The sequence below is a fragment of the Mobula birostris genome, chromosome 4 (genome assembly GCF_030028105.1).
Source record: "Mobula birostris isolate sMobBir1 chromosome 4, sMobBir1.hap1, whole genome shotgun sequence".
Taxonomy (NCBI): domain Eukaryota; kingdom Metazoa; phylum Chordata; class Chondrichthyes; order Myliobatiformes; family Myliobatidae; genus Mobula; species Mobula birostris.
The window spans coordinates 41,172,596-41,301,909 of NC_092373.1; the positions used below are offsets into that span (position 1 = coordinate 41,172,596).

General features: G+C 41.5%; 1 protein-coding gene across 1 annotated transcript; it reads left to right on the plus strand.

Moving 5' to 3' along the window:
- The first annotated feature begins 41,700 nt into the window (after positions 1-41,700).
- psmd2 (proteasome 26S subunit ubiquitin receptor, non-ATPase 2) lies at positions 41,701-116,498 on the plus strand. Its single transcript, XM_072255241.1, has 21 exons — positions 41,701-41,872; positions 61,597-61,653; positions 61,954-62,118; positions 66,654-66,775; positions 71,901-72,125; positions 73,001-73,159; positions 75,406-75,550; positions 76,412-76,472; positions 82,809-82,955; positions 83,033-83,139; positions 86,141-86,268; positions 90,181-90,268; positions 90,674-90,836; positions 96,585-96,686; positions 100,348-100,493; positions 100,770-100,853; positions 103,247-103,415; positions 107,676-107,770; positions 108,601-108,727; positions 113,615-113,733; positions 116,074-116,498. Exons 1-21 carry the CDS (start codon positions 41,756-41,758, stop codon positions 116,254-116,256), a joined length of 2,709 nt encoding a protein of 902 aa, XP_072111342.1. The 5' UTR covers positions 41,701-41,755; the 3' UTR covers positions 116,257-116,498.
- The last annotated feature ends 12,816 nt before the right edge of the window (positions 116,499-129,314 follow it).

Sequence of the window (129,314 nt, forward strand, 5' to 3'; positions counted from 1 at the left end):
CACACTACACTGACACTGAATCGGAAGCTTGTCAATTTCCTCCTTGCATATCACAATGCGCCACACGCCATAATTAACAACTCACCAGTTGTGCTGTTTCTGAGTCGTCCTTTGCGATCACACTTGGATCTCCTCAAACCCCAGTCTCAGAAGGAGTATGCAGGACAAACAGCCGAGACAAATTGAGGGCTCCTCAAAAAAGATATTTCACTCCTGGACAAGCATCCTGGTGAGGAACTACAGAGATGATCAAAAGTGGATACTTGGAAAGACTAAGGACAGAACTGGACCACTCTACACAGCGGAGATTGCATCTGATGTTACCTGGAAACAACACATTGATCAGTTGAGGAGAGCAGACTCAAGTGTTTTAGAAGAGGGCTGTCCAGAGCCATCAGAACCTCTTCCTGCAGTCCCAGAGTCAATTCCTACAACCACAGTGGGAGAGGCCCCAGAACCTGAGATTGTTTCACAGACACCAGTCTCTCCTGCCGAGCAGAGTGATATACCTCGTCAGGAAAGACGTTATCCCACTAGAGTAAGAAATTCTCAACTGCAATTAAATCTTTAGGCCTGAATGGGACAATTTAAAATGTACTGTACTGTAGATGTCTACATAGCAGTTGTATTATATAGTATACTGCATATACAGTACATACGTATATAAGTTGAGATAAATTCTATGTTGAGTTGGAGTTTATGGCTAGAAGTGTTGTGGATTTAATATTTCAGTAATATGGTAAATATTTTGCTTGATTAAGCATTCTTTATAGTTTATGTAACCTTCTCACCGTAGGCTCATAATGAGTTAGCTGTGAATATAAAATAAGAGCAATATTACTCTACATTGCATGGGAATCACAATGCAAGGGCCACTTCCAGTAAATAAATGAGTCTAGGATAGATATGATTTTTTATTTCAACAAAAGCAATAATTTAGCCACACCAGTATAAACTTGGAATGAAATTATAATGACAAAATATTTTAAGCTTTGACAAACAAAATAAAGCAAAGGACCCATCACATATATGTCAGTATGTAATCATTGGAGATCATTTCCACATAATGAATCCAGTTACCCGTGGTACCAATTACCAACAGAAGAAAATCTGCAGATGCTGGAAATCCAAGCAACACAGACAAAATGCAGGAGGAACTTAGCAGGCAAGGCAGCATCAAGAGAAAGGAGTATAGCTGATGTTTTGGGCTAAGACCCTTCAGCAGGGCTCCGTTTTGTTATGTTTGGAGTTACAAAACATAACACAGATTTTATTTCCTTATCTGTGGAAGCATATAATTGAAGCAGAGAGTGCCAGATTTATTTGAGAGATAATGGATAGATTAAGTAGGCTGGGCCCATACTCTGTCGACTTTCAGAGAAGGGGGTGAATATAGATGTGGAGTCAAAGAGTCATAGAGAAGTACAGCACAAAGACAGGCCCTTTAGCCCATCTAGTTCATGCCTAAACCATTTAGACCGCCTACTCCCATCGACCTGCACTGGGATCATAGTCTTCCATATCCCTACTATTCAAGTACCTGTACAAATTTGCTTGAATGTTGAAATCAAGCTTGCATGCACCACTTATGTTGGCAGTTCATTCCACACTCTCATGACACTTTGAGTGAAGAAGTTTCTCCTCATGTTCCCCTTGAACTTTTCACCTTTCACTCTTGACTCATGACCTCTGGGTAGCAGTAGTCCCACCTAATCTCAGTGGAAACTGTTTGCTTGCACTTATGCTATCTATATCCTTTATAATTTTGTATACCTCTATCAAATCTCCTACATTTTTAGGAATACAGTCCTAACCTATTCAATCTTTCCTTAAAACTCAGGTCCTCCAGACCTGGCAACTCCTTGTAAATTTTCTCTGTACTCTTTCAACCTTGTTTACATCTTTCCTATAGGTAGGTGACCAAAACTACACACAATAGTGAAAATTAGACTTCCAACATCTTAAACAGCTTCAATATCCCATCTCCTGAACTCAATATATTGATTTATGAAGACCAGTGTACCAGAAGCTTTCTTCACAACCCTATCTATATGTGATGCCACTTTCAATGAATTATGGACCTGTATTCCACACCCGTGAGACTGTGCAAGTCCTATACTGGTTGGTCTGATGTGCAAAATCTCACACTTGTCTGCATTACATTTCAACCACCATTTTTCCAGCTGATGCAGAACCCTCTGCAAGCCATGATAGCTTTCCTCACTGCCCACTGCCCCCCTTCGTGTCATCCACAAATTTGTTAATCCAGTTAACCACATTATCGTCCAGATCACTGATATAGATGATGAACAACAAAGGACCTAGCACTGATCCCTGTGGCACACCACTAGTTACACGCCTCCAGTCAGAGAGGAAACCATCTACCACCACACTGTGGCTTCTCCCACAAAAACCAATTTACTACCTCAGTTTGAATGCAAATTGACTGAACTTTCTTGACCAATCTCCCACACAGGACCTTGTCAAATGCTTTGTTAAAGTCCATGTAGGCAATATCAACTGCCTTGCCTTCATCCACTTTCCTGGTACCATCCTCAGAAAGCTCTATGAGCTCAGTTAGACATGATGTACCACGCACAAAGCCATGTTGACCATCCTTAATCAGTCTTTGCCTATCCAAATACTTATATATCCAGCCCCTTAGGATACCTTCCAATAACTTTCCCACAACTAATGTCAGACTCACCAGCCTATAATTTCCTGATTTACGCTTACAGCCTTTTTTCAGACCCTTATGCTCCTATGGAGCCAATGCTTCCTTTCAATTTGGCATTTGGCCATTTGAAGCAGATGAGAAGGAATTTCTTTGCATTGAGGGTAAAGAACCTTTGGTTCCTGAGGCTGAGTTGCTGAATTTATTCAAGAAAAAGATAATTTTTTTTCTAGAAATTAAAGGATATAGAGTCAGTACAGGAAAAAGGGGGCTGAGGTGAAAGATTAACCATGAATGAATGCAGTGTGGGTCATATGGAAAAGATGGCGCCAGTGAACAATGCGACCAAAGGTGACAATCTTCAGCCAGTTCATGAAACAATTTACGAAACTATTTCTTTTGCTTCCTTTATTTCTTCTTCTTTCAAATATGATTCAGATACTACTGGGGCCTGTGATCTGCATTTTGATGGTGTGTTTTCAGGTTGATTGAACAACCTGGCACTTTGCAGTCTCCGAGGGAGTTCGATGATGTTTTGAGCAAAGTGTGCAGTCTGACCTCCTTCTCACCGATCTCTCCAATGAAAGGATCGAGGAAGATTGAAAACATTGTATGCAAGCTGATGTTCGGCGCTGCCCGCCCGCGAGTAACTGGTCTCCATCTCGCTTACTGCTCTCGGAGGAAGGTCCCTGCGTTTGATATCTTTCCCTTTTTCCCTTTTTTTTCTCTCCCTCTACCTCTCCCCTTCCCTCCTTCCCCCTCCCCTCTCCCCCTATCTCTATTTCTCTCTCCCCCTCCCACTTGCTCGCTGCTGCCGGAGCATTGAGCAAGGTTTAATCTATGCTGTTTGTCAACTGGACTCCATAGTTCATGTTATGATCTGTTTCTGGTTTCAGGTTGCTCGTCTTTCTGTTGCTATTTTGTGCGATTTTGTTTGGGGTGGACTTGCTCTGAGGCCTGCAGTCAACAAACAGCACAGCGCTAGATTGAGCTGAAACTGAACGTTCCTGGGCTGTTTTGATGACTTAGTGGCTTCATGCTTTATATTCTGTGTTTGGTGCTTTTTTTTTGCATTTGTGGAAGTTGGTTTTTTTTTGCATGTTGGGGGTTTGATATTTTTCTTTGAGCAGGTTCCATGTTTTTCTCTGTTTCATGACTGTCAGCGGAAAGACAAATCTCAGGGTTGTATACTGCATACAAACTTTGATAATAAACGTACCTTGAATCTTTCAGCTATGTCTTGTGTTTTTGTTTCCAGCTTTCTGTTTTCATTTTTTTTTAGTTTCTTCTCCGCAACACCATGCTTTTTGATAGAATTTGTGAAATACCAACTTCTAAATCCAGGGAATGCAAATTAAACCAAAATGTCCAACTGGGTGAACCAAGGTAGGAAATCTTTTTCCTCCACTTTTGACCCTTCCATTGATGGCAGTAGTTTCAAAATGCCTATTCTGCCTTCATTAATTTAAATATATGCCTCTGATTTCACCTCACTATCCATCGTTACACCAAGAACAACCCGAGTTCTTCAGCCAATTAACTGAGGTCCTTATTTCTCAGAAGAATTCAGGCAAATATCCTATCATCTTTGATGACAAAAATAAGGGAATTAAATACCTACATAATGAAAGAGTACTGGGTAGTGGCTATAGGTAGTGGGTAGAGGCTATAGGTAGTGGGTAGTGGCTCCATATGTCACTACTACAGGGCATGACGACCCTGCCTTACACAAGTCCCGGGCTCAGCTGGCTCCGGCTGACAGTACCCGGTATGGGCCCCTATCCAGGGTTATGGATCCCACTGCCTTGTGGGTATCTTCGGGAGAAGGGAAGGCTAAGGAGTAAACCCTACACAAAATCGGAGTGGAGCCCCTAAAGTGGTTGGATGACGTATCAAGTCACCTCCCGGCAACTCCTGCAGCCAAGCTGATGCCAAATGTACTGCTTTGCATTCTTTCGGACCACATCCGCAAGGCTGAGAGGGGCATCTTGATGTCCGGGCAGCTCAGGATCTCCATATTCATCGCCCAGGTCTGCGCCCTGGAGAGGTCACTCCAGTGCTGCTGCAAAGCAGCAAAACCAACATGGGAGGCAGCAGTTATGAGTTATAAGTCCAACCTGATTGGCGTAAGGTACGGGAGCTACGGGTTGCCTCCGACGGTGGGAGAGGTCATTGCATCTCACTGATCAGCTACTGCCCACCTCAATCTGGGCAGCCCCCGGACAATTGGGTGCTGATTCACCACTGTCTGCCTGCTTCAATGGGTGCTTGGAGCTTAGATTTGGATCGAAAAGCAGATGGCTATCACTGCACCAGTTAAACCACAGAGAAGAAAGAAACCACCAGTTATACGACTGGCCACCTGGAACATTAGGACCATGTGCCCTGGCCTCTCAGATGACCTGCAGCAGATCAACGACGGCAGGAAAACAACAATCATTGACTTTGAGCTGAGGAGCCTGGACATCGACATAGCAGCACTGCGAGAGACCAAGCTTGCAGCAGACGGCGTGCTGCAGGAGAGGGACAATACCTTCTTTTGGCAGGGCAGACCACCTGAGGAACCCTGACTGCATGGCGCCAGCTTTGCTGTCAAGAACAGCCTGCTATCCATGATAGTTCCTCTCACCGGTGGGTCAGAACGCATCCTTTCCCTCAACCTTTCAACATCGCCTGGTAAAGTGAACATCCTGAGTGTCTACGCTCCAACGCTGGGCTCACCTCAAGAAACAAAAGATCAGCTTTACGAGGACCTCAATGCTACCATCAGCAAAATACCGGAATCTGAACACATCATTCTGCTTGGTGATTTCAATGCTGAAGTGGGATCTGACCACAGCTCATGGCCAGACTGCCTTGGACACTTTGGCGTTGGCAAGATGAACGTCAACGGCCAACTCCTATTGCAAGCTGTGCATCACCAACACATTCTGCAAGACAAAGCCTCGCCATAAAGTCTCCTGGAGACACCCAAGGTCCGGACATTGGCATCAACTGGACATGATCATCACCAGAAGAGCTGTCCTCAACAGTGTGCTTCTAACACGCAGCTTACACAGTGCAGACTGCAACATGGACCATTCCATGGTGTGCAGCAAAGTCTGACTGAAACCAAAGAAGATCCACCACTCCAAGCAGAAAGGATGCCCACGCATCAACACCGTTAAGGCAGCAAACCCAGAACTTCGCACGAAACTCAACGACCAAATGGAACAGGCTTTCAAAGCAAATACAGCCACAACCATGGAGGAGAGGTGGCAATTCATTTGTTACACCATCTACAACACCGCCATGTCATCCCTTGGGAAGAAGGAGAGGAAAAACCAAGATTGGTTTGAATCTCACCTGTCTGAGATGGAACCCATCATCGGTGCCAAGAGAGAAGCTCTGAGCAACTACAAAAGAAACTCGACAGAGAAGAATCTCACTGCACTGAGAATGGCAAGAAACAATGCTCAAAGGATGGCTAGACGCTGCGCAATTGACTCCTGGCAGAGCCTGTGCCAGAACATCCAGACCTGCACCGACAGTGGCAATGTGCAAGGCATGTATGAGGGGATGAAGAAAGCCTTCGGGCCCACTGCTAGCAAGTTCGCTCCGTTGAAGTCCATGGATGGTGAAGTCATCAAAGACCGTGCCATCCAGATGGAGAGGTGGGCCGAGCACTACCAGAACCTGTACTCCACTGAGAACATGATCACTGAGTCAGCCCTTGCCAGTATCCCTGCCCTACCTGTCATGAAAGAGCTGGACCTACTCCCAATAGACGAAGAACTCAGCAAGGCCATTGACTCGCTTGCTCATGGCAGGGCACTAGGCAAAGACGGCATCCCTGCAGAGGTGATCCAGTGCAGGAAACCAGTGCTGCTAAGCCATCTTCACGAGCTGCTCTGCCAGTGCTGGGAGGAAGAATCAGTTCCCCAAGATATGCGAGACACAAACATCATCACATTGTTCAAGAATAAGGGAGACAGCAACGACTGTAACAACTACAGAGGCATATTCCTGCTCAACACCATTGGCAAGGCATTTGCCTGAATGGTTCTGAAGCAACTGCAGACTCTGGCAGAACGTGTCTACCCTGAGTCTCAGTGTGGCTTCAGAGCAGAGAGATCCACCATCAACATGATCTTCTCACTCAGGCAGCTACAGGAGAAGAGCCGGGAACAGAGACAGCCTTTGTACATTGCCTTTATCAATCTGACCAAGGCTTTTGACCTGGTTGGCAGAAGAGGCCTCTTCGCACTCCTGAAGAAGATCGGATGCCCTTCAAAGCTGCTGAATCTCATCGCCTCTTAACATGACAGCATGCAGGTGACAGTGCAATTCGATGGATCATCCTCAGAGCCGTTCCCCATCCAAAGCGGAGTGAAGCATGGTCACATCCTTGCCCCGAAGCTCTTCGGGATCTTCTTCTCCCTTGTACTGTTTACGCTTTCAGGACATCCAATGACGGAGTGTACCTACACACTAGGTCGGACGGCAAGCTCTTCAACCTTGCACACCTCAGAGCAAAGACCGAAGTGCGTCAGGTCCTGATCCAGGAGATACTCTTCGTTGATGATGCCGCTCTGACGTCACACATACAGCCTAGTCTCCAGAGGCTAGTCAGTTCTCTGGCACATGCTTGCCAAGAGTTTGGCCTCATCATCAGTCTGAAGAAGACAGAGATCATGGGCCAGGACGTCAGCGAAGCCCCCAGCATCAGCATCGGCGACCACACCCTGCAAGCGGTAGATGAATTCACCTACAGTACCTAGGATCGACAGTCTCCAGCCATCTGTCACTCGATCCAGAGCTCAACAGGCGAATAGAGAAAGCCACCACTGCTATGGCCAAGCTGTCAAAGAGAGTGTGGAAAAACAACAAGCTCACCACAGCCACCAAGATTGCAGTGTACAGAGCCTGCGTACTGAGTACTCTTCTCTATGGCAGCGACAGTTGGACAACCTACGCACGCCAAGAGCACTGCCTCAACAGCTTCCACCTATGGTGCTTGCGTCGGATCCTGGGCATTTCCTGGAAAGACCTCATGCCAAACAAGGACTTCTTGGACCAGGCCAGCATGGCAGGCATGTATGTCCTTCTCATGCAGCGACAACTGTGCTGGCTTGGCCACGTCCGCCGCATGCAGGATGGTCGCATCCCCAAGGATATCCTATACGGAGAACTCACTGCAGGATCTCGGCCCATAGGGCGCCCACTTCTGCATTACAGGGACGTTTGTAAACGTGATCTGAAGTCTGCTGATATCAGGGTGGACACTTGGGAAGAGACAGCTGCAAATCACTGCACCTGGCAACAGGCTGTATGTACAGGCATTACCAATACAGAGGAAAAACGAACTCGACGGTGGTCGGACAGAAGAGAGAAAAGGAAAGCTGCGACAGTGACTATCCAGCCGCAGCCATCAGCCTTCGTGTGCAGCAGCTGTGCCAAGGACTGACTGCCGCTCAAGAATCGGCTTATTCAGCCACAGCCAACGCAGTTCCACACCCAACTGAGTCCTAAACCCGGCGCATCCATTGTCTACTTAGACACACGGAGCCATTAATGAAAATTAATAATTAAAGAGTAATTAGCTGGTACATGCCTTTTCACGAGTGCAATTGCGAACTTGCCTGTGGAGGGTGGGGATGGGGGGGTGTATGGTTAGCAGAAGAGACCTGGGGGGAGGGGGCGTCTATGGTTGTGATGGGACTCCTCCCCCCCCCCCCCCGACGCAGCTCCCAAAGTGCCTCAGACCTGTGCCTGCTGGAAGTCCCAGATGAGGGACTTGTCCAGGGTGTCATCTGCTGGGATCCAAGAACGTTCTTCAGGACCATACCCTTCCCAATCCATGAGATGCTGGACCTTGCCCTGTACCCGGCGAGATGCCTGGAGGTGCTGCATAGTACAGACCAGGGAACCATCTACCAAGAGGGGAGGAGCGGGAGGTGGGGTGACTGGAGCCAGGATGTTTGGTCTGGTAACCAGTATGGGCTGGGGATCATGGAACATTGATGCTGGTAGGAACATTGATTCATTGATGCTGGTAGGCGCAATCTATACAAGACCCTGTTGACATCCTTTTCCACTACAAATGGTCTCACATAGCGTGGAGCCAAATTGCGGCTCTTGACTTTCAGGGGAAGATCCCTTGATGCCAGCCAGACTTTCTCTCCCTCCTTGAAAGGCCTCACCTGTCGGCAGAGCCAATCAGCCTGTAGGGCATGTTGGTTTTGAGTGCATAGCAGAGAAGCCCTGGCTCATCTCCAAGTGCACTTGAAGTGTTGGATCAGCTGTACAGCAGCAGGAATTCCCACACTGATCTGGTCAGGGAAGAGCAGTGGCTGGAATCCCTTCTCACACTCAACAGGGGGGCATACAAGTGGAGGATGACTGGAGGTCATTGTTGGCAATCTCTGCCCAAGCCAATTGGGAGTTCCAGGAAGTAGTTCTGCAAGAGGCAAGGCTGCGCAGGGTTGTCTCCAACTCCTGGTTCACTCCCTCAGTCTTGATAGATGATTGGGAGTAGAAACCAGATGAAATGCTGGCCATGGCTGCTACCAGAGAACAGAAAACCTTCCAGAAGTGGGATATGAACTGTGGTCCTCAATCAGACACTATGCCCTGAAGGAAGCCATGCAGCCTGAGCACATGTTGAACTATGAGGTGGCAGTCTCACCAGCCGATGGGAGCTGAGGGAGAGTACTGAAGTGGGCAGATTTGGAGAATCGATCCACAATGACCAGAATGGTAGTGTTCCATGAGATGGTGGCAGCACAGTGATGCAATCCACTGAGGCAGCAGACATAGCAGACCCGTGGGGCACTGTGCAGTGTCTTGTTCTGAGCACAGGAGCTACAGGCAGAGACAAAATCATGGACATCCTGGGAGATAGATGGCCACCAAAATTGTCCCTTGATAAACTCCTGGGTCTGTTGAATTCCAGGATGGCTAACTAGGTGGGAGAAGTGACCCCATTCTAACACTTTGGAGTGCACTATAGCAGGGACAAACAGCCAGTTGGGAGTTTGGGTTGTGTTCCCCACCTGGGGTTGGATCCGACTGTCGGATGGCCCTCACCTCTGCCTCTATTCCCTGAATCACCAGAGCAGCAATGCACGAGCGAGGAAGGATGGGCTTTGAATCGACATTGCTCTCAGACCCATTGAACTACCGGGAGAGAATGCCAGACTTGGTATTCTTGCTGCTGGGACACTAGACAAGGATGAAATTAAACTGGGTGAAGAAGAGAGTCCAAAGGGCTTGACGGGAGTAAAGTCTTAGCTTCCCAACTGTAGGAGAGGTTCTTGTGATCTGTACAAACCGAAAAAGGATGCTCTGCCCCCTCCAGCCAGTGTCACCTTTCTCCCAGGGCCTCCTTGACAGCCAGAAATTCTCAGTTCCCAAAATCATAGCTACACTCTGCAGGAGAGAAGCAACAGGAAAGGAAGGCACAAGGGTACAGCTGGCTATCTGCAAAAGGGCCCTGAGATGGCTCAGTTCCAGTACAGACATCGATGAAGTTCTGCTTTACATCTGAGAATGCCTGGTCAGCTTTGTTTATCCCATAGAATCCTGCAGAAGCCTTCCTGGTGAGTGCATTCATGGGAGCCATGATGGAATTGAAATTTCGCATTAAGTGGCTATAGATGTCCGCAAAACCCATGAAACACCACACCTGTTTGATCACAGATGGTTTAGGCCACTCTGTTACTGCCTGAACTTTACCCGGATCCACTTGAACACAGGAAGGGGTAAGTATATAGCCCAAAAGCGACACCTAGTATTTATGGAACTCACTTCTCGGGCCTGGCACACAGGTTACACTTGAGGACTGACGGAGAACCCGCCGGACATGCTGAAAGTGTCCCTGGTGAGAACAGGAATAGATCAGAATGTCATCCAAATACACAAAAACGAATGATGTCCCTGAGCACACCATTGACCAAGCCCTGAAAAACAGCTGGGGTGCTAGCCAGACCAAATGGCATCACAAAACACTCATAAAGGGTAGTGGAGATGTTGAAAGCTGTCTTCTACTCATTCCCTTCTCTGATATGAGCCAGGTTATAAGAATTGCACAGACCTATCATGGAGAATATGGTTGCTCCTTGGAGATGTTCAAATGCAGAGGCAAACAGAGGAAGAGGGTAGCAACCCTCTGATGTTGCTTAGGGGCCGATAATCAAGGCACGGACAGAGCTGGCCATCCTTGCTCACTAAAAAGAAGTTCACTCCTGCTGGTGAGGTTGACAGCAGATAAACCCCGAGACCAATGCCTCCTTGATGTACTCTTGTTTCTGGATGAGACAGAGAAAAGAGCCGGCCACAGGGAGGGCTACTTTCCCTTTGACACTCAGTTACCCAGTCATCAACTCAAACAGCCAAATATATCAGGTCATCCTGATTTATTAATTGCGGATACAATAGGGTCTTTTAAGAGATTCTTAGATGGGAACATGGAGCTTAGAAAAATAGAGAGCTACGTGGTTGGGTAATTCTAGGCAGTTTCTTGTGTAGCTACATGGTTGGCACAACATTGTGGGCCGAAGGGCCTGTAAGGTGCTGTAGATTTCTATGTTTTATTTCTATGCTCTATCTAGACTGTCCTGCTCATCATGGACAGCATTCTCATGCCGGACCCCTGCTTTCAGTCTGTGCTGGAAGGCTGTGATGAAGGATTTCTTGTTCCATCGCATCTCAACTGCAAGCATGCAGAATTTGACTATATAGGCTCTCACCGTCCCTCTGTCTTGGTGCAGGTCCAGGAGTCAGTGGGCCACCTCCTGACCCCATACTGAAAGGTCAAAGATACTCCTTAACTTGGCAACAAAATGTTGAAACGACTGGGCAGCAGGAGAACCATAGAGTGTTGAACAGGCTGAGTGGGGGTGCATCCATTCACACCTATTTACGCACATCCTCACCAAAGTGACCAGGATGGGAAAGTCAGCTCACACTGGGTAATGAAATCTCAGGGCCAATGTCAGCTGTTCTCTCTCTGCTGGGTCAAAACTTGCTTGGAGAATTTTCAGATATGGTCCAAATGCAGACAGAGAGAGACACTGGCAGGTTGACAGTTCACTGACCTTAATGAGAACTTCGCAAAATTTTTAGGGAAAGGGGAACAATAAGCGCTAGGCCAACCAAACCATTAACTAAAACTCTCAGAATGAAAGTAAAATGCCAACACCACAGCTAAAAGGAATATCTAGTAGGCATCTGTTGATCCCAGGAGATCATGGGTTTGCGCCTCTGGTGGACTGTGTCTTCTCCCTGGGCGGGAAGATTTAAAGAACCAGCTGTTGCTCATGTAGCAGATTCCCCCTCTCCATGTCACTGATGTAGTCCAAGGGAAGGGCAAGTGCCAATACAGCTTCGAACCAGTGTCATCACAGAGGTTGCCAGAATGAAGCTGTAAGCAACATCAAACTGCCTTAGGGACCCTGGCTCCAGATTTCTTTCTCGGGGTTTACTCCCGAAGCCTTTCCCATGGATGGGTATGGCCGCAAGGCAGCGGAGGTTTAAAGCCTGAGTTTTCCTTCTCCTAGGCAGGCATTCCGTCCAAGGCTGATGAGCCCCACTTGCCTGAAGCAACTGGTTTTGAGGTGCCAGTGGTCCGCCCTTGCTCCTTCTCGTCAGAAGAACCAGTTCCACCGGGCCTAGTAGCTAAGCCACACGTGAAGGCCAAGAGTTGGACTTGGTTGTCAAAGGCTCTTAGAGACACACACCATTTGGAGCACTTTATAGGTAGTGGGAGCTTATCCCCACCACCACCCCCGGCTATGACAATTTTAGGAACCCTTATTCTAAATACTACACAAATACTGCTCCTTTCTAGCATCAGTCAAACCGGTAATCCTCTTTCTGACAAGATGAAGGTAAGCAGAAAGCGTAAGCCTGCTTTTATCCAGGTCTCAACAAGACTACAATGAAAATAATGGAGTTAAGTACGACCATAATGAAAGAGTAATTAGCTGGAACGTACGTATTCACAACTGCCAAACCTGCAGCACAGCCCACCTGCATAGACCCCGCAGCAGAGTCCGTGGTTATGACGCTTGGGGCCGGATGGGATGTACCCCAGGTCAGTATGGGAAGTGAGGGAAGAGATTACTGTGCCTTTAGTGAATTTATCCTAACCATTTCCCCTCTACCACCACTCTGCTCCGTCTAGCAGAATTAGTCCTTACTCTTAATAATTTCTCCTTTGGCTCCTCCCACTTCCTCCAAACTAAAGGTGTAGCTATGGGCACCCGTATGGGTCCTAGCTATGATTGCCTTTTTGTTGGTTTTGTGGAACAACCTATGTTCCAAACCTATTCTGGTATCTGTCCCCCACTTTTCCTTCACTACACCGATGACTACATTGGCGCTGCTTCCTGCACGCATGCTGAGCTTGTTGACTTCATTAACTTTGCCTCCAACTTTCACCCTGCCCTCAAGTTTACCTGGTCCATTTCCGACACCTCCCTCCCCTTTCTAGATCTTTCTGTCTCTGTCTATGGAGACAGCTTATCTACTGATGTCTACTATAAGCTCACTGACTCTCACAGCTGTCTGGACTATTCCTCTTCTCACCCTGTCTCTCGTAAAAAATGCCATCCCCTTCTCGCAATTCCTCTGTCTCCACTGCACCTGCTCTCAGGATGAGGCTTTTCATTCCAGGACGAAGGAGATTTTAAAGAAAGGGGCTTCCCTTCCTCCACCATCAACTCTGCTCTCAAATGCATCTCCCCCATTTCACGCACATCTGCTCTCACTCCATCCTCCCGCCACCCCACTAGGAATAGGGTTCCCCTTGTCCTACCACCCCACCAGCCTCCGGTTCCAACCTCCAGGTCCAACCTCCGGGTCAGTAATTTCCGCCACCTCCAACGGGATCCCACCACTAAGCATATCTTTCCCTTCCCCCCCTCTGCTTTCTGCAGGGATCGCTCCCTACGCGACTCCCTTGTCTATTCATCCCCCCCATCCCTCCCCACCTATCTCCCTCCTGGCACTTATCCTTGTGAGCGAAACAAGTGCTACACATGCCCTTACACTTCTCCCTCACTACCATTCAGGGCCCCAGACAGTCCTTCTAGGTGAGGCGACACTTCACCTGCGAGTCGGCTGGGCTAATATACTGCGTCCGGTGCTCCCGATATGGCCTTCTATATATTGGCGAGACCCAACGCAGACTGGGAGGTCATTTCGCTGAACACCTACGTTCTGTCCGCCAGAGAAAGCAGGATCTCCCGGTGGCCACACATTTTAATTCCACGTCCCATTCCCATTCTGATATGTCTATCCACGGCACCCTCTACTGTAAAGATGAAGCCACACTCAGGTTGGAGGAACAACACCTCATATTCCATCTGGGTAGCCTCCAACCTGATGGCGCGAACATTGACTTTTCAAACTTCCGCTAATGCCCCACCTCCCCCTTGTTACCCCATCCATTATTTATTTATATACACACATTCTTTTTCTCTCACTCTCCTTTTTCTCCCTCTGTCCCTCTGACTATACCCCTTGCCCATCCTCTGGGCTTTCTCCCCCCCCCGCCTTTTCTTTCTCCCTGGGCCTCCTGTCCCATGATCCTCTCGTATCCCTTTTGCCAATCACTTGTCCAGCTCTTGGCTCCATCCCTCCCCCTCCTGTCTCCTCCTATCATTTCGGATCTCCCCCTCTCCCTCCTACTTTCAAATCTCTTACTATCTTTTCTTTCAGTTAGTCCTGACGAAGGGTCTCGGCCTGAAACGTCAACTGTACCTCTTCCTAGAGATGCTGCCTGGCCTGCTGCATTCACCAGCAACTTTTATGTGTGTTACTGTGCCTTTGGTGATGATTTTTGTGTCCTCACTGTCTGAGTAGTACCGGGCGAATGGAGGGTGGTAAATGTTATTCCTTTGTTCAAGAAAGGGTGTAGGGATAACCCTGGGAATTATAGACCAGTGATTCGTACTTCAGTGGTAGGCAAATTATTGGAGAAGATTCTTAAAGGTACGATTTATGAGCATTTGGAGAAGCATAGTCTGATTAGGGATAGTCTGCATGGCTCTGTGAGGAGCGTTTTGTGTCTCATGAGCCTAATTGAATTATTTTAGGAAGTCACAAAACAAATTTATGAAGGTAGAGCAGAGGATGTGGTGTAAATGGATTTTAGTAAGGCATTTGACAAGTTTCCTCATGATAGGCTCATTAAGAAAGACAGGAGGCATGGGATCCAGGAAAACTTTGCTGTATGGATTCAGAATTGGCTTGCATACGGAGGCAGAGGGTGGTAGTAAATGGAGTGTATCCTACCTAGAGGTTGGTGACCAGTGGTGTTCTGAAATCCTGCTCTTTGTGATATTTATAAATGATTAGGATGAGGAAGTGGAGAGGTGGGATAGTAGGTTTGCAGATGTCACGAAGGTTGGTGGTGTAGTGGATAGTGTAAAAGGTTGCCATGGGTTATAACAGGACATTGATAGGATGCAGATCTGGGCTGAGAAGTAGCAGGTGGAATTCATGCCAGAGAAGTATGAACCGATACATATCCGAAGGTCAAACTTGAAGGCAGGGTTCAAGGTCAAAGGCAGGATTCTTAGCAATGTGGAGGAACAGAGAGATCTTGAGGTCCACATCCATACAACCCTCAACGTTGTTGCACAAGTTCCTAGATGGTTAAAAAGGCATATCGTTTGTTCACTTTCACTAGTCAGGAAGTTGTGTTCAAGAATTGCAAGATAATGTTGCTCTCGTTAGACCATACTTGGAGTATTGTGTTCAGTTCTGGTCACCTCATGGAAGGATGTGAAAGCTCTAGAGAGGGTGCAGAGGAGGTTTACCAGGATACTGCCTGGATTAGAGAATATGTCTTACGAAGATAGGTTTAGTAAGCTTGGGCTTTTCTCTTTGGAGTGAAAGAGGATGAGAGGTGACCTGATGGTGGTGTATAAGATGTTAAGAGGCATAGATAGAGTGGACAGCTCGTGCATGTTTCCCCAGGGAGGAAATGGCAAATGCAAGGATGCATAATTTTAAGGTGACTGGAGGAAAGTATTGTGATGAGAGACCTTGGTAAGAATGGTTAGGACCCAAATGCTGGAGTACCCGAGGCAAGGATCGAGACATGGTATAAAGCTGGAATGAGAACTGACTATAAACAAAATGCTAGGCAATATTTCTAATAAGGCTCACAATTGAGTACTGAGGCTCCATTCAGGTACTCTTTAAATACTGAATTCTTGGTGCCCAAAACATGATTGCCAACTAGCGGGACAGTCTTCAACTCTTAAAGGGGCCACGGCAGCTATCCATACTTCGGAGAGTTAGGGCATCTAAACCCCAGAAACTGGCGTGATTGGGTGCACCTCGCAACAAGTATAGAGGGAAATCTCTTTTACAGAGGGTGATGTGTGCATGGAACGCACTGCCAGGGATGGTGGTAGAGACAGATACATAGAGACTTTTAAGAGACTCTTAGATAAGCACATAGATGAAAGAAAAATGGTGGGCTATGTGGGAGGGAAGCATTAGATTGATCCTGACAACACATACAAGATGCTGGAGGAACTCAGAAGGCCAGGCAGCATCGATGGAAAAAAAGTACAGGAACCTGCCAAAGGGTCTCAGCCCGAAACTTCAGCTGTACTTTTTTCCATAGATGCTGCCTGGCCTGCTGAGTTCCTCCAGCATTTCGTGTGCGTGGCTTGGATTTCCCCCAGCTGCAGATTTTCTCTTGTTTGAGATTGATCCTGGAATATGTTAAAAGATTGACTCATCATCATGGGCTGAGGGGCCTGTACTATTCTGTCTTTTATGTGCTATTTCCTCCACTATGAGAAACAGACATTTGCACTTGTTCACATTGAGTGAAATCCTTAAGCATAATATGAAGAGTATTGCACAGAACAGTACCATTGTAACGGCTTTTAAACTGATTCAGACTCCCAGGTTGCCTGCAACTTCTGTAGCTGAGAGCAGTCTGTGGTTCATATATTAATACGTACATCGAGAGGTGTGGGGGAAGGTGTGAGTCCATCAGGCCCTTCTCATGGTTTGCTCCTCTAGGAAAGGTTGAATGAGTAGAGAGAACATTTACAAGGAGGAAAATTTACAATGTCTGGAGGGCTTGAGTTATAAGGAAGGTTTGAATAGGTTAGGGCTTTATTCCTTAGAATATAGACGATTAAGAGGAGATTTGATAGAAGTGTACAAAATTATGAGGGGTATAGACAGGGTAAATGCAAGCTGGCTTTTTTCACTGAGGTTGGGTGGGACTACAACCAGAGGTCATGGGTTAAGGGTAAAAGGTGAAAAAGTTTAAGGGGAACATGAGGGGAAACTTCATCCCTCAGAGATTCGTGAGAGTGTGGAATGACCTGCCAGCACAAGTGGTGCATGCAAGCTTGATCTCAATGTTTAAGTGAAGCTTGGATAGGTACATGGGTAGTAGGAATATGGAGGGCTATGGTTCGGGTGCAGGTCGATGGCAGTAGGCAGTTTAACTGGTTAAGGCATGGACCAGATGGGCTGAAGGGCCTGTTTCTGTGCTGTACTTCTCTATTGCTCTATGTGCGCCATCCAAGCCAATAACCTGCTGTGCCTGAATATCCAAGAAGATGGAGCAGATGGTGGTCCACTAACTCTCTGAGATCTTTTGCTACAGGTGGATGATGTGGAGGCCGGAATTCTTCCTCACCAAGATGAGTAACACATACAAAATACTGGAGGAACTCAACAGCTCAGACAGAATCTATGGAGAAGTTTGAATAGTCAACGCTTTGAACTGAGACACTTCATCAGGGCTGGAAAGGAAGGGTGAAGAAGCATGATAGGAGTCAAAGTGCATTTTATTATCAAGGAGTGTATAAATTATACAACCTCGAGATTCTTCTGCTTACCAGGCAGCCACAAAACCAGAAACCTCAAGGAGCCCAATTTAAAAAATGAAGGGGTACAAGCTGGCTGTAAAGGTAAGGCCAGGTGAGGGGAACGGTAGGTTCAAAGTTCAAAGTACATTTATTATCAAAGTATATATACATTATATAAATGTAAGATTTGTCTCCTTACAGGCAGCCACAAAACAAAGAAACCTCAAAAGAATCCATTTTTAAAAAGACCGTCAAATACCCAATGTAGAGAGAGAGGGAAAAAATTAATTGTGCAAACAATAAAAGTAAGCAAATTGCTTCAGAATGGAAGCTTTACGACAAACACGAAGCCAGGCATCACTGCAGCTGGAGCAGACCACAGCCTCAGTTCATCACAAAGCTGAGTAAATTTTACAAGACCACAGGTGCAAAGCTGGGCATCACTGCAGCCGAGAGATTGAGAAAGGGGAGTGAGGTGGCAGAGAGAGACCAAGTGAACTTTAGGGCAGGATGGAAGTTGGAAAAGAAGTTGATGAAATTTACAAGCTCAGCATGTGTGCATGCAGTTGCGTTACGAATTAAGATTTGGAACATGGACTATTCCATGCAGCCAACGAAAAGATAGGGATAGCTGGGGGCCACACCTGTTCCCATGGCTACCCCTTGGTTTGGGGAAAGTGGGAGGAGCCAGAAGATAAATTTTTGAGTATGAGGACCATTTCTGCTAGGCGGAGCAGGATGCTAATAGAGGGCATCTGCTTAACTCTGTTGCCTAGAAAGATGCAGAGAACTTTACCATCAGACCTTAAGACACAGGAACAGGATCAGACCATTTGGCCCATCAAGTCTGCTCCACCATTTAATCATGGCTGATCCTTTTTTACTCCTCCTCAACCCCATTTCCTGGCCTTCTCCCCATACCCTTTGATTCCATGTCCAATCAGGAACCTATCAATCTCTGCCACAGCTGCACATTGCAACAAATTTCAAAAATTCACTACCCTCTGGCTGAAGAAATTTCTCCACATCTCCCTTTTGAGAGGACGCCCCTCTATCCTGAGACTGTGCCCTCTTGTCCTAGTCTCTCTCACCATGGGAAACATCCTTTCCACATCTACTCTGTCTAGGCCTTTCAACATTCGAAAGGTTTCAATGCGATCCCCTCTCATCCTTCTAAATTCCAGCGTCTACAGATCCAGAGCCATCAAACATTCCCCATATGATAACCCTTTCATTCCTGGAATCATCCTTCTGAACCCTCTCCAATGCCAGCACATCTCTTCTAAGATGAGGAGTCCAAAACTGTACACAACAGTCACAGTGAGACCTCACCAGTACCTTATAAAGCCTCAGCATCACATCTCTGCTCTTGTATTCTAGACCTCTTGAAATGAATACTAACATGGCATTTGCCTTCCTCACCACTGAGTCAGCCTGTAAGTTAACCTTTAGGGTGTTCTGCACAAGGACTCCTAAGTCTCTTTGCATCTCAGATTTTTGGATTTTCTCCCCATTTAGAAAATAGTCCGCACATTTATTTATTCTACCAAAGTGCATGACAATGCCTTTTCCAACATTGTATTTCATTTGTCACTTTCTTGCCCATTCTCCTAATCTGTCTAAGTCCTTCTGCATCCTACCTATTTCCTCAACACTACCTGCTCTTCACCAATCTTTGTATCATCTGCAAACTTGGCAACAAAGCCATCTATTTCATCCTCTGAATCATTTATAAACAACAGAAAAAGTGGTCCCAACACCGACCCCTGCGGAACACCACTAGTCACTGGCAGCCAATCAGACAAGGATCTAATGCTCTAACCATGTCTTTACCTGTATTACTTTCCTGTAATACCATGGTCTTTTAACTTGGTAAGCAGCCTCATGTGTGGCACCTTGTCAAAGACCTTCTGAAAGTGCAAATATACAACATCCGTTACATCCCCTTTATCTATCGTACTTGTAATCTCCTCAAAGAATTCCAACAGGTTCGTCAGGCAGGATTTTCCCTTAAGGAAACCATGCTGACTTTGTCCTATCTTATCTCATCCTTAACAATTGACTCTAACATCGTCCCAACCACTGTGGGCAGGCTAACTGGTCTACCATTTCCTTTCTGCAGTCTTTCTTAGAGTGGAGTGACATTTGCAATTTTCCAGTCCTCTGGCACCATACCAGAGTCCAGTGATTTTTGAAAGATCATTTCCAATGTCGCCACAACCTCTAACACTACCTCTTTCAGAACCTGTTCGTCTGGTCCAGGTGACATATACTTTTAGGTCTTTTAGCTTTCTGAGCACCTTCTCCCTTGTAATAGTAACTGCACCCACTTCTCTTCCTTCACACACTACAACATCTGGCACACTGCTAGTGTCTTCCACAGTGAAGACTGATGCAAAATACTCATTTAGTTCATATGCCATCTTCTTGTCCCCATTATTATTTCTCCTGCCTCATTTTCTAGCATTCCTATATCCACTCTCATCTCTCTTTTTTATTTTACATACTTGAAAAGGCTTTTACTATCCACTTTAATATTATTTGCTAGCTTGCTTTCATATTTCTGTCATAGTCCGGTCTGTGATGTCCATATTCCGGTTCACGGTCCGGTCCATCGACCCTTGCTCCAGGTTTTCCTATCTCCCCTGTTTCTGTCCTTGTTGAGTTAATTGAGGCAGCTGATGCTAGTTGGGGCTGGCTGCATAAATACCTTCAGAGACCAGAGAGTGGTTGCTGGATTGTTCTTGTCCTTACTCCTTGTATCCCTTCCCCTGCCTTCTGTTTCCTCACCTGAAGCCCTGCCTTGTCTTGCCGGTAACTCTCGCCTCGCCTGAAGTTCTGTCTCACCTTGCTTTGCCAGAAGCCCTGCCTTGTCTTGCTGGTAACTCTCGCCTCACCTGAAGCTCTCGTCTTGCCTTGCTTTGCCAGTAGCCTTGCCTTGTCTTGCTGTCTTGTCCTGGAGCCACCCCGTACCTAGCTCCTTTCCTGTCCCTTGCCTCCACCCAGGTAAGCCAGGCCGTCTTGCCGTTACCTGGGGTTGGTTCTGTCCCTTCCTGTCCCTTGCCTCTGTGGGGTGGTGATCCGCACCCTGCCCAGGAGGAGCCAAGCCTCGCCTCAAGTCTCAAGTCTCCAGCCTCCAGCCTTACCTCGCCTCAAGTCTCCAGCCTCACCTCGCCTCGCCTCGAGTCTCCAGCCTCCAGCCTCGCCTCGCCTCGAGTCTCCAGCCTCCAGCCTCGCCTCGCCTCGAGTCTCCAGCCTCCAGCCTCGCCTCGAGTCTCCAGCCTCCAGCCTCGCCTCGAGTCTCCAGCCTCCAGCCTCGCCTCGAGTCTCCAGCCTCCAGCCTTGCCTCGAGTCTCAAGCCTCCAGCCTCCAGCCTTGCCTCGAGTCTCAAGCCTCCAGCCTCCTGCCCAGCCTCACCTCGTCTCTTGCCTAGCCTCGAGCCTAAAGATTCCAGCCTCTAGCCTCGAGCATCTTGCCAAGCCAAGCCAAGTCTCTAGCCTCTAGTTTCTAGCCTAAAGACTACAGCCTCGTCCTTGCCTAGTTCTGGTGCCCGAGCCAGAGGAAATACCCATGTACCGGGTCCTTGTCCAGTCTCTGGCTCGGAGTCCTAGCCCGGGCTCCCAGCTCTCTTGTTCAGTCCTGTTCCAGGTTCCTGGTTTTCCTGTCCATGTCCTTGCCATCGCCCTGTATCCTAGTCCTGTCCCTAGTACTTCAGTGTCTGTGTCTTGCACTTGGATCTGTTCCCAGCCGTGCCCTTATGACAATTTCATCTTTTCCCTTCTAATGATTCTTTTAGCTCAGCGGTCCTCAACCACCGGGCCGTGGACCGGTACTGGGTCGCAGAGCATGCGTTACCGGGCTGCGAGGAAACGGTATGGTTTGGCAATAGGAGTCAGCTGCAGCTTTCCTCATTCCCTGTCACGGCCACTGTTGAGCCATTACGCATGCGAGGTCATTACCCGCACGTCATCCATGTCAGTGCCGGAAGGAGATCAACTCTTCGAGCTTGCAAATGACAGCGGGCTGAAAAGTATGTTTGACATAACATCTCTGCAGGCATTCTGGATCAAAGTCAAGGCTGAATATCCTGAGATAGCCATGAAAGCACTGAAAAGGTTGCTTCCATTTCCAACATATCTCTGCGATGAATGTAACAAGAACTAATAGACCGGACATAAGGAACCTCCTTTGAGTATCGCTGTCTCCCATCACCCCTCGATAGGACCGTCTTGTTGCAGGGAAACAAGTATTCAACCCAGGGCTCCCAATGATTCAGTGATATTGGTGTGTTGCAATGATCTTATATGTTCATACGGGGAAAATATGTGCTGTGTGTTTAATATCCAAACGTTACTTAAAATGTTATGATGCTATTGACTTACTTATATAACCATATAACAATTATAGCACGGAAACAGACCATCTCTGCCCTTCTAGTCCGTGCCGAACGCTACTCTCACCTCGTCCCACCGACCTGCACTCAGCCCATAACCCTCCATTCCTTTCCTGTCCATATACCTATCCAATTTTTCTTTAAGGATAATATTGAACCTGCCTCTACCACTTCTACTGGAAGTTCGTTCAATACTTACTTCAAGCTCCCCTGTCCTCCCCTGATAATTGACTTATCGTTATATTCATGCGAGGAAAATATGCGCTGTATGTTTAATATTAAATTCGTTAGATAAGCCCTTTTAGAAACGAAATTGAGTGTATTAGCCATTTATCACCTATATTCCGGTCATGATTAACACCCCCCCGAGCAGAATCACTGAAAACGATTTGTAGAATAATGTGCACCTACACGCATGCACACTGGTGCCCGCGCAAGGCTTCAGGGTCATTGTAGTCTCTCTGTGTAAACAACGTATTTGGCTCTACTCTTGTCCGTTGGCAACCCTACCCCTCCCCCCCCCCCCCTCCGCCGGGTCGGCCAGTCCACAAGAATATTGTCAATATGAAACTGCGCTGCGGTGCAAAAAAGGTTGGGGACCCCTGTTTTAGTTGCTCTCTATAGGTTTTTAAAAATATCCTAATTCTCCATCTTCCCTCTAATTTTTGCTTTGTTGTATGTCCTCTCTTTTGTTTTTACATTAGCTTTGACTTCCCTTGTCAGCCATGGTTGTACTAATTTGTCATTTGAGTATTTCTTCATTTTTGGAATACACATGTCCTGCACCTTCCTTATTTTTCCCAGAAACACACGCTATTGCTGCTCTGCTGACATCCCTGCCAGCAGCTCCTTCCAATTTACTTTGGCCAACTCCTCTCTCATTCCACTGTAATTTCCCTCATTCCACTGCTGTATCAGACTTTACTTTCTCCCTCTCAAATTTCAAGTTGAACTCAATAGTATTGTGATTACTGATTCCTAAGGGTTCTTTTACCTTAAACTCCTTAATCACCTCTGGATCATTACTTAACACCCAATTCAGTATAGCTAATCCCCTAGTAGGTTCAACGACAAACTGCTCTAAAAAGCCATCTCTCAGGCTTTTAACAAACTCATTCTCTTGAGATCCATTACCAATCTGATTTTCCCAATTGACCTGCATGTTAAGATCTCCTGTGACTACTATAACATTGCCCTTTTGACACACCTTTCTATTTCCTTTTGTAATCTGTGGTCCACTGTGGAGGCCTGTATATAACTGCCATCAGAGTCCTTTTACCTTTACAGTTTCTTAACTCAACCCACAAGGATTCAACATCTTCCAATCCTATGTCACATCTTTCTACTGATTTGATGCCATTCTTTACCAGTAGAGCCACACTATCCCCTCTGCCACCTTCCTATCCCTCCTTTACAAAGTACCCTTGGGCATTCAGCTCCCAACTACAACCATCCTTCAGCCACGATTCAGTGATGGCCACAACATCATACCTGGCAATCTGTAATAGTGCAAGAAGATCATCCACCTTATTTCTTACACTCCACGTATTGAGATATAACATTGAGTACCATATTTGCCGATCTTTTTGAATTTGCATCCCTAATGTACTGATACTCACCCTGCTGGCTGCGACTATGTCCCATCACCTGCCTGCCCTTCCTGACAGTCTGACTGCACGCTATCTTTACTTTTTTACTATCTATCCTCTCCTGAGTCCCATCACTCTGGTTCCCACCCCCCTGCCAAACTAGTTTAAACGCTCCCCAACAGCTCTAATAAACCAGCCTGCAGGAATATTGGTCCCCTTCGGGTTCAGGTGCAACCTGTCACTTTTGAACAGGTCATACCTCCCCCAAAAGAGATCCCAATGATCCAAGAACCTGAAGCCCTGCCCCTTGCTTTAAGGCCTTACTGACGGGGGTGGGGGAAGAAGTGTATAGGGACTGGACATCCATAGTGAAAATGAGGTAATCAGAGTCAGGGAACTAAAAGTGGTTGAAGAGATCGAGAGCATGTGAAGTGCTACGGAGGTAGGTGGGAAGAGACTGAACCATGGGGATAAAATCGATTTGAGATATGCAGACACATGTTCAGTGGAGCAGGAACAGGCAGAAACAATGGGCCTACCTGGATAGTCACATTTGTGGATCTTGAGTAAGAGATAGAAACAAGCAGTATGGGGTAAGGGAACAATGAGGTTGGTGGCAGTGAATGGGAGATCTCCAGAGTTGTTGAGGTTGGTAACAGTGTGGGAGACAATGGCCTGATGCTCCTGAGTGGAATCCCTTCCTAGGGTTAAGTAAGAGGAAGTGTCTGAGAGTTGCCACCTGGCATCAGCAGGTAGAGGTCAGTCTGCCAGACTATAACACCATCCCCTTGTTTGTGGGTTTGATGGTAAGATTGGGATTGGTGCAGAGAGTGCATTCAGAGGGTGTAAATTTCAAATAGGAGAAAGAAGTGATTGTCGAGATGGTTGATGTCATATCAAGGATGACAATGTTTTATTTTTTAAATTGTATAAATATTCTCATGAAACTGATGTAAGTAAACCTATTTTCAAAAAAGGGAAAGTTTTTTCGTGCTGCAAACATACCATGTAACTGTGACTCTGAAGAAGGAATTGTGAACCAGATTTAAATGAATAGCTGCAGTTCAAATACTTGCTCCTGCTGTGCACTTTGAAGGACCCTCTTAGTCTCCTGGGCCTCAGTATTTACTTCATAAACACAAGAGGTTCTGTAGATGCTGGAAAGCCAGAGCAATACACACAAAATCCTGGAGGAACTCAGCAGATCAGGCAGCATCTATGGATGGAGGGCGGGGAAGAAGGACTGGCTAGGAGTTGATAAGTGAAGCCAGGTAGGTGGTAATAGTAAAGGGCTGGAGAAAAAGCAATCTAATAGGAGAGGGGAGTGGACCATGGGAGAAGAGAAAGAAGGAGGGTCACCCGGGAGAAATGATAGGCAGGTGAGGAGAAGAGGTAAAAGGCCAGAGTAGCTATTAGAAGAAGAGGGAAGGGGAAAGAAAGAAAAAAATTACTGGAAGGAGTAATAGATGTTCATGTCATCAGGTTGGAGGCTACCTAAATGGAATGTGAGATGTTGCTCCTCCACCCTGAGAGTGGCCTCATTGTGGCAGAAGAGGAGGCCATGCCTGAAATGTTGGAATGGGAATGGGGATAGAAATTAAGATAGCTGACCATCAGGAGATTCTGCTTTTGCGGATAGAGTGAAGGTGCTTGGCAGAGTGGTACCCCAATTTACGTCAGGTCTCAACAAAGTAGAGGAGGCCACATTAGGAGCACTGGTTACAATAGACAACCCCAACAGACTGGCAGATGAAGTGTTGCCTCAAGGTGTAGCATTTCTGTCACTTGCAGGGAAATGTGCCAGGAGGGAGATTGGTGGGGCGGGATGAATGGACAAGGGTAAGGGTTAGGGCTAGGGAGTGATCTCTGCAGAAAGCGGAGAGTGGGAAGGTGCAGAAGTAAAGATGTGCTGATAGGTTCCGTTGAACATAGTGGAAGTTACAGAGAATAATGTGTTGGATGTGGAGACTCATGGGTAGTAGGTCAGGACAAGAAGAACTCTATCCCTGTTAAGGCAATGGGATGATGGTGTAAGTGTGGATGTCCAGGAAATGGAGGAGATGTGAGTGAGGGCAGCATCAATGGTGGAAGAAGGGGAACCATGTTATTTGAAGTACGAGGATATCACTGATGGTCTGGAAAGGAAAGCTCTATCCTGGGAACATATGTGGTGGAGACGAAGGAACTGAGAAAAGGGAATAGCATTTTTACAGGAGACAGGGTGGGAAGAGGTACAGTCAAGATAGCCATGGGAATCGGTGGATTATAAAATATGTTGGTAGGCAGTTTGTCTCCAGAGATTGAAACTACCAGAAAGAGAAATCACGCCATATTCTCAATATTTACCTTATAATTTTTCTGTGGGTTTTTGCAAATGAAAATGGTGGAGGTGTTTTATGTTTAAGAAAACTGTAACAACTCATTTAGGAAAACAGTCGATAGAATTATGAAAGAGTTTTACTAGCCGAACATGAGGAAGGATATTATTGAGTATTGTAGATGTAAGCCGACACAGTTAATGCATATTAATATGTTAAAACCTTACCACGATAAGAAAGCAGATCTAGTTGGTGTTATCACAAAAATAAATGAGGTTGGGGTGCCAAATGATAAGGGAAAAACCCATCTTGAAAAGATAAATATGGTGCCGACCAGATTGGAGAACTCTATTGTTTTGGCCAACTTTGCTGATAAAGTCTCTCACTTAACCCCTGAACAGAGTGAGCGGCTGATAAAGCTAATTAAGAGGCATGCAGAGGTGTGTCCGGATGTCCCGCGGCAATGCAAGGAGACGGTACATGACGTTGTCGTTACATCAGATCAGCCTATTAAGCAACAACTCTACAGGATGAACTTGGAGAAGGGCAAGCTAGTGGAGAAAGAAATTGAACACATTGCCAGCCACAGGTATTATTAGGCCATCCAAATCCAATGGGCTTCTCCCTGTGTGGTTGTCCCGAAACCCGATGGGAGCATATAATTCTGTATAGATTACAGAAAGCTGAACGCCATCACAAAAACTGATGCTTACCCCATCCCAGGGTAGACGATTGCATCAATAAAGTGGGGAGAGCTAAGTACATCACAAAGATCGATTTGCTGAAAGGGTACTGGTGCGTTCCTTTAACCAACCGGGCTAGAGAAATCTCAGCATTTGTCACTCCATCCGGGTTATACGAGTATAATGTTTTACCTTTTGGCATGAAGAACACCCCAGGGACCTTCCAAAGGATGATTAATTCAGTGATAAAAAGGTTAAAGAACACAGAAGCATATATTGACGATTTAGTGGTCTGGAGTGACATGTGGGAGGAGCACATTGTGGCAGTAGAGGAACTGTTTAAACGGCTGTCTGAAGCCAACCTGACAGTGAACCTCTCGAAAAGTGAGTTCGGCCACGCTAAGGTCACTTATCTGGGGTATGTGGTAGGACAGGGGCAGCTGGCACCGATGCAGGCTAAGGTGCAGGCTATCTCTGAAGTTCCCATCCCGACAGACAAGAGAGCCCTGAGAAGGTTCTTGGGGATGGTGGGGTACTATCGGAAGTTTTGCAAACACTTTGCGGATATTACCCTCCCTCTTACTAAGCTCTTGCCGAAGAATGCAAAGTTTGTGTGGAACGACCTTTGTCACAAGCCTTTGAGAGTCTGAAGGCGATTCTGTGTCACCACCCTGTATTGAATGCGCCTGACTTTTCAAAACCCTTCTCCCTAGCAACAGATGCTAGCGACAAAGCGGCAGGGGAGGTGCTGTTGCAGACAGACAAAGAGGAAATTGAACACCCAGTGGCTTATTTTTCTAAGAAGTTTAATGTCCATCAGAGAAATTATTCCACTGTGGAGAAGGAATTACTGGCAATCATACTGGCATTACAACATTTTGAGGTTTATATTTGTCCGGCACGGAAACCACTGATAATTTGCACTGATCACAATCCATTAGTGTTTTTGGCCACAATGAAGGATAAAAACAAACGCTTATTAAGTTGGAGCCTGGTAATACAGGAATTTGATATTAAGATAAAACATATAAAAGGAACTGACAATGTGATTGCTGATTGTCTGTCAAGGTGTTAAAACTTAAAGTTCTCTGTATTAGCCGAATAGCTGATGACTACCTGTATATTAGTGTGTATCTTATAATGCGCATTCATGCCCATAATTTTTACCCCAGTAAAAATCCTTTTAAGGGTGGGGGTGTCATATGTGACGTCAAGCAGAGCTACCGGATGGATGATGCTAATGAGAGAGGTAACAGAAGACAATGGAGAAACATTCAAAATGCTAATAAGAGAGAAGAGAGAGATTAATGAGAAAGAAACACAATTCAGATATTGACAGACCGTTTGCTTTGAACCTGAACTGTTTGAAGTTTGGTGGACAGGTGATACCCCAGCAGGGGGATAAAAAGAGCAGGTTTGCTAAGGTACAACACACCACGAGACCCTGGAAAGAGCAGCGTGCCCCCACAAGTTGGTGGGAGTTTGGAGGACTGGTTCGCGGGAATTGGTCAGAGGCTCACAGGGTGTAAAGGTACAATCGGTGGGAACCTGGGTGTGTGTCCGCCCTTGCCTGGGTACCGGGTTCACCGCGGAAGAATGATCATATCAGGAACGGAGGGGTCACAGTCAGTGAGCACTGCGGGATCAGAAGACATCAAAAGGTCTGCCCGAAACCAACTGCATCTCTCACTCTCTCTTTCTCCGACGGTACAACAATAGCGATTACTTCGAACTGCACTAAACTGAACTGAACTCTGCTTCACTTAAGACTGATCATTTTACCCCTAGACTGTGATAGAGCTTGGTTGATTCCTATTACCCTATTTCTGTGTATATGTGTATATTATCATTGCTAACCTGTTACATTTATATCCTGGCGATTAGAGTACTGTATTACTTATTTCTTTAATAAAACTTTATTAGTTCCTAGTAATCACAGACTCCAACGAGCATTCCATTTCAGCTGGTTTGGCAACCCAGTTACGGGGTACGTAACAAGGACAAGAAGAACTCTATCCCTGTTAAGGCAATGGGATGATGGTGTAAGTGTGGATGTCCAGGAAATGGAGGAGATGCGAGTGAGGTCAGCATCAATGGTGGAGGAAGGGGAACCATGTTATTTGAAGTACGAGGATATCACTGATGGTCTGGAAAGCAAAGCCTTATCCTGGGAACATATGTGGTGGAGACGAAGGAACTGAGAAAAGGGAATAGCATTTTTACAGGAGACAGGGTGGGATGAGGTACAGTCAAGATAGCCATGGGAATCAGTGGATTATAAAATATGTTGGTAGGCAGTTTGTCTCCAGAGATTGAGACTACCAGAAAGAGAAATCATGCCATACTCTCAGTATTTACCTTATAATTTTTCTGTAGGTTTTTGCAAATAAAAATGGCGGAGGTGTTTTACGTTTAAGAAAAACTGTAACAACTCATTTATTGTACTCCAAACACTGAACGCAAAGTACAGTAAAAGCAGTTTTCGTAATTACATCATCATGACAGACCAGCCTCTTAAAGTGAATCCGAACTCAACGTCAATGTTTGTCAATTATGTACATTTCCACCAATTACATTACTCTACACAGGACCCCCAGTATTCACTAAGACCGACATTATGAGCCTGTCCAGAGCTCAGATGAGTCACCCAGCTCGGGTTTTATGTTCCGCGGGTGGAGAAACTGCAGAGGTTTCTGGCTTGTCTGGGGGTGAGTTGACATGCTCACGGTCATGCCATAACGGCAGCGGCATGGTAGCAGAATCTTCCAAATCTTGCTGCGTCAGTTTAAGGCAATCTACTGAAACACATTCAAGTGTGCCCCTCTTATCTGTGATAAAAGTCTTTTCTCTCTATTCCAAAATGCAGAACGGGCCATTGTAAGGGCGCCTAAGGAGATGATGTGCGTAATGGTGGACAAAAACAAATGAGACAGGATGTAAGTCAACTGGAACCCAAGAGTGTTGTACACCATGATGGGAGAATGGAATAGATAAAAGGAATTGAATTTACTTTTGAGAGGCCAACCAGGTGGTCGTGGCATCAGGAATAAAATCACTTGTCACTCATAACGGCTGCCCATATACCTACTCTGCTGTGGATGACTGCAGGTCCTCTTTTGGAGCTGTTCTGAGCCCCAGCAGGACCCATGGGAGCCAATTATGCCAACACTCATCCATCAGGAAAGCCCTCAGAGCAGCCTTTAAGGTGCAGTGAAACTGCCTGCATAGGCCATTGGACTGCAGGTGATACGCCATGGTGCAATGTAGTCTAATGCTGAGGTCTGAGCCATCATAGCCCAGAGGGTCTGAGTAGTGTATGGATCTATTTCTTTTGGAGCAATGACTCCCGCAGCACTACATATAAATCTGTTCTCTCTCTCCCTCCTCTTTCTCTCCCTCTCCCTCTCTCACCCCTCTTTCCTCCCTCTCTCACCCTCTCTTTCCCCTCATCTCCCCCAATGTAAGTACATCAGTTAAAGACATCTCCCGCATGCGTGCTTTTATTTAAAATTGATATGTAGTTGCAAAGACACAACCAACTGGTGATGAGTAGGAAACTAAAGATCAGAGAATATCTCCAAATGCACCAATAATGGGACAAAAGAGTGAGAGGAAAGATTAAACAGTGCTGAGAAAGCAGCCATGGATGCTAACAAAAGGACACGTGACACAGCATAGTACACAGTGAAAGACACAACTAGCAAATTTAAAGTGAAAATAATGTGGTGACGGCTTCAGTCAGGAAAATTGATGAATTTCATAGTGCAAATGAAGGCTGGGAGTCATATATCAAGAGTGTTGAACTGCATTGTAAGACAAATAGAGTGGTTGAGCAAAATAAGGCCCTCTCACTTCTTAGCTTAATGAGCCCTAAGACGTACAGTCTCTTATGCAACTTCGTAACCCCTGAAAAGCCAATAAGCAAGATGTTCGATCAAATTGTTACAATTTTTACAAAATTACTTGCACCCGAAACCACTGGTATAGCTGAGAGATTTAGATTTTACAAAATGAACCAGTCAAAGGATGAAAGCATTTCTGAATCTATGGCGGAACTGCACAAACTTTCCCAGTACTATGACTTTAGAGATTGTCTTTCTGATGCATTAAGGGACAGCCTTGTATGTGGTGTTACATGCTCAAGGAGATCTGGTTTTTTTTGTGAGAATGCTGTAATGGTCTTTTGGAGGTCACTTGATGTGATTTTCCCGCCATTGTGAGATCACGTGATGACATGTGCCCCGTGACTATATAAGGGTCGACTCAGGTGACGCAGTGGGATTTTGAGTTTGTAGATTTCCAGGTAGAACGTGTTGTGCCTCCATTTCTGTGGCGTGTTTGTTTTTGTGATGCAGTTTCATTTTTAAAATGGTTGTACGTTCTGTTGAAAGATTCCATATTACTTGGACTGGGAATTTGTGGCTGGAAGTGCCAACCTACTCAATTCCGACAGTTTTGAAGGGATAGTGAAGAATTCATCGAAGTGAAGGATCAAGAGAAGTCGGCATCGGTTGGCAGTTTAATAAAGGATCGACCTTATTGAGTCTTCATTGAAGAGAAGCTGCATTGAGATAACTTTTGCAATAGCGCAATGAGTTCATGCACAAAGGCTCTCTCTCTCTAAACAATTTAAGGTCAGTTGATTTAAACTGTTTATTTTCGGCATTGGGAATCCTGTGGACAGAACCGGCAGTAAAGGTGCGTCGATGAAGAAATCGTTCTCCAGAGAAGTCTCTCCCAATTGAATGTGTAAAACTGTTGGACTTTTGAAGTTATCGCTTTAAGAACTATATCTGATGGTATCGCTTTAAGAACTGTTTTCGCATTTAACACTTTAAGAACCAGAGCCGAGTGGAGTTGGTGAACAGCTGTGTACCTGTTTAACCTCCAGTTAAAGTTTTCCTTTTGTTTTTTTCCCCTTATCGCTTATATGTGTTTAATAAATGTTTGGTTGTTTTCATAAAACCTGTCTCGATTAATATTCATTGTTGCTGGTTACGTAACAGTGGCATGCATGGTCAAAGCCAAGATTCCACAAAGCACGTTCAGTGCCTTATGCATTACGTCCTAAAATGGATGCTGAACATCAGAGCTTGAGGCTTCTGGAATTCTCTCTAAGGTTGAGTGGAGCCATTGGGCCATACCCATGGTCCCAGTAATTAAGAAAGGGAAGGCCAGAGCTGTTCGCATATGTAGGGATTTCAAAGCGAGCATCAACCCGCTGCTGTGTACTGTGCAGTATCCCCTGCAATTAATAGAAGACATTTTTGCAACTTTGGCAGATGGGGAGAGGTTTTCAAAGATCGGATTGTCACAAACCTATCTGCAAATGAAGATTGAGGAGTCAAGCAGGAAGTTCCTCATAATCAACACTTATAAGAGACTGTTCCAGTATAACTGTCTCTTCTTTGGTGTCACATCAGCTCCAACAATTTGGCAAAGAGCAATGGAGTAAGTGCTCCAAGATATCCCAGGAACATAATGTTACCTTGCTGACATCATTGTGACTGGCAGGAATGATGAAGAACACCTCAGTACCTTGGTAAAGCGCTACCAGGCTGAGTGAGTATAGTCTGTGGGCAAAGAGGGGAAAATGTGAGTTTTTCAAGAATGAAATCTCATATTGTGAACATGTCATTGACAAGCATGGCTTACATATGTCTCAAGAGAAGACTGAAACAGTGCTACAGGCACCCAAACTGGAAAATGTGTCTCAACTCAGACCATACTTGGGCCTTGTAAACTACTACCATTGGTTTCTCCCAAACATTGCTTCGGTGCTGCACCCATTGAATGTACTGTTGCAGGGAGGATCAAAGTAGGAATGGTCAGAAAGATGTGAAAGAGCATTCAAGGAAACAAAGAGACTAATAACATGAACTGCTCACCCATTATGACCATTACTGCCCATCCGACAGGCAGGCAATGCATCCGCTTATGGCATTAGTGCCATTTTGTCACACACAGTGAAAGATGAATCTGAACATCCAATTGTGTTTGCTACAGGATCACTGATGAGCGCAAAACACAACTATGCACAGGTTGATTGAGAGGCCCTTAGTCTAGCATGGGGAATAAAGAAGTTCCTCCACTACCTCTACGGACAAGAGTTTACTCCAGTGACAGATCACCAGCCCCTTGTGTCCATTTTCAGTCCCAAAAGATAGTCAGGATGCCAGAAAGATCAAGATGGACCCCACAGATATCATTACACCTGTGGCAGTGGCTATGTTTGCTATGAGTACATATTGGCTTTGCTGAGCCATTCATGGAATCCATGTTTCTGATTCCTGTGGATGCACATTCGAAGTGGTGGAGGTTTTACCAATGAAGGCAACCATGTCAGCAAAGACTGTCTCTGCTCTGAGGACTATCTTCACCAGAAATGACTTACCAGAAGAAATTGTGTGACAACAGATCACAATATACATAATCAGAGGAACTCACACTGTTCATGAAGAAAAATGGCATCAGACATTTCAAGTCAGCTCCTCGCCACCCAGCAATAAATGGACTAGCTGGAAGATTTATCCAAACATTCAAGCAGTCCGTTAAAGCTATGAACAAGGAGGAGATTTCTCTACAGCACATGGTGGACAACTTCCTTTTTGAGTATCAGAACTCAGTTCATGGGACGACAAATCAAAAACCTGCAAAGCTGTTCACGAGCAGGAATCTGAGATTTCACATAGACCTCCTGAAACCAGAACTGTGGAGAGAAGTCAGAATAAACAGTTCAGCCAGATGCAAAATGAAGCAACAAGAGCTTCGAGATTGGACAGGAAAGCCTAGTGCATGATTACAGAGAAGACAAGTGGACACCCGATAGGATAACTACAAGAAATGGACCATTGATGTACACAGTGAATGTTGGAGATCAGACATAGATACCTCATGTGGAACAGATACCAGATGTGCAACCAAAGAATACACCTGACTCAAATGTATCCAACAAGACAGACACATTGCATACTCCAGACTTACCTCTCAGAGAGGATCATGTCACTAACAGTAATGTGATAGCGGCAACTGAGAACGTTGTCTCGGACAAGACACCTACCAAACCTGATGCCACTCCATAGGCCCAAAGGCACTATCCTGAAAGAAACAGAGTGCCACCCAAAAGATTGAATCACTAGAACAGTGAAGTTAGTTATGAACTTCTATTGTGAAAGCATGTTTATTTGGAATATGGGTTTTTAAAAGGGAAATTGAATGTTTTGTACATATACAGTTTTATGTTGCATTAACCTAAAGGGGGAGGAAGTATAAATGTATGGATTCATTTCTTTTACAGCAAAGACTCCACCCCCCCCTTAGCACTACATATTGATCTGTTGTCAACGTATGCGCAATTCCCCCTCCCTCTCATGAATACACCAGTTAAAGCCATCTCCCACGCATGTGCTTTTATTTAATTGATATGTAGTTGCAAAGACACAACAGTCTGAAATGAATTGGGGACCTTGTCAGAGGAAATATATGGGCTGCCAAACCAAGCAACCCAAGTGCTGATGAATGCCCATGCCACATCTGTGGCTGTCAACAATGTTAGAGGGACGACCTCTAGCCACCTGGTGATATAGTCCCCTGTGATAAGGAGGAGCATGGAAGTGCGGGAGGGGGATAAAAAACCAACAAGGTCCACATTGACATGGTCAAACCATTGCTCAGGGACCTCAAAAGGTGCCAATGGTGCCTGGAGATGGTGGTTAATTTTTGCCCGCCGGCACTCCACACAGGCTGCAGTTCAATCATGCACGTGCTTTCTAAGGCCGTGCCACACACTTTCTGTAAAACCTTCTGGTCCCAATGTGAGAGGCCAGGAGTCTAAAACAGTCTATCTCCAGTTTGCGAGTGAAAGCCCAGCTTCCCCAAACTTAATGTCAGCCAACTGCAGGCCTATGACTGCTGTTCAATAATCCTGGACCTCTGGATCAGTAGCTTGGTCAGCTGCTATGCTAGCATAGTCAACCCCTAGGTGTATGGCCTCAATGGCTGGCTATGAGAGGCAATCATCCGTGGCATTATTTTTCCCCTTGATATGTTGTATATCAGTTGTGAACTCTAATATGCAGGCCAATCGGCATTGCTGCAGTGCAGACCAAGTGTTTAGTATTTTGGCCTTCACATGCACGAAGGGTTTGTGATCAACAAATGCTGTGAAATGGCGACACTGTAGAAGAAAATGAAAATGGCATATAGCCAGAGACCGAGAAGCTCGTGGTCAAATATGCTGTACTTCCTTTCGGGGGTATGGAGTTGCCGGCTGAAGAAGATCAGTGGCTGCCACACATCTCCAACCAACTGTTCGTGCACAGCACCCACAGTGCTACTGAACCATCAGTAGTAATGGCTATAGGCGTGTTGGGGAACAGGTGTGCCAGTAGGGTGGTATTGGAAAGAGCTTGTTTGGCATGCTCAGGCGCCCTTATCATGTCTGCTGACCAGTCAAGCACATGATTAGGGGTCTTGCCTTTAAGCGTACTATTCAGGGGAAGGATAAGTTCAGCAGCTCACAAAATAAAGTGGTGATAGAAATTCACCATGCCTGTAAACTCCTGTTGTTTTTTAGTAGTGCAGGGTGGTGCAAAATCCATAATAGCAGCTACTTTTGATGGGAGGGGTTTCGCACCACCTGTGGAGATACAACAGCCGAGAAGGTCAGTAGCACTTAGCAGGGTTAATAATCAACCTGTGTTGGCTTAAGCACTTGTAAAGTGTGTGGAGATGTGATACGTGTTTGGATTTGGATGCACTGGCGACAAGTATGTCATCGAGGTAAACAAAAAGAAAATATGACTCTTTTAAAAATGAGTCCTTCTGCCATTGGAAAGTCTATGCTGTATTTTTCAGCCCAAACAGCATGCGTGGAAACTGAGAGGCCAAATGGAGCTATCGCAGCTGTTTTGAGAATGTCCTCTGAGCACACAAGCACCTGATGGTAGCCCCTAACTGGCTAAATGTGCCAAACTGTCTTGGATGTGTGGACTGGGTAATGATCGTGGGCGGTGGCCTGTGGTAATTGCCACCTGGGCGAAACTTACTGGGACAGCAGGGTATCTTTAACATCCACAAGCTGGCAGGTCTTGAGATTGACTATTAGTCCTCGGGCTCACAGGAATTCTGCACTGAGCAGAGGTCTAGCTATTTTAGCCTGTATGAAGTCCCATGTGTAATATCGCTCACTGAAGCACAGTGTCACCCGTTGTATCCCGTAAGTCTGGATCCTGTTGCCATTGGCAGCCTTCGGCAAGGTTTCATTGCTCTTTGATTTTTCATCAATAAGCGATGCTGGCAGTACACTCACTTGCGACTGGTATTTATTGTGTTCGTGTCACTCAGGAAGTGTTGCCCTGAAAGGGTGTCCGTAATGAACAGTAGGTGACCCTGGCAGCAGTAACTCCATGGTGTTCACAGACCTCTGATGTCCTGATGCACTGGCATTATCGAAGATGCAAGGCAGTCAGTACTTGATGGTGCTTGTATCTAAGCAAGCATAGTAAACACACAGGTCTGGCGTCGTCTCTTTCGCAGCCGCAGGCATCCTTATGTTGGGGGCCTTACTGACCAGGCTTATTGAGTTAGGGAAAGGAAGAGGAATGATGCACCATTGCCTGGCTGAGTGTAGGCTGTCAGCGATTTTAGCAAGTCCCCTTTAGTTCTTCACAAGTGCATTAGTGAGGGTTATGCAAACTTGATCAGGCATTTGCTGCATGAAGAGTTCTTTAAAAATAAAGCAAGGATGGTGATTTCCCTGGAGAGACGGAATGTGGTCCATGAGCTCCAATGGCTTAGCATCACCCAGGCCAGGCAAGGATAGCAACTGTTTGGCTTACTCAGACTCTGATAGTCCAAAAGTCTGTAAAAGTTGAGTTTTCAGCGATCGGTATTTATTGTGTTCAGGCAGGTGTTCGAGTAGACTCACCACTCTTGCAGCCATGATATTGCTGAGCAACACTACCACAAAGAAGAATCTGGTCTTGTTAGCAGTGATTTCTCGCAGCACACTTTGGGTCTTGGCTTGTACAAACCAAAAACTCTGGCAATTTCAAAGCCACTGCGCTGCCCAACATGTTCAATAACTCTGGAATCATTCTAGAGCTTCGGGGTCACCAATATAGGTTTTAGCAAATAAAAAGGGCAGAGGTGATTTATGTTTTAGAAAAACAGTGAAACTTATTGTACTCCAACCATTGAACACAAAGTGCAGTAAAAGTACTTTAGATAATGATGTCATCACATCAGACCAGCCTCATAAAGTGAACTCCAACTCAATGTTCACCAGCAACTTTGATGTAGAAACATAGAAAATAGGTGCAGGAGTAGGCCATTTGGCCCTTCGAGCCTGCACCGCCATTCTGTACGATCATGGCTGATCATCCAACTCAGAACCCTGTACCTGCTTTCTCTCCATACCCCCTGATCCCTTTAGCCACTAGGGCCATATCTAACTCGCTCTTAAATATAGCCAATGAACTGGCCTCAACTGTTTCCTGTGGCAGAGAATTCCACAGATTCACCACTCTCTGTGTGAAGAAGTTTTTCCTCATCTCAGTCCTAAAAGGCTTCCCCTTTATCCTCAAACTGTGACCCCTTGTTCTGGACTTACCCAACATTGGGAACAATCTTCCTGCATCTAGCTTGTCCAATCCCTTTAGAATTTTATACGTTTCAATCAGATGCCCACTCAATCTTCTAAATTCCAGTGAGTATAAGCCTAGTCCATCCAGTCTTTCATCATATGGAAGTCCTGCCATCCCAGGAATTAATCCAGTGAACCTTCTTTGTACCCCCTCTACGGTAAGAATGTCTTTCCTCAAATTAGGGGACCAAAACTACACACAATACTCCAGGTGTGGTCTCACCAACGCCTTGTACAACTGCAGTAGAACCTCCCTGCTCTTGTACTCGAATCCTCTTGCTATGAATGCCAGCACCATTCGCCTTTTTCACCGCCTGCTGTACCTGCATGCCCACTTTCAATGACTGGTGTACAACGACACCCAGGTCTCGTTGCACCTTCCCTTTTCCTAATTGGCCACCATTCAGATAATAATCTGTTTTCCTGTTCTTGCCACCAAAATGGATAACCTCACATTTATCCACATTAAATTGCATCTGCCAAGAATTTGCCCACTCACCTAACCTATCCAAGTCAGCCTGCATTCTCTTAGCATCCTCCTCACAGCTAACACTGCCACCCAGCTTCGTGTCATCCGCAAACTTGGTGATGCTGCATTTAATACCCTCGTCTAAGTCATTAATATATATTGTAAACAACTGGGGTCCCAGCACTGAGCCTTGCGGTACCCCACTAGTCACTGCCTGCCATACTGAAAAGGTCCCGTTTATTCCCACTCTTTGCTTCCCGTCTGCCAACCAATTCTCTATCCACACCAATACCTTACCCCCAATACAGTGTGCTTTAAGTTTGCACACTAATCTCCTGTGTGGGACCTTGTCAAAAGCCTTTTGAAAATCCAAATATACCACATCCACTGGTCCTCCCCATCCACTCTACTAGTCACATCCTCAAAAAATTCTGAGATTCGTCAGACAGGATTTTCCTTTCACAAATCCATGCTGACTTTGTCCGATGATTTCACCACTTTCCAAATCAGCTGTTATCACATCTTTGATAACTGACTCTAGCATTTTCCCCACCACCGACGTTAGGCTAACCGGTCTATAATTCCCCGGTTTCTCTCTCCCTCCTTTTTTAAAAAGCAGGGTTACATTAGCCACCCTCCAATCCTCAGGAACTAGTCCAGAATCTAAAGAGTTTTGAAAAATTATCACTAGTGCATCCACTATTTCTTGGGCTACTTCCTTAAGCACTCTGGGATGCAGACCATCTGGCCCTGGGGATTTATCTGCCTTCAATACCTTCAATTTACCTAACACCACTTCCCTACTAACATGTATTTCGCTCAGTTCCTCCATCTCACTGGACCCTCTGTTCCCTACTATTTCCGGAAAATTATTTATGTCCTCCTTGGTGAAGACAGAACCAAAGTAGTTATTCAATTGGTTTGCTATGTCCTTGTTCCCTATGATCAATTCACCTGTTTCTGACTGTAAGGGACCTACATTTGTCTTAACCAATCTTCTTCTTTTCACATATCTATAAAAGCTTTTACAGTCAGTTTTTATGTTCCCTGCCAGCTTTCTCTCATAATCTTTTTTCCCTTTCCTAATTAAGCCCTTTGTCCTCCTCTGCTGGACTCTGAATTTCTCCCAGTCCTCAGGTATGCCGCTTTTTCTGGCTAATTTGTATGTCTCTTCTTTGGAATTGATACTATCCCTAATTTCCCTTGTCAGCCACGGGTGCACTACCTTCCCTGGTTTATTCTTTTGCCAAACTGGGATGAACAATTGTTGTAGTTCATCCATGCAATCTTTAAAGGCTTGCCATTGCATATCCACCGTCAACCCTTTAAGTATCATTTACCAGTCTATCTTAGCTAATCAACATCTCATACCTTCAAAGTTACCTTTCTTTAAGTTCAGAACCTTTATTTCTGAATTAACTATGTCACTCTCCATCTTAATGAAGAATTCCACCATATTATGGTCACCCATACCCAAGGGGACTCGCACGACAAGATTGCTAACTAACCCTTCCTCATTGCTCAATACCCAGTCCAGAATGGCCTGCTGTCTAGTTGGTTCCTCGACATGTTGGTTCAGAAAACTATCCCGCATACGTTCCAAGAAATCCTTTTCCTCAGCACCCTTACCAATTTGGTTCACCCAATCTATATGTAGATTGAAGTCACCTATTATAATTGCTGTTCCTTTATTGCACACATTTCTAATTTCCTGTTTAATGCCATCCCCAGCCTCACTACTACTGTTAGGTGCCTGTACACAACTCCCACCAGTGCTTTCTGCCGCTTAGTGTTATGCAGCTCTACCAATATTGATTCCATATCCTCCCGGCTAATGTCCTTCCTTTCTATTGCGTTAATCTCCTCTCTAACCAGCAATGCTACCCCACCTCCTTTTCTTTCATGTCTATCCATCCTGAATATTGAATATCCCTGAATGTTGAGCTCCCATCCCTGGTCACCCTGCAGCCATGTCTCTGTGATCCTAACTATATCATAGAAACTACAGCACAGAAACAGGCCCTTTGGCCCTTCTTGGCTGTGTCGAACCATTTTCTGCCTAGTCCCACTGACCTGCACACGGACCATATCCCTCCATACACCTCCCATCCATGTATCTGTCCAATTTATTCTTAAATGTTAAAAAAGAACCCGCATTTACCACCTCGTCTGGCAGCTCATTCCATACTCCCACCACTCTCTGTGTGAAGAAGCCCCCCTTAATGTTCCCTTTAAACTTTTCCCCCCTCACCCTTAACCCATGTCCTCTGGTTTTTTTCTCCCCTTGCCTCAGTGGAAAAAGCCTGCTTGCATTCACTCTATCTATACCCATCATAATTTTATATACCTCTATCAAATCTCCCCTCATTCTTCTACACTCCAGGGAATAAAGTCCTAACCTATTCAACCTTTCTCTGTAACTGAGTTTCTCAAGTCCCGGCAACATCCTTGTAAACCTTCTCTGCACTCTTTCAACCTTATTTATATCCTTCCTGTAATTTGGTGACCAAAACTGAACACGATACTCCAGATTCGGCCTCACCAATGCCTTATACAACCTCATCATAACATTCCAGCTCTTATACTCAATACTTCGACTAATAAAAGCCAATGTACCAAAAGCTCTCTTTACGACCCTATCTACCTGTGACGACACTTTTAGGGAATTTTGTATCTGTATTCCCAGATCCCTCTGTTCCACTGCACTCCTCAGTGCCTTACCATTAACCCTGTATGTTCTACATTGGTTTGTCCTTCCAACGTGCAATACCTCACACTTGTCAGTATTAAACTCCATCTGCCATTTTTCAGCCCATTTTTCCAGCTGGTCCAAGTCCCTCTGCAGGCTCTGAAAACCTTCCCCACTGTCTACTACACCTCCAATCTTTGTATCATCAGCAAACTTGCTGATCCAATTTACCACATTATCATCCAGATCATTGATGTAGATGACAAATAACAATGGACCCAGCACTGATCCCTGTGGCACACCACTAGTCACAGGCCTCCACTCAGAGAAGCAATTCTCTACCACCACTCTCTGGCTTCTTCCATCGAGCAAATGTCTAATCCAATTTACCATCTCTCCATGTATACCTAGCGACTGAATTTTCCTAACTAATCATATTCATTAATAACTATCTGCACATTCAATTCATCCACCTTGTTACGAATGCTCCTTGCATTGACACACAAAGCCTTCAGGCTTGCTTTTACAACACTCTTAGCCCTTATACAATTATGTTGAAAAGTGGCCCTTTTTGAAGTGTGTGTTGCTCCAACTCAATGTCAGTGGCTGTGAGTTACGTATGTTTCCACCAACTGCATCACCCTACATTTCTATCATGGCAAGAAGTAGAGGGGTAAAAATAAGAAGGTGATGATTAAGAGAATGCTAATCTTTAGTTGTTGACTTGACTGGCTACACTTCCTTCTCTAGTACTACCAGCCTTATTATTCCAGATTATACTCCACATAAAACATTTCAAAGACTTTTAGCTAAAATATAGTCACTAGAGTTTCTACAAATACTGGAAGTCTTGAGCATTCACACAAAATATGGGAGAAACTCAGCTAATCAGACAGCATCTATGGAGGGGAGTAAACAGTCATCGTTTTGGGCCAGGACACTTCATCAGATGGAAATGGAAAGGGAGCCAGAATAAGAAAGTGGGTGGAGAAGCTGACAGGTGTGAGTAGAAATCTGCATTTCCCCACCACCACCACCACCATCTCACTTTCTTATTCTGGCTTCTGTCCTCTTGCTTTCCAGTCCCGATTATGTGTCTTGAACATGAGCTAACCAAAGGAAGAACTATCCCTAACTAATTCACACCTTGGGGGCTACTGAGGTTAAACCATTCAAACTCCCCCCCCCCCATGCACAGATATTCCTCTTACGGATTTTACAGCCAATTTCTAGATTTTTCTCTCGTTTCTCCACCTTTATTTCCCTGTGTTTTTCTCGTGATTTTGTTCTTTTTTCGTTGCATCATCTCCGTCATGACCCTGCTGTGACCGAAGTCCGTGACGTGCTCAGCTCCGGCGCCTTTGATGGACAGCTGGAGAGCACGAGCTGCCGTCGCGCGGTGACAGCGCCGGCCCCCTGCAGCTCCTTTCCCGGCATCCACCAGGAGGGCCGTGCACCGCCATGGACGACGCGAGGAAGGGCCAGCAGCCGGCGGCGCGCCGGGGCGACGAGAAGCAAGCTGCTGCTAAGGAGAAGGACAAGAAGGCCAATGGCGAGAAGGAGCAGGAGCAAGAGCTGGTAATGTATCTGTTGGGCGAGTGACGGTCGTGTTCGCCGCTCGTGGGTTTGCTGTGTCACTGTGGACACAATGCTGGTGTGTGCAGAGTCACTGAGGCCCGAGCTGAGGCCTGTTGAGCCCGGACCCATTCCACCGCTGCCGTTCCTTCAGCATCTTCCCGACAGCACCCCAAATAATCTCTTGTTTCGGAAACATATCGCTACGTGCGAGTGAGCCGGGCCCGGGCTTCTCTGAAGAAGCTAGGCCGCAATCAGTGCCTCTCAACTGCTGTCGCGATAAATGTTTATATCGGTTGGACGTGCCGTTTAGTTTGGCTGCAAATGTGCTGAATTTATATAGTGTTTATATTCACAACGGTTTCTGGATGTTTGCAACATCTCTTTGTGAAGTCTGTTTTAACGAATAAGATTGTATGAGATTTCATCAACTTTACACTGTCTTCGACGTTTTCAGGTGAGTTAAACCTCACCTTTCGATGATCTAATTTGGCAATTTAGGTCATTCAGGAAGTCCCGAGCTCATGGTTTTTCTCTAAATACGAGCTTAAAACATCGAGACTATTTGGGCAACTCTGAAGGAGCTCATTGGAAAGTGTTTTAAAAGCAAAGTTCCTGAAAATATGTGGTACCAGCTGTACCTCAATGATTGTTATTGGAGTCATTGCAGATGTCAGTTGGTGGCTCCGTGATCTGCCTGTATCTGTCAGTGACTGTATAAAATCTGCAGGTTGGCAAAACTAATATAGAATGCTGTGTTGATGAGCCTTTTTGTGGAGTCAACACGGAGCCATGTTGAGTGAACACAGCCTCGTATGCTGATGGGTACAATCTGTTTGTGGTTGACCATTGCAAGTTTAATTATGTAATTAAACAAAAGGTTTGCACTCAAGATTCCAATGATGTGGAACTCTTGTGATCTGACTAGTGACACACACAGATTTTACTCTGCTGGATGTAGAGTCATGTAGATGATACTCATTAGTATCCAAACAGACTTTTAATCTGTTGTTTTACACATTGCAGAGTAATGTAATGCTTTTTCCAGTGAATATAATGAGCTTAAAGAGAGCTAGAAATAAAACTCCAGACCCTGTCTCTGGTCATGGACCTACAAACGTACTGGATTGCAGCTTAGGGTAGCACAGCCAAGGATGTGCTTTAGATGCCACAGTTTCAAGTGTTTGTAAAATAGTCATAGTCATACTTTATTGATCCGAGGGAAATTAGTTTTCATTACAGTTGCACCAACCAAGAATAGAGTATAAATATAGAAGTATAAAACCATAAATAATTAAATAATAATATCTAAATTATGCCAGGAAATAAGTCCAGGACCAGCCTATTGGCTCAGAGTGTCTGACCCTCCAAGGGAGGAGTTGTAAAGTTTGATGGCCACAGGCGGGAATGACTTCCTATGACGCTCAGTGTTGCATCTCGGTGGAATGAGTCTCTGGCTGAATGTACTCCTGTGCCCAACCAGTACATTATGTAGTGGATGGGAGACATTATCCAAGATGGCATTCAACTTGGACAGCATCCTCTTTTCAGACACCACCGTCAGAGAGCTGTAGGATTTAAGTCTATACATTGAGAAAAATTAATTTTGTGGCATTGGTCTTAAAATTTGGAAGTAAGTAAAAGCAAAATTGTTGAATTTATTGCACTTGGGTTTTATCCCACTGTTACCTTCCCATCTGGCATAAGAACTTATTTCATAAGATCTGTTATGTAGAGTTTCTTTACTGATCACATCTGTAACTTTAAAATACTTACCATATTCTGACATCCCAGTTACTGTTTTCAATAATATTTTAAACTTCTTAAGCATACAGTGACTTAACAAGGCAAGCCTTTCTGTGATCCAAATATTTCATCTTGGAGCCACATTGTATAGTATCTCCCCAAAAATATAGAGTGTTGTCAGATAAAAGATTTGATGGAGTTGTTTGACTTCTGCTATGATACTTATTTGTATAATAAGGACTATCCTAGTTCTGGTTTTAAGTAAGTTAGATAAAGCGGTATTTGTATGTTAAAACAGGTAATGATAGTGACAATAAATATGCAGAGACTTGATTGAGATCTGAACAGATTTATTGTACAAACTTTGGCTATGAATTGAATCACAGAGCATTGGCTAACTGACCAGTGCCATGTTGGAGCTTCCAAAATGAATCACATCGTATGTCTGGATGGCCAGTGTCAGATGTAGGCTGCAATTTTATTTTGGAAGCTCTGTGCTATTACCTTAAACTGCATTATGTATCCATACATTTTGAGACTCGTATATGTTTTGTAAATTTCACATTGGTGGTGATCTTAAGTCAAGACCAAGGAAGTTTCACCTGGGCACAATTAAGCATTTGTGGATCTTTGGCCCACAGCCCCCCCTAAACCTCAACTATCCATGTACGCAGATTGGACAAGTTTAGAGGATGTGAATTCTGTGTGCCACCTTCATTTATCAGTGTTATGGAACAGAGGGACATAGCAGAGCAATGCAAGTACGTAGTTCATTGAAAGCATCACTGACTGATGAGGTGGCATTTGGCACACTGGTCTTCATCACTCAGGCCATTGAGTGTCAGAGTTGGGAAGTCGTGTCACAGTTATGAGACATTGGTGAGAGTGCACTTAGAGTATTGTGTATCTTTGGTTACCTGTTAAGGGTAAGCTGTTATTAAACTAGAAATGGTGCAGAAAAAGATTTACCAGGATGTTGCCTGAACTTGGGGGCCTGAGTAACAAAGAGAAGTTGCATTGATTAGGACTTGATTCACTGGAACGTAGGAAATTGAGGCATTCAAAGTAAATTCAACCAGAGTGCAGAAGGCATCAAACTGTGCAAATGCAAATATAAATAAATGACAAGAACTTAAAAGAGATGAATAGTCTTTGAAATTGAGTTCCTTGGTAGTGGAATATTTCAATGATGGAACAAGTGAAGTTTAGTGTAATTCTCCCCTTTTGTTCAAGAGTCTAATGTTTGAGGGATAGTAACTGCTCTTGAACCTGGTGGTGTGAGTTGTGAGGTTCTTCTACCTTCTACCCAATGGCAGCAGCAAGGAGAGTATGACCTGGGTGGTGGGGATCCCTGGTGATGGATGCTCACTTTTTTATGACAGCATTTCATGAGGATGTGCTCAATAGTTGGGAGGGCTTTACTTGTGATATACTGGGCTGAATCTGCTTATTTTTGTAGGATTTTCCATTCAGAGGCATTGGCATTTCCATACCAGGCTATGATGCAGCCAGTCGATGTACTCTCCACTATACATCTATAGCAATTTGTCAAGGTTTTTGATGTCATGTCAAATCTCTGCAAACTCCTAAGGAAGTAGAGGCACTGCCATGCTTGTAACATCAACAAATTTAAAGTTGCTAACCCTCTCTACCTCTGATCCCTTGGTGAGGACTGGCTCATGGACCTCCAGTTTCCCTTTCCTGAAGTCTGTAATCAGTTGCTTGGTCTTGCTGACACTGAGGAGGTGAGGGAACCCCGTCATTCCCAAAGCACACCTTAGTCATGAGCTACCCTGAAGGCATATTGAGAATCAGTGTAGATGCTTGCAGATTTGTTGGGGAAGATGCAGGCACGAGTGAGGGCAAATAACTCAGCTTTTTGTCCTGACATGGCTGGTTGAAAGGCTGCCTGCTCGAGCACCATGTCATCTGTGATCACAGCATAGCTGGAACATCTCTGGCCTTGAGGGCCCACGGAAGAACTACCATGGACATACAAGGTTATGTCGGGGTCCTGTAGGGGTTGGTCCGTGAGGTCCTCGTGGGCGGTAGTGAGGAGTTGATTTCACAGCACGCAATCGTGTTCAGAATCATTTGTAACCTGCGGTGGCGACGTTAGGAAATTGGTCGGGTTTAAAGTGGAGCAGTGAGAAAATGTCAGCAGCGGGTTGCTCAGTAAGGCTGTCTCATAGCAGTTTTGTCGTGCCTGAGTGAGGTGCTGCGTCTGTTGGGAGGTCAAAAGTTCCGGCATTGAGTGGGAAGAGAGCACATTTACAGGCTGATGTAGGGTAATATTAGAAGCTGCAGTTACCAGGGTATATACTGCCTTCCTTGAAACTCCACCCATAGGGGTTGTGTCCGTTGGTATGTTCGTTCAGACCCTTCGAACCCCGAGAGGGCAATGATGGCCCTGGAAAACCAGAATCCATGTTCTGACACTATCTCATGATCGAGAGTGGAAGCGGTTGCCCCCGTATCAATCATAAATGTAAGTTAAATTCCATCTACCTGACGGATTATGTTGGGTTCCTCTTGCAGGTTGCTCCTCACAACGGGCAACATTTTCAAGGGTCAGTTAGCAAAAGGATTGTTCCTGGAGAATGGGGTGACTGCCTGGTTTGGCCTTGGGCGTCTCTGCTGAAACCAGGGGCACCTTGCCTTCCAGTGTCCTGGTCGGCCACAGTTAAAACACGCTCCAGGCTGAGCTCCCCCCGGCATGGGCACTTGCTGAGGTGGCCCATTTCTTCTCTCGGGGATAAGGTCATTGGGGTTGTCATTTATTGCCATCAGCTGGCCAGGTCCTGGGGCGCAGGGGGTCATCTTGCAGGGGGTAAGGCCAATCAGGGAATTGATCCCAATCCTGGTCTCCTGGTTACAGTGTATGGCCACGATGCCGGCCACTATCTGACCTCCGTCGGTGTCCCTCACCCCATTGGACAAAATCACGCTTGACTGCAACTCCCTTTGAGGCGGATCTGGACTCCGTGCTGGAATCCCAGTAGTAAGCTATGGCCCGCCGCATCTGATTACAATCATTATCTGGCCAGTCCGTATTGTTGGTCTTAATCATCATGGCTAACTTAAAAGGGAGACATTGGAGTAGCAGCACATTAAATTGAGGGGAAGTATTCCTATTATTAAAGATCTGGTCCCCCACATAAGTCTGATACAAAGCACTCCCGGTAATCTAACCCTGATTCCCCGGGTTTCGGTTTACATTCTAGTACCTTGGTAATGTTAACAGATGGTTGCAGTGCCTTTTCCAATCCCTGGATTATCTGGTTGGTCTGATTTTCAAAGCTTGACACTTGGCACCCCCCCCCCCCCCCACCTCTTGCTATGTAAACATAACTTTGCTGGATCAAATAATGACGGCACAAAAAGATTGTTACTTATCTTTTCACCCATTTATTTCTTCGAGCTCAGACGGCGAGTGAACTTGGACCCGACATCAGGGACAGAACCTTTCTCATCTCCCCGGAGGTTCTACAAGTTCGCTGCCTGATGTCAGAATTGTCAGAAGTTATAAGACCACCGACACAAAAGAACAATCAGTTTGATAACCATTCCGGTCAAGTCAATGGACTGTTGATACAAAAGTATACTCCAGCCACCTTAATTAAAGAAAAGAATGTCCTACCTGGTTTGCTGGAGCCACAACTTAATTACAAAGATAAGAACATCTGTCAAATTTGTGCTTTAATTAAGAAAGGAATGTTCTGTCTAATTTCCATCAGGTACTGCTTTTTGTCAGAATTAAAAGGTGTGAAAAGCCCAGAGACATCTTATGTGGATCTGGGCAAACTTTGACCCTTACCTTGCTCCAAAGAAAGCAGCTGTGAGACATTATTCAAACACACTGCAGTCATAGACATAGTCAGTACTGAATCCATTGTTTACAGGAATGTGAGAATCCCCCATTCCCTTAAACTTCATCAGCTAAGGCTATGTCCACACTACGCCGGATAATTTTGAAAACGCCGGTTTTGAGTAAAAACGACAGGCGTCCACACTAGGCGTTTTTCAAAATATCTCTGTCCACACCAAACGGAATATTTGGGCGAATCTACTCCTACTGGGCATACGCAGACACATCTACAGAAAACAAGCGAAGAGGAAATGGTATAATATTTACGTTTCTGCGGCGGCGTTGTGCTATTTCTATAGAATAAAACTAGAATACCAACAACAACAGCGAAGGAAAGTTTTCAACAATGTCTTCGAGGAATACAAAGAAAACTTCCACTGGAAAAATCAGACCGGACTTCTCCGTTTAGACAGACAATGAGGTCGAGCTGTTTCTGTGAGTTACAAACGACTATAAAGTCAGCAAAGCAGTGGAGATGTTTAATTCCAAACAAACTATTAACGTAGACAATAAAGTAAACAACACACGCATGAAGCTGTCCTCTACCCAAGATCAACAAGTCAGTGGAATTTTCTACCGCCAGACCTGCACAGTATTTCTGACATTAGTATTTTTAAAGATAGATTCAATCAAATCAATTTAGGGGATCTAGTCAAAAAAGCTCACTTTACAATTTAACTCTCACGCTGTTCACACCTACTGCGCGTTATAACAGCGGTGGTCAGTCAGCAACAGTGCTGGCCTGGAGACCCCAGGGTACAGGAGATTGAGGGTACGACCACCGCAGACTGGGAGACCAGAGGGTACAGGCAGAAGAACAGAGGATGCAAACAGAGAAACTGAGAGGACCAGCTTGAAAGCCATGTCCAGTTTAAATTCCATGCGGAATATTTTGGAGGATCAAGAACCAAGAACCAAGAACAGCCGTCTGGCAGTGCTTGCGCAGTCCCAAGCAGAAGCAGAAAAAGTATTGTTGTTGTGGTGTTGCCATGACAACGTTTTAAAATCTTTCCGTTTACCCCGTACATGCTAGAACGCGAAACAATCGCTTTCAAATTTACACACTCTGGAGAATGTTTTCGAAAATCTCCATTTTCGGGGGATGAAAATGCCGGTTCAGTGTGGACGGAGGGTCAAAACGAAGAGAAAAGGCTTCATTTTCAAAATTATCCGGCGTAGTGTGGACGTAGCCTAAGTCTGGTATCCCGGTTCTGCCTTCTATTTCCGTCCCTCATCCACAGATAATATCATGCAACATGTATAATGATACATCTGAATTGTGTTCCACACATATTGTGCAAGAAGTGCTGGTTTCTCTTTTCTGTCAGGGTCATGATTCATTATCGTGATCATCTCTTGTGTCTTCCATGGGGCATAGACAGGATAACCACTGGCTGATCTTGCTTCCCCGCCCTGGGATTTGGCATCATTCGGATAGTTAGCTGTCTCTGGGGTTCGGGTGGGGGACTGCTCTCGGGGACTGAGCTTATCCGTTCTTCGGTATCACCTTGTGGGATGATTGGATATGGGAGCTTTGTCCTCCCCTTTCCCCTTTGTTTCACCCTTCCTCCCACGGTGTCAGAGAACCCCAGAGATATTTCAGGTCCCCGGGTCTTATTATTAGCCAGTCTTTATCGTGATCACTTTCATCAAACAGACATGCTCCTGGGATCCAGTATCTCATTTCCTATTTGTCCCTGCACTTGTAGCTTTTGGCCCTCAGTTTTATTCCTCGACCAAGGCTTTCCATTTGTTACTGCAATTCTTTTTCCAGACCATTTTTATGGCTTGGTCACAGCTTGTCACATCCCAAGACCCTCCCCATGGGCACACTTTGTCCCTCAGTTTCTTATGTAAGGTACCACTTAAAACACGTAAATCTCTTCTTTATCATGAAACAGCTCATACTTTTTGCCTAGTGAAGTTCCTGTACTATTTTTTATGACACAATAGGTCATGTCCCATGTTTTTGTCTTTTTACCAGGCACGGTGTCTTCTGCTCAATTCTCCTGGTTTCTTTACCAGACCTTGATTCTTACCTGACTTTAATTTTTACCCAATACCTGCACATGCTACGTACTGTTCAATTTTCCTGCTTCCTTTACCTGACTTTAATTCTTAGACTCTTAAGTTTTACCCGACACATGGCACCTGTCCAATTGTATGGTTTTTATCCTTTTTTTTTAACCAGACACGGTGTCTACTGCTCATAACTCTTACCCGACACCTGTCAGGTTTTCAATTTTCAAATAGTTGTCCTACCTTATATGAGTCTCTTGGCAGATTTGACCTGGGTCCCATTGAGGTCCAGGTGAGGGGCAGAGACTCACACCAGTATCGTAGGGAGCGAGCGACAAAGACAATTTGTCTTTGCGGGCCCAATCGGTCCCCATAGATAGGATGTTTGGTCTGTCGCTTACTCAGCCTGCCGTGTCACAGTCCCTATGTTGGTACCCTGCTCGCAGTGCCAAATGTGGAAGTCAAATCCGGATAAACTCACTTGGAGACCCTTTATTCAAAGCCTCGGGGGCACTTTGGACAGTCAGTGACTGTTTCTGCTCAGTCCACCAACTAACTGGCAGTTCCTCTTGCAGGATAGATATAGTTGCTCGCATACACACACACAGGACAGGCTGGAGCTTATTTATGTGAATGACAGTACAGAGAGACAAATTACAGAACAGATGTAGTTGCTCACATACACAGGAGCAGATCTTATCTATGTGCATGACTGCACAAAGAGGCAAGGACCTTGAAGCCCTAACTGCCTAACTACAAGGAGAAATACTGCTCAACATTGAATAGCAAGATTAGCACATCTGTTGATCATCAGTAGTTTCTTGCAGAAAAACAGGCTGCTATGTTTAACCGACCGTGTTAACCCTTTACATACTTTATCACGGGGGGAGGGAGAGAAGAAAAACTGGCATTGAGAAAGCAGAGGCTTATTAATATTCTATATTGTATTTCCAGGTACATTTATTATCAAAGTGTATACTGTATACAACATTAAGATTCGTCTTCTTGCAGGAAGTCACAAAAACAAAGAAACACAATAGAACCCATTTTTTAAAAAATCCCCACACTACGAAGACTGTCAGACCTCCAATGTGTGAAGAAAAAAGAACAAATTGTGCTACCAATAAAAAAAGCAAACAAATACCACACAGTATCAACCAGAGTCCCTGAGAATGAGTCCACAGCCATGGAATCAGTTCATCACTCAGGCAAATGAAGCTAGTTCAGAAGTCTGATGGCTGCAGGCCATAGCCACAGAGCCAGTTCAGTGCTGCAGCAAGTGCTGATGGATGCAGGCCATAGCTGCAGAGTCAGTTTGGTGCTGAAGCACCTTCATCAAACTGTGCAAAGTTTTTAAAAAACTAAATGAAGTTCAGAGTCTCCAAAAGTGAGTCCACAGCTGTGGAGCTCGTTCAGCACTGAGGCGAGTACAGTCCATCCAAGAGACTTGTGGTTGCAGGCCATAACAGCTCCTGATCCTGGCAGTGTGGACAAGACTCCTGCATCTCCCATCTGATGTTAGTGGTGGGAAGAGAGGGAGACTGGTCAAACATAGGCAGATAGTGCTGAATACCTGTTCTTTTTCCGCTCTCATCCTTGATGATTTTAATCTGGCTCAATGTCTTAATCGGCACACAGTAATGGAGCTGCTCATGGGTTCCTGTTCTGCTTTACAGCCATACCGACACTCTAGTTCAGTGGTCCCCAACCACCGGGCTGCAAAGCATGTGCTACCGGGCCGCGCAGAAACAATATGATTTGGCGATATGAAACGGTATGAGTCAGCTGCACCTTTCCTCATTCCCTGTCACTCCCACTGTTGAACTTGAATGCACGCAAAGTCATTACCCACGCGTGTCATCAGTCAGACATTAACCTACAACTACTCTGAGCAAAAAACAAATGTCGCTTGAGAGTTTCTTTGGAAGAGGTGGTAGGGGACATAAAAGACTTAACGATGATAACGCAGAGACAGCTGAGACCGAGACTGCGAAAAAAAACAAAAAAAAAAGCTTCCTTCAAAAGAAAATACGACGAGTCGTACATAAAATATGGCTTTATTGTGACTGGTAACTCGCAAGCTCCAAGCTCCCTGTGTGTGATATGTGTAGACAAGCTGTCTAATGAGGCAATGAAGCCCTCAAAACTGCTTCTGCACCTTGAGTCCAAGCACTCTGCACTTAAAGACAAAGCCATTGAGTTTTTTGAGCAGAAAAAACTTGAGCAAGCAGGACAGAAGCAATTGCTGAGAGCCATCACCTCCACCAATGCTGCTGCTCTGAGAGCGTCGTACTTAGTGGCTAGCCGTATTGCTAAGGCTAAGAAGCCTTTCACTGTTGGTGAAGAATTGATTCTGCCTGCTGACAAGGACATGGGCAGTACACTTCAGTGACTAGGAGTGGATAGCAAAACTCGCTTATCTGTGTAACATCTTCAAACTGCTCAATGAACTCAATCTGTCACTTCAGGGGAGAATGACAACTGTTTTCAAGTTGGCAGATAAAGTGTCTGCTTTCAAAGCCAAACTGTAACTGTGGGGACGGCGAGTGGACAGGGGCATATTTGACATGTTCCCAACATTAGCTGGGATTTTGGGAGAGGCTGAGGCTGCCCCGTCCTTCTCACAGCTGGTGCGCGTTCACCTATCTTCTCTGTCAACAGAATTTGAGCGTTACTTCCCAACCGCAAATGACCCAAGATGTGCAAAGGAATGGGTCTGTGACCAATTTTTAAATGTCCCTGGTGAATCGTCCATGTCAGCGCAGGAAGAAGATCAACTCCTTGTGCTTGCAAATGACGGTGGGCTGAAAAGTATGTTTGACAGAACATCTCTGTCGGCATTCTGGATCAAAGTCAAGGCTGAATATCCTGAGATAGCTGCGAAAGTGTTGAAAACATTGCTTCCATTTCCAACATCATATCTCTGCGAAGCAGGGTTTTCTGCAATGAATGCAATGAAAACTAAATTGCGGAATAGGCTGGACATAAGGAACCCCCTTCGAGTATCGCTGTCTCCCATCACCCCTTGATGGGACCGTCTTGTTGCAGGGAATCAAGCCCAGGGCTCCCACTGATTCAGCGATATTGGTGTGTTGCAATGATTTTATATGTTCATAAGAGGAAAATATGTGCTGTGTGTTTAATATCCAAACGTTACTTAAAATGTTATGATGCTATTGACTTATAAGTGACTTATAATCGACTTATCACTATATTCATGCAGGAAAATGTGTGCTGTGTGTTTAATATTAAATTCATTAGATAAAACTTTTAGAAACAAAATTGAGTGTATTAGCCACTTATAAGTGACTTATAGTTGACTTATCACCTATATTTGGGTCATGATTAACACTTCCCTTGTCGGCCGGTCCGCAAGAATATTGTCAATATTAAACTGGTCAGCGGTGCAGAAAAGGTTGTGGACCCCTGCTGTAGTTCACCAAATTCCCCAGGAGATTGGAAAAGCACTAGATTGGTTTGTCGGCTCAAAGGTACAGCCTTAAAAGGGAAACTCCAGGCTGCAGTCGATTGCAGTTCAGAAGTATATCAGAAGAAGAACAATATCTACAGTGGTGCTAGAAAGTTTATGAACCCTGTAGAATTTTCTCTCTTTCTGCATAAATATGATGAAACAAGTCCTAAATCTAGATAAAGAATGTAATTAAATAAATAATGCTAAAAACATTATACTTGTTCATTTATTTATTGGGAAAAATTATCCAATATTACATGTATTTGTTTGAAAAAGTAGGTGAACCTCTGGGGTAATGCCTTTTACAAAGGGATGAGATTGGAGATGTGGGTTTTAGAGGTGCCCTGTCCTATTTTTAAAAAAATGTACCAAGTCAAGTTACTGACTGAGCCCGCTCTTCTCAAGAAACATCTGTTTATGTGCCGATGCTTTAGTCAAAACAACTTTCAGAGGACCTTAGAAGAAGAATTGTAGAGATGCATGAAGCTAGAAAAGGTTTCAAAGGCATTTCTAAAGATCTGAGTGTTCATCTGTCCACAATAAGAGAAATTGTCCACAAATGTAGGAAACTCAGTGCTATTGCTACTCTCTCTAGGAGTGGGCATCCTGCAAAGACCAAGAACACAATGTGCGATGATGAAGGAGGTGTAAAAGAACCTAAGGGTAATGGCAAAAGACCTGTAGAAATTTCTATAATTTTCTAAAGTCTTTGTTCATGTGTCCACTATAAGAAAAACACTGAATGGGAATGGTGTTCATGGAAGGACATCATGGAGGAAACCACTGGTCTCCAAAGATAACATTGCTGCACATCTCAGTTTGCAAAAGACCACCAGCATGTTCTGCAGTGCTTCTGGGACAATGTTCTGTGGACAGTTGAGACAAAAGTTGAACTTTTTGATAAAAATGCACACTGTTTGGAGGAAAAAGGGTACTGCAGACCAACACCAAAATCTCATCCCAACTGTGAAGCGTAGTGGAAGGAGCATCATGGTTTGGGGCTGTTTGCAATTGTTGAGGGAACACTGAATTCAAAATTGTATCAGGACATTTGATGTCAGGGTAGCAGTCCATTACCTGAAGCTTAATAGAAGTTGGGTAATGCAACTTGACAATGATCCGAAAGACAAGAGTAAATCAACAACAATGGTTTTAAAAGAAGAAAATTTGTGTTTTGGAATGGCTGAGTCAAAATCCTGACCTTAATACTATAGAAATGTTGTGGAAGGACTGGAAGCAAAAGGTTCATGCAAGGAAGCCCACCAACATCCCAGAGTTGCAGCAGTTTTGAAAGGAGGAACGGCCTAAAATTCGTCCAAGCTGATGTGCAGGACTGATCAATATTTATCAGAAACATTTGGTTGAAGTTATTGCTGTACAAGGGAGTCACTGAAAGCAAAGGTTCACATTCTGTTTCCAACAAATATATGTACTATTGGATCATTTTTCTCACTAAATAAATTAATTAACAAGTATGTTTTGTGTTATTTAATTGGGTTCTCGTTATCTAGTTTTAGGACTTGCATGAAGATTTTATCACATTTTAAGTCATGTTTATGCAGAAGTAGGGAAAATTCTACAGAATTCACAAAATTTCTAGCACCACTGTAGTAATTTTGTGAGCTGTCTGCAGCATATTGCCATTGGTTGCTGATGCCATATTTCCATATTTATTATGCATTTTACTTTCAAGGCCATGGGTAATATGGAGTTCATTCACTTTTTGTGCTGCAAATGCTCTAGAGGAGGAAAATTCTCACTTGTGCTGCTGAAAGATGGGTTACATTTAAACTTGCTAAAGAGTCTCAGCCCGAAACGTTGACTGGACTTTTTTCTACAGATGCTGCCTGGCCTACTGAGTTCCTTCAGCATTTTGTATGAGTTGCTTGGATTTCCTGCATCTACAGATTGTCTCTTGTTTGCAATGAACTTGTGTGGCTGAAGCATGATTCTTAATTAACAACTGTCGATTATTCTGAAATCATGCAAATTTCAATAACTGCTGTATATGGTAGTTATAGCAAAAAAAAACAGAGAGAGAGATATCCAGAAAATAATCAAGTAAATTATTTTGCCTTGTTGTTTTTGCTGCTTTTTTTATTCTGTGGATCATCATTGGCATGCTATTTTGGCAATGGAATGTGTGGTGACACCTGCAGGCTGCCCTGAGCACATCCTTGGATGTGCTAGCTGTTAACACAAGTGACACATTTCACTGTATGTTTTGATGTATGTGTGATAAATAAATCTGAAACTAAATCTGTTCTTGCTGATTAACTGCTGTAAGCCTAATATTTGGAATCCAAGGTTAAATCTGAATCAAAAACATTCAAAAATCATTTTCAAGATGTTTTCCGAAGTTTCTCTTTTCAATCTTTTTATTAATTTCAGTGTCATAAACATTACAGAAAATAGGTACAAAGAAATTGGGATTGCATTATTGATAAATAATTTATCCAAGTATGAGCTCAATTGACACATAATTAATGGGCCTCCCAAAATCTCAAAAAGTACGAATATAATATAGGAAAATATAAAGTGAAAATATAAAAATATCATGAAAAAAGAAAAAAAAAATTATACCCCAAAAGGAAAAAAATCTAACCCAACTAGAAGAAAACTAGGCAACACACATCAAAGTTGCTGGTGAACGCAGCTGGCCAGGCAGCATCTCTAGGAAGAGGTACAGTCAATGTTTCAGGCCAAGAGGGATTGCTCCCTACGTGACTCCCCTGTCCATTCGCTCCCCCCCCCCCCCCATCCCTCCCCACTGATCTCCCTCCTGGCACTTATCCTTTTAAGCGGAACAAGTGCTGCACATGCCCTTACACTTCCTCCTTTACCACCATTCAGGGCCCTAGACAGTCCTTCCAGGTGAGGCGACACTTCACCTGTGAGTCGGCTGGGGTGATATACTGCGTCCGGTGCTCCCGATGTGGCCTTCTATATATTGGCGAGACCCGACGCAGACTGGGAGACCGCTTTGCTGAACACCTACGCTCTGTCCGCCAGAGAAAGCAGGATCTCCCAGTGGCCACACATTTTAATTCCACATCCTATTCCCATTCTGACATGTCTATCCACGGCCTCCGGAGGATTAATTAGGAGGATTAATCTCTTTCTAATTCAATAATATGGATCTTCTAGCCATTAGTGTAACAAAAGCAATCATCCAACTAGCTGAAGGGGTCAGATGATGATGTTCTATCATTGATAAACGAAAGATTGCAGTAATAGGATGAGGTAAATCAATATTCAAAACAGTTGAAATAATATCAAAGATATCGTCCCAGTATTTCTTCTGCAAAGGGCAAGACCAAAACATATGAGTTAATGAAGCTATCTCAGAGTGACATCTATCACATACAGGATTTATGAGAATAATAACGAGCTAATTTATCCTTGGACATATGAGCCCTGTGTACTACTTTAAACTGTATCAACACATGTTTAGTGCATATAGAGGAAGAATTAACTAATTGAAATTTTTTTTGCCATTTCTCTATAGGTAAAGTAAGTTTAAGTTCCCTTTCCCAGTCGTTCTTAATTGAATTCGATACATCTGGATTTATTTTCATAATCATATTGTAAATAATTCCTATTGAACCTTTCTGAAAAGGATTTAAATCTAGAATTCTTTCCATTATATCCAATGAATATGAAATCGGAAAGGTAATAAGAACAGTATTTAAGAAGTTTCTAATCTGTAAGTATCTAAAGAAATGGGATCTAGGTAAATTATATTTATTAGATAATTGTTCAAAAGACGTGAAGCAGTTATCCAAAAATAAATCAGAAAAACGTATTATACCTTTAGTTTTCCAGATTAGATAGCCTTGATCCAAAAAAGAAGGTTGAAAAAGAAAATTGAATAGAATAGGGCTTGCTAAAATAGATTGATTCAATCCAAAAAATTTTCAAAACTGAAACCATATTCGAAGAGTATATTTAACTATTGGGTTATCCATATGTTTGTCCAATTTAGAAAAATCAAAGGGAAGCAGAGTCCCTAAAATAGAACCTAATGAAAACCCTGAAACACATTTACTTTCAAGGTTAACCCATTGTGGACTTGAAACTGTGTCCCAGTTCAATGTTCAAAATTTTAAATAATGAATATTAATTGCCCAATAATAAAATCTAAAGTTCGGCAATGCTAAACTGCCCTCCTTTTTGAGCTTCTGTAAGTATCTTTTACCTAGTCTAGGATTTTTATTCTGCCATATGTATGAAGAAATTTTTGAATCAACATTATCGAAAAAGGATTTTGGGATAAAAATAGGCAATGCTTGAAATAAATATAGAAACTTGGGTAGAATCATCTTGACAGCGTTGATCTGACCAATTAAAGACAACGTCATTGGTGACCATTTAGTAAAGAAACCCTTAATCTGATCAAATAAAGGAAAAAAATTAGCCTTAAATTAATCTTTATGCTTCTTGGTGATTTTTAACTCCTAAGTAAGTAAAATAATCAGTAACTAATCTAAATGGTGAGGATTTATAATTTCGGACCTGCATGTTTAACGGAAAAAGTTCACTCTTATTAAGATTCAGTTTGTAGCCAGAAAATTTGCTAAACTTAGCCAACAAAGATAAAATTGCAGGAATGGATTTCTCTGGGTCAGAAATATATAGTAGTAAATCATCTGCATATATTGATAACTTATATATCTCATTTCCATGAATAATACCTAAAATCTTTGGTGAATCTCGGATAGCAATTGCTAGAGATTCTAAAGTGATATCAAATAATACAGGACTTAAAGGACAATCCTGTCTAGTACCACGAGATAATCGAAAAAAGGGAGATCTTTGATTATTAGTAAAAACTGAAGCTAGAGGAGTATGATATATCAGTTTAATCCAAGATATAAATATCGGACTCAAGCGTACTGAATAAATATGGCCATTCAACTCTGTCAAAGGCTTTCTAATGAAATGACACATTCTGGAGTTCTAAGTCAAGGAGTGTAGACAATATTCATTAATCTCCTAATATTAAAAGATGAATAACGATTTTTAATAAATCCAGTTTGATCCTCAAATATTTTGAGGCAATACCTTTTCTAACCTAGATGCTAATATTTTAGAAAAAAATCTTAGAATCTACGTTCAGCAGGGATATCGGTCTATATGATGCACAATCAGTAAGATCCTTTTTTTTAAATTAGGGCAATAGAGGCTCCATAAAATGATTGTGGTAGTTTACCTATACTGATTGCATCTTTAAAAATTCTACTGTATAACCATCTGGACCGGGTGATTTACCAGAATTCATTGAAGAAATAGCACTCTATTTCTTCATCCGTAATAGGTGTTTCTAACTTTAAGCGTTCTTTGGACATCAATTTTAGAAAGTTCAATTTCCTTAAAAAGTCAAACATCTCATTGGGATCTTGAGGAAATTCTGACTGATATAGAGATGTATAAAATTCTTGAAAAGATTTATTTATCTCGTCATGATCGACTGTCAAAGTATCATCAGGTTTACAAATTTTAATAATTTGACGTTTGACTGAAGCTGTTTTTAATTGATTAGCTAATAATTTACCAGATTTATCACTGTGTATATAAAACAAACTTCTTGTTTTCATTAGTTGGTTTTCAATTGATGATAAGAGTAAACTATGCTCCACTTGAAGTTCAACTATCTGTTTGTAAAGTTCCTCATTGGGAGCAATAGCATATTTTTTATCAATATCTTTGATTTTATCAATCAACACAAGTATTTCATTCTTAACTCGTTTTTTCAATCCAGCAGAGTAAGAAATAATCTGACCACGGATATATGTTTTAAATGTGTCCCATATAACCCCACTGGGAATTTCATCAGTAGCATTAGTTTTAAAAAAAAAAAGAAATGAATCTGATATTTAATGAATTTTACAAAATCCGAATCTTGAAGCAAATTAGAATTAAAACGCCATTGTCTAGTATAGAAGATACGTCTGTTAACTTGATAGAAAGATTCAAAGGTGCGTGATCAGAAATGGCAGTGATGTCATAGTTACAATCAGTCATGGGTGGAATTAAACGAGAGTCTTAAAAAAAAAAGTCAGTCCTAGAATAAGTATGATGTACACGTGAGAAAAATGAAAATTCTTTATCCTTAGGATGTAGAAATCTCCAGATCTCTGAGATTCTCGAATCGATCAGAAACGAGTTGATAATAGTAGCCGAATTGTTTGGTAAAGCCTGAGTAGATATAGATTTATCCATCGAGGGATTTAAACAACAATTAAAATCACCACCCATTATCAATATATAATCATTTAAATTAGGAAAGGAGGTAAATAATTGCTTAAAAGTTCTGGATAATCCACATTTGGGGCATAAACATTAACCATAACAACTTTTCTATTAAAAAGTAAACCAGTAATTAACAAAAATCTACCATTTGGGTCATAGAGCGTATCCTGATGCACAAATGCAATTGAGGAATCTATAAAAAATTGAAACTCCTTTCACTTTAGCTCTGGAGTTTGAATGATACTGTTTTCTTTCCAAAACTTGAAAAAGCACTGATTATCCTCTTTCCTCAAATTGAGTTTCTTGGGCAAAAATAATATAAGCATTCATTCTTTGGGATGCTTTTTTTAAAAAAAAATTCTTTTAATCGGATGATTTAATAATCCATTTGTATTCCAAGAAACAAGATTAATCCTCTGAGCCATATTTACCAAGAATCAACCTTTTGGTATGTAAAGTGTTAACCAAAGTTTAAACTCATGAAATCGGAAGAGGAATCAGCATTTGGAAAGGAAACAGAAGTTACGACACTGCAGACATTTTTGTAGTTCCAGATTAGCCCAACTGGAAAAAACAAACTAATAGTAAAAGTCCCCCTGCCCACCACCCGGAAAAAAACTGAACTAAGCCAAGAAAAAGCCAGAAGCCTAACTAACACTAAATCTACCCCTATTTCTCAAGAAGGCAGCTCACAAAATATGTGTTGGTAAGAAGAGTACCTAAGATCCGAAGCAGAAGAAAAACTACCCTATAACAACGAGATTCTGAAATTAGAATAAAAAAGAGATACCAATACATATTATTAAATATTGAATATTTGTAAGGGAGAATAGTTAAATGAAAAAAAGGTAATCTGGAGAAGTATTATGGGAAGAAGAACCCAAAAAGATGGCGGAATAAAAAAAAAACAAAAGGTATTGTGGGAAGAAGAAGACAAAACACCATCATGGTTATACGAGAAAAAACTTAATATTCCCCCTCATAAAATAAAAGATTTAAAATCCAACTAACAACTGTTTCGGAAATCATAAATTTATAAATATACAAATTAACGGGAAAAAAACTAATCCACCGATAAGGGAAAATTTAGGTAAAATATATTAAAAAAAAACAACGCTACCAATCAAAACCAGAAATCTTAAACTTATGAAGGTCAACCTTCATAAATGAATTATAAGTTTGGAAAAAAGACAAAAAAATCAAAACCAATATTGCGTGAATCGTACATTAATTAGACTGTGGCATCTGATTCAAGTTCATCCAAGAAACTTCGAGCAGCACTTGTAGAATTAAAGAAGCGTAGCCGGCTGTTCAGAGGAGAAATTCTTAGACACGCAGGGTACAATAACGCTGGTTTGAAACCTTTTTGGTAGCATTCCGACATCAGAGGTTTGAAAGTCAGTCGCACTCTCATCACTTAGGGACTGAAAATCTCAAACAACCAAAATTGATCTTGCAATTTAATCATTCCCTGCTTTCAGGTGACTCGAATTAGTTGCTCTTTAACATGAACATAATGAAATTGGATAATTATTGGTCTGGGTTTAGATTGAGGATCTGGTTTTCGACGTGAAATACGATGAGCACGATCGAGCAATGGAGGAACATCTGGGAATTCAGAGCTGAATGCAGCCTTTAGAAGTTTAGAAAAGAATAGGGTCTCCTTCCTTGACATCCTCAGGGAGACTAATTATACGTAAGTTCTGTCTTCTGGATGGATTTTCAAGATCAATAATCTTGGATTTAAGACTCTCCAGCTGTTTATCTGTCGAAAAAACTTTTAATTCCAAGCTCTGAATTTTTTGATCTCTGTTGCGCGCTTCCTCCTTTAAATTGGTAATCTTGTTTTTTTGCCGTGTAACTTCATGGTCAAGAGCATTAACCGCTTCCGTAATTGATTTAATCTCTTCTGTAACATTTCTGCGTATTTCTTCCGATTGTTCACGGAGCAGTTTCGACATTATCTCATAGGTTAATTCAGGTTGTTTGAGATCAAGTTTCTTTTTCCCGTTGCCATTGGCATCTTTTGCAGATTTAGATTCTCGAAGTTTAGATTTTGTGCTTCTTTACTCATATCTTCAAGATTCAGGATCTAAACTTACAAAAAAGAGAAAAGAAAAGGAAAAAAATTCTATTGTATGAATCTTTTAGTGTAGATAAAAGTAAATTAAATAAAGGTGCTCATGAATATAAAATGAAACAGTAATGGAGCGAAGCCAAGAAGTAACTTCACTCCATGAGTGCCTCCTTGAGAATCCCGTTTTCCCAAGTTTCTATTCTGTTCACACAGTGTGAAGCAGAGTTCAGTTTTCATGGGGTACTGTGTAACTATTTCACAATTTCCATTTTTTGTTGTCAACTATTTTTCAGTCTGAAGAGGATAAGCAGCTGCAAGAAGAGCTGGAGTTGCTTGTGGAAAGACTGAGTGTAAGTACACTTTCTGTTCTAAAAGCCGATTGTGTTCATTTTCTCTTCTGGAAAACATAAACGTACTGCAAAGAATAAAATATTAAACACTAATAGCTCAGCATGCATGATACACTTGACGGTCTTGAGTTTTAGATTCAATTTGTATAAGTCCTTTTTTGAAACCTTGCAAGTGCAACCTTCATCCTAAACACTTCAGTATCTTGTAACTGTATAACCTGTCTGGTGCCTTGAAAATTTCTAAGATGCCTTTAAAGGTGCCTTGAGTAAAACTGCATTCTTGGGCATTTTAATTCCTAGGAACCAAACGCTCAACTTTATCGAGCTGCACTGGAGGAGCTCCGAAGGCAAATTCGTTCTTCAACCACTTCCATGACATCTGTTCCTAAGCCACTCAAGTTCCTTCGACCACATTATGAAAAGCTGAAAGAAATTTATGAAGGAATGCCATCAGGAGAAAATAAGGTAACTTTAAGGTAGTTGTATCGGAAATTAGTTAAAAATTCATTTTGTTCTTTGCTGATTCATCAATAGGCAATGGTGTATGTATTCGCAAACTAAGGAGACATTGTACATTTGTTAAACCACAAGAAATCACTTTAATAGAGTCATTTAGAACATGCAATAGAAAAAAGTAAACAAATGGTTTGTGAAGTAGGAGTACAGGAAACAAATTAATATTTATAATCCACTAAACGAGCTGATCTGCACAATGCTGAACAAATTTTCATGTCTCCCCCTCCCCCACCCTCTCAACATACTTGTTTCTATTTTCTCCAACTCCAGTATGGACACAAGGCCTGGTCATTACTAAACCTAAGGGAAAACTCTGTCCTAGCACAAAGAAATTGTCCCTTTTTATATCTTTCCAAACCCCTTACACTGGTACCTTCTTATGCATTTAGTACCTGCGCAATAATCTCACCTTCCCCAGACAGATGTTTTTCACCATTTTCCACTATTATGGCTATAGACCTGTATTTCCTTAAATTTCTCAAAGGATTGTTGTGGACAGATTCTCTTGTATTTTATCGAAATAATCACACTGCAAGGAAATACAATGTAGTCTCACATTTCCATTTTTATTTTAGGGTATACTAATGAGGAATCACATTTAACTCTTTTCTTACACTCTACCCCTTAATTCCACATTAGTACTTTATAGGAAATTTATGGTAAGTACAAGTTAACTAGAATTATTATAATTTTATTTAAGCAGTGAGACTATAATATGAATTCCATATAAGCAATAAATTAAAATAAACTGCGCTCTAAGCAAAGCTAATATGATTAGTTCACTTCCTCTTTATTCCTGAGTCCCATCCATTTTTCTGAGTAATGCGAATCTGATCGCAGTTAATCATGATTAAGTTTCACAGATGTGTGTGTATTGTTGGAATGGAGAATGTCTTCTGTGGTGGGTCTTTGTATGTTTTTCCTGCATGTCCAGACGGTGACCTCTACTTGTGAAGGTCCATGCCATTGACAGAGTTAATTCCAGAGCTGTCATTTTCATCTGGGAGTAAACAATGTCTCTATTATTATCAATTTTACAAATGTTTTAAATCATTCTCATTTGGTCATTTTCTCCATGTTTAAACACACGAGTTGATCTTTTCCTTGGACTGATACCCAATGTTACTACAGTCTTCCCCTTGCTAACTGGAGAATTTGGAATGTGCACCCATACTTTCCCTCCTACAGTGGGAGCTCTTTCTTCAGTGCCTGTTTCCTTCTCCAGTCCTCGGTTACATTTGATCATCCTGGTCATCGGTGATCCTTGGGACAAAAGTCTGTTGTCAGGTTGTGCAAGGCTTGGGCTAATACAGTCAGCCACCCTTGTAAGTTGTCAGTTGGTGTCAGTAAATGAACCTGTTGTTTTGTAAGTCCATTCATCCTTTCTATCATCCCTTATGCTTGGGTATATAGTACACCTAATGAATGCCCAGTCTTTCACAGCCTATCCCAAAATTGGAGACCCATTATCCGATTGTATCTCCTGAGAGTCCCCATATTATCTATTCAACTTCTTCAATCCTTTAATTCCATTATATTGTAAGTTATAAACTAAATGTTACGCTTGAAAAAGCATAAAGGGCGCCACGGTAGTGTAGCAGTTAGCCAAATGCTACTACAGTTCAAAACATTGGAGTTCAATCCCGGCGTCCTCTGTAACGAGTGTGTACATCCTTCCATAGAATACGTGGATTTTCCCTGGGTCCTTCAGTTTCCTCCCATAATCCAAAGACAGAAGTAGGTTTATTAATCATTGTAAATTATCCCCTGATTAGGCTAAGGTTAAATTAGGGGTTGCTGGGTAGCATGGCCAGATGTGCCTGTTCACAGCTGGCATTGTAAATCTGGTAGCCTTCAGTGAAGTAATTATGTGCTTCCGATAGTTTTCAACAGTTTCTTGAAGGAAAAGGTAACATTGATGGACATTTTTTAGTTGAATGTATTTATTTCTGGCTACGTATTTCTCATCAATTATTGAAAGTTCTATACCCTCCCAAATTCAAGCCCACATTTCTCGTTCATATTTGAATCATTTCTGTCATGTTTTGCTCTTTTTATACAGTTTCAGATTACTCCTACAATCAGAACTAGCATCCTAAAGTGATTATGTTAAAGGTAACCTATCAGTTCTCAATCCTTGTGCAGCTCTTGTATGTTGACTAGAAGTGAGAAAGCATTTGCAGTTAGTATCCACATGGATCTTTCGGAGGCAGTTGCTATTTCTTATCACAATATGCACTCATTGACCACTTTATTAGTTACTTCTTGTAGAATGACCAATGAGTGTATGTTCTGCTGCAGTCCATCCACTTCAAGGTTTGACATGTTTACAGACTCAGAGATGCTCTTCTCCACACCACTGTTATGATATGTGGTTTCCTGTCAGCTTCAAACAGCATGGCCATTCTTCTCTGACCTCTCTCATTAACAGGGAATTTTCGGAAACAGAACTGCCATTCACTGGATGTTTTGTTTGTTTTTTGCACCATTCTCTACAAACTCTAGAGACTGCTGTGTGTATTATTAAAAAATAAATAAATAAATAAATAATTCCCAGGAGGTCAGCAGTTTCTGAAATACTCAAACGACTCCATCTAGCAACAACAATCATTCCACAGTCAAAGTCACTTAGATCACATTTCTTCCCCATTCTGATCTTTGGTCTGAACAACAGCTGAATCTGTTGACCGTGTCTGCATGCTTTATGCATAAAGCTGCTGCCACATGATTGGCTGATAGATTTTTGCATTATTGAGCAGGTGTACCTAATAGAGTAGCCACTGATTATACTTTATATTTCAAATATAATGCATTAGAGGAAATGTAATGCACAGTTAGGTAAGCTGGTCAGTGAACGAAATGCAGGGCATTGGTTTGATGAGAGAGGGAACTCCAGGAGTCAATGCAGGCCCACCTCAGTAATATTCAGATTTACACATGCAGTGAATAAGAAGGTGATCGGTAAGCAATGATTAGATCTCAGGATTTCAAGGTGTGAGCAAGGAGACAGAGTCTATCACCAGTGAAAAGTGAAATTGTGAAAAACAAGCACTATAAAAACACCAAACATAAAAGGACCAGTTGGAATTTGTGCTTTAAAAAGTATATTAAAAAATGAAATTATCAGAATTGTTGGGAAATTAAAGTAATTCGTACTATTCTGGGATCATTTGATGAAGTACAACAAAAGATTTGTGCACGAGAGATGAAAAAGTTTCTCCCTTGGATCCCTTTTTTTTAAAATAAAAAAAAAATCTTTTCCCTCTCACCTTAAACTGATGCCTCCTAGTTTTAGACTTCCTTATCCTTGGAGGGAAAGGACAGTGAGCATTCACCTTATCTCTGCCTTTCATGATTTTATAAGCCTTCAAACTGACCCCTCGGTCTCTTGTGCCCAAGGGAGTAGAAATCCCAGCCTATCCAGTCTGTCCTTGTAGATCAAGTCCCCCCAGTTCCAGTAACATCCTAGTGAATCTTTTCTGCACCATTTTTAGCTTAATATCTCCTATAAAGCAGGTCAACCAGAATGGCACACAGTATTCCAAGTTGGTCTTGCCAACATCCTATCTCATGTAATCAGTGTCCTGCTAAGCAGCACTTTCACCAGAGTGAGAGTGGTACTTGAGATCAGATTATGTATCTGTGTCTGAATAATGTGTTGCTAATAGAAAGACATTTGGACATGCCCAGCAAGCCAGACCAGAGCAAGAAAAAAAAAAGTTGAGCCAAAATTATGACAGGCAGCAGTGACCAATTCTGAAACAGAAAACTAGGTTACCCAAAATTGGAGTATTTGCTATTGTGTCCAGAAGGCTGCAACATATTCTGACAGAAATAATGCTTTTCTCATACTTACATTTGGCTTTGTTGTAATAGTGTTATGTAATTGTTATCTTGCCTTGTCCCTCCCCATTAACTTTGCTACAGAGCATTTCCATTCTTTCCCAAGGGACAACCCTGATCTTCCAATAACTGTCACTTTAATTCTCTATCTCACTTCCACTGGCGTTTATCTGTAGCCATCTGCACTGTTCCAGTGGGGTCCAGTGCAAGCTTATGGAGCCACCCTTTGGTCTGTCTAGGTAAGTTACAGCCATGGGAATTCTAATGAATGCAGACATTTCCTGTTTGTATCGGAATTGTCCAATACTGCCTTAAAATTAATAAACTCTAGTATTAACTTATTTTTCTCTCTCTATAATCACAGTCTCATCTGCTGGGTGTTTCCATCACCTTGTATTTTTATTTCCAATTCACATCATCAGCAGTGTGTTTATTTTCCACCTGTTTTCTTTCACCAGCTGGGTTTAAAGGGCAGTATCTCAAATGGAAGCATTTTAATGCTGTGGAGCTATACCCATTTTGGAATTCATGCAAACTTGGAGATTAACAAATGTATCTTATTTCAGGGGTTTCTTTTAACTGTAAATTCCAAGTGAAAAGTGATAATATTCACTGTAGTAAAGATTTTTTTTTGTTTGCAGCGATTCTGTGCTGACATTGTGTCAGTATTAGCCATGACCATGAGTGGAGAGCGGGAATGTCTGAAATATAGGCTTCTAGGATCTCAAGAAGAATTAGCTTCTTGGGGGCATGAATATGTCAGGTATGTTTAGTAAAATTTGTGATTGTTTTCTTGTTTAGATGTTGTGATATTGATTGCTAGAGCACATGAGTATTTGACCAAGCAACTTAATTACACGAACAAAAAGATTATTAAATAGTATGGAGAATTAGCTGAAAGACAAGAATAAATTAAGTGACTTGTGAGAAAATTACTGGCATAGACTCAGTAGGCTTTAGTTGATTGCTTTGCATACGCTAGCACTCTTGAGTCTTGTGTTGTATAAATCCAAGACCGCTTTCAGGCGCGAGACTACAGGTGCTGGAATCTGGAGGAATTCAGTGGGTCAGGAAGAACCTAAGGAGGGAAATGGGCATTTGATGTTTCACGTCTGTCCATTTCTCTCCATAGAATGTGCCTCCAGCTTTTTTTTTTTAATGCTTGTTCAAAGTTCAAAATAAATTTCTTATCAAAGTACTTTTATGTCACATGTACAGCCCTGAGATTTGTTTTCTTGGGGGCATACTCAATAAATCCATAAAAGAATAGCCATAACAGAATCAATGAAAGACTGCACCAACACCAACCTGGGTGTTCTACCAGTGTGCAAAAGACTACAAACTGCAAATACAAAAATAAATAAATAATAAGTAAAAGAACAATAAATATCGGGAACGTGAAATAAAGAGTCCTTGAAAGTGGGACTATAGGTTGTAGGAACATTTCATTCACGGGGCAAGTGAAGTTATTCACTTTGGTTCAAGAGCCTGATGGCTAAGGGGTAATGATTGTTCCTGAACCCGGTAGTATAAGTCCTGGGGCTCCTGTACCGACCCCCCTGATGACAGCAGTGAGAAAAGAGCGTATCCTGCGTCATGGGGGTCCCAAATGATGGATACTGCTCTCCTGCAATGGCGCTTTGTGCAGATGTGGGGAGGGCATTACCTGTGATGGATTGGGCCGTATCCACTACACTTTTTGTTAGTTTTTCCATTCTAGGGCATCAGTGTTCAATACCAGGCTGTGATGCAGTCAGTCAACATACTCTATAAAAGTTTGTCAAAGTTTTAAATGTTATACTGAATCTTCACAAACTCCCAGGGAAGTAGAGGTGTAGCCATGCTTTCCTTGTAATTGCACTTCTATGCCGGGCCCAGGACAGGGCCTCTGAAATGATAATACTGAGGAATTTAAAGTTGCTGACCCTCTCCATCTCTGATCCTCCAATGAGGACTGGCTCCTGGACTTCTGGCTTCTTTCCCCTGAAGTCAATAATCCACTGCTTGCTCTTGCTGACACTGAGTGAGCCAGATTTTCAGTCTCACTGCTACATGCTGATTCATCATCACCTTTGATTTGGCCTACGACAGTGGCATTATTATCAGCAAACTGTAATATGGCATTGGAGCTGTGTTTAGCCACACAGAAATAAATCATAAATGTAGAGTAGGGGGTTAAGCACATAACCCTGAGGCTCACTTGTGCTGATGGCGATTGTGGGGGACATGTTGTTGCCAATCCAAAATGACTGAGGTCTACAAGTGAGGAAATCTAAGATCCAATTACAATATTGAGGCCTTGGAGCTTATTAATTAGGTTTGAGGGGATAATGGTATTGAATGCTGAGCTGTAGTTGATAAAGAGCATCCTAATGTATATGCTTTGCTGTCCAGGTGTTCCATGGTTGAGTGTAGAGCCAATGAGATGGCATCTGCCGTGGATTTGTTGCTCTGGTAGGCAAATTGATGTGGATCTAAGTCTCTTTTCAGGAAGAAGTTGATATGTTTCATTACTATCTCTCAAAACACTTCATCACTGTGGATGTAACTGCTACTGGGCAATAGTCATTGAGGCAGGTTACCACGTTCTTCTTGGGCACCAGTATAATTGCTTGAAGCAAATGGGTACCTCAGAATGCCAATGCTAAAGGTTAAGGATATTGGTGAACACTACAGGCAGTTGATCAGCACAGGTCTTTATTACTCTGCCAGGTACACCATCTGGGCTGGATGCTATCCATGGATTCACCCTCTTGAAGGATGCTTGCACGTTGACCTCAGACTGAAATCACAGGATCATTGGGGGCTGTGGGAGTTCATAATGTTTCCTCCATATTTTGATGCCCAACGTGAACATAGAAGGCATTGAGCTCACCTGGAAGCGATGCCCTGCTGCCGCCTACGTCGCTTGATTTAACTTCATAAGAGGTGATGGTATTCAAGCCCTGCCACAACTATCGAGCTGTTGATTCAAGTTTGATCCGGAATTGCCACTTTGCCCATGAGATGACTTTCCAGAGATCATTCCTGGACTGCTTGTAACTTTCTTGGTCACCAGACTAGTATGCCTCTGATCTGGCCCTCCACAGCTTACGGTTTCATGGTTCGAGGGCTTCTGATTGGGGAAGACTCTTAATTGATTGTGTGGGGACGCCTTTGTCTACAACTTTTTAAGAAAGTCTGTTACAAACATGTTGTATTCATTCGGATCCACAGATGAGCCTTTGAATGGCTCCGTCCACTGACTCGAAGCAATCCTGTGGCTGTGACCAACTCTGTTGTCCTAAACTCTGGAGTTTTGCTCTTTAGCCTCTATCTGTATGCAGGTAGGAGAAGGACAGCCCGGTGATCCAATTTACTGAAATGTACAAACCCATTTCCAGAATGGTTGGGATATTTTCCAAAATGCAATAAAAACAAAAATCTGTGATATGTTAATTCACGTGAACCTTTATTTAACTGACAAAAGTACAAAGAAAAGATTTTCAATAGTTTTACCGACCAACTTAATTGTATTTCGTAAATATACACAAATTTAGAATTTGATGGCTGCAACACACTCAACAAAAGTTGGGACAGAGTTAAAATAAGATTGAAAAGTGCACAGAAAAGTCATGCTACTGTGACAGTTATAACCACCTGGGCTGGGGAGTACTTCGGAAAACCATTGTCACTCAACACAGTCTGTCGCTGCATCCAGAAATGCAACTTGAAACTGTATTACACAAGGAGGAAACCATACACCAACTCTATGCAGAAATGCCGGCGAGTTTTCTGGGCCCGAGCTCATCTCAGATGGACCGAAAAACTGTGGAACCATGTGCTGTGGTCAGATGAGTCCACATTTCAGCCGTTTTCGGAAAAAACGGGTGTCGAGTTCTCCGTGCCAAAGATGAAAACGACCATCCAGATTGTTATCAGCGAAAGGTGCAAAAGCCAGCATCTGTGATGGTATGGGAGTGAGTTGCATGTATGTGAAGGTACCATTGACTCTGAGGCATATATTAGGATTTTAGAGAGACATATGTTGCCACCAAGGCGACGTCTCTTCCTGGGACGTCCATGCTTATTTCAGCAGGACAATGCCAGACCACATTCTGCACGGGCTGCAACAGCGTGGCTTTGTAGACACAGAGTGCGTGTGTTTGACTGGCCTGCTGCCAGTCCAGATCTATCTCCTATTGAAAATGTATGGCGCATCATGAAGAGGAGAATCAGACAACGGAGACCATGGACTGTTGAGCAGCTGAAGTCTTATATCAAGCAAGAATGGACAAAATTTCCCATTTCAAATCTACTACAATAAGTATCCTCAGTTCCAAAACGATTAAAAAGTGTTATTAAAAGGAAAGGCGATGTAACACAATGGTAAACATGCCTCTGTCCCAACTTTTGTTGTGTGTTGCAGCCATCAAATTCTAAATTTGTGTATGTTTACAAAATACAATTAAGTTGGTCGGTAAAACTATTGAAAATCTTTTATTTGTACTTTTGTCAGTTAAATAAAGGTTCACGTGATTTAAAATATCACAGATTTTTGTTTTTATTGCATTTTGGAAAATATCCCAACTTTTCTGGAAATGGGGTTTATAGTCTGGGTATGGAACAGTCGGCATTCCTTATCTCAGGATAACAGTGGTCTTGTGTCTTGGGACGTCTGGTGCTACAAGTTGTATATTGATGGTAGTCGGCCAGGGATTTCTTCAAACAAGCCTGTTTGAAGTCCCCAGCTATGATTTGAAATGCATTGGGATGGACTGTTTTCTTGTTTGGAAAGGGCATCATGCAGTATGTCAAGTGCTTAAGTATAATCAGCCGCTGGGGTATGTAAACTGCAGGTCAGGATTGTGGAGGAGAAACGCCCTTGGTAAGTAGAATGGTCGGCATTTGATAGGTGTTCAAGGTCGAGGGAACACAAGTTTAACAAAATTGCCATATCTGAGCGCCACCAAGAGTTTATCATGAACACACACTTCCACCTTCTGCCTTTTCCATATCAGCAGATTGGTCTATATAGAAAATCGAAAAGCCTTCTGGTTTAATTGTTGTATCTGGCATTCCCAGAGAAAGCCACGACTCACTCAGACATGGAACAGAATAATCCCTCATTTCTCTCTGATATGGCAATCTTGCTCTCAGGTCCTCAATTTCGTTCTCTAGCAACTGCACTTTTGCTAACAAGATGCTGAGCACAGGGGGCCTCATCCCTTGGCATTTCAGCATGGCTTGGAGTTCGCTCTCCTGTTTCAGTTCAGCAGGGTGATAACCTTTATCAGCTTAAAGGTACTGTACCTGCTTGGTCTGCCGAATCCTTGAGATAATTCTGAAATCTGTAGATCATTAAGTTGATTTAAAAGAACATTGCTTAAAGGGAAATTGCATGCTGCAGATTGCAGTGAGAGTAATTCAAAAGAGGTATTTAGAAGTATTGTCTGCAGCCTGCAGAATATCACTGGTTTATTAGCACCATTATGTAATATATTCGAAATCTTTTCTGTGAATTTGTACTTTTAGACTATTTTGTGATTTAAATATAAGTAAAATTACTCAAGAGAAGGATGGTAGGAAGACAAACTAAATACACAAGATATTGCAGACTGAAATGAAGAGTACTTCTTGCCTGAATAGTCATTATACATCTGAATTGGAACTATGATTATTGGAAGTTTTGCTTTGGCAGTGTTGTTAAAAGAAAATAATGGAACTGAACAAACTTACTAAGGGAAAGATTCTCCATTTTACTTGAGCATCGTTATATGGTGCTGCATTTTCTTTTAAGCTTCAACACTGCTTGAATTTTTTTCAAATTTGTATGTAGAGTTTTCTTTTATCTGCAATCTTTTTGTTACTAAGGATGTATTTTTGACATTAAAATTATCCTCTTCTAGGCATTTGGCTGGTGAAGTTGCAAAAGAATGGCAGGAGATAGATGAGAATGATAAAGCTCAACATGAGGTATTGCTCAATCTGGTAAAAGCAGTGGTTCCCTATAATATGGCTCACAATGCTGAACACGAAGCATGTGACCTTCTCATGGAAATTGAACGTCTTGATATGCTAGAAGAGTATATTGATGAAAATGCATTTTCTAAAGTCTGCTTATATTTAACAAGGTACGTTGCTTCCTCTTTCTGTAAAGAGATAACAGTGGAAAATTAAACTTATTTTGTAGTTTTAGTTATGTCCTGAACTTGTTCGTATGTCTAGTACAATTTCAACTTCTAATTGCTTTTTGTCTCTTAATGGAAGGCAAGTTTATTGATCTTTTACTGGGTAGAAAAGCAAAAATCTATGTAGAAGTATTGCATAATGCTTTGTTTTTTTAAAAAATGTTAATATTTACTTTGTGACCTTATAATAATTGCATTTATAATCATACCCTGTGCTATCTAACTGATGGAACTGCTGCATATAGTACTATTGCACCATCTAACTCCTTAACCTAGACTTGTATTCTATTCTCCAATGCTTTTTAATTTCCCCACTTCCTGAAAGTGACTCAAGTTTTCTTATTCAAAATGTCAAATTTGAATATTCAGGTCAAATGCTTCTTGAAAGTGAGCGTCTTTTACCAGTATCCTTTGGTTTCATTATACCTCCAGCTCCAATCAATTTCAAGAGGCTGCTTGGTCTTGATACATTTGAGTTTGTGTAGAAACCAATTTTGTCGTCTTCCTTTGTGATTTAGAAATTCAGCATCTCGTGCATGCCAGCTTTATCTCATGAGTGGAGAGGGATCTTGGTGTCTGAAGAAAGCTTTCTGAAATGGATTGCAGTAAATGTTATATCACAATCTGAATACAATTCATAAAAATGATCAATCATAATTTTTGATTCTGCCTACTTTTATATATTAAACACCTAGATTGCGTTAGAATTTACTGGAAGGCTTGCCCCCAAAATGAAGTTAATTATTACTTAAACTCTCAAAGTTTGTTGGTCTTTAAATTTATGCAACTTATGACCTTTTTTTGCTTTTTTTTTCCAGCTGTGTCAGTTACGTTCCTGATCCTGAAAATTCTGAACTGCTTCGGTGTGCTCTTAGTATTTTCCGAAAATTCAACAGATACCCTGAGGCTCTGCGTCTTGCACTGATGCTGAATGACATGAAATTAGTCGAAAGTATATTTGCTTCCTGTAAAGATGTGTATGTAATCCCATATATATCAGTTGTTAAAATGTATTTTGTAAAGTTGATTGCGGGTGCTGAGTTTCCAGTGGTTTTTGAATGTATTCTCTTTGAAGCCATTTTGTAAGGCAACCAATGGATGAATACTGAGCACAATAGTAATACCAAATTGCAACTTCAGCTGGAATCAGCTGATGGCACAAATTGATAAGCAGAATCTTTGCATTATTTACTACACTGAGTAGAGCTTTTACTCAGAAGGATATTTCGAAGTAAAATGCAGAGAAAATATTTAAAACAATTTTTATTAAATTTGTAATTTGCTTTGAGAATTACACAATTGTGGAATTTGTAAAGTTATTCTTGTTTTTTTTTAATTTGGTACTTAATGAGCAAAATAATCTCCCCATAAAGGTTTTAATTGCAGTATCAAAGCTAGCTAATATGATAATTATTGAATCAGTTATTCCCTTTAACTAATTTTAAGTTGTGGAGGTCATTATAATTGACTGATTGCTTGCTCTGGGACAACAGATGAAAAATATATAAGGCAAGATTAGTTGCTTTCAGATTAGTGAACCTATTACTCTTTAACTTTGCTTTCAAAATCTAACATTATTATCAAAAGTCAATTTAGCTTAACTAGTTCATGTACATTTAATTTAGGTTTTAAGTTTACTTTGGACTTTGGTACAATCTAAATAATTAACATTTCAGTGCAGTGGTAATAATGCATGCATTGTTACAGGTGTGACATTGAAATAATGAACTTAGGCTCTGTGAATTTTGATTAGGATATTAAATACCTGTTTAAGCAGTGGTGTATTCCCTTGCAGTCCTCCCCAGGAGAATCTACTTCACTATGCTTATTTTGTGTGAAAATGTGGCAGATACCTACGAAGTGATTACTGCTTCACAAAATTATTCGGTAAAAATATTTTGGGATATTAAAAGGAAAATTTCGAAACTTTGGGATCTCCTAAAACAGTTTGCAGCCATTGATCTTCTAATTGATTTGCATTTGTATTGTCAAAATTGAGGCTGCTTGCTTGATCACCAAGTTTACAGGTGTGAATTTAGAAGTACTGTAGCATAGTGGTTTTTACACTAGACTAGTAAACAAGAAATCAAAGCAATTAAAAATGGAGGTTAATTCAAATCTCAACAATTGAGGGGTAATGGTAGCTGTTCAACCATTGGAATTTTGTTAAATCTCATTTTGTTTGTTTTTGTTCTTCATTGTCCATATGTGGCTTTAGTCTAAAGTCACATAGATCCACAAAAGTATTGTCTATTCAAAATGGCCTTCTAAAATGAATTCGTAAACCCTCACTGTAATAAGGTGATCATCTTGAGAACAATTATAGATGGATGAGTACTGGCCACATTTATTCAAGGATGACCAAATAATCTGTTTTACTTTTGTTCATTCAAGCGGAGGGAGGGAAATACTGGCAAAGCATGCTATTGTACTTCAAGTGGTGCCGTGGTGTCAAATACACACAATTGAGAAAGCAGATATGTCTTGCTGTTAGATTGGAAAATCTGCAGATGCTGGAAATCCAAGAAACACACACAAAATGCTGGAGGAACTCAGTAGACCAGGCAGCATCTATGAAAAAGAGTAAATAGTATTGAAGAAAAGCCTTGGCCTGAAACGTTGATTGTTTAGTCTTTTCCATAGACGCTGGCCTGACCATCCATTGACAATCCATTGATGTGGATTCCACAAACAGTTAACCTCTTTATCCTGTTATCACAAACGTTGCTGAAATAAATATATCAATTGATTCTTGGTATTCTGAGAATTATGCAAATGTCAGAGGTATATTCTGTTGTAATAATATTTCAACTAATTGAGGATGTGGTTCCTATAGATCTGAAGTACATTGCTGATATTGCTGCTGGTATTTTGAACATGTAGATGTGTTAGAGGATGAAAACCTGCACTATTTTAGCAGATGATTAAAATTTGCTTCAGTACTCTTGAACTAAGAATGAGAACAATCTGTCTTGATTGATCTTTCTTGATGAATATATGTATGCTTGGGTAGAAAAAGTATATCATCTTAGGCTTGATTGATGGTTCTTCTGACAGCCAATATAGAGGTCTTACAAGTATGTGCTGACTTCAGTTCAGAATTTTATGGAACCACACTGGACATTTATTAGAGTTCACTCTTTCTGATACAAAGTAAACAATAAGCTGCAAAAACACAATCCAGTGATTTTTGTTTAAAATATTCCTTTCATTTGATCCACAGTATAATACAGAAGCAAGTAGCGTTTATGTTGGGTCGTCATGGTGTATTCTTGGAACTAAATGAGGACGTGGAAGATTATGAGGATCTGACAGAAATAATGTCAAATGTCCAATTAAACAGTAATTTCTTGGCCCTTGCACGAGAAGTAAGTAGCATTTGAATGTAACAAAAAAATGTTCAGTTAGCTTATATACAGAGTTAAGTGTGAATGCTGAATCTGAATAAACAGCCTGGATTATAGGATTAATTTTATTAACAAGAAATACATCCATTTTTTTTATATTCATTGTATCATGGGAAAGCATAAACTGACATTTATATTGCCCTCGAGATGATCTGGATAAAGTGGGCAAATATTGAGGATACAAAACCACTAACATTCTTTGCATTATTGATTCACTGTACATTAAGGAAGGTGGTTGTGGTTCATCTAGTGACAGGATTCCCCTGAATAAGTAAGCTCTTGGTTATCACATTGTCACATAAGTATCACTGAAGTAAATCCAATGTTAGTTGACGCAAGATATCTGAGCATTATATGAAACAAAGTGCAAATATGTTCTGGGCTTCCCAGTCTGAGAATGACTCTGCTAATCTTGATTTAAGCTTTATCTGATGTAGCAAAGGTAGGTTTTGAGAGGTTTCTGGTTATTATTCCTGCTAAGTCCTTCCATTTTTTCATTTACTGTGCAAAGAAAATGAGCAGAGACAGGGTACTTAGGTACATCTACTGATTAAAAGGCAAAATTGTGTTTTGGAGCAAATAGGAATTTTGCTCATAATCTTGTTATAGAAGTATGTAGATTCTTGGGTTAGGTTCTCCAGAGCTTTCTACATTTAACAGTCTCTATAGGGTATCCAGTGATATCGTTTATTTATATGCAATGAGGATGCTTATAATGTTAGCATTTTCTTCTGATGCTTGATGTAGTAAATAATTCATAGAGAAACTGAAGCTTTGCAATTTGAGGACTTGAAATTTAAGATAAATGTGTTCTCTCCCTAGTTGGACATTATGGAGCCTAAAGTTCCAGAGGATATTTACAAGACACATTTAGAAAACAACCGTAAGTGTCTGAACATTCATTTAAAATTTGGAATGATATATTGCTTCAGCTGTTTTAGGTTTGTACATTTACAGTGTATTAACACTGAGTTCAGATTGTATACCATATTTGTAAGAGTGAAACTGAAGTTTATTATGTCAGTTGCCTTTTTATTATATTCTGGTATAGCAACTTGCATTCAGTAGAAAATTCAGAATACATTTTAAGAATTGGCAACCAGTAGTTATAATTTCCATCTTCAAGTAAGATAGAATTAATTGTAGGCAATTACAAAATAGTTAAACTTAAACATTGGTAGCTGGAAAGATGCTAGAATCCCTAATAAAAAGACATCCATAGATCCCAGAGACAGAATATATTGAAAATACCACACATGACCTTGATAACAGAGGATTGGTTGCGAATTTTGAAGTTGGTTAACTCTTCTTCAATTTGTGCTAGTCACTCCCTAATTCAATTTAAAATTGTACATCGTTACTATTTGACAAAGGAGAGACTGTCTAAAATATTTCCTAATGTTGATAGTCAGTGTGATAGATTTAAAACTGAGACGGCTACATTAACACATCTGTTTTAGTCATATTCTGTATTGAAACAGTTTTGGAAATCTATTTTCTCTGTAATTTCTAAAGCTTTAAAAACTTATTTGAAACCTAATAAATTGACAGTTTTGTTCAGTATAATTCCTCAATATATTCACAGTATTTCCATATCAGACCAACATGTAATTGCATTTATCACATTATTGCCCAGAAGGGCTATTTTATTGAAATGGAAAGATGCCTCTGCTCCCACTTTGATACAGTGGTTCTCTCTGGTAATGTTATGTCTTAGTTTGGAGAAAATTAGAAGTCGAACTTTTGATCCTAGATTTGACTTTGAGAAAAGGTGGGGTTCTTTTGCCCGTTACTATCACTTGATTTGAGTTAATTAAGATGGTCCCCTTCTGATTCTTGTGTAATTGGATTTGGTTGGCAGATTGATGTTTTTTCTTTTAAGGAAGCTTGTATGGTGTATAGCTCCGGGGTTGTGCACCCAACGGGTTTTTTTTTCCTCGTTTTTTTTCGGTTAGTAGGGTTTTTTTTGTTTTAGTTAGTAGGAATTCCTTTTTCCAAAAGAAATTAGTTTTAACATTTTGTTTTTTCTTATTATTATTGGTATACTGTTTAGCTTGGTTAATCAGTTATTTGATAGTTTAACTCTAATTGTACATATTGATATGTTGATTTGACTACTTTAATATATTTATTGATTTTCAATAATAATCAATAAAAAGACTTAAAAATAAATAAATTTCTAGAAATAAATCCATGTCAAGGGCCAGTTAGTGGATTGAAAATGACTACAACTTGAAAAATGAAGCCTAGAAATTAAAACATCTTATTTAGTGAAACAACATGGTAACAGGCCCTTCCAACCTACACTGCCCAGTTACACATATATGACCAATTAATGTACTAACCTGTACTACTTTAGAACGTTGGGGGAAACTGGAGCACCCAGAGGAAACCAACCTGGAAAATGTAAAAAAAAAAAAATCCCTACAACTAGCCATGGAATTGAATCTGGGATGCTAGCACTGTAATAGCATTTCACTAATGGCTATGTTGTCATGCTTTGCCCAGTGGGAAATGGCGTTCTGCTGCTTTGTTTAAAATGTACATTGGTTTAAATGTACATTTATCAGAATTTACAAATGACACCAACCATTAGTTATATGGATAATGCACATCTAAGGGGGAAGTTAAACTTGATTATGCTGAGTACGAGGATGAATATTTAGTCCAATAATGTGAGGTGATTCATTTTGTGGACAGTTATGGGGACATGGTGCACAGGAACTGAGATCTGGAAGGATAGCTATATAAATCACCAACAACCATACCACATGAAAGCAAGTTTTCATATTATCTCTTCACTCCATGTGGTATCAAGTACAGCTGGAGTCACCAAATGCAACAAAAAAAAGACTGACCTTCTACAACATCACTATATCACTATATGGTGATGAAGACCTGTACTACTGAATGAGGCATGTCTGACCAAAACAATTTCTGTACAATTATAGTACACATCTGCTTAACAATCTGAAAAAGTAACCGGGTATGCGGTGTCCAAAAAAAAGATGAAGATTAATTTGATCTATTACCACTTTATTATCCTACTCTTGCTCATTAGCAGGGCATTGGAATCTGTCATCACTGTGCTGTCAAAAGATGCTTCCCGACTAATAATGTTCTCAAGCCTCCTCATCACTAGAACCACTCATTGCAGCAATTTAAGCAAGGAATAGTCAACAACAAAACTGTAAGCACAACATTTTACTACCTACAAAATCACAGTTAGCAAGCAGTCTGTGGTAATTTGTTGCTTGCATATTCTCTGGAATACAGCTTCCTGATTTAGAATTTTTTTAGACATTCCTTCAGCCATGCTCAGTCAAAATCATGGCTCCTAGAATAAGTGTAGAAGTGATCTTGCCAAAACTGAAAATATGCAGTCATCAAAATAATGAGCAGGATGAGATGTTTTTTGGAAAAGAGGACACCTAATAGGGTTTTTTATAAGATTTGTGGTGAGTGAATTGCATTAAATCCCAGTCAAGGGGGCACTGAGAATTTGTTGATGCAAGTGAAATTGAGCACTTGAAAAACAATAGAATAAAAATAACATGGGAAGAGGAAAGAGAGTTATGTGGTGTAATTACTAACATAGTCAAGTTGGCTTTTATTTGTGCTGCAGATTGACTCTCAGTCCCTTCCAAGTTAACCGTTATGCGGCTATCTCGAGCAAACAGTTAAACTTAGAAATAGTTCTTAACAAGTTCTCATTCATGCACAGTCTTAAAGTAGGAAGTTGAAAAGTCCAGGAGATTTCTTTACAGTCTTTACGGAGAGACTTTACTGCAGCAACAGTTCCTCCGAAGTAAGTGACGAATCTGTTGATCACAGTCACGAAGAAATAAAAAAACTGACCTTTTGGCTGGAGGGTGGACACTGCACAAAACTGTCCTGACCTTGCAGGGGTTTTAACTCAAACGTGCCTGACACAATTTCCCCAATGAAGATTAAAAAGGTCGATCATTCCCAAGAAGCTGAACGACATTAACTTTACCTGATCATTTGTTTCCCTACCTTGGTAAGGTCTTCACTCTCCAATAGTAGACTGTAAAGGTAAAACAAAGGTACAACAAACAAAAACTGGCAGCGATTGGCGAAACTGCCGGCAACAAAGTTTGCACCTTAAACTAGAAAGTAAAAACTGCGTCACACTTTGGCCGCTTCCTTAAATACTGCAGGGAACATGCCCTCATGTGACATAACATCACCCCATGGTCATGAGACAATTACATCATCCCACTGTCCCATGATCAAACTGTGGGCATGTAACAGGGTTTAATTCTGATGTTCTTTGTTAGGGGTACGACCTCCCCATGAGCATGCAGATTTCCTACAGGTGTTCCGGTTTCCTCCCTCATTCCAAAGACATCGGATTAGTAGGTTAATTGGTCTCATGGGTATAATTTGGCAGAGTGGCCTGTTACCATACTATATCTCTAAAAAATAAATACATACTTTGTTAAAGAACTTACTTGGACCTTCAAAAATTATTCATTTATACTTACATGGACATCAGTGATAATTGCAAAAATGTAAATGTAAGTAATGAATTTGACACATTTTAGAGCTTTGACTAAAAATGCCAAATGGATGCTGTTCTTATCTACTGTCTGACATCGGCATTCTTCCTTCAGTCATGGAATCATACATCACAGAAATGGTCCTCCAGCCCACCGCATCAAACTAACCTCCAGCCCATCTCCTCTCACGCTGGAAGCCAAGAAGCTACACATAAGCAAACATTTCCTTGCACAAGTTCCTCAGCATAAACATCACCAAGGATCTCACATGGTCTGTACATGCTGGCTGTGTGGTGAAAAAGGCACAACAGTGCCTCTTTCACCTCAGACAGTTGAAGAAGTTTGGTGTGGGCCCCCAAATCTTAAGCACTTCCTATAGGGGCAATTGAGAGCATCCTGGCTGGCTGCATCACTGTCTGGTATGGGAACTGTACTTCCCTCAATTTCAGGACTCTGCAGAGAGTGGTGCGGACAGCCCAGCACATCTGTAGATGTGAACTTCCCACCATTCAGGACATTTACAAAGACAGGTGTGTAAAAAGGGCTCGAAGGATCATTGGGGACCCAAGTCACCCCAACCACAAACTGTTCCAGCTGCTACCATCTGGGAAACTACCACAGCATAAAAGTCAGGACCAGCAGGCTCTAGGACGGTTTCTTCCACCAGGCTATCAGACTGCTGAACTCTTGCTAACACAACTGTATTTCTATGTTATATTGACTATCCTGTTGTACATACTATTTATTATAAATTACTATACATTGCATATTTAGATGCAGACGTAACATAAAGATTTTTACTCCTCATATATATGAAGGATGTAAGTAATAAAGTCAATTCAGTTCAAATTCAAATACCCAATAAGTGATCTGTTAGTCAAATTCATAATTTGTTTATTATCAAGTACCAAAATACAGTGAAAAGCTTTTAATTTCATGTTATTCAGAATGATTATTCCTTAAGTGTGCATCAGGGTAGCACAAAAGGGAAAAATGTAGAATATAATATTACAGTTAGAGAAACTGCAATGCAGATAGACAAATAATGTACAAGGCCGTGATGAGATAGATAAAGTGATCAAGAGATCATCTTTCAAACAGTGGGTTGAAGCTGTCCTTGAGCTTGGTTGTATATATTCTTAAGCTTTTTGCATCTTCTGCCCAGTGGGAGGGGAAAGAGAGAATGGCTAGTCTGGGGAAGCATAGATGGTCAACAGAGGAAGTAGAGATGCTGGTGTGATTTCTTGACTATGGCTTTCATGTGGCTGAACCAAAACAAATTCTTGGTGAAATTTATATCTGGAAATTCTCAACCATCTCTACCTTGGCACCATTAATAACGATAGGGCCATGTATGCTCTGTCTTTTTTCCTGAAGTTAATGACCAGCTCATTTGCTTTACTGATATTGAGGGAGAAATTGTTATCTTGATACCTATCTCCTGCCTGATCTCATTGTTTGAAATCAGGCCCACCGTAGTATTGTCATCTGCAAAGTTGTAAATGGACTTAGTACAAAATCTGGCCACATGGTCATGGGTGTCAGGGGCCCAGTATATAGGTGTCATGAGAATCAGGGGCCCAATACATAGCCTTCCAGGGCACCAGTGTTGATAGTAATTATGGAGAAGGTGTCTCAGCAATCCTTATTGATTGCACTCTTCCAGTTGCAGAGGGATGTGCTGAATAGTAGATCTGGGACTTTGAAGATGAGTTTGTATATGTGAGGTTTGTATAATTAACCAGACTCGAAGTAAAAATCTGACAATTACTTCTCTAAGTCTTCCCCCCGCGCCCCCCCCCAATTGGCTCCTTAAGTTTGTCAAAGATGGGGGAGATAGCGGAGATGAACTCCCACTACTGATTGAATGCTCTCAATGGCATGCATCTCAAATAGCCTCTGACAACCAAGTCCAACTCCTGTCTTCATGTTTGACTTAGCTACTAAGCTTGGTGCTTTCTACTGACAGAAGAAGGGACAAAGGTGAGTTACTGGTGCCTTAAAACCAGTCGCTTCAAGCAGAGTTGGCAGCTCATCTAGGAGACAGAAAACTCTGATCTCAAACCCCTGCTGCCTTACAGCTATATCCACTCATGGGAGGGCTTCAGGAGTAAACCCCAAGGGAAATTCTGGAGCTAGAGCCCCTAAAGCAGTTCTACTGGCAACTCTGGCGCCACTGATGTCAAACTGTATCAGTCTCTGCCATTCCTCTGAATTAATCAGTTGTGTGGAATTTGCTGCATGGGCAATAGCTTGCTCTCCGTATCAGTCCTGGCTTGCATATCATATAGACACTTAGGCCACAATATTCACGGTCAACACCTGACCAACAGAGGACCTGACTTTTCCCATTTTGCAGTAAAAGTTGAAATTGGGGCCAATGACAAATTGAAGATGCCACTAAAACATAATATAATATTTACATATGAAAGGTGTTCATTTGAGCAAGGCAAAAATCCCCACTTGTGGAGAAAATAGTCCCGGCGGGGGGGGGGGGGGGGGGCGCAGTGCAGAGGGAAGTAACAACAGGGAAAATACTAGAATATTTAAGTGTTATTAGTTACAACATATTAATGCGTTTAGTGATATTTAATGCAAGAATGTTGTGATGAGCTTAAAAAGTAAAATTGTTCTTGGAACTAAATTATACGTTTAATTATACTGCTTCAATTTTTTTTTTTTTGTTTAAATTGCAGGTTTTGGAAGCACTGGCTCCCAGATAGATTCTGCGCGAATGAATCTAGCTTCTTCATTTGTTAATGGTTTTGTGAATGCTGCATTTGGTCAAGATAAACTACTGACAGAAGATGGCAATAAATGGCTTTATAAAAACAAAGACCATGGTGAGTATATCCAGACAGGTGTTGAAATGCAACAGATGATCTGAGCTTTTTCATTGATCTGTTATGTCTGTTGCCAGGCATGCTAAGTGCTGCAGCATCGTTGGGAATGATACTACTTTGGGATGTTGATGGGGGACTGACACAGATTGACAAGTATTTGTATTCATCGGAGGATTATATTAAGGTGAGTCAATTGACGTATATGCTTAAACTTATTTTATTCAGTATCGAGTAGAAGTGACTGCCTCGGATATCATGTCATGGCTATGTAAGTGAAGACATTGAGGGTTCGGGGGTGGGAGAGCCTGCACACCGAGTACCACCTAACAAATTCAGTAAACAGTGCAGGCAGTTGCTAGTTCTCAAATATGAATTTACTTCATGTTACCTTTCCCCAGTAAATATTTTAAGAGGTAATGTTAGGTTAGATTAGATTAGATTAGATTATGAGAACACACGGTCCTCTTTTATTGTCATTTAGAAATGCATACATGCATTAAGAAATGATACAATGTTTCTCCGGAGTGATATCACAGGAAACAGGACAAACCAAAGACTAACACTGACAGAACCACATAATTATATAGTTACAGCAGTCCAAAGCAATACCATAATTTGATGAAGAACAAACCATGGGCACGGTAAATAAAGCCTCAAAAGTCCCCGAGTCCCCGATAGCAGGCAGCAAAAGGGAGAAACTCCCTGCCATAAACCTCCAGGCACCGTCAACTTGCCGATGCCTTGGAAGCAGCCAACACTGAGTCCATCCGTCCGAATACTTCGAGCTTCCTACCAGCCTCTCCGATACAGCCTCCCAAGCTCCATCCTCTGCCGAGCGTCTTCAACCTCGCCCCGGCCGCTGAAACATGGAAAGCTGAGGATCTTGGGGCCTTCTGCTCTGGAGATTCAGGTTACCACACAGTAGCAGCGGCAGTGAAGCAGGCATTTCAGAAGCTTCCCAGATGTTCCTCCATACTCTCACATTCGTGTCCATCAAATCAGAATTGTGCATGGCCCCCTACTTGACAGATAACAGACATCACCACCGAACTGGCCGCGTGCGCTGCAGTCGCGTCGCCACCTTCTCCTTCTCCATGTTGATGCCATGGTTACCATTTTAGTTTACTTATCTAATTATTGATTGATTGCTGCTAATTGAATTGATTCCCCAGAAACCTGGTAACATTCCTAGTGTCCAGTCCGTCACTATGCTTTAGTATTGACGGCAGACACTCATCCGTGTAGTGCTGTCCAGCTCTTCTACAGACAAACTGCCTCCTGTTTGAGTTGCTTTTTGAGTTGCTCTTCCATGAAGACCATTTCTGGTAAGACTTCTCTGGTGTACTTGGTTTCAGTGAGTTCAGAGCTGCTGCTACTTCTGATTTAGAAGGGATGTCAGTTTAATGTATCTCTCATATGCTGCACTCTGTTTCCGTGGTGTTTCTGGTCCTCAATGTTGCCTGTTTCTTTATGCTTCTTCAGAAGAGTTTGGATGGCACATCTTGAAACTCCTGTCAGCTGTGAAATTTCTGCTTGGGAGATGATGCAGGATGACCACCCTGTGTCTTGTGGTTGTGCTCACTCTTGCCATGTGTAAGAATAGGTGATTTGAAGTTTAAACAGGCACATCAGTTTGGTTGTCCTTTGCTCAGTTTGATTACTTCTATACCTGTTTCTATTTCATTTCTTAATCAGTTTAGTTTATTCAGCTTATTATGTCATTGATCATTAATATTCCTTTGTTATGCTTGTTGAATCGTGTACTGGGGGTATATATCTACAAAGTAATTAAACTGTTATTTGGAAAAGTGGTCTGTTAATATGTTACTTTCTTTAACGAAATACAAAAATGCCTCAACATTTAATTTTTTGGAAAAGGAATGTTTTAGGAAATCTAAAATTTGCTATTTTCTACTGACACATGAATGCAGAACACATGAAAAAAAAATCTAAAACAAAACGTATATAAAAATCTGAGATGCCTAAGACTTTTGCACAGTACTGGATATATTTTATTTGAGTATCTGGAAGAGGATGTTATTGGATAAATTTTGGCGAGTTTGAGCGTTAGAAGGTATTATCACTTAGAAAATTTTAACAGTATAGTAGCTAAGACTTTCTTTAAAATAGATGGAATGTTAGCGTGCTACTGCAGATGAATAGGTCTGTAGATTTTTTTTACTGGCATTTTGGATCAAGCTTCATTTCAGATCATTTTTGTCTGGAGTTCTCTGACACCAGACATAATATTTTAAGACATTATTTTAAGCCAGATCTGTCCAATGCAATAAGTGGTTATCAGTTGGAATATTTCACCTATAATCTGTTGAAATAATCACTTTACAGAAGAAAAGAAAAAAGCTATACAGGTTGCGTACCACTTATCCAAAAATCCAAAATCTGAAAGCCTCTAGAAATCCAGTGTATTTTTTGAGCACTGACATGAGGTCACAAATGGAAAATTTCACAAGGCACTGGGAAGGTTTCCAGGCAATGCATAGGTCTCTGCGCACCACAGACAGTTCTGAGAAGTGACTTCACATATGTAATGAACAGAAATTAATGAAATATAGAAAAACACTGCATAAAGTGAAAAATGAGATCTCAATTTTGTACTGAAAGAGTGGATTCTTTAGTGTTGCAGTGAACATATGCCGCTTTACAGTATGCTGGTTATGAAACAAAGATCTATCATGAATAAGCAATTGAAGGTAACCGAATATTCAGCAGGCTGGTTGCAGAAATTTAAGAAAAGACTCAGCATTAAATTTTTAAAGATTTGTGGTGATAAAGCATCTGCTGATCACGAAGCAGCAGAAGAATTCATTGAGTTTGCCAAGATTGTTGCTGATGAAAATCTAACACCAGAACAAGTCTACAATACTGATTGTTTTTATACCTTATATAAAGCCTTAAAAAGTCAGACAGTTATAGTGTACTGTAACCTTTTAATTAAAAAAACATCGTAGGTGGAGGCTGAAAGCCTAAGTTGTTTGGCGATCCCAAGCTATCAAATTATATATTCCAAAATACTTCTAGCCTCAAGCATTTCAGATAAAGGGTACTCAACCTGTACTTCTGTCACATTTTCAAGCAGAATAAACAAAGAGGCCTGACTGAGTGTGGTTTTGCAATGTATCCATCTGATCAAACTGCTAGTCATCAATTTACATTTCTTTCCCTAGTCTGGTGCCTTGCTAGCATGTGGTATTGTAAATTCTGGTGTCCGGAATGAGTGTGATCCAGCTCTTGCTCTTCTCTCAGATTATGTCCTGCATAGCAGTAATACAATGAGAATTGGAGCCATCTTTGGGTAAGTGTTGTATTTATTAGGGCACAGAAAATAATTCTCAACTGCCACTAGTTAATGCACTGCATGCCTGATTTTTCTTTTGCTTACCCTAAAATGCTGAATTTGGAGTTGTCCTAATACCATTTTCAGCATTCTGTAAATTTAATGTGCTCCACCATTTCATGATAGCTGATCCATTTTCCCTCTCCTGCCTTTCCCTGTACCCCTTCTTGGACTCCACAGCTGCCTTTGGCAAAGAATTCCACAGATTTACCACTCTCTGGCTGAAGAAATTCCTTCTCATCTCCATTCTAAAAGGATGCCCCTCTATTTTGAGGCCGTGCCCTCTGGTCTTGGACACTCCCACCACAGCAAACATACTTTCCACATCCATTCTATCAAGACCTTTCACCATTCGATAGGTTTCAGTTAGGTCACCCCTCATTCTTCTAAATTCCAGTGAATACAGGCCAGAGCCATCAATATGCCAAGTGAGGCCTCACCAGTGTTTTATGAAGTCTTAACATTACATCCTTACTTTTATACTCTAGTCTTCTTGAAATGAGTGCTAACATTGCATTTGTCTTCCTCACCACAGACTCAACCTGCAAATTCACCTTTATGGAATCCTACACAGGGACTCCCAAATCCCTTTGCACGTCAGATTTTTGTATTTTCTCTCCATTTAGAAAATAGTCAACCCTTTTATTTCTCCTACTAAAGTGCATGGCCATACGTTTACTGACAATGTATTCCAACTGCAGCTACTTTTCCCATTCTCCTAATCTCTTTATCCTTCTGTAGCCTCCCTATTTCCTCAAAACATATCTTCATATCATCTACAAACTTTGCAACAAAGCCATCAATTCTATTATTCAAATCATTGACATACAATGTGAAGAATTGGTCCCAACATAAACCCCTGTGTAACACCACTGGACACTGGCAGCCAACCAGAAAAGGCTCCCTTTATTCCCGCTTTTTGCCTCCTGACAGTTAGCCACTGCATCCATGCTAGAATCTTTCCAGTAATACCATGGCCTCAAAGCTTGTTAAGCAGCCTAATGTGGCACCATGTCAAAGGCCATCTGAAAATCCAAGTACACAACATCAACTGATTCTCCTTTGTCTATCCTGCTTGTTATTTCTTCAAAGAATTCCAACGGATTTGTCAGGCAAGATCTCCCCTTGAGGAAATCAGGCTGACTATGGCCTATTTTATCATGTGCCTCCAAGTACCCCAAAACCACGTCCTTAACAATCGATTCCAACATCATCCCAATCACTGAGGTCAGACTAACTGGCCTATAATTTCCTTTCTTCTGTCTCTCTCCCTTCTTGAAGAGTGAGTGCCATTTGCAATTTTCCAGTCTTCCGGAACCATTCCAGAATCTAGTGATTCTTGAAAGATCAATTCTTTCAGTTTCCTAAGAACCTTCTCTCTAATAATGGTAACTTGTGACACCTGGAACTTCCACCATACTGCTAGTGTCTTATTCATCATACTTATTCACTTCATCCACCATTTCCTTGTCCCCTGTTACTACCTCTCCAGTATTGTTTTCCAGCAGTCCGATATCCAGTCTTGCCTCTCTTTTACACTTCATGTATCTAAAGAACTTTTCTTATCCTCTTTAATGTTATTGGCTGGCTAGCTTTCGTATTTCATCTTTACATTAATGACTTTTTAGTTGCCTTCTGTTGGTATTTAAAAGCTTCCCAGTCCCCTAACTTCCTACTAATTTTTGCTGTATTATGTGGTAGATATATTTTGAACTGTGGCAGAGAAATAATAAAAAAATATTTCTTTTGATCAAGCTCTATTTGTATGCGCTTCCTTTACAAAGACAGCATTTTGGAAATATAACACTTCATAATTAAATCATTTATTGAATATATTTTCCGGTGATCCAGTTGGTAGCACCCAAATGGAATATTTGAGTGACAATAGGATAACTAAAATCATAAATAAAGCATCTAAAATTAAACAGCCACATATGTGCATGACTGGCCTTAGCAAATTGAAATTTCCCTGAAACTGGAATGACTCAGATTTTTGTAGTGTTTTAACATTGCCTTACTATAATTAACGTAGTATTTTTGAGAGATTTTTTTAATGAAATTATTCAGTTCTGCGAATAGAAACTGCATCACTCCTATCTCTATTTTTGTCATGTTCCCTCAATTTTTACATAACTGAACTTAGGTTTTTATTAAATTTATAATGTTCATGTATTATTTTCCCTCTCTTGTGTTCTGTTTCCATTTTAGAGATGTGACCCATGTTCTTAAAGTAATTACTGTAGAAAAAGGCTTGTTTACCAGTCAGATTTTTTTTTTAATTTTTGGAGCAAGGTCAATCTTTGACTTCTTCACATGTGCCAATAATTGCTCTGCAAGGTTATTAGCGGCGGGATATTCCTAATGGGTACAACCATTTCTGCAAGCCCAAGTAGAAAATATTTCAGTCTTTGCAAGCTCCTTGTTAATGCTCAGCTTGCATCCTCTACATCTGAAGGCTATTGTGTAAGGCTATGTCAGGTTTATTGTAGTGTCTTAGTAGCATGCTATTCTGGCTTTATTTGGAAATTCCAGTGCTGCCATTGCTGTATACAATTTGTGGGTGGTGTTGAACCTTGCCAGTGGTAGTTTGATGTTCTGAGGTGACCACAGTGTGTCGTCTCTGATACAACACACTGGATGCTATCTGTGCCACTTGCTCAGAAGCTGCATTTCCTCGACAATGTCTGTGAAGGTAGCTTGTGAAACTTTATACATGTTTTATTTTGGCTTTGGGGCAGAGTTGTCCTTAACAGAGAACACTAGAGCCACTCAGCAGCACAGGCTAATACTGTGGATGAAGAAGCAATTAACATTTCAGGCTGTGAGACTTTTATCAGAAAAGGGTAAAAGCAAGTTAATTTAAGTAGCAGAGAAGGGAATGGGCGATGATTGGAGGAACAAAGGGAATATTTCCGAGACTGATACTTTCTTTGTATAGTTTGGCCTCCTAGACATGCCGTACCTTTAATCTGATTTAAACTGCTCCACAAGTGCCACATTTTCACCCTTTCACAGATATTCCCTTTGTTCAACCCATCCTCCTATCCCATCTGCTCTGTGACCTAAACTAACTTTTTTCCTCTTTACTAATTTTAATGAAAGGTCCTGATTCTGAAATGTTAACTAGTTCTCTTTCCATACTGACCATAGTGTTTTCAGTATTTTCTGCTTTTATTTAAGACTTTCAGCACCCCACCGGTCTCACTCCCTCTCACTCACACACAGCCCGAGTGAAACGCAGTGTTCCACTTCAAATCTGGGACGCCACGGTCGCACTGAATGTCAGAGGTACCGGGAATATCGGGTTTTATTGGAGAAGTTCCCCCAGAAAACTCAGTCAGACCCGCAGCGGGAATCAATATATACTTTAGTACCTCAACTCTCACATGCTTGACGCTGCCTAGTGTTGTGATTGGGTAAAGCTCTTTGCGTAAAGCCCTCACTGAGCAGGCCATATCTGTTGCTAGTTGTCAAACAGAGGTGCAGCAGAGTCAGAAAAAGTCATAAGTAACACCAACCATCCCATTCAGAAAGACTTGGCAAAACCATCACAGAAGAGTTTAAACCCTCATGGTCCTGTGAGAAGTAGCTACCATCTACAGGTTGCACCCAAAACTCAAATAAGTACTTCACTAACCACCATGAAGCTCTGTAATGTGGAGCCCATTTGGTCACTGCCAATACACTGCTGTCAACAGAATCCACCGAGGACTATCTGGTGACTGCACAATTGGAATGTGCTTCGTGAGCCGAAGTACTGAAATGTACTAAACTGCAGAATACATAATTATTAAGGTTTACTCTTTCAGAAGAGTTATCATTTGTGTAAGTTGCATCATTGTATAATTTCTACAACTTTATGGTTTGCAGGCTTGGGCTTGCTTATGCAGGATCCAATCGGGAAGATGTATTGGCTCTTTTGCTTCCTGTGATTCAAGATTCTAAATCTAGCATGGAGGTATGGTAAAAGCAATTCCCAGTATTGAAAACCTGAGATATTATTTAATTGACTGTGACTGACTAAATGTATTTGAAATAATGCTACGTTGGACGGGGCTAGTTGATCCATTCAGCTATAATTTAAGTACACTCTCATTGCTATTTTGGTTTGACCTAGTTATTGAATATTAGTTTTTGATAGATGGCAGAGTGACTTTGATTCTGCCATTACTAAAGGAGGAAATTCAAGGGCTTACAACAAATGGCAATTGTGGGCTTTAATAATGTGTTGAAACTTAGCATGTATTATTGAACTAGTTTTTTGACTTCCTGCCCTCTTCCAGTTTAAAAATTAAATTAAATGATTGAAACTTTAATATTTTGATCAGTTGTCTCATTATTTGATTTGAATTATAATTTCTAGGTAATAGGTGTGACTGCTTTGGCATGTGGAATGATTGCAGTGGGCTCTTGCAATAAGGCTGTCAATACCAGCATCAAGGAAGCTATAACGAAAAAATCTGAGCAAGAGTTGAAAGACACTTATGCAAGGTGGCTGCCATTAGGCCTAGGTCTCAACCACTTAGGTAAGAATATCTATTGTGGCAAAGCAAGTACTAATTGAACGTTACTATTTCATAGCATTTTGGATTTCACAAAAAAAAGGTCCTTTCAATGTTGCATTTGCAGATAATAATGTTGCAGAGTAATTGATTTCTAAATTTTAGTGAATTTTACTAACTCAAGCCGTTATAACATAAAGATTGTCAAGGTTTTTGATCAGTGCTCTGCTTAATTAATTGATCTAACCTAGAATAATTCTTTCCATTTTTCAAGGGTGAAATTCATTTTCAGTTCTTGATTTTTATCCATTAAGTATTCTGAGTTCTCAAGTTTTAGATATTGTATGCTTCTCATGGCTTGTTGGAAACTGAAGAGTTCACATTTTAGCGACATGCGCTACTAATTTGGAGAGAAAGCAAAAGGGGAAATTTGCACTTGTACTATAAATTTCATTTGTTTTGAACGTATTGAACTTTATTACCTTTAAGGTGAAAGACTGTTTTAAACCTACAGATTCATCAGGTAGTAATGCAAGATTTTGAGGAAGTAAGGGAGAAGCATTTTGAACAATGAAATATTTTACTGCAAAGGTACAGAAAATTGTCAACTTAAAGGTTGCATTTAGTATGTGCTTTTCATGGGATGTTTTGAAATATTACCAAAGTGGTGAATTTTCAGTCATTACCTTTTTTTATCAGAAATGTTATAAGAACATAAGATATAGCAGATAAAAACAGATTTCAGTAAAGTTAAATTTAAGAATACAGACTTAGCTATTTAGAAGAAAATAGGTAGGTAGTAGTTGAGATCTACAAACTACATTTCACAGCACAAGTGTGTTTGTATTAGAGGACAGAACATTAACTGATGTAGAGTAATTTTGCAGAAAAAAATTAGACTAAAATGTGTAATTGCAAATTAACATGTTGCAATGATTTTTAGTATTTTAGAATTAAATTCTGCATCCCTCTTTTCCTTACCTACCACTCCATCAGCCTCTGCATCCAACACATTATCCTCTGCAGCTTCTGTTTTTTCCAAAGGCAGGGGTTCCCAACCTTTTGCACACCGCGGACTGGTTTAATATTGACAATATTCTTGCGGGCCAGCCGGCAGGGTGGGGGGTGTTCAAGTTCAACAGTGGGCGTGACAGGGAATAAGGAGAGGTGCAGCTGACTCATATCGTTTCATGTCGCCAAATCATATCATTTCTCTGCCGCCCAGTGGTTGGGGGCCACTGTCCAAAGGGACCCTCCACTAAACATACCTTTACATTCCCTACCCCCTCCCCTTTCTGCAGGGATTGCTCATTCCACAATTCCCTTGTCCGTTATTCCCTCCTCACTAATCACTAGTCTCCCTCCAGGCACTTATCCTAAGTAGTCTAAGTGCTACACCTGCCCATGCACCTCTGCCCTTGCCTCCATTCAGAGCTCCAAACAGTCCTTCCAGTTGAGGCAAAATATCACCAGCGAATCCGGTGGGACTATCTATAGTGCCTGGTGCTCCCGATGCGGCCTCCTCTACATCAGTGAGACCCATCGTAAGTTGGTGGGCCACTTCATGGAGCACCTCCGCACCATCTGCCACAAGCGGGACTTCCCGGTGGCCAAACTTTTAATTCTGATTCCCACTTCTGTTCCGACATGTCGATCCATGGCCTCCTTTTGTGCCAAGATGAGGCCATTGTCAGGATGGAGGAGCAACATCTTGTATTCCGTCTGGGTATCCCCTAACCTGATGGTATGAATTTCAATTTCTCCTTCAGGTGAACAAGATTTCTCCCCTTCCTCCCCTCCTCTATTTTCTACTCTGACCTTTTTCCTACTTCTCACCTGCCTATTACTTCCCCCAGGTCCCTTCCTCCTTCCCTTTTTCCTATTGTCCACTCTCCTCTCTGACCAGATGCTTTATTCTGCAGCCCTTGACCTTTCTACCCACCGGGCTTTACCTTTTACCTTCCAGCTAGCCTCTTTCCTCATCCCCCTACCTTGTAATGCAGGCATCTTTCCCCCTTCCCTCTCAGTCCTGAAGCAGGATCTCAGCCCAAAACATCAACTATTTACTTTTTTCTATCGATGTTGCCTGACTTGCTGAGTTCCTCCACCATTTTGTGTGTGTTACTTTGGATTTCCAGCATCTGCAGATTTCTCGTGTTTGTGATTCTACACATAGTTAAAATTATATAGTTGATTACAGAAAACCTTTGATCAGAAAATGGTAATGATGGATAGTTTAATCCAACAGATGTTAAGTACATCAAACTCAGTAGTTCACTAGGGAGATAGATAAAGAAATCTAAACAGTTGAGGATACGACCTGATACAAGAATGGAAACCAGAGTAGGCTTTCCAATCCCTCATACAAGTTTTGATAATCATAAAATATTTTAGTGCAGTGTTATTTTCCTGCAGTAACCTAATATCCTGTGATTCCATTTATCAGATTTCTTTTTCAGTCTCTGAATTGAATTTACTCAGTGTTTACATGTAGCCCATTTAGATGGGGAATACCAATGATTTTTTTTCATCTATCCTGAATGGTTGTCCCTTAGTCTGAGACTGTGTGTGAACCTTTGTTCAAGATCTGCAAGAATTTTGCAGACCTTAAATAAGGTGTCCTTTCATTTCTTTAATTCTTAACTCGAGGAAAGGCCTGCTCTGCTAATCTTGCCTTGTATTTCAAATTACAATCCCAAGAATAAATCTGGTTCTTTTACTGTACTCCTGTGAGCTTGCTTGGTGAGGCAGGTGGCTAGACACCCTGCAGGACGAAAAACAAGACCTGTCAAAGGGCGAATGAAGCCTCTCATAGGGTCAATGGTCATCTGGCACAGGAGTCCCCAACCTTTTTTGCACTGCGGACCGGATTAATATTGACAATATTCTTGTGGACCGGCTGACCGGGGGGTGGGGGGGGGCGGCGGGTAGGGTTGCCAAGGGACGAGTAGCAGTCAAATATGTTGTGTTTACCCCAAGAAAGACTACCATGACCATGAAGCCTTGCGTGGGCACCAGTGCGCATGCGTGTATGTGCTGATTTCTTTTCCCTACAAATCGTTTTTGGCGATTCTGTTCGTGGGGGGGGTGTTAATCACAACTGGAATATAGGTGATAAGTGGCTAATACACTCAATTTTGTTTCTAAAAGGGTTTATCTAATGAATTTAATATTAAACACATTGTGCATATTTTCCTCGCATGAATATAGTGATAATTATCAGGGGAGTTTGAAGTAGGGGGCCGTGCACAGTCCTGATTTGATGGAGACAGATGTGAGAGCATAGCGGAACATCTGGAAAACTTCAGAAATGTCTGCTTTGCCTCCGCTGCTACTGTGTGGTAACCGGAATCTCTGGAGCTGAAGGCCCCGAAATCCTCGGCTTTTCATGTTTCAGCGGCCGGGGAGAGGTCGATGGCACTCGGGAGGCTGCATCGGAGAGGCTGCTTGGAAACTCAGAGTTTTCAGACGGTTGGACTCAGGGTCGGCTGTGGTCGGCTGCTTCCAAGGTATCGGCAAGTTGACGGTGCCTGGAGGTTTATGGCAGGGAGTTTCTCCCTTTTGCCGCTGCTATTGGGGACTCGGGAGTCGTTCAACTCGGGACTTTGAGACTTTTTTTTACTGGGCCTATGGACTGTTCTTCATCAAATTATGGTATTGCTTTGCACTACTGTAACTATATGTTATAATTATGTGGTTTTGTCAGTGTTAGTCTTTGATCTGTCTTGTTTTCTGTGATATCACGCCGGAGAAACATTGTATCATTTCTTAATGCATGTATGCGTTTCTAAATGACAATAAAAGGGCACTGAGTGTTCTCATAATCTAATCTAATCTTAAGTGTTGAATGAACTTCCAGTAGAAGTGGTAGAGGCAGGTTTGATATTATCATTTAAAGAAAAATTGGATAGGTATATGGACAGGAAAGGATTGGAGGGGTATGGGCTGAGTGCAGGTCGGTGGGACTAGGTGAGAGTAGCGTTCGGCACAGACTGGAAGGGCCGAGATGGCCTGTTTCCGTGCTGTAATTGTTATATGGTTATATAAGTCAATAGCATCATAACATTTTAAGTAACGTTTGGATATTAAACACACAGCGCATATTTTCCCCGTATGAACATATAAAATCATTGCAACACACCAATATCGCTGAATCAGTGGGAGCTCTGGGCTTGTTTCCCTGCAACAAGACGGTGCCATCGCGGGGTGATTGGAGACAGCGGTACTCAAAGGGAGTTCCTTATGTCCAGTCTATTCCACAATTTGGTTTTCGTTGCATTCATTGCAGAGATATGTTGGAAATGGAAGCAACGTTTTCAGTGCTTTCGTGGCTATCTCAGGATATTTAGCCTTAACTTTGATCCAGAATGCTGGCAGAAATGTTACGTCAAACATACTTTTCAGCCCACCATCATTTGCAAGCTCGAGGAGTTGATCTCCTTCCTGCACTGACATGGATGACGCATGCGTAGTGACCTCGCGTGCGTTCAAGCTCAACAGTGGGTGTGACAGGGAATGAGGAAAGGTGCAGCTGACTCATATCACCAAATCATATCGTTACCTTGGTTGGGGACTGCTGATCTAGCAAACACATGCCATGAAGCACGGAAAGGGCATCCCTTGCATCGAAGCTTGGTCTGGCCATTCACTGCAACAGAACATCCCCCAGCTGACTTGGACCCCACCATGCCGCTGGATCCAGGAGGGGATGTCGAGAGGGTGGGTCTGGACCTGTGCAACCCCCTACTCACCTAAAATCCACTCACGCACAGGCTGTTCCTTTCTGAGGAGTGGGGTACCACCCCACTAACTGACTGAAAGGAACTATCATCATCCTATGGGATGGATAGCCAGAGAGAGAGAGAGAGAGAGAAAATATATTCTTCCTTGGTTGGAGGTTCAGAGTCAACCAACAAATATTCTAGGTACTTCAACTTCAAAATGAGTGCCCTATTTTTTCCACATTATATTCCATCTACATGTTCTCACCATTTTCCTAACATATACTCCTGATAACTCTGTCATCCTCCTCAGATCCCACACCACTACCCATTCTTAAACCAAAAAGCTGGTAACATAGCACAGAACCCTGTTGTAGATTCCTCTTGCAAAGAAATAATAACTCTGCACTGGTCAGGATCCCAGCCTGAAAATTACCTGCTTATCCTATTTTCTGTTTTCTGTATAAGGAAGAATGCAAAAAAAAAAGTCAATTCTATTAGAGCAACGTAAATTATGGGATGATAGAATAAAAATGCAGTTATCAAAGTTACATAGGATGAATACAATCAGACTTCCTCGTATTTGAGTCTAGAATGAGAGATCATAAGGACAATTAAATGTGAGAGCTTTATAACATCGGGAGGAAGCATCTTTTAAAGTTGTGTTCTTCGTTCCAGGATTAAGGATCAAAGCAGAGACAAATCAGTAACTGAGATTTGATGGGAGGGGTTACTTAAACTGGTATAGAATGGATGTACTACTTTACAGTGAGGATCACTATGGTGTGGACCAGTTGAGTCAAATGCTCTTATGCTGTAACTTGTGTATATTCCTGCATTTCTAACGTTTTTCATTGAGGGTTAATGAAGATACTTGCCAAATACAGAAAATTATCTTTACCCTTTTAAAATATGATCACACAGTGTGTACTATGCTTTGTTTCTGGTTTGCTCATTTCACATTAGTAGCTTTTTTTTATACACAGACAAAAATGGTAAACACAAAGCCGTTTCTTTGAAAGAATTGATGTTATGTATTTCTGATTTGCAGGAAAAGGAGAGGCCATCGAGGTAATTTTGGCTGATCTAGAAGTGGTTTCCGAGCCTTTCCGTAGCTTTGCCAATACTTTGATTGATGTCTGTGCCTATGCAGGTTAGTCGGGGTACAAATCCAACCAATTTAATTAACTGACGATCTTTCTGACTGGAATCAGATCTTGGGAAACATATTTTCATTTACACTTCTTAACAGAATATAGTTTCATTATCTGAAAATAGAAATTGCACTGTTATACTAAGTTTTTCCAATTCCAATCTTGTTTTTTGATCTATCTTTGCATTATATAGTGGAGGTTTCCTTAACAACTTGGTTCATTTTAAAGGCTAGTCTATTTAGATGCATACTTGCCATATGTACTCAAACCCTATCATCGTTGTGTTTTTATCTTAATGGTATCAAAGCACCAGGTTGGATTATCTTTCATGATGCTGACCTATTTATATCAGCCATCCTTTCTGGATTGCAACTCTTTCCCTGTACAAGAAGCATAACATCCATTTTAGTTGAAAGAAAGATTGTAATCCAAAGTTCAAAGTAAATTTATTAACAAAAAGTAAATTTATTAACAAAATACATATACGCCACCATATACAACCCTGCGATACATTTTCTTGCGGGTGTACACAGTAAATCCAAGAAACACAATAGAATCAATGAAAGACCGCACCCAACAGGCTGGACAAACAACCAATGTGCAAAAGACACCAAACTGTAAATATGAAAGAGAAAAATATAAAAATAAATAGCGAAGCAATAAATATCAAGAACATGAGATGAAGAGTCCTTGAAAGTGAGTCCATAGGTTGTGGGAACATTATAGTGATGGGGCAAGTAAAGTTACCCCTCTGTTTCAAGAGCCTGGTGATTGAGGGGTAATAACTGTTCCCAAAACTGGTGGTGTGGGTCCTGAGGCTTCTGTACCATCTTTCTGATAGCAGCAGCATGAAGAGTGAGTGAGGGTGGTGAGGGTCCTTACGGTAGGTGCTGCTTTCCTGTGACAATGTTCTGTGAAGATGTGCTTAGTAGTGGGGAGGGCTTTACCTGTGATGGGCTGGGCTGTATCCACTACTTTTTGTAGGCTTTTCTGTTCAAGTATTGGTGTTTCCATACCAGGCTGTAATGCAATCAGTCAATAATCTCTCCTCCACCACACATCTATAGAAGTTTGTCAGAGTTATAGGTGTTACGCCAAGTCTTCACAAATTCCCAAGGAAGTCGAGGCGCTGTTTTGCTGGCTTCATAATTGCACTTGGTTGCTGGATCAGGACAGGTCCTCTGAAATGATAACATTGAGAATTTAAAGTTGCTGAACCTCTTCACCTCTTCACCTCTGATACCCCAATGAGGACTGGTTCATGGACCTCAGATTCCTCCTCCTGGAGTCAATAATTAGCTCCTTCGTCTTGCTTACATTGAGTGAGAGGTTGTTGTGACACCACTCAGCCAGATTTTAAAATCTCCTTCCAGTATGCCGATTCATCACTAACTTTGATATACCCAATGACAGTGGTGCCATCAGCAAACTTAACTATGACATTAGAGCTGTGCTTAGCATCGCAATCATAAGTATGAATTGGGTAGAGCAGGGAGCTAAGCACACAACCTTCTGATGCACCTGTGCTGATTAAAGTCGTGGCGGAGATGTTGTTGCCAATCTGAACTGACTGGGTAAGTGAGGAAGTCGAGGATCCAATTGCCAACGTTTTGAAGCTTATTAAATAGTTTTGAGAGGATGATGGTAATACCTAGCTGTAGTTGATAAAGAGCATCCTGGTATGTGCATCTTTGCTGTCCACATATTTCAGGATAGAGTGAAGAGCCAATGAAATGGCATCAGCTGTTGACCTGTTGTTCCGGTAGGCAAATCAGAGTGGATCCAAGTCACTTCTCAGGCAGGATTTGATATGTTTCAACTCCAGCCTCTCAAAGCAATTTATCACAGTGATATAAGTGCTACTGGACAATAGTCATTGAGGCAGATTACCACTAAGGCACCAGTATAATTGTAGCCTGCTTGAAGCAAATGAGCATCTCAGATTGCCAAAGCTAGAGGTTAAGGATATCAGTGAACACTCCAGCCAGCTGATCAGTACATGTCTTTATTACTCAGCTAGGTACTAGGTACCCCATCTGGGCCAGATACTTTCCATGGGTTCACTCTCCTGAAAGATGCTGTCACATTGATCTTGGACTGAAATCACAGGGTTGTTGGGGGTTGTAGAAATTCACGAAGGTTCCTCTCCCTGTTTCAATGGTCAAAGCGAGCATAGAAGGCATTGAACTCATCTAGGAGTGAAGCCTTGTTGTCACCTATGTCGCTTGGTTTCACTTTGTAAGAGGTAATGGTATTCAACCCTGCCACAGGTGTCGAGCATCCCCCACTGATTCAAGTTTGGTCCTGAATTGTTGTTTTGACGTGAGATTAAACTTGAGAGCTTTATAACATTGGGAGGAAGCATCTTTTAAAGTTGTGTTCTTCGAGATGGCTTTCTGGAGGTCATTCCTGGACCTTTTGTATCTTACTTGGTTCCCAGACCTGAATGCCACTGATCTAGCCCTCTGCAGATTACAAAAATTGCATGGTTTATTCAGGGCTTCTGACTGGGAAGATTGATTTTGTGGGGACACACTCATCCACAACTTTTTCAATAAAAGTCCATGACAACCGTGATGTATTCATTCAGATCCTCTGAGTCCTTGAACGTGGTTGAGTCCACTGACTTGAAGCAATTCCATATCCACTCTTCTGCCTCCTGCAACTTTCTCTTTGCTGTCCTTATCTCTGGAGCCTTGCTCTTTAGCCTTCGCCTGCATGCAGGAAGGAAGAACAGCCAAGTGATCAGATTTTCCAAAAATGAGGACTCAACATGGAATGGTAGGCTTTTACCCAGCTGAGGTTAAAGGGTTAAAGAGAGGAAGCATGTGTGCTTGCTATAAGGCCTCCCCTTCCTCCCTAAATTCAATGACATAGTTGGATGTCCTCAGCCTTCCTAGGAATGATGACCGCATTTCCCATTTATTCCCTCTAGTTTATCCCTCAACTCAAAGTTCAGGCTGTTGACCAGTTCATGCATTTCTATCTTCACTTCTGCTTATATTTAATTGATATGGTGACCACACATTTTGTAATTGTAGAGCAAGAAAAATATTAAACTAGCAAGGCAAAAATGCAGCATGATAGGTGGACAGTTTAGACAAGGTAAATTTAGTGCAGCGCCATTTTTTTTCACATAGGAAATGATCCATCAGTGCATGCATTGATTTTGCATTCATTGTGACATAGAACAGAATATCTCAGGAACAATCTATTTGGTGCCAACCATATTGCCAATAAATTCCATTTACCTGCATGTGGTCTGTATTCCAACATTTCCTGCTTGTTTATGTGCCAGTCTGAATGCCACTTAAATATTGTTATCATACCTAATTCTACCACCACCTCTAGCAGCACTTTCCAAGCACCAACCACTCTGTTTTCAGAAAAAAACCTTTAAATCTCCTTTTCTCTTCTTTTCTCTTCTCGCCTTAAATCTATATCCTCCAGTATTTAAAATTTCTATAACAGGGACAACTATCTTTTTCATCCTATCTAAGTTCCTCATACTTAATCAAATGTAAGCATGAGAACTGTTCTGCCTACTATTTTTGTTACGTAGGTGTACAAAATTATAGGAAGGGAGGGAATTTAGAAAATCTTTATAGCAATTTGTGGGCTGTATTAAATATTTTGTTTGTTCACCTTAAAATTCTACAGGCTCTGGTAATGTACTGAAAGTCCAGCAGTTACTTCACATTTGCAGTGAGCATTTTGATTCAAAAGAGAAGGAAGATGATAAGGACAAAAAGAAAGAGAAAGATAAGGACAAAAAGGAAAATGCTGCAGATATGGGAGCACATCAGGTATTGTGTAGTGGCAGAACATATTAATCTAATTGAAAATGTAACTACAATCAGCATCCTAAAGTTTCGTAGTACATGATGAAATTCCACAATGAGTCAGCTATTGTGTTGAAACTGAAAATTGCTGAATTATTAATCCAGCTTATAGTTTTAATTGTGTATGAAAATAGTAGAAAAATGTATTGAAAAGATTATGGTTGAGTTGTATCTTAATGACCTTGGTGATCAGAATAAACAATAACCTCATGTAAATATTTGTAATTCTTTCTTTTTAAGGGGGTGGCAGTGCTTGGTATTGCTTTAATTGCCATGGGAGAAGAGATTGGAGCAGAAATGGCTCTGCGTACATTTGGCCATCTCGTAAGTTCTACAATAAGTTTGATAAATGCTGGTTTAGAAATTTGCATTTTGAAACCATGTCTTAAGTCTTAATTTACAAGGAGAAACTCCCACCATTAAGTATTGAACAGAACTCCATATTTATATTAAATACATTTTTTTACTTCTTTAAACTGTTGAGACATGTAGTACTTTGACTAACTTCATGGGCTTGCTTACATTATCTCTCTTTCATAAACGGCCAGCAGAACTACTGTATCACTCTTACATGAAGGTGGAATTCCCACACTTTTACTCAGCTAATAGTTGGTCCAAAAATGCAACTACATTCTCTACTGGATTCCACATAGAGTTCAGTTTTATTTTAAAATTGCCTGGGGAAAGAAGAATAAATGCAAGCTAAGTTATATTACTAATTAATTATTATTTAGTATTGATTTAAATATCTAATAATATAACACAAAAGATTCTGCAGATGCTGGAAATCATGAGCAACAAGTGAGTGTTGCTAATATTGTAACATTTCATCCAGTGTTTTTTAACTTTTGCTTGATTTTTGAATGTTTGTGAATGTTAGCAATGGTGTTTTGATGCTCAGTAAGCATTGTGCATGCACCAGAAGCATTTCAGTAGCTGTCTTGTGAATTTTACTCAGCAAGGCTTATAGAACATAGAATAGTACAGCCCATTACAGGCCCTTTAGCCCACAATGTTGTGCCGATCCTCAAACCCTGCCTCCCATATAACCCCCACCTTAAATTCCTCCATATACCTGTCTAGTAGTCTGTTAAACTTCACTAGTATATCTGCCTCCACCACTGACTCAGGCAGTGTGTTCCACGCACCAACCACTCTCTGAGTAAAAAACCTTCCTCTAATATCCCCCTTGAACTTCCCACCTCTTACCTTAAAGCCATGTCCTCTTGTATTGAGCAGTGGTGCCCTGGGGAAGTGGTACTGGCTATCCACTCTATCTATTCCTTTTATTATCTTGTACACCTCTATCATGTCTCCTCTCATCCTCCTCCTCCTCTCCAAAGAGTAAAGCCCTAGCTCCCTTAATCTCTGATCATAATGCATACTTTCTAAACCAGGCAGCATCCTGGTAAATCTCCTCTGTACCCTTTCCAATGCTTCCTCATCCTTCCTATAGTGAGGCGACCAGAACTGGACACACTACTCCAAGTGTGGCCGAACCAGAGTTTTATAGAGCTGCATCATTACATCACGACTCTTAAACTCTATCCCTCGACTTATGAAAACTAACACCCCATAAGCTTTCTTAACTACCCTATCTACCTGTGAGGCAACTTTCAGGGATCTGTGGACATGTACCCCCAGATCCCTCTGCTCCTCCACACTACCAAGTATCCTGCCATTTACTTTGTAGATTGTACTTTGTACAAGGCTTACATTGCTCTGAACAGTACCTATCCAATGGAAGATGGATTCTTAATGAAATGTGAGGCATTCATCCAATCCATTTCTCAGTACCATCACCTCACCTCTACTGCCATTTCCAACACTATGTAAGAGAATTATTTTGAGACATTTGGATGAACTTGAGCAATTGGTCAGGCTAAGGTCTTGGCATTTGTTGTCAGGCCAATGCCGTCCAACCCATCTTCACTTGCCTTTTTTTAATAGTTCATTCAAGATGCCCATTCAGCCTATTTTGTGTATGCCAACCATTATGCCTGTCTACACTAATCCCACTTGCCTACGTGGTCAGGGATCCGTCTACATCTTTCCTATCCAAGTACCTCTTTAAATGCCTTTTGAATGTAAAGCCCATTTCCTAGAGAAGATCAGTGACCTATAGCCTTTCAGAAATTGCTTCAAGATTATAAACATTATGTTTCCTTCAAAAGGGGAAAGGATTCACTGTATCCCTCACTCATTGTTTGAATATCCTCTGAAAGGAATTAAAAAGGCTTCATCACATCCAACTTCGCTCTCTGCTCCTTGAATTAAGTAATGTCCTCCATATTCTTTTAATTCAAAGGAGTACAGTAACACCGTGGTTAAGCGAATATACCTGTAATCCAGAGACCTGGGCTATTGATCCAGGCATTTTAACTCAAATTGTGTAGTGACATTTGGGAGCTGGGTTGACTCAAACACCTAACTAAGTGTCCTTTTAGGAAGAAAATGGGTCATATTTATTTGTGCTGGTGAATATTTTGGTTGGCTTTTAGCTAACAATTGAAATGCTTGAGCAAAATGTTGCTTTCAAGAAAATTTATGATGGACAATAATCACTAGCTTTATCAATGGCATCTGTGTTATTAAAATAAATTCTGGTGATACTTGTGCCACTAATTATAATGTAGGATAAAACTAAAAATGGCGTGTACAAAAATTTTGTATAATTTTTATAACTCTAAGACATGTTGATTTTCTTTTTATGGTAGTTACGGTATGGTGAGCCTACTTTAAGACGTGCTGTACCTTTGGCACTGGCACTGATTTCAGTCTCTAATCCACGGTTGAGTATACTGGACACTTTGAGCAAATTCTCTCATGACGCTGATGCAGAAGTTTCTCATAATTCTATCTTTGCCATGGGTATGGTTGGAAGTGGTAAGTAATGTATCGTAATGCTCTTACAGCTGAAATTATTTAGTTGTGGGAACAATAAGAATATGCTATGTCCGTCTTCAGATAACTTTCTGATGTAATCAATATGCATGCTCACGTGTTGAGATGAACAGAATGATTCTGTACTGTCAACTTCACTAAAGTTTAACGCTTATTCTTTAAGGTCATTAACAGCATAATGCTTTCTATATTTTAAACTATTGCAAATCTTGAGATCCCCCTGTGCACACAGTTAAGCTAAATTCATTTTACTAGTAGGAAGTCAAGACACAGTAGGTTTGAAGACGCAAAGTACATCTCCAGCAATGTGACTCTCATCTAGGTGCCATGTATTATATAGGATTCTGCTAGACCTGGTGTTGGGTCATGAGTCTGGCCTAGTGACTGACCTTTCAGTGGGTGGACTGTTAGGGAACAGTGGCCACAATTCCTTAACTTTCAGGATAGGTATGGTCCCTGTGGAGTCTTAAACTGGAGCAGGACAAATTATGAGGGCATTAGCCAGGAACTAAGTTAAAATCTGTCCCAAGCCTTATAAGCTGATCAGACCGGTCGGTGCTTATGCTGGTTTCCATGGCGTGGTGACTGAGAGTACGAGACCCCCCGAGTTAGGACGCCAGTCTATCACGAGGTTAACCCCCAGAATTTTGCCGGTACCCATTTTCAGCTGGGTGGACTGGAGCAGTGTGTGCTTAAGTGCCTTACTCAAGGACACAACACGCTGCCTCGACTTGGGTTCGAACTCACGACCTTTAGATCGCTAGTCCAATGCCTTAACCACTTGGCCATGCGTCACACTTAAGCAGGAACTAAGAAGCTTTAATTGGGAACACCTTTTCTCTGCCAAGTACACGGTTTAAAGGTCAATTGTACAGAGTACAAGCAAGGTATGTTCCTGTTAGAAGGAAGAACAGGATTGGAAAGATAAGAGAACCTTAGATGTCCTCAGGTGATGAATTTAATCAAGAAGAAAAGGGAAAAGTATGTAAAGCTTTGGAAGTTAGGATCAAGTGAACCACATGAGGGGCATAAAGAAGTGAGAAGAGAACTAAATAACAGAATTAGGAAAGCGGCGGGGGGGGGTATGATAAGTCCTTTGCAAGTAGGATTAAGATGAAATCCAGGGTATTCTATATATCAGGAGCAAGAGGATAATGGGGGAGGGGGGGTGGACATTTGCTTGGATGCAAAGAATATGAGTGAGATGCGTTTTGAGGAAAAGTATATGGAGGACCAGGCAATCAATGCTGTGTGTATAAATACATTGGGTATTTAGAGGTCAAGGAGGAGGAAGTGTTGGGCCTCCTAATGAGTATGAAGGTGGATAAGTTCCCAAGGCCTGATGGGATTGCTGGGTCCTTGACCAGCATCTCTAGGTTCCAGAGGGTTAGCAAGTGGCTAATATTGTATTTCTATTTAAGAAGGTAACAAGGGAAAATCCTGAGAGCTACGGACCAGTGCGTCTCACCTCAGTTGTAGGGAAATTGCTGGAGAAGATTCTTAGGACTAGGATATATGAGGATTTGAAAACCCATGGCCAGCATAGCTTCGTGCATACTGTACCAACTGGATTGAGGGTAGGGTAGTGGATGTTGTCTACATGGATTTTAATAAGGCTTTTGACAAAGTCCTTCATGGGAGGCTAATCCAGAAGACTAAGATGCATGGGATCTGCGGCGAATTGGCTGTTTGAACTCAGAACTGGCTTGCACATAGAAAACGGTAGAGGTTGAAGGGACTTATTTGAGCTGGAGGTCAATAATTAGTGGAGCTCCGCATGGATCTGTGCTGGGACCTCTGCTGTTTGTAATATATATAAATGACCTGGATGAAAATGTAGATTGGTGGAGTTGTGGATAGTGTAGAGGACTGGCAAAGAATATAGCACGATATAGATCAGTTGCAGATATGAGCTGAGAAATGTCAGATGGAGTTTAACCCAGATAAATGTGAGGTGTTGCTCGTCGGTGGGACAACTGCAAGGAGACAATACACTGTTATGGGCAAGGATCTTAACGTGTTGCTGAGCAGAAAGAAATTGGGATCCAAGTGCATAGCTTCTTGCTTGTAGCTACACAGGTTGATAAGGTGGTTAAGAAGGCTTATGGAATGCTTGCTTTTATTAGTCGAGGCATTGAGTTCAGGAGGTTATGGTGCAACTTTATATAACTCTGGTTAGGGCACATCTAGGGAATTGTGTACAGTTCTGGTTATGCCACTAAAGGAAGGATGTTGAGGCTTTGGAGAGGGCAGAGAAGGTTTACCAAGATCCTGCCTGGTTTAGAGGGCATGTGCAATCGTGAGATGCATGGGATCTGTGGCGAATTGGCTGTTTGATCTCAGAACTGGCTTGCACATAGAAAACGGTAGTGGTTGAAGGGACTTATTCGAGCTGGAGGTCAATAATCCATCGAATTCCGCATGGATCTGTGCCTCCCTCTCTTGCTTCTTCCATGGCCTTTTGTCTTCTGCTATTAGATTCTCCCTTCTCCAACCCTACATTTCTTTCACCAATCAATTTCCCAACTCCTTACTTCATCCCCCCTCCCAGTTTCACCTATCACCTTGTGTTTCTCTCTCCCCTCCCCCCACATTTAAAATCTACTCTTCATCTTTTCTTCTCCAGTCCTGCTGAATGGTCTGAGCCTGAAATGTTGACTGTACTTTTTTCTATAGATGCTCCCTGGCCAGTTGAGTTCCTCCAGCATTTTGTGTGTGTTGCCTGGATAAACTTGGGTTGTTTTCTCTGGAGCATCGGAGGCTGAGGGGAGATCTGATAGAGGCTTACAAGGTTATGAGAAGGATGGATAGAGTGGACAGAGAATATCTGTTTCCCAGGGTTAAAATGTCTAATACCAGAGGGCATCTGTTGAAGGTGAGAGGGGGTAGGTTCAAGGGGGGTGAGAAGGATACATTTTTTACTTGGAATTATGGATGCCTGGTATGTTGGTAGAGGCAAATACATTAGAGGCTTTTAAAAGGTGTTTGGATAGGCACGTGGATGTAAGGAAGATGGAGGGATATGGACGTGATGTAAGTAGAAGGTATTAGTGTTTGGGTGTTTTGCTTTTTAGCTGGTTCAGTACAACATTGTGGGCCAGTTGGCCTGTTCCTGCCCTGTTCTATGTTTTATCATATGCAGGAACTGTACTGCCATTTTAAAAAAAGTGATAAATTGGCAAGTTCAGGTCATGCTTTATTTCTGCAAATCTTATCCTTTGTTAACATTTGCTTCAATTTATAAATTGTCCAGTGAAGCTTCACTTGTCTTCTTACAATTTGATAGCAGAGATTAGATATTTTCTGTCTGATTTTCAACAACTTCAAAGTACAAGATAGCACATATTCCCAGAAAGCTTGCTTGTTGGCTTAAAGTCATGGTACTAAAATTCAGTTTTTTTCCCATTGGTTGAAATACCAAAGCAGTCATCTTGTACTTCATTGCTGGAAACATTATGCATTTTGCCTTGAGCCAGATCTTAAATTGAGTGAGATTTTTGTTCATATTCAGACTCTAGCTAGAAGCATACGTTTTAGAGGCCCAAGGTTTGACATGTTTTTATTTTGAATTTGAGTTGGAAACAATGTTTTCAGTGTCGATGGCCACTGATAATAATCTGGGGGAAAAACTAATTCACATATAACTTTGATTCCTTTATTTCCATATATGCCACATCTTGCACAATCCACCTGTGATGTGTCATACATAAGTTGTTGTAATAGAGTTCATTTTGGTGACTTGCCCAGATGCCTTTCCAGAGCATCATTGTCCATTTTAGTACATGTGAATGCTGGGTGACGCTGCAAACATGACTGATAATGGAAACAGTTTACATTAATGATCTAATGCAACTACTTCTTTATTTGAGCAGGCTTGAAATAAAATATCTCTCCTGCTAAATGTTAATGTTATTGAATTAGAGTCACCAAAAGCTTTTTCCTTTTGTTATTTTGACTTGTTGAAGATTTGGACATCTTGATACAAACTATATCTGAATCTTAACATTGCTGTTCTTAATTATTTGACATCAGACTCAAAAACCTTATTCTAGTTTGTAATTCTCAGTGTACAAGTTGTACAAATTCTCAGTGCAGTATCAATAAACCCTCATAATTTTGGAGCTTTGCACCTTTGGTATCCTTGTCAGGATAGGCGATCTTTACAATGCAAGACTTTCTGAAATAAATGCAGTGACTGACTATATTTTGTGTATTACAACAATGACCATCTTTCTGTTTAAGGTACCAACAATGCCAGGTTGGCTGCCATGCTGAGGCAATTAGCACAGTACCATGCAAAGGATCCAAATAATCTTTTCATGGTTAGAATAGCACAGGTCAGTGGTTTATCTTCCTTTATAATTCATCGTTTAAGATGGTGAATGATTGAGGGTAAATTGACATATACATTGATTTGCAACTCTAATAATTTGTATATCAAATATTTTACACATTTTAATCCTTTAATTAATCAATCCCAAGATGCATTTAGTTTTAAAATGTTATAGTGACCATGAATTCAGTCACTAATGGAGTTTTTAATCCGTACTTAATCGGAGCAATGTGATTCAGAATGTATATAGAAGGAAACAGTCAATCTCATTGGCAAGGCTCAAATGAGTTGTATCAATTTGACTGAAGTACAGCAGAAACTTGGTACGCAGGCAAAACTGTACAATGCCTTTACTAAAGAAGAATATTGTCTGAAGTAGACAACTGAAAAAGTGCTGATGTCGATATAAATTCTTAATTTGTACAATGGTGTGGTTTTTTTTTAACCAAATGGTTAATGTTAACAATTAACTACAGTGTCTATTCTCTGGGAAGCAATGAACCATCATTGCCAGGAGATTTTTTTCCACAATACACTGTACTATATATTTGAGCTCGTGCATTAAATGATGCTCTTTATTTTCCATTGCAATAATTTGATCAGTTCTTATTTGGAACACTAGGTGGAGCAACCTAATTGACTGGAAGGGAGAAGTGGCAGTAGCCATCTTGTCCATTTGCAAGCCAGTACTATACTAGATAGTGACATGGCACTGTATTAGTGGGTATTTGGATTTGGCTGGAGTTCTATTGATTACCTTTATTAACTACTGATATTTTATAATGGAATTCAATGTCAGGTTAATTGAATTTTGTTTTGTATTCCTATAACTAGGGTTTGACTCATCTTGGAAAGGGAACACTCACACTGTGTCCATACCACAGTGATAGACAACTGATGAGCCAAGTAGCAGTGGCTGGTCTTCTCACCGTACTGGTCTCATTCCTCGATGTAAAGAACAGTAAGTTTTCATGTTGCTGTGCATAGGTTGGTAACACATAGCTAACAGAATTATTAATAATAGTTGTATAAAAATTGAAAGAATGTAAAATTGGAACAACATGAAACTAGGCCTCAAAGTTACTCTTTTCATCAGTTTTAGCTGTCATGCCTTGTCTTTGCAAACTCCTCAGGAAGTAGAGGTGCGGCCTTGTTTTCATAATTGCACTTGCATGCTAGGCCCAGGGCAAGTCATCCAAAATAACATCGAAGAATTTAAAGCTGCTGACTCTCTTGGCCTTAGATCCTCCAATGAGGACTGGCTAATGGACCTCTGGCTTCCTTCTCCTGGAGTTAATAATCAGCTCCTTAGTCTTGCTGACATTGAGTAAGATGTTGTTAAGATTTCACCTTATAGGAAATAATAGTATTCAAACCTTGCCACAGCTGTTATGCATCTGATCGTAACTTCACATAAAATTGCCATTTGTTCTTACGCTAGCCTTCTGTAGGACTCACCTGGAATGTTTGTAGGGTTCTGGATCGACAGTCTTAAAGACACAGATCTAACGCTTAACAGAACTGCGAATCTCCTAGTTGATCCACGACTTCTGGTTTGTGCCTGATATGTCCTTAAAAATACACACTCATTCCCACAGGTTTTGATGAAGTTGGTGTTGACTGTGGCATAATCATTCAGATGTGAAGCTGAATCCCTGAATATGGTCAGTAAGATCATGGTTGATCTAATCTTTGGCCTCAACCCTATTTCCCTGCCAGTCCCTATATCATTCCCTTTGCTGTACAAAAATCTCAACCTTGATTATACTTAAACACTAAGCAGATTCCAGTCCCTCATCTCTTTTCTGCTTACAAGTATCATCGTTAAGCATTGAAGTAATTTTTCTCATAGCAATTTTACTGTGGCCAATGGTATTCTTAAATCATTTCATGTTACTGACAACTAGCGTTTGAACCACCATACCCTCGCTAATCAACAAGCTCCAAAACCTGGGCCTCTGTACCTCCCTCTGTAAGCGGATCCTTGACATCCTCATCAGGCAACAACAGTCAATGCGGATCGGAACTAACATCTCCTTGCTGGTAGTCAACACTGGCACACCTCAAGGTTGTGTGCTTAGTCCACTGTTCTACTCTCTCTACACCTATGACTGTGTTGCTAGGTGCAACTCAAAAGCAATTTATAAATTTTCTGATGACAGAACTATGGTTCGTAGAAAATTAGATGGGGACAAGGAGGCATACAGGAGTGAGCTAGATCAACTGGTTGAGTGGTGTCGCAACAACAGCCTTGGATTCAATGTCAGTGAGAACAAGGAATTGATTGTGAACTTCAGGAAGGGGAAGTCAAGAGAACACATCATCGAGAGATCAGCAGTGGAAAGGGTGAGCAGTTTTAAGTTCCTGGTTCTCAACGTCTCTAAAGATTTATCCTGGGCCAACATATTGAAGCAATTGCAAAGAAGGAGCGACAGTGGCTTTAGTTCATTAGAAATTTGAGGAGTCTGTTTATGTCACCAAAGACACTCTGGGATATCTACAGATGTACTATGGAGAGCATTCTAGCAGGTGGTATCACCGTCTGGTATGGAAGGGCCACTGCACAGGATTGGAAAAAGCTGCACAAAGTTGAGAGCAACCCACACAAAATGCAGCCCAGGCAGCAACTATAGGAAGAGGTACAGTGGACGTTTCAGGCTGAGACCCTTTGTCAGGACTAACTGAAAGAAGAGATAGTAAGAGATTTGAAAGTGGGAGGGAGAGGTCCGAAATGATACGAGAAGGCAGGAGGGGGAGGGATGGAGCTAAGAGCTGGAAAGTTGATTGGCAAAAGGGATACAGGGCTGGAGAAGGGAGGGGATCATGGGACGGGAGGCCTAGGGAGAAAGGAAGGGGGAGGGGAGCATCAGAGGAAGATATAGTGAGAGGGACAGAGGGAGAAAAAAGAAAGCGAGGGGAAAAAATAATAAGTAAGGGATGGGGTAAGAAAGGGAGGAGGGGCATTAATAGAAATTAGAGAAGTCACTGTTCATGCCATCAGGTTGGAGGCTGCCCAGAAGGAATATAAGGTGTTGTTCCTCCAACCTGAGTGTGGCTTCATCTTTACAGTAGAGGAGGCCATGGATAGACATGTCAGAATGGGAATGGGACGTGGAATTAAAATGTGTGGCCACTGGGAGATCCTGCTTTCTCTGGCAGACTGAACGTAGGTGTTCAGCAAAACAGTCTCCCAGTCTGCGTCGAGTCTCACCAATATATAGAAGGCCGCACTGGGAGCACCAGACACAGTGTATCGCCCCAGCCGACTCACAGGTGAAGTGTCGCCTCACCTGGAAGGACTGTCTGGGGCCCTGAATGGTGGTGAGGGAGGAAGTGTAAGGGCATGTGTAGCACTTGTTCCACTTACAAGGATAAGTGCCGGGAGGGAGATCGGTGGGAAGGGATGGGGGGGACGAATGGACAAGGGAGTCGCGTAGGGAGCGATCCCTGTGGAAAGCAGAAAGAGGTGGGGAGGGAAAGATGTGCTTGGTGGTGGGATCCTGTTGGAGGTGGCAGAAGTTACGAAGAATTATATGTTGGACCCGGTGGGGTGGTAGGTGAGGACAAGGGGAGCCCTATCCCTACTGGAGTGGCGCGAGGATGGGGTGAGAGCAGATATGTAAACAAAGTTGTAAACTCAGCTAGCACCATCATGGGTACTAGGCTGCCCAGCATCAAGGACACCGTCAAAACACGATGCCTCAAAAAGGCGGCATCCATCATTAAAGACCCCCATTACCCAAGACATGCTCTTCTCATTGCTGCCTTCAAGGAGGCAGTACAGGAGCCTGAAGACACACAACCAACATTTTAACAACAGCTCTCATTGCTGCCTTCAAGGAGGCAGTACAGGAGCCTGAAGACACACAACCAACATTTTAGCAGCTTCTTCCCTACCACTATCGGATTTCAGAAACCACGATGAACCTTTGGACACTACCTCACTATTTGTTTTCTTTTCCTTTCCTCTCTCTTTGCACGACATATTTAATTTAATTTTTTATATGTACAGTGGATTCTGGTTAATTGGGACGCATCAGGATCAGTATATTTTGGCCCAATTAGCCCAAGTTTCATTGAAATAGTTAAAAGGGTATTTAAAAAAAAAAAGACAAAAATTATGTATTTAAATAATACTACTAAAATTACTACAGTACTTTAAAACTGTATTAGTTCCTATAGTTATCGATACAGGAACTCATTCAGTGTACACTGATATACTCTTTTGCTCAACTGTAAATGAACCATACTAGTGCAGATAATGGACTGCCTTCATATAATGCTTTCGACTATTGCATTGTCCAAATTTTCATTTTAATTGTAACATTCAAGATGATTGTTGATATCTTGTAATTCTTTGTAGTGCTTAACTTGTTGAAGATATGAAATTATGTTACTTTTACTCCCGGTCGTTTCTGGAATCTCCAAGCTTGAATGTTTGAAACCGCTGTGAGCAAAAGAGTTCTGAATTGTCTTACCACTTATTACTTGCTAACCATCAGTGACAAAAATCACTTTTTTTGAACAAAAGCATGCAAGTGACACTATTTAAAAACTTTTTGCTCTAAGCATAGCGTAGTGTCTAACGGCCACACGCAATGCACGTGACTGACACTAGAAATCTTCAGCAATAGTCTTCTGCCCCAGTTAAGTTCCAGATAAATGAACTGAATCCTGGCTATTTTCACAATTTGGTCTTTAAGAGGTGTGCCATATAAGCAGCTGCGCTGATTAACTGATAGCCCAATTAACCAAAATTTCTTATTCTCATTTATAGTTTTTTTTATTATGTATTGCAATCTACTGCTGCTGCAGTACAACATGTTTCATGACAAATGCCAGTGATAATAAACCTGATACTGATTCTGATTTTTAAAAGCACTTGTTAAAAAATGTCTGAGCCCTGACACCTGGTTAAGTGAATGGATTCTGTAAAGTAAATGATACGCAAAGGCACCCAAAGAAAAACACCAGTTTTAAATTTTTAAAAAATGTTGGTTGGCAAAAGGGAGATCTGTTAATACTGGAAAGGGAATATAGTGCTTAAATGAATAAGTCCACACTTATACTGTTCATTTTCAGGATGTAGGTATGGCCGTCAAGCCAGTATTTATCACTAATCCTTAACTGCCCATTTTGAATCACTGCTGCCATGTTATTTAGAGGGTACTAAGGAGTGAATAGTATATTTCCAAGTCATGGCATGTGTGACTTGGAGGTAAACTTGCACTTGGTTGCTTTTCCATGTGTCTGCTGCTCGCATCCTTTCAGGCTGAGGTTGCATATTTGGGTGATGGTATTGAAGAAGCCTTAATAAGAAGCTGCAATGGATTTTGCAGATGTTACACACTGCAACCACAGTTTACCAGTAATGGAATGAACTAATGATAGGATTGTCAAGTGGGTTGTTTTGCCCCAGATGATACTGAGTTACTTGAATGATGTTGGAGCTGCAGATCTCCATGCATTTGGAGAGTGTTCCACTATACTATGAGCTTAAGCCTTCTGCACATCTGATAGATTTTACTGATGACTTTTGTGAGTTGCTTGCTGCAGACAAACCCATTTCTGATCTCTTGCATCTGTGGTATTTGTGTCTCATCCAATGAATTTTCTGGTTAATTGTGGCTTCTCTAATGTTGACCATGCAAGACTTAGTGACAATGCAACTGATTATTTTTGTTTAGATTCTCCTGAAGTTGGTTATTGTCTGCCATTGGTGTACTGTAGGAGTTACTTGAGAGCTATCAGCCCATTTCTAAATCTGGGGGATACAATCTTAGCAAAATTTGAAACGAAGGAAGTTGAAGTAAAAATGTTGGAATAATGTTTTTTATTTTTTTTGCAGTAATTCTTGGGAAGTCCCATTATATTCTCTATGGACTGGTTGCAGCAATGCAACCTCGTATGCTAGTTACTTTCGATGAAGAGCTCCATCCTTTGCCGGTATCAGTCCGTGTTGGCCAGGTAGGAATGTAGATGCTGCAGTCATCACTATTTTCAAATCTATGCTTCCAATATTAGCTGTCTTATAAAGGGTGTGATTCACTTGGCAAAATACAAACACTACAGAACATTGAGTTGTTCGCACTTGCCAAGAATGCAGATTAAACACCTTGGGCCTGACAATTTATTTTAAGGTGTAAGTTCACATCTCTAGTTCTCTGCTGAGGCTTTTTCCTTTGGGGAAAATAGCAGACAAGTTACCTGTGAAGCAGTAACATTTGTAAAACTCTCCATAAAGAAAAATGACTAATATATAAACGTAATTTCAAAAAAATTATAGTCCTTCATTACTAAATGTGTGCGGCGCATGGCCAAGTGGTTAGGGCATTGGACTGGCGACCTGGAGATCATGGGTTCGAGCCTTGGCTGAGGCAGCTTGTGTGTCCTTGAGCAAGGCACTTAACCACACAATGCTCCCCTCTATCCAGCTGAGAATGGGTACCGGCAAAACTGCTGGGGGTTGACCTCGCGATAGACTGGTGTCCTATCCGGGGGGAGGGAGACTCGTATTCTTCAGTCGCTTCACGCCACGGAAACCGGCATAAGCACTGGCCTGATGGGCCACAAGGCTCATGACAGACTTTAATTACTAAATGTATGGAATGAGTTGATGATGCCAGTCTCCAACATCAAAGTTGGATTGCAGATGGTAAAACAGAAGCAATTCCTTTTAAGAACAAATCACTATCCTTTTTCTTGCAGACAGTATGTCTGTGCAAGACAGTACATGTGCTAGTTAGTTATTTTGTATGTATTGCATTTAGTCAGTTAAAACTTATCAATATATATTCCTTCCTATCTAATTTGATCTCATATATGTTTTGTTTAGTAGCAGACCTGTTAATTGTACCATAAAAGCATCCAAGCACAATAAAACATCAGAGTAGAATTAGGCCATTTGGCCCATTGAGTCTGCTGCAGCATTCCATCATGACTGATTTATTTTCCCTCTCAACCCCATTCTTCTACTTTCTCCCTGTAACCTTTGACACCTTTACTATCAGCCTCCGCTCTAAATATACCCAATGACTTGGCCTCCACAGTCATCTGTGGCAGTGCATACCATAGGTTCACACCTTCTAACTAAAAAAAATTCTTCCTCGTTTTTGTTATAATCTAAAGGGGCTTACTTGTACTCTGAGACTGTACCCTCTGGTCCTAGACTACTCCCACTATAGGAAACATCCTCTCCACATCCACTCTGTCTTGGCCTTTCAATATTTAATAGGTTTCAATGGTATTTCCCCCTTAATTTTCTAAACTGCACTGAGCCCAGGCCCAGAGCCATCATTTGCTCCTTGTACATTAACTGTTCCATTTCCAGGATGATTCTTGTGAACCTTCTCTGGACTTTCTCTGATGTCAGCACATCCTTAGATAGGGAACCAGCACTTCTCACCATATTCCAAGTGTGTTTTGATCAATGCCTTGTAAAGCCTCAGCATTACTTTGTTTTTTTTTATTCCAGTCTTCTCAAAATGATTGCTAATGTTATATTTGCCTTCCTTACTACCTACTCAACCTGCAAGTTAACTTTCAGTTAATCTTGCATCAGGACTCCAAAGTCCCTTTGCACCTCTGATTTCTGAGTTTGCTTCCTGTTTAGAAAATAGTCTTCACCTTTATTCCTTCTACCAAGGTGTATAACTGTACATGTCCCTATACTGTATTATATGTGCCATTATTTTGCCTATTTTCCTAATTGGTCCAAGTCCTTCTGCAGACTCCTTGCTTCCTCAACTGTCTTTGTATCATCTGCAAACTTGGCCACAAGGCCATCAGTTCTGTTATCCAGATCATTGGCAGATAACATGAGAAGAAGCAGTCATAACACTGATCCCTGCAGAACACCACTAGTCACCAGCAGCCAACCAAGGAAGGTCCCCTTTATTCCCACTCTTTGCCTCTTGCCGGTCAGCCAATGCTAGTATCTATCCTGTAATACCATGAGTTCCTATCTTGTTTAGCAGCCTCATGTGTGATACCACAGATCAAGTTGAAAGTCTGCTGATATCAGTGGGAATGAAAAGTTGAAAAAAACATCTTTCCTTGTCTTTCTTTGGCATATGCGGGTTACATATATCGTAGATATTAGATTGGATGACATTGTGATAAGCATTGGGTTAGCATTTGAATATTAGAGCTCAAATGACCCTGTACTTCTGACCCTGCACACTGTAGTTTGTGCAAACAACTTTGGGAGAAATTATCAGACAGTCTTAAGTGGGAAAAGAAAAGGACTGGGAATCTAAAGTGTGAGTCAAATTGTTGAAGATCCATTAACTTTTTTTCTCATTGCAGGCTGTGGATGTTGTAGGGCAAGCAGGAAAGCCCAAGACTATCACAGGATTTCAGACGCACACCACGCCTGTGCTATTAGCACATGGTGAAAGAGCTGAATTGGCAACTGAAGAGTACACACCTCTAACCCCAATCCTAGAGGGATTTGTCATTTTGCGCAAAAATCCCAATTATAGTGTGTAGTTTGTACCTAATATTTGGCCCTCTGTATATGGAGTTTCTTTTGAAGAAGTCATCCATAGATCTATGCCCGCAAATACTGTTGATCTATTGGTGAAATATTTGCAACTTTACTCTTGAGCCAGTTTTGAATATTGGTTCAGAGCTTCTATATTTTATATTACTTTTACCGCATGATGGATGTCCTTCATTAAATTTTGTTATAATTCTACAGTATCTAAATAAACTTATTTCTGGTCCATAAATCTAGGTTTGTTTGCAGTGTTAATATTTTAGTGATTTTTGTTCTATTTATGTCCCATATTATGCTATCAGTGCACATGATGTATTAATATCACCATTTTAAACTAATATCAAAAAGAGGGGACATTTAGAGCAGGAAAAAAACTTTTTAAAACCATCTTGTACAAACAGAACAAATGAATTGTTTCCATGTTTCTGATCAAGCTCCATATGATCCCTATTGAAACAAACTTTTGATGCATGTGAAAATCATTTAAGAAAAAAGTGTGCTTGACTAGGTGTCACGGTAGCATAGTGGTTAGCGCAGTGCTATTACAGCTTGGGGTGTTTTAGAGATCAATTCAATGAGAACATCAGATAGATATTTTGGGTTTGATTTGTTTTACTGATAATTAAAGGAATGCCTCCCCTCCCACAGCACACTTTTCTCCCCAGTGATCTACTTTTATTTTTTGTATTTTTATATTGATAAATCTTTTTGTGGTATAGTGTCAGCAATGTAATTTAGATTAACTATGGCTTTTATAATGCTGGTGTATGTTGCTGGCTTGCGTATTCTACAGTGAAAAGTGTAACTGAGTATCTCATTATGAGTTTTGGGAGGGGAAGAAACCTGTGTTAGCAAAAAAAGATAGGATTCAGGTGATGTTTTTGAGGGCATAGGTATCATGCATCTTACAATGATACAGGAATAGGCTATCTTAGGGCAGTGCCTGCAATTACATTAGTTCCATTCAACTTTGTTTTCTGTGCTCCAAGAAAATTATTTAACAATTTGTTACAATTTATCATGGAAATATAAAGTTGATCTATTGCTAAAAGGCACTTTAATTGAGAAAATATGGTTTCACAGAGGATTATTAGAGTCAGCATAATAACAGCTTGGAACCAGCCCCCTTCGTCCAACATTCATCCCATCATGGTGCTGATCATACTAGACCCATTTGCTTGCATTTGGCTTGTATCCCTCTAAACCCTTCCTATCCATGTACCTATTCAAAATGGCTTTTGAGTGTTCTTATTATTCCTGCCTCAATTTTCTCTGGTAGTCCATTCCATATATGCACCACCCTCTATAAGAAAAAGTTGCTGCCTGGGTCCCTCTAAAATCTCCAGCTCTCACTTAAACCTATTTAATTTTTTTAAAGATTAAAGTTTGTCATGAGCCTTGTGGCCCATCAGACCAGTGCTTATGCTGGTTTCTGTGGTATGAAGCAACTGAGAGTACGAGACTCCCCCCTGAATAGGACGCCAGTCTATCGCAAGGTTAAACCTATACCCACCAGTTTTTAGTTCCCCTTCCATTGGAAAAAGATTCTATATTTACCCTAACTATGCCCCTCATAATTTTATGCACCTCTAAAAGGTCACACCTCAATCTCCTTTGCTCCAAAGAATAAAGTCCCAACCTGCTTAACTTCTCCCTATAATTCAGTGCCCTCAAGTTATGGCTGCATCCTCATAAATCTTCACTGCACTCTTTCCAGATTATTAATGTATTTCCTATGACAGAACATCTGAAACTGTATCCAATATTCCAAGTGCAGTCTCACCAGCATCTTGTACAACTGTAATATGTTCCACTCATACAGTGCCCTGTCTGATGAAAGCCAGCATCCTAAACTCACTTCCACCAACTACCTGTGATGCCACCTGTACTTGGATGTACTGTACCTGTATTCCTGGGTCCCTTTATTCCAAAGCACTCCCCAATTGAAAGCTGAGCTAAAAATCAAAATGTAAAAATAATAGGCAAGTCAAGTTATCTGGAAGCCTCTTGGGCTGGAGCTTAGCATGTGATACCATCTGCATCGAAGAACACAAAATTAACATGATGGCATGACTACTGTAACGATTTCTCCTTCCAGTAAAAATTTTTATCCCCTCCCCTCTTCTATTCCCCATTCTGGCTTTTTATCTCTGCTCACCTGCCTATCACTTTCCCCAGGTCTCCTGCTCCTTCCCTTTCTCCTGTGGTACACTCTCCTCTCGTACCAGGTTCCTCCTTCAGCTCTTTACCTTTCCCATCCACTTGGCTTCACATATCACTTTCTAGCTAGCCTCCTTTCCCCTCCTCCCCCCCCCACCCCCACCTTTTCTTTGGTGTCTTCCCCTTTCCGTTTTAGTCCTGAAGAAGGGTTTCGGCCTGGCACATCGACTGTTTATTCATTTCCATGGATGCTGCTTGACCTGAGTTCTTCCAGCATTTTGTGTGTGTTGCCTTGGATTTCCAGCATCTGCAGACTTTACATGGTACAGAAGCAAGTTTAGTTATTTTTGTTTGTCACAGACTCATAGCAAAGTAGAGATTTGACTCTGAAGTAACCCTCCTTCAAGCTATCTTTTGCATATACTGTAGTGATGTGCACAGGATTTCAAATGAATATGAAGTATGACCTGTGCAAAATTAGTAAATTTCTTTTGATTTAAATTCATATGTCCATGAGATCCATCTTATTATTTCACTATCTATGTCAATAACAACTTACATTGAATGGAAAATTTCATTGAATAATAAATCATACCTAAATTCCTCTTGTATATTTTGCAACTGACAGTTCATTTGTATTCTTCATTCTATTTTAAACATGCATTGTCTTGAATTTGTACACAAAATACATTAGTTCATGTTTGAATGCTATTGATGTGTATATTTGGTTTTTGGGGTTCCAGGACAAGATTCTTCCATGACAGGTGAAGCATCAGTGATTGGGTGAGGTGTAGAGGGAAGTGCAGGTGGAAATGAAATACTGTTGCTAGAATTTTCAGACTTGGTATTCATAGAATTTGGAAGCATGCCTGTGCAGGCTCTTAGAGAACTATCAAATATATCCCAAAAATAAGCTCTGCCCTTCTGCATATTAAAAAGCTATCAAATTTATTGAATCCTTGTTAGATGAAACTATCTGGAGCAAATAAATGGTGCTGCTTTTTGTAATAAGCAATAATTCTTTCCACATTCTTAAAGAAGTTAATAGCAAAAACTCTTCAAGTTACTGAGACTGCATGTATTATTTCTGGGACACACCCAACTTACTCATGGAGAGCATAGGAGAATTTTGGCAACAGGTAAGACTTTAGAACTTCTTGTTTATACTGCAGTAATGCTGAGGTTTAACCATTTAAAGTACAGGTTGAATACTCCATATCTTAAATTCCAAAATCTGAAAACCTGTGTAATCTGACTTTCTTTAAGTGCTATATGATAAGGAAAATTTCACAAGGCGCTGGGAAGCTTCCCAGGGGATGCACAAGTCTGCGCACTACAGACAGTTTTGAGAAGTGACGTCACATATATAATGAACGGCAATGAGATTTGTTAGCTTTGGAGGGAACATATCCTACTTAATGGTGTGCTGATCATGAAACAAGCGAAGATCTATCACGACAAAGTGAAAATTGAAGGTAATTGTGAATATTCAGCAGGCTGGTTGCAGAAATTTAAGAAAAGTTATGGCATTAAATGGCTGTATCAGAATACACTGTGTGATGACCAAGTATAAGACAAAGACGGATTACCAGTAGCACATAAGTTCAGTGTTGGAAATGATGGCAATCCAAAGCTATCTCATTATATATTCCAAAACCTGAAATGCAAAACACTTCTGGCCCCAAACATTTTGGATAAGGAGTACTCAACCTGTAATTAGTATAGTGGTAGGACCAGAGGGGGGAAATTCCAATAGATTATGAGTAAGTCTGTAACTAATGGTCCTATTAATGTGCTTTACATGTAAATGTTAATGCCTCACCTCAGGATGCAAGAGGAAATGTTAATTAAAACCTCATTGGAAATCTAAATGCCAGGATGAAACAGTGGTGCAGCAGGTAGTGTTGCTACCTCAAAGCTCAAGACACTGGATATTATAAAGTCCTTGAGTGTCATCTTTATATAGTTTTCAGCCCAAGTGCTTCAGTTTCCTCCCCTTTCTCAAAGATATGTGGATAGTGCTGTTGTCTCAGCACCAATGACCCAGAGTTGATTCTGACTTCCAGTGCAGACTTGCAGATAAGTTACTTGTACTGCAACTGGGTGGCAAGAAAATTGATGGTTGAGGGAGAATTGTTACAAAGAAAGTACAGCAGTGACTCTAATTTCTCAGAAGTTTGTGAAGAATTGGTATGTCATCTAAAACTTTTGACAAACTTCTATACATGTGTGGTGGAGAGCATATTGACTGGTTGCATCATGGCCTGGTATGGAAACACCAATATCCTTGTGGATACAGCCCAGTCCATCACAGGTAAAGCTCTTCCCACCATTGAGTACATCTATGTGGAGTATCCTCTCAGGAAAGCAGCATCCATCATTAAGGACCCCCATCATCCATGCTCTCTTCTCACTGTTGCCATTAGAAAGAAGGTACAGGAGCCTCAGGACCCACATCAGCAGTTTCAGGAACACTTAATACCATCAGGGTCTTGAACAACAGCAGATAACTTCACTCACTCCATCACTGAACTGGACTCACTTTCAAGGTCTCCATCTCATGTTCTCAGTATTTATTTGTTTGTTTGTTTATTTATTGCTTTTTTCTCTTTCGTATTTGCACTATCTGATTTTTTTTGCACATTGGTTGTTGTCCAGTTGTCCGCCCTGTTGGGTATGGTCTTTTATAGGTACTATTGTGGGATTTTTTTGTATTTACTGTTATTGCCTGCAAGAGAAGGAATCTCAGTTGTATATGATGATTTGTTTCTTAACAAATTTACTTTCCACTTTGAAATGTTGGACATGTGAAAACTAATAAGTTACAGGAAGATAAGTGAGTAATATGAGTATGAAAGATGGAAATGACTGAAAGCCAAATGACCACCTATACATTTAGAAAATATAAAATCATTAGGAATTTGTGCAGCAGTTTAACTTGGAGTAAATGCAGGGAATTGAGATTAAAATCATTTCTGTAGGTCTGTATCTAAACTTTTAAATTGATGTTAAGAATAGGCCTGAGGAATTGCTGTATAGTCACAGTTGCTTTTTTTTAAAGTAACACCATTACTCATTCCAGTGACTCAAATAGAAAGTTAATGATGCTATGGCACTGTTCCAAGACCAACAAAAATTCTGGTTTCCTAGCATTTGGTTCTCTGGTTCTGCAATGTCAGCCTTGTTTGATGGTACACTCTTGACTATGAATCAGAAGATTGTGGGATCTAATCACAGTTTAATGACACTGCTTACTTCAAGATGGTACTTCAATGCAGTGGTATAGGAGAACTCTGTTCACTCAAATCTTTCTCATTCACTTGGAAAGCAAGGTGAAATGGCTGAAAGTCTGACCGAAAATATAAATAATTTTATAAATGAGATTCTGACACTTGAATGCTTGTTAAGCTCACAACAGATTCAAGCACTCTTATGCCCATAAAATGGGTGAGTTCATTGTCAATATTATTTTTAACTATATTGTTGAGCTGAAATGTTTCTCACAGAATGCCTTCAGCAGCTGGAAGCTGAGTGCTTTGGCAACTACTGATTACCTATTAGAAACTTTGTCATGCTCTCAATCAGATCATGGATTTATAGGAACATATTTTCATAGCTAGCTTCCACAGAAGTCTTCAGCTACTACTCAGAGTTTCCGCATTAGCTCCCTACTTAAATCGGTGGCAACAATACAAAAGAAGTTACACAGGATTCCATGTTATTTCCCAGACAGATAAGCTATAGGTTTCACTTTCCCCCTACAACATGGGTGTTTCAATCTTTTTGTGCCAACCCACAGAGTGATCCCATCAATCCATTCCCCACACTTATTTATCTGTGACTTATTTTCTCTCACATGCCCATCAACTTTCTTTGATTCTCATTCTACCCAGCAACACAAGTAGTTAATAATAGTCATTTAAAGTATGAGTGTGTCCTTGGGATGTGAGAGGAAAGCAAAGCACCCAGGGAAAACCATGCACACACAGAGAGTGTGCAAACTCCATGCAGGAAGCACTAGAGCTCAGGACTGAACTAGTTCCAACCTCTGCCCTACAGCAGTTGATTAATCCTCAATTTCCATATCCATTTATTTATTTAAGACCTCTCATGCAACATTTCAAGTTGATCAAGGGGCTACATTGTCCACAGCTCTCCTCTTCCAATCACATACAGCTTCCAATTTGATTTTGATTGGACGAAAGCATCGGAGTACCAAAGCATGGGGGGGGGGGGGGGTCCTTGGCCAAGCAATTTATGTATTACCAAGATAATAGAATTCTTCATACAGACAGAGACAGGAGAATGTATAATGGGGAATGAGGAAATAGAAAAAATATTTGATTTTACCGTAATAAATATTATATATTATAATTATTGTGTGTCTGCAGTCAATGAAGAGCCAAGAACAAAGAGGTGAAGGAACTAAGTATTCGTAAAAAATATTACCAGAGTGAAAGCTGATAAACCCCAAAAAAAAGATTTACATCCTTGAGATTGGACAGATGTAGTTTTAAAAATAGTAGATGCTCTCATACTTTTATGAAATTATCCCTGTGAATTGGATAGTAGCAAATGTGACATGTATTTATTTATTGGCTTAGAGCACAAAGTAGGCCCTTCCAGCCGCCCAGCAATCCCCCAATTTACAATGACCAATTAATCTACCAACCGGTACATCTTTGGACTATGGGACAAAACCCACGAGGTCATGGGGAGAATACATCATCTCCTTACAGACAGCAGCAGGAATTGAACCTGGTCATCTGTACTGTAAAGCATCGTATTAACCACAACGCTATCATGCCGTCCCAAAATGTAGAACTTTAGACATGTTAACCTAATGTCAGAGGTAAAGAAAATGAAGGATGTAATAACACAACACTATGAAAAGAAAATTGGGATTGAACGGAGTTAGCAGAGACTTATGAAAGGAAAATCATGCTAGACCATCTTGGTGGAGTTCTTTGAGGATGTGCGTACAATAGATAAAGAACCAGTGAATGTGATGTTTCCAGATTTTCAATGCGATATCACAGATGATTGATCACTTGGATAGATAATGTAGAATTAGGGAAAATATTTCTTTGGGATATTGTTTATTAGATAAGAAGGAAAAGGGTGAAAATAAATGGATCATTTTCAAGCGGTTATGGTACTGCAGGGGTCAATCCAAGCTTTTCACAGTCCATGTCAACAACTTGATCATATCTTAAAGTTTATTAATGGCCATGAACCACTTTGGATTGTGACTGTAGGAATGTGTGTAAGGAGGCTTCAGTGGGAAAAGCAAGATGAATGAAAGGGTAAAAACATGGAAAATGGAATTTAACATGGTAAAAAAAAAAGTGAGGTCAGCCATATAACAGAAAGGCAATGTTTTTGTTAAATACTAGGTAGTGTTGATGTTGAAAGAGATTGAAGGCCAACATGTAAGTGAAGCACACGATTAGGAAGGCAAAGTATATTTTATCCTTGAAAGGATTTAAATACAGGAATTTTATTGGTGAGACTGCACTTAGGGTTGTTCTCCCTATCAAAGATGGGATATATTTGTCATAGAGGGAGGGCAACAAAGGTTCACTGAACCATTTCGCCAGTTCCAGGATGTTAGGTTTGCCACTTGAAGAGAGGTCAAGTGGACATAAGACTCTATTGTCTGGAAGAATGAGAGCAGATCTCACAAAATCCTTAAATGGTTTGACAGGATAAATGTAGGGAGAATATTTCCCGTGGCAGAGGATTCAAGAATTATGGACACAGTTTCAGAATTGCCCAGATGAAGAGAAATTTCTTCACTGAGGACGGTGAAATTCTCTACTCCAAAAAAAAGAGGTTCTTTAAAACAGATTTTTAGACATCAAGGGCATTAAGGGTTATAAAGATAATGCAGGACAATTATGTTAAAGTAGAAGATCACTATGCTTTTGAAAGGTAAAATATGAAAGATTGGATGGCTGACATCTGCTCCTATTCCTATGTTCCTCATGTTATATAAAATCACAATGTTACCTATACTAACTTTTTAACAGAATGATAAATCATCCCATAAAAACGACTTGCACACTATGACTTCGAATGAAGCTTTGTATTAACTTTGCAGATTACTTTAAATTATAAGATACATTACGTACTGTAGTTTTGTGGAGTAGGAAGTTACAAAGATATATACACAAGATGAATGTGCAAAATCAACAATGATTCAATTTGGTCATGAGGGTTTATCCACTTTAGATTTCGAAAGTACAAAGGAGAGTATTTTTTAAAATTGGAAATGCTGGGATGAGTGCAAGCAAATGTATTTAAGTGTGCCTCTCTGTAAAACTGTTGATAAATTCAAAAAGCCATCCCCATTAAATACCTGTGAATCCAGTCCCATGCTAATGTGATTGACTCCTACTTACCCTTTGGGTTGGGCAACCAAGCCTTTTACCTCAATCAGCCACAGTGCAGCATAAGAATAGTAACAGATGGACCACTCCCCTCACCAAATCAGCAGATGATAAAAAGTTTTACATTCAAGTCAGTTTGCATAACAAAGCCCTTCTCACCTTTATGTACCAAGGTTGGGAGAACTAGTTCACAGGTAGTCAAGCAAAAGCATACTTAACAGAATTTGTGCCTCAGAGAACCTCTATCACCAGCTTTGTAAGTGCCCTGCTCCAAAGAAGAACGACTGTATTGTATAGAATGGGACACATAACTGGTTCTGTTGTCACATAACACGTCCTAATGAAGGGTCCCGGACAGAAACATTTACTGAGTGGTGTAATAACAACCTCTCACTCAATATCAATAAGACCAAGGAACTGATTGTAGGAGAGGGAAACTAGAGGTCCATGAGCAAGTACTCATCAGAGGACCAGAGGTGGAGAGGGTCAGCAACTTTAAATTCCTGGGAACACACACAAAATGCTGGGTCTCGGCCCGAAACAGCTACTATATTCTTTTCCATAGATGCTGCCTGGCCTGCTGAGTTCCTCCAGCATTTTGTGTGTGTTGCTTGGATTTCCAGCATCTGCAGATTTTCTCTTGTTTGGTTTCAAATTCCTGGGTGTCATTATCTGAGAGGACCTGTCCTGGACCCATCATATAAATATAATTGCAAAGGAAGCATGACAGTTACTCTACTTCCTCAGGCATCTTCAGAGATTCAGTATGTCATCAAAACCCTTGCAAACTTCAACCGATGTCTGATGGAAAGTGTGCTGACTGGCTGCATTACAGCCTGGTATGGGAGCACCAATGCCTTTGAGTCCTACAAGAGGTAATGGGTTCGTCAAGAACATCACGGTCCCTACCATTGAACACAACTACATGAAACAGAAACATAGAAAACATACAGCACAATATAGGCCCTTTGGCCCACAAGGCTGTGCCAAACATGTCCCTACCTTAGAATAACCTAGGCTTTACCCATAGCCGTCTATTTTTCTAAGATCCATGTAGCCATCTAGGAGGCTCTCAAAAGACCCTATCGTTTCCTCCACCACCACCGCCACCAGCATCCCATTCCACACACTCATCACTCTCTGCGTAAAAAAAAAAAAAAAAAGTTTACCCCTGACATCTCCTCTGTACCAACTTCCCAGCACCTTAAAACTGTGCCCTCTCGTGCTATCCATTTCATCCCTGGGGAAAAGCCTCTGACTATCCACATGATCAATGCCTCTCATCATCTTATACACCTCTATCAAGTCACCTCTCATCTTCTGTCGCTCCAAGGAGAAAAGGCTGAGTTCACTCAATCTATTCTCATAAGGCATGCTTTCCAATCCAGGCAACATCCTTGTGAATCTCCTCTGCACCCTTTCTATGGTTTCCACATCCTTCTTATAGTGAGGCAACCAGAATTGAGCACAGTACTCCAAGTGGGGACTGACCAGGGTCCTATATAGCTGCAACATTACCTCTCAGCTCTTAAACTCAATCCCACGATTGATAAAGGCCAATGCACCATATGCCTTGTTAACCATAGAGTCAACCTGCATAGCAGCTTTGAGTGTCCTATGGATTTGGACCCCAAGATCCCTCTGATCCTCCACACTGCCAAGAGTCTTACCATTAATACTATATTCTGCCATCATATTTGACCTACCAAAATGAACCACCTCACACTTTTCTGGGTTGAACTCCATCTGCCACTTCTCAGCCCAGTTTTGCATCCTATCAATGTCCTGTTGTAACTTCTGACAGCCTTCCACACTATCCACAACACCTCCAACCTTTATGTCATCAACAAATTTACTAACCCATCCCTCCAATTCCTCATCCAGGTCATTTATAAAAATCACAAAAAGTAGGGGTTCCAGAACAGATCCCTGAGGCACACCACTGGTCATCAGCCTCCATGCAGAACATGACCTGTCTACAACCAATCTTTGCCTTCTGTGGGCAAGCCAGTTCTGGATCCACAAAGCAATGTTCCCTTAGATCCCATGCCTCCTTACTTTCTCAATAAGCCTTGCATGGGGTACCTTATCAAATGCCTTGCTAAAATCCATATACACTACGTCTATGGTTCTACCTTCATCAATGTGCTTAGTCACTTCCTCAAAAATTTCAATCAGGCTCGTAAGGCACAACCTGCCTTTGACAAAGCCATGCTGACTATTCCTAATCATATTATGCCTCTCCAAATGTTCATAAATCCTGCCTCTCAGGATCTTTTCCATCAACTTACCAACCACTGAAGTAAGACTCACTGGCCTATAATTTCCTGGGCTACCCCTACTCCCTTTCTTGAATAAGAGAACAACATCTGCAACCCCCCAATCCTGCAGAACCTCTCCTGCCCTCATTGATGATGCAAAGATCATCGCCAGAGGCTCAGCAATCTCCTCCCTCGCATCCCACAGTAGCCTGGGGTACTTCCTGTCCAGTCCTGGTGACTTATCCAATTTGATGCTTTCAAAAGATCCAGCACATCCTCTTTCTTTGTATCTACATTCTCAAGCTTTTCAGTCCACTGCAAGTCATCCCTACAATCGCCAAGATCCTTTTCCGTAGTAGATACTGAAGCAAAGTATTCATTAAATACCTCTGCTATTTCCTCCAGTTCCATACACACTTTTCCATTGTCACACTTGATTGGTCCTATTCTCTCATGTCTTATCCTCTTGCTCTTTGCATATTTGTAGAATGTCTTGGGGTTTTCCTTAATCTTGTCCGCCAAGGCCTTCTCATGGCCCCTTCTGGCTCTCCTAATTTCATTCTTGAACTGAAACTTTGCTGTAGAAAAGCAGCATCCATCATCAAAGATCCTCATTACCCAGGCCATGTTTTTTCTCATTGCTGCTGTCAGGTAGAAGGTACAAGTGCCTCAGGACTCACACCACCAGGTTCAAAAGCAGATACTACCCCTCGGCCATCAGGCTCTTGAACAAAAGGAGATAACTACACTCATTCAATTTCTGGTGTTCCCACAACCAGTGGTCTCACTTTAAGGACTCATCTTGTTATTTCATTCTCGTTATTTATTACTACTTATTTATGTTTGATTTGTGCAGTTTGTTGTTCATCGATCCTGTTCACTGTTACTGCTCTATAGGTTTGCTAAGTATGCCCACAGGAGAAAGAATCTGAGGGTTGTACTGACATGTACTCCAATAATGAATTTTACTTTGAACTCTGACTGTTAACTTTTTTCCATAGATACTGCATGGCCTGCTGAGTTCCTCAGCATTTTCTGTGAGTTGCTTTGATTCTATTGTGTTTCTTTGTATCTACAGTGAATGCCTACTAGAAAATATGGTGACATAGACGTACTTCAGTAATAAATTTACTTTGAACATTGAAGATTTAGCTACATGTTGACTCATTCATCATGACAAACCCAATGCCTGCTTTCTCTCGGAATTCTCAGAATTCTATTCCCATATTATATTGAACTTCAATCGGATTGTCATCACTGTTGATTTCAATATTCAGATTAATGAATGATTAAAACTCTCAAATGTGAACTCTATGGCAGCTGAATTCATGAATTTACGAGACAGCCTAGATCTTCACCAGCATGTCACCAAGCCCACCCATTAATCTGGAAATGCACTTGATTTTGTAATGACATATTATGAACAACTCTCTGTCTGTTGCCATTATCTCTGATTATTTTTGCGTACTTTTTAGTGCTTTCCTGTCTGTAACCAAGACTACAAAAGAAATTACAATTGAAAAATGTACTCAATGCTGCAAAGCAACTTGAATTCTCTCTGATGGCTCGTTTATCTGAGCCACGTGACCTCAATTGCTCAGTTAATGGAATGGTTCTTTCAATGACATCAAGAGAAAATCTGCAGATGCTGCTTGGCCTGCTGAGTTCTTCCAGCATTTTGTGTGTGTTTTTCTGGCTCTTTCAATGATAACTTGACCAATATATCAAACACTGTGGCCCCACTTAGGGTTAAAAATAAATCACTTAAGTAAAACATCACCATGGTTAAACTATTCTGTCCGCAAGCAGCTGAGAGAAAATGGAGCAAACCTGAGCATGAAGTCCACCGTCAAGAAAAAACTGGCCTCTGTAAATGCTGCTACAGTATACGCTCTAAGAAGAGCCCATGTTTACAAGATTAAAGACTTTTAACTAAAACCAGGTTGAGGGAGCATATCACTCCCATCAAACTCCTCTACATCTGCTTCCTGTATCTATTAGAATTGATTTTTAAGTTCTCTTGCTTGCTTTTAAAGCTCTCGATGGTCTGGGACCAAAGCACATCACAGAAGCGCTTTCGTTTTATAATCCCGCTCGAGCTCTCAGGTCTTCTTCCGTCTGCTCTTAAATGTAAACAATCTCGTTGGCAGGTAAGCTTTTTTAATGACGTTCCAAAACTATGGAAGTCAATACCTAAAAACTATAAGGGAGGCAAATTCATTGAGCACTTTAAAA

Excerpts from the sequence above, each read along its gene's own strand:
- psmd2 (XM_072255241.1), top strand. The coding sequence starts at position 41,756 with ATGGACGACGCGAGGAAGGGCCAGCAGCCGGCGGCGCGCCGGGGCGAC. Across the intron at positions 73,160-75,405 it reads TTTGCTTCCTGTAAAGATGT|TATAATACAGAAGCAAGTAG; the intron begins GTATGTAATCCC and ends TTTGATCCACAG. Across the intron at positions 100,494-100,769 it reads CAGATATGGGAGCACATCAG|GGGGTGGCAGTGCTTGGTAT; the intron begins GTATTGTGTAGT and ends TTTCTTTTTAAG.